The following is a 127,558-nucleotide window of genomic DNA, read 5'->3' as shown; positions in this document are numbered from 1 at the left end:
TGCAACGCACGTGCGTCGAACGAAAAAGTTCTTATTAATTCCGACTTTAGCGCATGACGGAGACGAAAATAGCGATCCATGCTGTTTTTGTTTTTTTTTGTATTATTCCAACCATTTATTTTTTCCAATCATTTATTTTCATGTGTAAATACATAACACGTGTAACACTTGCAGCTAATATATATACTTTTTTTTTTCAATTTTAATGGCGGCGGCCTATATTATATACATATATATATTATATATATCGCCACAGGAGGTCTTTCCTACCTGAGGCTACCAGACTTTTTAATTCCTCTTCCTTCAGACGAAGGAAATATTCAAATCTTTGTACTTTTTAAGACTTTAAATCACTTGATAGCCTTAACTTTGACACTTTATATTTGATTGTATTTCTTATTCTCCCTCCTTCCAACTATTATCTATTATTGTTATGTTTTGCTTGAAACTCTGGCACAACAATTTCCTTCGGGATAAATAAAGTTGTTCTTATCTTATCTTATTCAGGTGCGCGCCGTCGTCCGCTAAATGACGGCGATTTGACCGCGGCGCCGATGCGACCCGGCGTACGAGCGGGAGAGCTTCTGCGGGGGAACGAGTGTGTCTGGAGCCCCTTCGGGTGAGGATGTAGCCGCGGAGGGGGAGGTGATGTTACAAACACACTTGTCTTTGATAGCTCAGGTGGTCATCACCTGAGGGCTAACAGAGCGTTAATGGGCATTCTGAGCCGCCGACAAGCACAGACTCGCGCGCCGTCTTCGCCGGCTGCCGTAAACAGTGGGAAGTATGCATCATTAGACCGGGCCGAGGACGAAGCCTGCTTGGCGCGGGAGCTCGGCGTCCTGAGCGCGGCGGCGGCGGCGGCGGCGGGACGGGTCACCGGAGGATCCGTGGAGCCGTCACTCTGATCGGTCAATTTTTGCGGAGAGCGCAATTTGTCAAACGCCACTTAGGGTGGATTATAACGCGTCCACGTCGCCGGCGTGTTTGGTATTTCGGCGCCTTCGTCATCGTTTTCATGTGCGTTCACAATGTCAACGTGTACGGTGGAGGGATTTTAACAAGTGTGCTAAGTAGTCAGAGGCTGAGGATTTATGTGAAGGGAAATAAAGTGCTGTTTGTGAATTTTAATGAGGGATAATGAGCGTCGAGCGTTGAGGAGCTCCGCGCTCGGATTCCCACCGGAAGCCTTTCTGAGCAGAGTCTCCATGTTCTCCAGGTGTCTGCGCGGGGTTCCTCAGGGTTCTCCGGGTTCCTCCCGCGGTCCAAACACACTCAGGAGCTTCAGTGGAGACCCTGCATCGCCTGGACGTCTGCATGAGAGCGTAAACCTTTCCTTTTCTTTAAACAAATGGGCCAACAGCTGCTCGCCTCCATATGATGCAGGAACGGTTGCAGGTCTCAAAATGATATTTGAATGAGTCTCTAAATGACATGTGAATGAGCGAGTGAATGGTTGTAGATCTCTTAATGATACGTGGATGAGAGGATGAATGGTTGTTTGTATTTGTATGAGGGTGAACGGTTGCGCCTTTATGTGATTATATGAATGAGAGGCTGAATGGTTGAATGTTTCTATATCAGATGTGAATGAATGAATGAATGTCGGTATCGGTACAAGAGAGCGAATGGTTGTGTGTCACTATGGCGTGTGAATGACAGGGTGAATCATTCGTCTCGCCATGTGTGAATGAGAGGTTGAATGGTTGCAAGTCTGCAAATGAGTTGTGAATGAGTGAGGGAATGGTTGTGGGTCTCTGCAGGTCATGTGACCAAGAGAGTGGATATTTGAATGAGAGGGTGAATGCTTTTACGCCTGACGCGTGATTGGTCCGGGGTGAACTCCTCCTCGGCCAATCGCAGCTGCGACGGGCTCCGGCGCCCCAAATGAACGGATGAATAAGCGAGTGACCCGTGAGTCGGACTCTCGGCGTAGAAAAACACACCCGGGGGTGAAGGAGGCCTTCCTGAGCGTGAGGAAAACAGTGAGGGGGTGAAAAATGAACCCAGAGCGAAACAGCGAGGGGAGGAATTTGCCTGAGAGGAGAATGAAGACAGGTATGTGAGGTTGCCTGTCACTCTGAGCCGAGGCGTCATCTTCTCCCTGGGCAGCATCTCCTCACGCGCCGCGTCAAACTGTAAATAACCAGAAACCGATGTGTGACCTCCGGACGGCGAGGTCCGTCCCCGCGGGAGACGACTCCCGGGAGGGAGAATTTACCGGGGCCGAAATCGCATCGGACGCCTCGGCTTCGGGTGCCGATCGGGGGGGAAGATCGTCGGCGGCTTGTTAACCGCCGCTCCGACAGAACGCAATGCTAGAAATCCTCGGCATGCGTGACTTTTGACACCATCGCTCGGAAGCTACGACGCTACGTGTTTTCTCTACCACCGGGAGGAGCTAACCCGGTTAGCCACCGCATGCTAACAGGATTCAGCGAGAGGGCGAACGACTCGGGAACGGCGCCGCTTTCTGATGATAATAGAAATGGCGCAGAAAGGCGGCGTGCCCTCCTTTTTCCCTCAAATATATAATCACCAGAGAAATTAACAACCTCCGTTTACGGATCAAAACAACCCGAGTCTGTAATCAAGCGCCGACGGCGGCGATCCCGACACCGAGGACGGCGGATCGCCGCTAATCCGTGTCACCTCTGCTCCTTTGAGATGTGATTAGGAGGAGGGGAAAAAAAAAGAGAGGGAAAGAAAGCCTCCACATTTAAGCAGTGAAATTTCACAATATTCAACAAATGAATTTGCAAGATGGAACAGGCAGCGCAGCGCTTTCATGGCTGTCTGCATACCTGCGCGACCACAGTCTAACTATTACTCTCTTTATCTTTGCCCCCTCCGGCAGCGGGTTCGAAAACCTTGTGTACAGCAAAGGCTGCGTCTTCTTTTTCTTCTTTTTCTTTCTTTTTTTTTTTTTTTTTTTTTTTTTCTTTCAAACAGCGTGTTTGTGAATGAATCCCAGGGGGGAGATTGAAAGCGGGAGGCGTGTTCAGTATTCATTCATTCATTCATTCATTCACGCAGGTATCATCACAAATCGTCGCATTTACATCATTCGCTCGCTTTTTTTTTTTTTTTTTTTTTTAATGGGGGGCTGATTCGACGTTATTTCTGTCTAATTGTCTGACTCGTGCACGCTTATGACTCACGAGCGACACGCCCAGATAATGGCTCTCCGAGCTGCGGGAAAGTTCAGCCGACCCGTTTCCTCCCGCGAATGAGAGGGTGAATGGTTGTACGGCCCGATATGACGCGTGAAGGAAAGGGTGAACGGCTCTATATGGGGCCCTGTGATTGGTCCGGGATGCCTCTCGGCCAATGAGAGCTTGGGATGTTTTGTGCACGACAAAGGTGCTCCAAAAAGAATAGATGACTTATTGAGATTCCTCCTCAGATGCTCACCAGAGATGTTGGTGGGTGATTGGTGAGCAAAAAACGTTTCGAACTCTACTCGGTCGTCTTTTTTTGATCCAGCACCAATCTGACGTCACCTCAGTGGTCTGGATAATGAACGAATGAATGATGTAACCATTCCACCCGCCGTGTTTCCGCCTGATTTACACCATATGGCCAAAAGTATTGGCTCACCTGCCTTGACTCGCATATAAACTGAATTGACATCCCATTCCTAATGCATAGGGTTCGCTATGACGTGGCTCCACTCTTTGCAGCTTCATCTCTTCTGGGAAGGCCGTCCACAAGGTTCAGGAGTGTGTTTACGGAAATGTTACCGTTCTTCAGAAGCGCATCGGTGATGTCGCTCGAGAGGCCCGGCTCTCGGTCTCCGCTCTGATTCACCCCAAAGGTGTTGCGTGGGTTTGAGGTCAGGACTCTGTGCAGGTCAGTCAGGTTCATCCGGGTCTTTATGGACTTTGCTTTGCGCACGGGTGCACAGTCGTGCCGGAAAAGGAACGGCTCCAAAATGTTCCGGCAAAGTCGGGAGCAGGGATTGTCCAAAATGTCGCCTAGTTCCTCTCACTGGAACTAAGGGGCCGAAAACAAGCCCACGCCATGATCCCCCTCCACCGAACTTCACCCTCGGCACAACGCCGTCAGACAAGTCGCCTTCTCCTGGCGACCGCCGAACCCAGACTCGTCCATCGGATCTCCGGATGCAGAAACGCGATTGGTCACTCCAGAGAACTCGTATCCACTGGCGTCCAGTGTCAGCATGCTTTCCACCGCTACGTCCGACGCTTTGCTTTGCACTTTAGCTGCAGCTGCTCATCCATGGAAACCCATTCTACTCTTCTTCTGCTCATCTGAAGGCCACGTGAAGTTGGGAGGTCTGTAGCCATTGACTCTGCAGAGCATCGGCGACCTCTTGGCACGATGCGCCTCGAGTTTACGTGTCCTACCACTTGGTGGCTGAGTCGCTGTGGTTCTCGAACACTTCCATGTTCGGCTGACGGTTGACTGGAATATTTAGGAGCGAGGAAATTTCCCGACAGGTGGCATCTCATCACAGTTCCACGCTGGAATCCATGAGCTCCAGAGAGCGACCCCTTCTTTCACAAATGTTTGTAAAACCAGTCTGCATGCCGAGGTGCTTGGTTTTATACACCTATAGTGGTTGGAACACCTGATTCCTATTATTTGGACGGGTGAGCCAATACTTTTGGCCATAGAGCGTAACACAACTTTGAGTATCAGGAGTCAGAAACACATCACTGCATGAACAATATGCTGATTATACACAGTATAAAGTGTGTGTGTGTGTTTGTGTAGTCTCACAACGCCGTGCCCAAGCAGCTTGGAGTCGACCAACCTGCAGAACTGGTAGCGAAATCAGAGATCTGACCTTGATTCCCCTCGCTCGTGGCTTCAAACCTCGGGGTTTGCAGCCGAGGCGCCTCCTGGCGACCGGGTTGAAATACCGAATCGGTCGCCGGAGCAACCGCCCGACCCCCCCCCCCCACCCCACCCCCCGAAGACCCCGGGCCGGCGAGGACGAGAAGACAGCGGAAAGGTAAAGGTCTGGCTTTTTCAGAAAAGCTGTTGTGCTCAAATATTTACATATGATTTCAGCTCAGAAGTATCCGGTACGCTAATATTTACCCAAGGGACCCGGCCGGAGAGCAGGCCGGGCCCGCAGCCGGCCCGCATTGAACGCCGCCGTCGGAAATATCCCTCCCGCTAACACACATTAATGTTTGCTAGCTAAAAATAATGAGTGTGTGTGACGCCGCGGCCGACCCGCGCGCTAACTGCGGCGCGACCGAGATCAGGGTCAAGTTTGCAAACAGCGGAGGAAACGTAATGTCGTGCAAAAGATGGCGGCGTGGGAGGGAGGAGAGGAGAGGGGAGAGGAGGGGAGGGAAAATCAAGAAATTCTTGAGATAAAAGTTAAAGAGAATGACATCCCATGAATGTGATCATTGTTTCCTTCCCTTTGGTGTTTCACATCATAAAGCTGCCGGAATGCAGCTGCATCAGCGTTTGAGCTTTGGCTAAATCCATTCAAACTCTTTGTTGTGCAGTCATTCAGATCACACACACACACACACACACACACACACACTTGCAGAACAACACAGCTATCAGCCATCTAGCAGCCAACGCAATCTCCAGCTGCATTCACTGTCAGCGTCTGTGCTGGATTCTGGCCTCGGCTCCGGTTTCTCCATTACACCCCACCGTGCACGGGGGAGGCTATCGTCGGATATCGTCGGTTTTACCCGAAGCCGCGAACGGCGAGGTTCGTTTTCCGACGCCGGAGCGGGGCGGGCGTTGGGGGGGGAGACGGGGGAGGAGGCAGCAAAGACTCAAAGGAATTATTCAGCTGTGTTTATGGAAAGAGCCTGGAGTGCACTGGAGACGAGGTGTCTCCTTTGAATCCGACGAGGAGTTCGGATCAGACCTGCAGCTACGGCGCGCTGCTGGTTTGATCAAACAGCTGCCAATATGAAAAGGACTAGCGTATCCTCTCCGCTGCCGGGGGGGCCGAGAGACGCGAACACAGCCTCTCCGGTTTCCCTTTTCACGCACCTCTCGGCGCTGGAAACATTTTTTCATAATTGCGTTTAATTCTACGTTGGGTGTCGTCTCCCCTCCGCCCCCGCAGTGCCACTGTAAGCCCAAAAGGGATTTGCAACCCCTTTGTCGTCCCGTTTCGGGGGGCCATCCCACAAGAAAGCGGGGAAAAAAATATAAAGCGGTATCTCTGATATTGTCGGCGGCCCCGTGAAAAGCGCGAGGAGGCGGAGAACCTGACGGAGAACTCCAATTTTATGTCTTTAATAAGAGGGAATTCTCCATTTAAATGTGTTGTTTGCATGGGTGGATGAAGATATGAGTGTGTGTGCATGTGTGTGTGTGTGTGTGTGTGTGTGTGTGTGTGTGTGCGGCTCTTCAGGTTAGAGTTGAGTCCAGCAGGAGCTTCTTCTGGCCGTCCACCCGGCCAGGCGAAACCCCACAGGAGGCAAAACACGACGGAGGGCGAACATGTTGGAGGAGCTGGCGAACGGGTGCAGACGCTCATGCCTCCACTTGCATGCATATATTCCCCCCACACACACACACACACACACACACACACACACACACACACACACACACACACATTCAGTGCGAGGGGAATGACAGGATTTCTCCTCACGTTGAAATTAGGGGAAAGATTCATTATGGGATTAAAACCAAAAAATTAACTTGGTCAAAAGGGCGCCGACTCCTGTGTGATTACAGTCCAAGCGGCCGATGGCGGAGGCGGCTTCTCCACGCCGCCGCTGCGAACCAACGCAAGCGTCCCGCTTGTTCTCCTGACCTTCTCCTCCTCTTCCTCACCTGCGTGATTTTCTTTTAAATCAGGGGTGTCAATCTCATTTTCATCAACATAATGGTTGCCCTCGCAGGGCCACATGTCACTGTCATAGTATTAATGTAAGGAAATGTAATGTAACATAAATGCAAACAACCCTTCATGCTAAATAATTGTTTTTTTAACTCATTCAAATCCATCGATGTAAAAAATAAAAGATCGCCGCAGTGTTTTTGGACGCGGCATTTGTGAACACATTCTGCCGCCGTCGTACTTTCGGCTTTTACTTGTCGGACAATTTGTTGTTTTTCTGGAAGGCTAACTTTAGCATACTTAGCTCCGTGTTTGGTGTCAAAATGCCGACCTAGATTGTACTTTCTGACAATTGCAGCCGCCTCACAACACAAAAAAACACACTGCTTTTTCTCCTTGATGCACAAACATGTATCAGCCTTTCTTAAAAAGCCTTCCATCTGCATCAACTTTTCTCCCTTCCTGGACGTTTAGTGACCATTTGTATTTCTCCGTTCCAACTGACGTGGATACACTGCGATCTAGTGGCGGGATGATCGGCGGGAATCGTGGGAAATGTAGTTTAGTCTCAATGCACACGTTTTGACTTATTTATTTTAAGGCAATCAGACCTTTTAAGACGTTTTGACACATTTTAAATCATTTGCATGCATTGCAGTAAAGCCAGCATTAATACTTATGAGAGCGCTTGGAGAGGCGCCATATTGGAAGTTTACGATACACCTCCCCACCCCACCCACCCCCCCCACCCCCAGCCCCACCGCCCCGCTCCGAAAAAAAAAAAAAAAAAACATGTTTGGTGTCGGCTGAGGCCCGAAGGCGAGCTGGGGGTAAATGTGCATTCCTTTCTGCCTGATTTGAAGAGTCTAATCAAAAAGTCATCTTTTTTTTTTTTTTTTTCTGCATGCACTCAGTCGATCGAGGATGAGCAGCAGGCATTCCTCGATCGGGACGACCACTATAAAGAGAAAAAGCGGGTCACGTGACCGGGGTTGGAAATTTTACGCTCTCGGCCGTGCAAAGGTGGGGGGAACGCGCGTGATGAGAGACGGCGATGGCAGATTTCAAACGCAAAGGCCGTTATTTGAGGACGTCTGCGCCAAATGGTGTCTTTTGCACGGCGATTGATATCTATGGCGTTGTAGAAAACAACGCCTTGCACGGGCCGACTTTGTTGCACGAGCGCGGGCGTGCACGCAGAGGGCAGCCCTGAGCCCGACGGCTCCCTGGAAACCGGCAGATGAATATCTGCTCACACACCTGAAGGTGTGGAAAAAACAAAACAACACGGATCTGCAAAAGCAGAAAACTCACTGAGCCGGGCGACGAGGCGCAGGTCACACTGGGTCCGGGCAGCGATTGCACGCCGTGCTCTGATTGGCCAGCTGAAAGACGGACGCCGGCTTCCGGACCGGAGGTCAGTTTTAGCGCTGCGGCGCGTTCCGGTTGTCCGAAAGGTTGCTGGTTTGATTCCCGCTCTTGTCGTTCTGTCCGCCAAAGTGCCCAGGAGCAAGGCACCAACCCCCCCTAGTGTCCAAACAGTCGGTGTGTGTGTGTGTGTGTGTGTGTGTGTGTGTGTGTGTGTGTGTGCGGAGGTTGGCGGCTCAGTTCCCGTCCTGCCCACGTGCCGAAGTGCCCCGACACTTCTAGATTATGGCGGTCATCGAGCCGCCGCTGCTTTATCGCCGCTCGCCAGCAGGTGGCGCTGTGGCCGGCAGACGCGGCCTTTCGCCCGGAGGATCAGAACCTTCCTAAGCCGTGAAAGGGAGGATCTGAGAACGGGCTTTGTGAGCGCAGAGCGGTGACGTCACCTTATTTACTTTGGCCCGGTGCTTATCTTCCGTGACATTTGTTTGAGGAGACGTTCAGTCCTGGGTGGTCCCAGGAGGTCCCAGGAGGTCCCAGGAGGTCCCAGGAGGTCCGAGAACCAGGACGCGACCGCGGCTATCTGCGCTATTCCATCCGCCGTTCGTCTCACCGTTCGTGATGCGCCCACGGAAATATGTAACTCGCTGATTCACCGGCTTCCAGGGGAATCGGATCGCATCTCAGAGAACCCGAATCGTCCTCCAGGTGCGGTGACATTACGCATTTTCCACTTAATGACGGGGCCTTTTCCCTTTTTCTGCACGGCACGGCAGTGAAGCCTCCTCCTCCTCCTCCTCCTCCACCTCCTCCTCCTCCTCGGACGGGTATTTTTACCTGCAGGGCTGTGTTTTCTGTGTTTTTTTGTTCTAATCTGCCTCATTGACTCTAATATGGGCTTCCTGAATGGGTTATCTCCAGGCTTGTTCCCACAGGAGCCGATGACTCAAGACGACTCTGCAGATGCACGAGGAGAACGCTGGGCGTTTTGGTCCGACACGGCTGGAATCGACGCGATTAATCCCGCGGGCTAGAACCTAGCGCGGCCGCGGCGCAAAGCCGGGTACGGGGGTCGTCATCTCGTTTCCACGGCGCTAATCAGACGGCCGAGGCTGGCGGGGCCTCGTGGACGGGGTTACACGCTTATTTGGTAAATTAAACATGCGAGTTTGCAGCTAACGATAACAACGCGCAGACGTGTTGCTAATGCTACTGGTGCTACTGCTACCATGTCAACAACTACTCCTGCAATAACTACACCAATCCTGCTCGTATTATTGACACAACAACAAAATATACTATTTCTTTTCTGCAAGTACCAGTATGACAGTTATTCCTGCAGTCACGGGAGGCAGGAGAAGCCGTGCCTCACCTGTCAATCTTGGAAAGAAAAAAATGTCAAATGGTTATATTTATCAGAGATCTGCAGTAAAAAGGTAGTTTTCATTTCACTTCACCGTTTTTTTTTTTTTTTCATTGAAAATGGCCGGATTTTCACGTTTACTCTTCAGATACAGAGATGAGACTTGCGTTGATGCCGCCGACCGTCGAGCCTCAACGTATATTGTGTCATGACGGCTGACTGCTAGCAGACGTTATTGCTGTCTCACTGTATGTCGAACATATTGAACAGCCGGGGATCGAACCACCAACCACCGAGCTGCAGTGACACTCAACTTATTACCGTGTCAGACGTGGCTAACAGAGCTAAACTGCCTGTTAGCTTAGTTTGCTATGAGACGGCGAGGACGCATGTTTTTCCCCTTATTACCATATAACACGTGGCTAGCAGAACTAGCATGGCAGAGCTGTTAGCGGCGCTTGGATGAATCCGCAGTATCCGGGGTCAGACGAGCTGCAGGTGTGGCTTCATGCCTGATGTCCTCTCAGGTGCACCGATGGTGAAATTGCCCGGCGCTAACCGCCCAGCGACACAGGAAGTCGAGCTCGCACGGAGTTAACGGATTTCTGGCGTATGAGCAACCGGGGAAAGGTTGAGGCTTGCACCGGGAGGGACCGGCAACCCCCACCCCTCGAGTGGCGGGTTGTCTTTTCGGTGCGTGTTGTTGTTGTGAACCGCGCCGTGACACGCCGCGCTCAGGAGGTTACGTGGAGAGGGATTTGTTCTCAGCGTGAAGGAACAGAGGCTGAACTTGACGTCAGGTTCACGAGACCCAACTCTGCACCCTCGATTTCCTTTCCTTCTTGTATCCGGTGCTAGATTACCTCATTTTTGCGCAGGAAGCGCCACATGTGCCCGGTGAGCCCAGAGCGGCACGAGCAGCATCCTTCCTCACGCCGCCGCCGCCGCCGACTTGAGCGTTCACCCAGGTTTTCGACTCGAATAAAAAGCCGCCGATGGAGAACGCGGGCGCTTCTCGCACACGCCGACTTGCCCGAACACCCGGGGCGGTGTGAAACGCCCCGCTGCATTCAGGCATGCCTCCCAAATAATATTCCTGCTTTGATACGTGGCCGGCGTTTAATCCGACGTGTGATTCTTACCCGACGACACCTTTGTTGAGCTAAGCCGGGCGGCGCGTTTCCCTCACCTCCTCGGCCATCTGGCGTTTTTGGATGTTAAATCATTGTGTTCTTGGGTTAATGTCGGGGGGGATTAACCTGCCATCGTCATGGCAGCGCGCTCTCCTCTCCCGGCGCGAAACAAAACTTCCATGAGCAAATACAGTTATGCAGGTTGGCACAGATCTCTGGAGGAATGCGCCGCCTGTCTTTTTTTATTGAACGCATAAATTCAGGAAGTCCAAACGTCGGCCCACGGCGCTAACTACCGGGGAGAATCTGGGAAAGCTTGTTAGCGAGTGTAAATGTGCGCTCAGTCAATCCCATTCATCCACGCTGTGATGATACCTCTGTCAGTGTGGCCCTCTCAAATGGAATTACTGTCATAGCTGGCCTGATGACTCTCTTCAGGTGATAAAAGAGGTGTTGATACAGGAGCATCTGGCAGGCTTCTGGGCTCCAGACAGATTCTGCTCTCACTTGAATCTATCAAACCACAGACGCTATCTGCTCTGGGCTCCTGATTTTTTTTTTTTTTGTTGTTGTTTTTTTTGGGGAATTTCATTTGCGTTTGTCGGAGACGCCAGTCAGCCGGCGGGTGCGATGCTCACCCGTGTCCTTCCGCACAGTTTAGGGCAAAATGTAAGGAACATCATGCACAAAGCCCATAGACACCATGGGCTACAGGCGTTCAAGCAGCTCGACGCCAGATATTCCATCTTGATATATAGAAGAACTTTAATTCGTTTCCCGCTGAGGGCAATGTAAACCCAATTCATCCGTTCTCCAGCCCCCAAAACCAAACAGCACTCTTTTGAACCTTTTTATGGGTTTATTTGTTGCAAACAAAAAAAAAACATAAGGGAATTAAAGAGAACCTTCATTATTGCTTTGTTTCTGCTGTTCTCTCTCTTCTCCCCAGCACTTGCTCTCGGTGTTTCCTTCAATAAATCAGCAAAAGTAAGGCCTTCTCGCGTACGAGACCCTCGCTAACGCTAACGCTAACTCCGGCAAGCTGTCTGTCATTCATCCAAACTAACAATCCCTTTTCTTCTTCTTCTTCTTCTAAGACTTCAGACCTGTGATTTGTTGCTCCTCCAGCCACATCAGCCGTCTTCAGCCCATCTTTGTTCTTCAGGATCTTACAGGTGGTCGACTTAGCCGTGTCGTATTGCTTTGAGACATCTGGAACACAAACACCGCTCTCACGTTTAGCTGTTATTTCCTTGCGGTTCTTAACTTCTTCTTAACACCACTAGCACTCGCACTTTTGACCTTTCAGGGAGCCATAATGAGGCTAACTGACTGGAAAAAAAAAAAGCCTTCTGACTGGAGAATACAACGATGAATGATGTAAACAACACAACCAGTTGCACGCACGCCTCAAACCCGTGATTGTGTTTGTTGGTGAGTTTGTGCACGAGGCTCGTTCGTAGCTCCATTCACGATTTGATGGAAACCTCTGTTGTGATCAGGGGCGTTCGGAAGCCCAGGTCGTACTGTAATAGACACTGATAAACAGAGAGATTAGGAGATTTAACTCGTCTGTGCCGCCACACACACAAACACACACACACACACACACACACACACACACTGTCTTTCTCAGATGTGTCCAAAACCCCAGAGGGACCATAACCATTTTTCATGTAAGCGCACAAAACCTGCCTGACTGGCTCTGGGGTTGTGTGTGTATGGTGTGTGCGTGTGTGTGTGTGTGTGTGTGTGTGTGTGTGTGTGTGCGCACGCACAGCGAGGGGCCCCAGCCTTCCCCAGGCTCACTCCCAGTTCAGTATCATCCCGGTGGTTTTCGCGAATCCGCCCGCCGTTCGACCGTCCCGGTCGTTCCTCCCGTCGCCGCGGGAACCGTCCTCCAAACTCCTGCTGCAAAATGTGCAAAGACAGAAGCTTCTTATTTCCCCCCTGCTTCCAGACCGGGTTTTTTTTTTTTTTTAAATAGTAAAGCTGTTTAATTATGTGTTGACAATGGCAGATTTTTATTCTATATTTTCCATTCCAAATGTAAACAGGAGTAGCCCTGACAGCTACAGTGTGCTGCTCTGCAGAGGGACATTAGCAGGTTGGAATTTCCCCCGAAGGACAGATCAGTACAGACTTGGTGAGCCGCCGCTGTCTTTGGGGTGTTCGGGGCGTCTGCAGCTCTGAGGTAATGTTTGTCTCTTGTCTCCCTTCGAGATAAACCTGTCATTAGCGCACTGACAACACTGTCACACTACTGACGGGGTTTTTGTTGTTTTTTTTGTTTTTTTTTTCCTTTCATTTTTTTTTTTTTTTTTCTAATTTCTCAATCGGACATCCCGGGATCCCGGGTACGATACCGGCGGCCGTCTGCAGGCGGCGACGGCGGCACAGGGTTGTTTACCGTCCCGATTTCACAATTTCCCTCCGTGCCCTCCGATGACTGACGCGGAATTCATTCGATTCAGATTTTTGCATCTCCGAGCCTCGGCGTGTGTTCATTTAATCGGTGGCGTGCAGCTTGCAAGCTCAAGTCAAGTAACCCTCTCATACCTGCGTTATGTCTCATCTGTGTCTGACTGAATGATTTGACCTGCAGCAGATTTAGAAACAGCCAGAATTCATTCATCCATTATCTTCACGGGTGGAGCTTCTCCCCAGCGAGAGGCGGGTTCAGCCGCTCCACCACAGGACCACATTTGGAGATACACAGTCACACATCTGAGCAATGTAGGGTCTCCACTGAACCTCCTGCATGTGTTTGGACTGCGGGAGGAACCTGGAGAACCTTGAGGAACCCCACGCAGACACCTGGAGAACATGGAGGCTCCACACAGGAAGGCCTCCAACCAGAGACCTTCTGGCCGCCCGCAGTCAGCTTCAAAATCTGATGAAAAACTTTGACTGCGTGATTGACTGGGAGTTTTTTTGAAAATAGAGTGCAGACCTGCCTGCTGTGCATTGAGCAGTGATTTTAAGATAAGATAAGATAAGAACAACTTTATTCATCCCAAAGGAAATTGTGCCAGAGTTTCAAGCAAAACACAACAATAATAGATAATAGTAGGAAGGATAAAAATACAATACAATAAAATATAAAGTGTTTTAAGGTCTTAACAAGTACAAACAAGTACAAACAAATTTTGAATGAATGCATGAACGAATGAATGAGGCCCCAAAGCAAAAAAGGCCTCCAAAAAGTTGGCTAAATACTAAAAAAAGTCATGAGGAAATTAGCAGAATATTTTTAATGGGGAAACTTTAAACGCATCTTTCCACTCAGTTAATGTGTGTTTTTAATTCACGGGTGCAAAAATAATTGAGAGATGAGATGAGAGATGAGAACAACTTTATTGATCCCGAAGGAAATTGTTGTGCCAGACTTTCAAGCAAAAAACATAACAGTAATAGATAATAGTAGGAAGGAGTGAGAATAAGAAATACAATAAAATATAAATTGTCAAGGTTAAGGCTATCAAGTGTTTTAAGGTCCTAAGTACAAAGATTTTTCCGCCAAAGATTATCCCGCCAATGGACGCGAGGACAGTAGGAGGACACCTGCCCCGAGAGGTCAGAGGTCATCATCCATTCCGCCTATGATCCAAGACGAGGAGGGCTAAAGCTTGGAGAACATCCAGGAAAGTCTGCGTTTTCCACGTTTTATCCGGCGCCGGATAAATACCCGGTTGCATTTTTTGTTTATCTTTGCTCGACCTTTTAAAGAAAAGAGCAACCTGACCGATGGATAATGATAAATAATCATACTGTAGGCTCTCAAAGCCTCGGCGAGAGCGTCGGAAGCCAGTGAAAGTGGTCTTCTCTCCAGCCGGCTGCCCTCTTTTATCCCGTTTTCCTTTTGTCCCTATTCTTTATCTCATTACCATCACTGAGGCTGACCTTTGAGGGGGGCATCCAGCTGTGTCCCCCCGGCCCTGCGGACAAACCTTTGCCCCGCCGTTGAACTGTAAGCTCATCCACCAACTGTCACGGCCTCATCTGCAACTGTCACACGGCGACCCCCGGCGACTCGGGGGGTCACCGCCGCGCGCTACGTGCTAATCGCAGTTTCACTCGGAGGGAAAAGGGCTAAGTAGCATCCGTCGGACGTCAGCGGGCCTCTGCCGTGTTTACAGCCAACAGCGGCTCCTATTTACAGGCAGCCGCGGACGTAAAACTTCACACGAGTGGATTTCGCCGCCTGTGACGTCAGCCGCCGCCGCCGCCGCCGCAACTGACGGCTTGCAAAGGGCCGCTCTCCGACCCGCGAAAGGGCCTTAATCGTGCAGAACGCCGTCGCCCCTCCTTTCAGAGCCGCTCTCCGGGACGTGCTTTTCAATGCGGCGTCTGTCGCAAGCGAAAAACGAATTGAAAGGGTCGGCGGCGCCGACTTCAAAACAACCTTTTTCGTCACCAGCATCGCGGGATGGATATCAAAAGAAGTACTTTCAGGTATCTCTTTACCTCTTTGCGTTGAGGCTGAGGGTGTTTCCATATCTTGGCAAGGCATGAGTGGAGAGAGGCAGAAGATTAATGATATAATAGCTCTGACCACACGGTTTAGTTATTTAAACTGGCAGCATCAGCTCAAATTGTTTCATGGGTTTCTGCAATGATACATTTGGGAGCGTGCCTGGGCAGGTCGCGAGATGCTAGAGGAGAGACTTCATCTCGAGCCGCTCAGAAATGTTCAGCCGGGAGACAGAAGTTTGGAAGCTATGACGCCATCAGTTAAGTACACACAGAATGTTTACTCGACTTGTTTGCGCCGACGGAAATTAGCCCGGGATTATCGGACGGGGAGTCCGACGGAGGGAGCGTCCGCGGACCGGAGCGTGTGTCCCCCCCCCTCCCCCGCAGGGGTTGCGGCGAGTGCGCTGTTTTGATTCAAAACATCCCGTGTTCGGAACGCCCGAGACACGGCGGGATTACTGTAAGCTCGGCTCAGGTGACGTCTCCCCGGCGGGGCGGGCGGGGGATGAGGGCCCTCCATGGCCCGACGGCACCTACGAGCCGACGGTATCATGTGGGGCGAAGGTACGACTTACCTTCAAAGGCCTCCTCTCTCGGTTTCCCCGACTCGTGGGATTGTTCTACCGCGTTCCCTTAAACGGCTCCTTCCAAATCCCACCCCTCCGGTCTTTGTGAGCGCCTTAAAGCCACTGACAATACCTGGGAGCTATTTGACCGCTGTGTTTACCTGCAAAATCAGATAGACCATGGGAAGGCAGATAGAGCTTGTGAGGCCCAAACAGTTGTTGATCTCTCTTGCTGGGAGTGGATATTGTCTGCTATCTGCCGCTGCCATCGCAGAATTTCAAACACCGTGCTGTTAAGAGAGTGCATGAATGAGCTCTGCGCTCATACAGTATCTCTGGAATCACATAAAGACAACCTTGTGCTCTGCAATTTACTGTGCAGCGCTCAGGTGCTTGTGCATGTCCCAACCAGAGGAAAAACAAAAGTATGACTGACATAATCATGTGTCAGAAGATTTATGGTCAGGGAGAGGAGAGAGAAGCCGGAGAGCTCGTTTCGCCGGCTCCTCCCCTCGCCTTCGAATTATCTCCTCCGCCGCAGCCGGAGCCGGAGCCGGAGCCGGAGCCGGCCACTTGTTTTGCTGCAAAAGTCGCATCCTCGCGGTTCCGCCACGCTAACTCGTAGCCGCACGTTCTCGCGCCTCGTTTTGGGCGTTAAAAGCCGAACCGATGGTCGGGCGCTGATGTATCGGGTCAAAGGGCAACTCCGGAAGCGGCGCCGTAAGGCCTCCGGCAACGACTAGGCCGTGAATCGGCAGCTAGCTCCGCCGCAAAGCGCAGGTGTCGCGCGACTTTGTGTGTGTGTTTTTGCGGCATCGTGTGTTTTTTATAAACAAAACTCCAAAGGGCAGCGCGGCGCAAACTTCTGGATGTTACACCCCGGAGGATGTTGGCATGGGCCCGGTCCTGTTTATGGAGAAACACATCTGAGAGTATAATTAGCGTGGCGCTGATCCTGCAGCCTGTCTGATTTAGCCGCCGCTATCAAAGGCGCTGCTGTTTGGCGCTCGTGACTCAGTGGGGATGAAGTGGCTGCGGCCGTTGTGTGGTGGTGTTTTGCACCTGACGGGAAAACACGGCAGGTGGATTATGGGGAACCCTGTGTAAACCGCCGTGTTTGTTTTCCTTCTCAAATGGTATGGTGTGTGTGTGTGTGTGCACGCGTGTGTGTGTGTGTGTGTGTGTGTTTGTGTGTTATGAAAGCTTTGTCGAAATACGTGGGCAAAATGGGGAATCTGACCTCCATCAGCGGGAGGTTTGAGGTAACGTTTGGGGAATGGGATCCAAAGGGCTTCACACACTCACACACTCATACACTCATACATTCACATACTCATTAGCACACACACACACACACACACACACACACACACTCACTCACTCACTCACTCATTCACAACATGTATCCATTCACTTACTCATTCATACACTCACACATTCACACATACACTCACTCACACACTTGCACATTATTACACTCACACACACACACACACACACACACACACACACACACACACATTCATACTCACTCACTCACTCACTCACTCACTCACTCACTAATTCATACACTCACACATTCACACACATACACACTTGCACTCACACACTTGCACATTATTACACTCACACAGACACACACACACACAGACACACACACACACACACACACACATACACACACACGCATTCATACTCACTCACTCACTAATTCATACACTCACACATTCACACACATACACTCACTCACACACTTGAACATTATTACACTCACAAAGACACACACACACACACACACAGACACACACACACACACACACACACACACACACACACACACACACACTCTGATGGCCGTGAAATTGCCACGCAAGGCGCTAAACAAGACTGCTATTCCCGCGACAACCACTAGTATTACTACAACTACTACTTCTAGTACTACTGCCACTACTGTTACTATGACAACAACTACTGCAACTGCTACTACTTCTACTCTTGTTCCAACTAAAACAACTACTCTTAGAAAGAGTACTACTATGACAACTACCTCCAGTACCATCACACCAACTGCTGCTGCTGCTAGCGCTAACACTCCTACTGCTGTTACTCCTGCGACTACAACGACAACATCAACTACTTCTACTACTGTTGCCACGACTACCGAACAACTACCGTCATTTCTGGACTATAAGCCACTACTTTTTCCACACGCTTTGAACACGATGCAGCTAATTTATGGATTTTTTTTTTGTTTTGGGCTAACAAGCTTCACGCCAGAGAGGACGACTTTAACGGTTTTGATGCGCAAGAGGAAGACCAAGATAACCATCAGCTGGAGGACAAAAGATGGACGGACGGACGGATGGACTTTTCCTTGTCTTATTTGTTATTCGTCTTTTCCGGGCACTTTTTGGGAAAAAAAAGCACTTTCAGTATGTCTGTATATTTTACAAGTATGTCTCATGTTACAACGTGGACACCTGCGGCCTATATATGTACGCATACATTTATTTATTCTTAGCCGGTGCGGCTTATATTCAGGTGCGCTCAATAGTCCAGAAATGTCGGTAGAACCCCTGCTACCCCAACTACTACCATCTCCTCCACGACTGCAATACTTTTACTGCTGCTACTGCCAAATGGCTCCACTTCTGGGGCGTTCAGAGTCTTGCCCGAGAAGACGAGTAGGCGGGAATGGAACCGCCGACCTCAGGGATCGGCGGTACGCCCCTATTTTTCGTCTCCACCTGGAGAACCCGGTGGCCTCGGGGCCGGGTTCTCATCACTTTCAGACGATCCGCTGGGAATTCAACCCGGAGTCTCCCCTTTCTCTCCGTTCTTTGCACGGAGCGGAAAAAAAAAAAAAAAAAATCCCCTCGGGACCCGTCCTGGAACACAGCGCAGGTGAAACCTCCCCCCGTCCCCAGAAGGTCACCGGGAGCAGGTTCTCCGTCAGCGCCTCCCGCCCGCCCCGCTGCTCCACTTCCATGCAGATGAGACTGGAATCCGTAACGACCGCGGGCTTCGGCGTCGTTAACATTTCCCTGACACGTCGGCCGGCCTCTCTTGGAGACCGCCCCGCATTTTCTGCGCCGCGGCGGGGGTTGTTGTAGCAACTAGTGGCCCACGAGTGAATGAAGCAGATGTGCAAGTCATCTATCACCTGACAGCTCCCACTCCCCCGGCTGAGCAAGTCATCACCATGACAGCCCGGCCGGCCGGCCTCATCAATTACACCGGTACCCTGCTATTAGCGCCGCTTTCAGCCGCTCCCCGGTTTGCAGGACGGGCCCTCAATTAGGCCCGAATAACCCCCCCGCCCTCCCCGAAGAGGATACGTCTCCCGTGAAAACAGGATAATATCTGAGGATATCGTGTGCGCGAGCACGCCGGAGACGTACTTCGTTTCCCGACGGCTCATTAATCCCCCTTTAATGAGCCGTTCGTGTGATTGTGCGACGGCGGAACGTCAAAGAAGAAGAAAAAAGGCTCTCTTTATCTCCGTGTCTCTTTGTGTCTTCAACTTTTTTTTTTAATTATTCATACACACTGTGAAATCGTTGACATCTGACATGTCGTACATTTGCTCGACTCTCGTGGGCACGGGGGGGGGGGGAGAGGGGGAGTTCTTGAAATGAGATAAATTATCGTTCGATCTGCGGAAAAAGTCAAACAAATGAAACCGGTGTTAACTCTCCTCCCGTATTCCGCCGCGGGACGCAGTAAACGCACAAATCGGACACGGGAATCGACTATTACCGACAGAATACAGCAGAGGCGGCGACAGCGGAGGCGGATCGACGCGGATCGGCTTTTTCCGCGTCGACTATGCGAAAGTATATAAATAAGACATTCATATAAAAATAGGCTTTACAAAATATACTCTATGGACCGATATTTACCGAAAGTGGAAAAAAAAAAAAAAATTGCGCCGGCGTTCTTGGTCGGCGGCCGAGTCCGGGGAAGCCAGGTCAGCTTGAAAGTGAGCAATACCATTGAAGACGGTCAATCGAGCGTACAGCCCTTCTACCTCCGCGGATCTTCTAGTCTAGCAGCAAACACAAGGAAGGAACTCATGACGGGAGGGGGGTCATGGGGTCAGTGAGGGGGAGCCTTTACCCCGGGTTCAAATCCAGTGTGTTAGCAGGGTCGGCGACGGCTCCGTCAAACTACGCCCTCGCAAAAAGTGTTATTTCCCACCCGCGACGGAGAAAATCAGTAGTTTCTGTACAATAAATTAATATTAATTATTCATTCTCTAAATACAGTGTGTTAAATATCCCAAAAAAAAAAAAAAAAAAATGGCTGTCTTTTCACGTGCATGTGCGCGGCGGCGTGAGAATAATCGCGCGCGGCCCCCGTAATCCATTCGCGAAGTCGGCGAAGTCCGGTTTCCCGAAAGAATCCGTGTAGCTTAAGAGTTTTCCCGGAGGCGGATCCCACGGCGAAGCCTTTATCCCATCGCCGGCGTTCCGTCTCCACGCCGGGCGACAGGGGGGTGGGTGGGGGGGTGAGGGGGGTGGGGGGGCTTCGTGTGCAAAAAAAAAAATAAAAAAAAGAGCCTCTTCAGCTGCGCAGCTCAGGAGTAGTTCCTCGTTACCGGTGACTTAGCAGGTCCGCACTTTCCCGTGAAAACAAAACATTTGCAAACATCGCCTGGCATTCGCGCGCTCTCCGGCCAATAAATATTCTCATTTGCACGTGTACACCTCTGTCCTCTCGCTGCAGGTGTTGCACTTGACGTAGCAACACCACAGGAACTTGCAGTTGCACTGCCAGACCCGGGAGTACTGGTGTGTGTTGTATCCCCGGCCGCAGCACATCAGGTCGCAGCCGCTGATGTGCTGCATCATGGTCTTGTTACACACTCGGCCCTGCGTGCCCAAACTCCCCGTCACGGGGTCGGCCTCGCAGTAGTTGGGCGACTTGTCAATGTACACCAGGTCCGTCTCCGTGGGCTTCCGGTACGAGTAAGACTTCTTGATCCTGAGGAATTTGGGGCGCTTGTTGCGGCTGGCTTTGACCGGCTCCACGTGCACGGCGTGGGCGTACTTCTCCTTGAGAATGTAGCCCAGCTCGCGGAACTTGGGGAGCGTCGTCCAGCAGGTTTTGGTGGTGCAGGAGCCCGACACGCCGTGGCACTTGCATTCCAGCCGCATGTTCTTCTCCAAGACCTGGACGGACGGACGGAAGACGGCGGGTTAGCAAATTCACCGATCATTTCCGTTTCTTTTTTTGTTTTACCCGACATTGCCGACACACACACACACACACACACACCAAAATAATGTATCAGATTTCAGGCCCTGTGTATGTAGTCACCACACGCAGCGCGCAAAATGTCAGGAGCGAGCGTGCAAAAGCACCGGGCTTTGTTAACGTTATCGCAATTTCCCTTTTCCTCAATGGATTCCGCGACTGGCAGAAAAAAAAAAACGGCAAGTTGCGAGCGGCGGCGGCGGCGGCGGTGGTGAGGAGGCCCCTCCCCGAGAGAATCCATCAGCTGCTCTGTGACCAACACTTGTGACAGCCTTTGTCTGGACGTCTTGGACCCGGGGAGCTGTGAACGGCGCTACCGCTCAATGTCACCGCTTTTGATTAGCATAAATAAAGGAGGGGGGGGGGGCGAGGGGAGGAGGGCGATTATCAAAACAGAGAGCCCATTTATACGGGGGAAGAGGGGAAAACGCACAAAGTTGGAGCCCACAAACACGGTCCCTTTCCTGGGAGGCAATTTAGCCGTCCAGATAAGCCAATTTGAATTCATGGCCCCTAAAATGCAGAAAATGATCCGCCGAGCGCAATTGTGCGCCGGGCTTTCAGCCGGCGAGGGGACGGACGTGTCGGGTGTGCGAATCAGGCTCCGCTGGCACCGAGAGAGGGTGAGAGCATCTGGGCAAGGCTGTTTTCTTTTTTATTCTTCACCAACTCCAACCGCACTTGAGCCGCTTTGGCACATCACCCACTCAATCTTTAACCTCTAGACTCGCTGGAGTCTCTTTGCCGAGAAGCCGTTAAGCGACCGAGTAAACGCCGCATTCTTGGTCTTTGTGTCCGATCGCCTCGCCGTCGGCTCGGCCCGATTCGACGGAGCTCTGACTCGGAAAGCGTTCGTTGTTTTGAGGGGAATGAAAACCCCGAAACACAGCGGCGTCGGGGTTAATCCATGGGACAGATATATCCGTTATCCCGAGTTCCAGTAGAATGGTTTAACCCGGCGGTCCCCAAGCCTCGGGCTCAATCGGTATTGGGGCGCACGAGAAATAATCAATCTTTTCCGTTGGATTTACTATCTGAGTCTGAACAATCTTTATTTTGAAAAATCTTTTATTTTGAAAAATGACCGGAATCTCTGGGTTTACGTCCCGGCCACTTGGAGCAAAATGAGTAAAAAAACAGTCGTCGGACGGAAAGTTTCTTTTCGAAGGGGAAAAGCGGATCTACGTGTGCACGCACCCCCTGGTCGGCGGCGACAAAAAGGTTTACGGGTCTCTGAGTCGGCCCGGGTGCCGAGAGGAGCCGGACCCAAGAACTGGCCTGTTCTGGTCTTCGGCTATTGGGTCAAACAGTCCGCGCGTCGCGTTGCCGGTTTGTGATACCGTAGAAATGGCGAGCGGAGGTCCAGATCGCGGTAATCGTACCCCGAACTTGGCCGGCGGCCCTTCGGCGCGGATCCAAACCGGCCCCCCCTCCCCGGTTGTAATCCAACCGCCCCGCGGAGACGGAGCTTCGCCTAAAAGCCCCCTTTTATCCCCGCTCCGGACGTCGCCCCCGGCAACGACCGCTGGATTTGGCGCCACCTCCCGTCGGGATCACCTACCTTGCGTCCAACCTCGTTGTTGTGGAGGTTCATGAGCGCCCTGGCGTTCTCTTTGGCCTCGCGAGCGTCGATGAACACCTTGGAGAAGCCCAGGCCGTAGCTGATGTCGGCCGAGCAGCCCCCCCACTTCCAGCCCTGGTCTTTGCTGTAGAACCCCTGCTTCTTCTTGTCGCAGCTGCAGTCGCTCAGGTTTCCCTGCGTGCACGCCGCCGTGATGGCGTGGGCCACGCCGGCCGAGATGATGGCGTACGTGAAGGCGGCCTCTTTGCTGCCTGGGGAGGGAAGGAAAGGAAGGAGAGTTGACGAAAACCAAAAGGGTCGATCCCGAACGCCCGCTAGCTCCGCGGCGACGCAGCTCCCGACGCGCCAACCGGGATTTCGAGAAAGGGAACGAAGATTATCGATTAACATATTTGGAAACGCGACCCGGAAACCGTCCCGCCCCGTGGATCCAAAATGGCGGCGCTATGAATGAGGGGGTTGTCAAGAAGCCGGAGCTATTGATCCAGGCGGCATCCGCGCAAACCCGTGGCACCCGCGATCGGCGTTATCTCGGCTCCATCCCGCTGACAAATCATTTACACGCGCAGAAATATCGACGGTTAACTAAAGGTTAATCTGACCGGGCTCATAGAGCGGGCCGGGACAATTCTGAGACGGATATCGAGGACGCGGTTGGAAACTGAAACCCTGCACCCCTGCAGGCAAAGAGCACGCAGACAGGAAGCGGGAAGCGCTCGCGATCGACTACAAGCTAATCCCGCCGACCCCCTCCTTCCCCGTCCCGAGGAAAACATCTCCGTGGAAGCAGAAGCGCTCGTCTCCAGGCGTAACTTACGCGGACGTCCCGGCAGGCCGAGCGGGCTCGCGGCCAAAAAAGAAGGCGTGTCGGCGCTGACTGCGCTTGTTAATTTTTTCCCCCCTCGCGATCCTCTACGCTATTCCCGGAGAACCCGATAGAGGAGTCGCTATCTCTCACGGAATCGGGGCTCAAACATGGCCGACGCCTCGGCGACACAATGGCGACGCACCTCGCGCCGCGCTTTTTTTTTTCTTCCTTCTGGGGTAACAATCGGCGGCTCGGCGGCCCCAACAATGGCGCTCATTTACAACCGGTTGGCTTTTAACGCTAATCTGATCGGTGAGACCAATCTATTTGGCACGGCTGTCCCGCGGCCGAGACGGAAGGGGGGCGCCGAGACCCTTGATGGGCTAAAACCCGCCCGTTCATAAAAGGAACAGATTGTCAAACGCCGCTGTTCTCACTTCACCCGCATGAAGAGATTAGCTGTGCTCGCCGAACGGGCAGCTGGGCCCAACGCCGACCCAACGCCGCGGGGGGGGCGACGCTGCTCCTTCTCCCATTGGCTAACCGACGTCGCGGGCCTCGATGAAAAGCGCTAAAATAGGCCTCAAACCTCATTATTCCCTACTCGGAACGTTCCGCCTTCTCGCAGGCTCTCCCCCGCTGTAACTTATACCCGTGGTAAGATGGGCGTCCTCCCTCGCCGTGAGAGCCGCGGCACCCATCGCCAGGCGGGATAAAGGGGCCGGCGAGAATGTGTCTCGTGAGACTGAAAGGAAAGGCCGCCGCCATTCACGGGAGCTTTGTTACAACGCCGGCTCGGGGTGCCTTTTATACAAGCTCGGCGGGGCCCTTCTCAATGACAGGGACTCGAGTGTGATGTAAGCCACGGCGGCGACGGAGAAGGGAATACGCGCGGAAAATGCTGGAGGAGACTGTAGATTCGCCTTCTGAACGGACGGGGTCGTGACATTCGCTTTTTATTCACATGTGGAAACATCGTATCTGACCGTGAGAGGTGACGGACGGATGCTCGGAGGAGGAGGAGGAGGGAGGGGGGGGGGGGGCGGAAAAAGAAAGGAAAATCGGCCGGGAACAGACAGCAACATACCCACTTTCAACTCTTTTCCGAAGACGGTCCTCTCCCCCAGGGCCGAGCAGTTCCAGCGGCCGTGTTTGAACTGGAACTGGCACTCGTTGATGCCCATCTGCGCCCCCTCCCCGATGACGATGATGGCATCGGGGCGACTCTGGCAGATAATCCGCTGTCTGGGAGCCAAACCGGGGATTTTGTTACAGATTATGCTGGCACCGAGGGCCACCACCGAGGAGAAGCCACTGCAGACACAAGAAAGGGAGGGGAAGGGAGAGGACAAGACTGAGAAAACCCTTAGCCTTTCCATTTCTGAAGAGTTCTTTTAAAGCCTCCATATTTGTAGTTTTTATGCCGGTGTGAGTCCCGCCGACCTCTAGCGCTCCGCCGTTTTGTCAAGGAAGTTATTTAACGCGTTGACTTGGTCTCACTTTTACTTGTTTTTTTTCTTTCGATTTTTTTTTTTTTTTGACAAAAAAAAAAAAAAAAACAGAAGAGGCTAAAAAAAAAAACAAAAAAAAAACTCGTTTACAGAAAGCAACAACACGGGTGGGAATTAATTAAAAATAAAAAAATAAAATCAAAATAAATCCGCTCACCCAATTTTCAAATAAACAATCCCCAGACAGAGCAGAACCCGTAAGATCCAGCGGCGCGTCCTCCGACTCATCGCGGCCTCGGTTTCATGCAACGCGCTGGGGCAGAACTGGGTTCCTGGCGGTGCTGCTCCGGCCGCAGGTAACTCCAGGGGAACTCCAAGGACATACAGCGGGAACGCACGGCGGGGAGGGCTGCGGGACGAGGAAGGAGGAGGGAGTGGGGGGCGGTGGTGGTGGTGGTGGCTGCAAGCTGCCGGGCAGGGGATCACTGGAGCTCCCTCTGTGTGGGCCCCCTCTCGCCGGGCCCTCTTGTCATTGCGAGGGCGTCCCAGGGACCCTCGGGGGTGAGCAAGTGCGATGGTTTGTTTCTGCAGCCCGCAGGTCCCGGCTTTATATCTGACTCCTCCATCTGGGGCGTGTTCTCAGGAGACATTGCACAGGAGACACAGCCCCGCACTCCCTCCTCCTCCTCTTCTACCCCGGCACACCTTGACTTCCACGGCGGCGGCTGAAGTGCGTCCGGTGCTGCGCCTGGTTGTGCAAAGGTTGCCATCGCAGTGCGAGACTCATGCATTGTTTTTTTTTCCAAGTGTGCTCATCTTCCTCTTAATAACAATAAAAATGATAAAACACTCCTCTTTGTGCGTGTGTATCCGTGTGTGTGTGTGTGTGTGTGATCAAGCGGTGAGCGGGGATCTTCCTCCGGACAGGTGTTACTTTGACAACAGCGACATCTAGTGGTCACGAGTGGGAACAGCCGCGGAACGCGCAGCCGGTGAACCTTTTTGTCCCTTCTCGCTTGCCGTAGCTCGAGAGCCCACCGCCGCTCGAACCCGGAAGAGAAGAGTTCGGATTCGGATGTAAACATCAACATGGACCCTCGACCGAAACACCTGATCCGCGATTGTCTTCTCCACATCTTCTCCTTCCTGTCCGAGGAGGATCTGGGCAGGGCGGCGTGTGTGTGTCAGGTGAGGCGAGGGAAACTTGTGGAAGTGGGTTGTGCAATAATTGATTGTGGTAAATTCCAATTGTATGACTTGTTTGCAATCGTATTCTTCTAAAGGATTGGTATACAGCTGCAGAGACACCTTGGCTATGGAGGTGAGTGTTTTTCTTATATCTCTATAACGTTATTATTAACCTTGATCAGTTTTTTAGTTTGTTTTTGAAGCACTTTTGCTCCGTACACTAGCTGTGATGGCATACATGGTGCCTGACAGGCTTAAGCTGGACCTCTTTCGGTCTGAAATCCATCACCACAGTTTTTCCGGTGATACATACTAATACACGGCTTTAAATTTGGCACTTTTCTCTCTCCTTGTGTCTCTGGAGCTTTCTACCCTGGCTGGTCGAGGCTGAAGGCCGCCCACATTGTGCTGGGATCTGTCGCTAGGTGCTCGGTGCTAGCCTTGGGTTCCCCGCATTGACTTTTAAAATTTGACAGACGGGCTGAGTCACCACAAGATACGATACATATTAAAAAATTCTAAAAATCGCCTTTGTTACCAGTACATATTGGACTCAGCCGACATTTGTCTGAACATTGTCTGACATTTGCTTTGAAAATAAAAGCAGCTTGGTTTTGAAGGCTCTGTTTGCATTTCGTGAACTATTTCCCTTGTAGCCTCATGTCCAGCTCAGTCATGTGTGTCAGAAGGTCCACATTTAAGGCTAAATCACAAAGCTAATCTGTGTCTTTCATCTCAGGAAAATTCTCAAGTGTTCTCGTGTACCTCCGAAAATGAAATAATCTCCTGTCTGTGCTCCAGCGTTCATCGGTCCAATCATTCAACCATTCACTTTAAGACTTCCGTACTGGTTTTTGGCAGGCCAGATTAAAAAGAGCAACGGGCCAGATGTGGCCCGCGGGCCGTAGTTTGCCCACCCCTGCTCTAAATGATTTCAAAGCGTGCAGTTCAAACCTGCTCTGCACGGAAATAACAGACTGTCATGTCCTGGATCTGACCTTTTCATCAGACAGGCGTGTCAAACGTATGGCCCACGGGCTGGTACCATCCTGCCAGGGTGTCCAATCCAGCCCGCGGAATAAATCAACAATTTGAAAAAATACACATAAGTCATGAACAAAAAATGCAGTCCCTATATTGTTTGCTAGGGGCGCACTGTTTTAGTCAGTGCTAGCAACACGGCACAACACCATGTGACTCAAAACGTACAGCAGATGGCAGCAATTTGCTTCCAGGTCTGTAAATAGCATTTTGTCTTGTTGTTAGATATAAACCCGTTTTTCTGTTTGGACCCGACACCCTCATCAGCCGGATGCTGTTGCCAAAGAAGAAAAAAGTGGACATGGAGTGTAGGGTTTTCCAAGAAAAATGGACCACTTCTTATGTGTTGGTTGAGGTTGATAAGAAACCCGTATGCTTGGTGTGGATGCAGCAAGTCTCGGTGCCACTATGAAACTCGCCATGGTGAAAAATACAAGTAAATGCACGGAAAACTGAGAAGACAGAAGTGAGGCATAGTCTTGTTGAAATTGCACTTACTTTTTTCTATGAATCTCATGTGTTTTTACAGGAACAGTTTGCTACATTTTAAGATGTTTAGAATTTACCCGTTCTCCTTTACACTAAAACAAAGGACTTAGTGTTACTTCAAGGTAAGTACGCTATGATTATACTGGTCCGGCCCCCTCGACATCAAATAAGGTTGTATGTAGCCCACGGGTCAAAATGAGTTCAATAAGGTTTATTTTACGTCCCACTTTTGAATTGCACTGCAATATCAAGTCAGAAATGACCCTTTTTTAAAACAACCGTAGCTTTTGACTTTTTCTAACTGGACAAGAGAGACAGATTCTGTCTGGTCTGGGTTTCCTGCAGGAGGATGAGCCTGCAGCGCTGGGGCTTCTGTAATCCGGCAGTGTTGGGCAGTGAGCGTGTAAACCACTCCTGGAAACGGTACTTCCTGAGACGCAGCCATTTGGAGATGAAAATGAAGAAAGGATGCGCCGGAGGTTATACCTGCAAAAGTCTCAGGGGCCACACAGGTTCGGCGGTCGTTTCTTGTCTTTCCCTCCCCGCCCCTCTGCTCGCCTCGTTCCACCGCCTGTCATGTCATCCATCAGGCCGAGTGGTGGGGTTCGTCTACCTGCGGGCCGCTTCACCTCAGCGTCACGACCTCTGGAACACCTGCGCCACGGTCTGCAGCGCCTCGACCGACGGGACGGTCCGAGCGTGGAACGTCCACAGTGTGAGTGGACAGCTCCGGCATTTTTACCCTCCAGGAGGAAATCCATTTGTCGGTGCAAATGGGTTGTTTTTTTCTAAAACAGATCGGTCAAAAGAAGCTGACGTAAATTTCAGGTCTGTGCGGAGAAGCCGGTTCAGAGGCCGTCCGAGCTCGCATTCCTTCCCAAGACCAGCAGGAGCAAACAGGCGTGGACATAAAGAGCGTCTAATGAAACACCATGAGATGTTAGACCAGGGGTCGGCAACCTTTACTGCTCAAAGAGCCATTTGGAGCCGTTTCCCCACAGTAAAGAAAACCCCGGGAGCCACACAACCCTTTTGAAATTGAAAATGAACAAACACGTCACAAAGCGTTATATATATTTTTGGCCTTTGTGCTATTTATCCAAATGCACTGCGGACAGCAAAGTAGGAATGTCACTGTTCAGGGAAACACCTTTCTACACTGTGCATGTGACAATAAATGCTTTGAATGTAGAAGCACAATGTTTTTGCAATCAACAACTGCGGAGAAAACAAAATGACATTCCTGAATGCAACAAAAAATTTTGAATTCCAAAAAAATAGACATTTGGTTGAAGGTTACTTTTAAGCAAAACGCTCAAAAAAAAAATGCTGTCATCCCTTTACCGGTGCGTGCAGTCGTTTATTAAGAGTGACAAAAATATTTTATTTGGATGTTACAAGATCGCCTTCAAATTTAAAATGACATTTGAAAAACGAACAATTACAATAAAATTCATTTGAATTAAATACCCGTTGATTACTTCCAAAAGCCTCAGAGATCCGCAGGTTGCCGACCCGCGCCCGTGCTAGACTTTTGATTTATTAATAATTGATTCGTGTTCCGAGTCTTAGAAAACACACATGTCAAAATTTGCCAGGAAGAACATCTCTCCGCTCCCCCCGGCAGGGCGAGCTCCTGTGGTGCAGCCCCGAGCAGACGCCCCTGACGGGGATCGTATGCGACGAGGAGCGAAACGTGGTGGTCACGGCCGACTCTGCGGACACGGTGAAGACCTGGCAGGGGGAGACGGGCCGGGAACTGGCCTCCTCCTCCGTCCCGTCCAGAGCCTGCACGTTACTGCAGTACAACTACAACTCCGACTGGTTTCTGTCTGTGAGTAACCTCTGGCTGCAGGTGTGGGTTGTAAAGTACCAGAATTTGATTGATGCAAAAGAAATGGTATATTTTAGCCAAACGCGATAAAACTGCAGCTCCATTCATTTCCTTTCGTTTCATGACATCTTTTTTTTTTTTTTTTTTTTTTTGATAATTTTGAAAGATTAGTACTATAAATCTTGTTCTACTTTATCCATTTCTGTTGCACGATTGACTTCATAGATTGTGTTTGTAACAAATTAAAGCATAGATTATTTCGTTGCTCTTTCTCACGTCTTAGTGAGAGAGGATATGAAGTTAGTTGGTGTGAGAGAGGAGGATCCAGGGAACAGGGTCAGATGGAGGAGGTTGATTCGACCCCTGAAGGGAAAAGACCAAAAGGAGAAGAAGAAGACTTTTGAGATGAGATGAGAGATGAGAACAACTTTATTTATCCCGAAGGAAATTGTTGTGCCAGAGTTTCAAGTAAATACGTATCAGTAATAGATAATAGTAGAAAGGAGGAAGAATAAGAAATACAATGAAATATAAATTGTCTTAACTGTAAACTACAAAGATTTGAAGATTCCCTGCGGCTGAGGGAAGAGGAATTAAAATGTCTGACGGCTAAATGGTAGATTGCTCTACAAGCATATTTAGCATATTTAGCATATTTAGCATTATTTGTTATGATTATTGGGCGGCACAGTAGTTAGCACTTCCGCCTCACAGTATGAAGGTTCTCACAGTGGGATTCCCACAGTGGACCCTCCTGTGTGGAGTCTCCACGTCTCTCCCCGTGTCTGCGTGGGGTTCCTCAGGGTTCTCCTGGTTCCTCCCGCTGAGAAGGTGAACGGTCGGATGTCTCAAAGTTGCGCTGCCTCTGAGAGGTTCGGGAAGCCCTCGGTTCTAAAGTAGCGCTCTGGTCAACCTTCCCTCCAGGTCGGGACCCGCCAGGGGAGTGTGTGTACGCTCGCCGGCCCGGATTTGACCAAAAAGTCCAGCGTCATGGTGTGTGACGGCTTTCCGATCAACGTACTCTTAATCTCAACCAGCAAGCGATGGATCGCGGCTGGAACCAGGGACAGCGACGATTTAAGTCCAAAGGTATGACTTCATCTCGTCTGTCGTCATGGTTTCCTTTCCTACCGCAACGGGAAAACAGCCGCGTGCACGTTGCAGATTTCCACCGCTCGGATCTTTGACAGATGATCTTCACGGAGAGCCTGACCTCGCCGGCCGACGATGAAGATCCTCTGTGCCAGAGTGTGCCGGTGCGAGGGTGCCGTGCGGCGGTCTTCATCCCCACGCGGCCGTCCAGGCTGGCCGTGGTTCACTGCGAGGACGCCTCCGACCACAAAGCCCTCACCGTATTTGATGTCTGCCTCAAAAAGACCAAATACAAGTCAGATATTGAGGGTGAGCTACGACAAGTCAGCGTAAAGAAGTGCGACTGAATGCTGTGTTCGCCGCGAGGGAAGTGATCGGCTTTCTACGATCAATGGCTTATTGCGGATCGAAGATGCAGCCGCTTTTCCTCACGCAGTCTAAAAATATTTGTCCAGACGTGTGAACGGTTGGATGTGTGTGTGTGGCGCGAGTATGAGTGATTGAATGGTGCTTTGTCTATATAAACGATAATACTCTTGATCCCCATAAATTCTTTTGTCACAGCAGCGCAACAATGACAATATCAATAAATATTCAGTAAGTTAAATAAGAGAGACAATTGATATAAATGTAATAAAATAATATAAATTAATATTTATATAAATGTAAATATATATATATTCCTACCTGAGGCTATCAGACTTTTTAATTCCTCTTCCCTCAGCCGCAGGGAATCTTCAATTTTTGTAGTTACTGCTAACAGCTTAGACAATTTATATTTCATTATATTTCTTATTCTTCCTCCTTTCCACTATTATCTATTACTGTTATGTTTTTACTTGAAACTCTGGCACAACAATTTCCTTCAGGATTAATAAAGTTGTTCTCATCTCATCTCAAATATGAAAATATATATATAAATAAGAGAGACAAGATATCCACAAAAAAAATAGACAGCAGAATGAACAAGGATAAAAATAGACAACAGAATGAAAAAAAAAACACAAAATAAACAAAAATAGTTTTTAATAAGTGACGATGAGAAAAATAAACCTGATGCGAATGGAGTGACACCAGCAGCTGTCCAGACTGCTGTTATATGACATTTGAATGACTGGGTGAGTGTTTAAACTTCTATGACGTGTGAATGAGAGTGAACTGCATGTATGTCTGCATGATGTGTGAATGACAATTGTGGCACGTCTAAGCGGTGTAGATAATAAATGAATGAATCCTGCAGAGAAGCTGCGCTTTAGCGCAACGTAAGCACGCATGCATTTTCCCCACCAGTCCAGCAGGTGGAGTCCTTCCCGTTGGCCCTGAGCCGCGGCTCTTCGGACGTCCTTCTGCAGGCCAAGGACAGCAACAGCCTGGTGCTGGCGGCCGACCAGCAGCTCTGGGTGTTCTCTCTGAAAGGAGCTCTGCTGGCAAGCTTCAAGGATCACATCTTGCCCATTACCTCCATGTGCGTGGTAAGCGTGCTTCCATCCGATGTGGATTCCGGAAGAAAGAACCGCCCACTGAAAAGTCACTGCACGACGCTGGTTTTTAGTGGCTTCACAGAAAGCTGTCTGGAGCAAGTCACGCTAGACTTGTTTTGGAAATAAGATCTTGTCATCTTCACGTCGCCAGGACAGCTTCCGTGTGGTGACGGCTTCTCGAGACCTTTCCTTACGAGTCCTGACGTGGAGGAACGACGGCGACCGCGGGCTGACCCTGGAGAGCCAGTACCACTTGCTGGGCGGCTCCCACACCATGTCCAGGTGTGCTTCGGCGTCGCTCCGCCACGTGCGCTCCGCGAGCCTTCTCGCTCCGCGCCCGTTCGTTGATCTGGTCTTCTTTTGCCTCACGTCCCAGAGGTTTCGTGCACGTCTCCTGCGACTACTCCAGCATCGTGGGCTCGGTGGAAGGGAAGGACGGGAAAGACGTCCTGAAAGCGTACTCTTTCACCTCCTGAGCATCGTGAAGAAGCCAACGCACGTATTTTGCACAGCCGACAAGAGACGGGGTTTTTTTTTTATTATAAATTGTTGGTATAAGCGACACGAGGGTTACAGATACGAATACTGATGGGGAAGGCATTTATACCATGTAATACAACCTGATCCAAAGAGTTGGTACTGCCAGTAATAAGTTACTACCTATGTCGGATGCGACCAGCCTTAAGGCAAAGTATGTCATGTAAAAACGTCCGTGCGGAGTGTTCTTCCATTACGTGACAGTAAATTGTGTATATTCAGCCTATAAAAACAAATATTTCATTACATTTTCATCGTCAAGGCACAGGTTTTCTTCTCCGTACCTCCGTAAGGAGGCGGCTGGAGTGTTCACCACAGGGAGCGCTCATAGTAGCGAGAAAGGAGACGTCGGTGGCTCGTCTGCGTCGCTCATCACAGACCTCAGGTCTTCAAGAATGCACTGTAGGACTTTGGTCATGGACCGGTATACCCTGCCGCCCTCCTCTGAGTCTTCTCTCACCTGTTGGAACGAGAAGGAGATCCCACGGTTTCAAAACGGGAGCGAATCCAGAATCCGACTGAATTTGCCGATGTTCTTACCCAAGTGAAAGCCTTCGTGGCTCGACTCAGGAACGCGCGCTCGACCTCCTCCGGTATCCGCTGCATCTGGGCCATGCAGTCCACGATGCACATGACCGTCTCCTTCTGGGCCTGAGAGGACAGAGCGGCACAGCCGACGTGAGGACTCGGCGACGGCGTTCGCTCGGGATGATATTCGGGACGATCGTCTGACCCTGTCGAGCGTGCCGAGGCGTGTCGCCGCCTCGGCGTCCGCGGCCCTCAGGGCTCCGGCGTCCTCCGGGGAGATGATCGGCTCTTTCAGCTGCTCCAACCACGCCCACATCAGCCCGCTGAGGATGAAGGGGTCGCGCTCCATGCACAGTCGCTCCCATGCGCCGCCTTGGTTCAGCTCTTCCTGCGCACACAAGTGAAACGGCAACGCGTCCTGTCTCCGTTGTCAGCGGCAACCGGGCACTTCCTGCTTCTGGTGTAATGTTAGCAAGCACACCTGACAAGATGTAGATAGCGCGCTGTCCCCGAGGACATGTGCCGCTTGTACCCTAGAAGATCCAACGATCTCTAAGGCTACGCGTTAGCTTGACCGCAACGCAACCGGTCGGTTACCTTCCAAGCCCGGACTTTGCTCCGATGCTCCTGTTCCCCGTCGAGGAAGAGATCCACCGCCAGGGCTTGTGCCACCAGCAGCCTCCTGGCGTCCAAAGACAGCTCCGACTGCAGGGTGATGAACGGCACCTCGGACTTCTCCGAAAACTCCTCGGTTTTGCTCTTAGACCTCTTCCCGTTTGTGGCTAACTCTCTCTGTTCCGCCTTCAGCCGGAACAGCATGGTCCCCTTTCCGATGGCTTCGCCGGGTCCCATCGACTCGCTGCGCTGGATCGTCTTCTCCTTGATCTTCTTTATCAGGGTGGGCCCGTCCTTCTGGTTTTCATCGTTCTTGAGTTGCCACAGGGAGCCCGTCGACCCGTGAGATATGTCGGATGTGTTGCAACTCCAAGTCTTGGTCGCGGCGAGAGGCGGGGACGACGAGGCGGGGATGTCAGCGTTGCTCTTGGAGACGGGGCCCAGACGTTGGGTGAGGAGGTTGAGCTCCGAGCCGAGTCGTCTCAGGTCCGACTCGCTGTAGCTCAGACTCTTGCGATGGTAGAAGATGGGCGGCTCATCGAAATGTCTGGGTAAGGTGGGAGAGCCTGGGAGGCGGGGCTCCCTCGTGAAGAATTCCTGGCCCAGCTTTTCTATGATGTTGAGCGTCCTCTCTATGTCGTGGACATCCGGGGCCTCGAGAATGTCTTCCTCGATCACCTGCCGATTCTCCGCGATGTCCAGCAGCAGCCTGGACACCAACCGGACAATCTTGGGCAGATACCTCAGCTCTTTGCGCTCGATGCCGTGCAGCACGTGTCTCTGGCGGTTGAGGTACTGGGACAGCGTGACGGGAGCGGACAGAGGTGCGGCGCAGGAGAACACGCTCCTCAGCGGCGTCAGGAACTGGACAAACTGTCTGACGCATTGAAGCTGACCCCGTGTCTGGATGGAGCCGGGGCGTTTAGCGCGCACGTACAGGATGGCCTGGTTAGCGTTCATCCTGGTGGTGTAGGTCAAGAAGCATGCCAGCAACACACCTGAGGAGAGAAGGTGGGTGGAGAGAACACTTTCAGCGGGACTTTGAGGGACCTCCGTCTCTGCAAAGGAGACGCTTTTACATCTCAACTTTAGCAACATTTAACATAAACCGGTAATAATTAGACATCTTATTAGAATGGGATGGGCGGCTGCCATTGGCTCAGCCATCGGAGGTCAGATCCATCACCAGATGTATGAAGGTGGTATTCTCGTCGAAATCTTTTCGTCCTGGCAGATGGACCTGCATTTCTTCACTCGAAGATGTTTCTTCCGTTCTAATGACCTGTGGGGATTTTCCGAATATAACTGCCAGGTTTTTGGGCGGTTCTAGGTAATGGTAGCTTGTCGTGTGAACGGAAGAGTTGATCTGCGGGAGCTAGTTGGAAGGGAGGTTGTTATGCTAATGAACGGTTGAGGGGTGAAACATCTTCAAGTGAAGAAATTAAAGTCCGGTTGCCGGGACGAGAAGATTTCGAGAAGAATTCCCCATGACCTGGATGACTGAGAGCCTCTGATCGTAGAGACGACAGGCACATTTTCCAATGAAGGGGGGATTTGGGGTAGAGATTCCTTGGACATGTACCTGTTCTGCCAAGACCAGCGTGACAGTGCACTCCTATCTTTCCCTCCTGCAGTGCGAAAGACATGACCTTCACCATGTCCAGCAGAGTCGAGAGGTTGGCAACTCCGTAGTCGCTCCAGCCAAAGTTGTAGTAATAAACTGAAACGATACGTTGGGGGTCACGCCTGAGCGACAACGCCGACGACTCCTTCGCGCGATTGCTTACTGTTGTTTTCCATGAAGACCTCTGGACGGTACGAGAAGCCGCTCTCGGGCTCCAGAGGGTTCCCGCACCTGGCGTGTTCACCGGGTATCTGGAGGTTGATTACCGTTTTGATACCGTTTCTGCAACAGAGGCCCATAAAACAGGTGAAGAAGGCGCCGGGTGTCCGTTCTGAAGAGGAAACCGTGATGTTTACCTTCTGAATTGATCTAAAATGTTGTATTTCTCAATGATTTCCGTCGAAGGCCTGGACATGGCGAGGAGATGATCGGTAACCCTACGGCGACAGTCAAGAAATATTACTTGGATGCATAATTTTTGACAAAATGGCCATTTCCGTGGCAGCTACTGTTAACCAAACATGCGTACCATGAAGAGTAGAGGCCTTTTATAGCTTGCTGGTCGTCCCTCCAGTAACCCGGGTTGTCGTACTTGCAGCTTTGACCTCCGCACCCGATCGCACATTGCATATGCGCCGGGATGACGTACCGGATCGCTTCTCCGACGATCGTATAGTTTGCTCTCGGGGCGCTGACTGGGGTCGATGATGGGAAGAAAACCGGGGAAAGGGTCGACGAGCGGGAGCCGTTATTTTAATAACAACACCGTCAGAGGTGAGAGCTCCATCTAAGCGTTTCTCACTTACAGAAATCCATCAGAGCTCCACCTGCCGAAGTTGCACGGAGCGCCATGTGAACCGTTGCTCAGGCGGCCGTCGGCGGACATAGCAGAACCTGCGCACAGGTCAGACAAGCGTGATCCACCGTGGCAGAGTGGACGTTCTCCCGAGTCTTTAATGCAGTATTGCATAATAAGGTGAGCACTTGGACCCAAAGAGGATCTTCTGCATGTGTCTGAGTTTTGCACTTTCATCGAGAAACCCTTAGTTTTAAACAGAGGGAGCGTCCTGAAGGTGCTCCGCTTAATCCAGGATCGATATCTTAAATCCTAATTGGCAAAATGCAAAGGAGGACAACTCTCAGCTTACACTTTCCCCGCAGTTTAACCGGTGATCTTGTAGGCCGGTGTATGACATACCTAACCCTCAATCGGGGTGGACGAGTCCGGTATGTAGCAAAGAAACCGAGTCGACCCACCACGCGACGCATAAATCAGCAGAAGCAGATCTACCTGTAGGAGAGGAGTCGAGGCTCTCGTCAGAACCATCTCGCGACGCAAGGGCTCCGGAGCAGCCGAAGTATCCGACATAGACTCCGCAGGCTTGATGTGGCGCGTCCCTCTCTAGCTCCGCGGGGAGTCAATCCCGTGGCCTCGCTTGATTTGATTCGCCCCAGATTATCTCTCGGCGGCGGCGGGCGGGGCGGAGATCCACGATCATCCACGGGCTCTTAAGCTCCACTTTTTGGAAAGCAGTCAACCAGGATGACCGACTGTTTTTTTCTGTTGTTTTTACTTCATCAACCTACACAAGGTGTCGAAAAGCAGGTGATGTGCACGTAAATATCGCTCCGCAATCCCTGGTGGGACTGTAGGGCTATTTGTGACTCTGCCTGGATTAGGCTAATCTTATTATTGTACGGCTGCAAAAAGAGCACCCCCTCCTCAACAGAGAAAAAAAAAAAAACGTCTTATGCTTGGAGAAACCAAATAGATACATCAAAGATACATCCATCGACTGTTTATTGTTTTTATTCCAACAAACACCTGACTCCTCAACAAGCACCAAATGACAGACGCAGCTAGCTGCTCTGTTCGAGGAGTATATGCTGACGTGCGTATGTGCATGTCCACTGCTGTGAAAAAGAAAAATATATTTTGTGTTTCTGTCATGACCCATATTGGACGATTTCTGATATCACCTAAGCTGCTCTTTCACCGCTACAAATAGGTGGACCTCGGTGACATAGCAAGTAGATAAAATCTTATTGGCTTACCTGCTACTGTGCTAAAGCTGGCTCGGTTTAGTTTGGTCGGGATGGATCAGTTTATGATGCGCACCATTAAAGAGCCTCGGCAAACAAATGTAACGCGCCTTTCGCGGGTATACGTCCGCATCCGGCTGGTTGACAAATCAGACGGGTCGGTATTCAAGTAGAAAACTTCTGTACTTTCATTTCTCTGTGCCTGATTTTACTCCCTTGTGAAAGGAGTGGTAATGAGATTTGAACACTTATCCAGCCTTTTCCTGAAAGTCATATACTTATCAGACATATGACAGTGGTGAGCGCTTCCTCATCCCCACAGCGAGAAGGTCCCTGGTTGGATCACCACAGGAGGCCTTTCTGTGCAGAGTCGTCATGTTCTTCTGGGTTCTCCGGGTTCCTGCCGCAGCCCAAACACATGCAGGAGGGTGGAAAGACGCATCGGTATGAAAATGACAGACGCTCTTTGTCTGCTCCTTGTATGAAATCCCAAAACAGTACCTCTTTATTACCATCAGATTCCATTTAGTGTAAAACTAACATCTGTTGTTCTCACTGCAGTTCTGCAAACGGTAAACAGAAGTTAACTAGAAAGAGAACAGTAACTTTATCACACAAGCTCTTTGAAATGTCTTTAAATGAGGCCTGGGGTTTCTGTTTACAAATAGAAGGCGATGTTATTTATGACAAGTTAACTGAAACCAGATTACTACCTATCCAGGAAGCTGTTGTTCCTGGTTCCTTCTCACTTCCCACTTCCCCACAAAGACCCACCTACTATGTCTATCAAACTCTTGGTCAAAATAGTCGTAAAATTAAAGATAAGACTTCTATTGTCGTGCGCAACGGAAGTCGGTCTGATGGCATTTGGCCGTTGTAAGTTGCAAAGTACAAGTAATAAACTACAAAATATTGCATTGAATAGCATACACTAACTGCAAGCTTATTATTCGTGTTAGTGGTGGAAGTAGTTGTATTGTTGTTATGAGTTTTGATAAGTATTAGTATTAATAACAGTAGCATTACAGAGTAGTAGTACATGATATATTCACTCTCCATAAAAACCAAATAACTTTTATCTTTTTCGACTAATTGTAAACATCTTGGATTCATCGTCGGAAGACAATTTAAGAGATGTTTATTTACATTTTCCGGCAGGGGGCAGCAGCGACCCTGAGCACCGGCGGCCGAGAAGCGCAGTGAGCTTCTCTGTTGCTCAGACGACAGGACCGGCTGCGCCGCTGGTTTCCGCGATCCACATAGGCAAAACCGAAAAGCATCATGGGAAATGAGTCTTTTGTGCGGGGAGCTCAGATCCATTTCCACCTTGTTTGCCGTTTGAAAGCACTACATTTCCCACCAAGCCCCTCTGCGACTTGCGCGTGCCTCCGCCCTATTGCGCAGGCGCACTTCAATCCGGCGAGGAGGCTCGTTCAGCCGTTTCACTGGAGCCGCAGGAACGGCATGCCCATTCCGGAAGTTGATCGACTGTGCCTTCAAAATAACACACACGCTATCTAGATTTTTGTCCACCGTTTATAAATATCCGTGGAGTGCGTGTTGTTTTGTCAGCACTTTCAATGACGGGTTGGAAAGGGAAGACGCATTTGAAACCACGCAAACCGGGGCTCGCTTTTGTTAACAAATGCTTTTATTTTGAAAGACCAAACCGGAAGTCGCGTATCCTCCTCTCCCGTCTGTTGCGGCTGGTACTTCGCTCCGGCGCTGTCGCTCCGAGAAGCCGGGGGGAGAGGCGACGGGGACGCCGCACCTCAACGATGGAGCGATCTTAAAAAAAGCGAACGGCGAGACCCCCCCCCCCCCCCGCTCAGGAAACAACAAAAAAAAACGAAGACCAGCAACCGGGAAACGCGAACGTAACAATCATGCCATTTAAACACAGACGAATTTGAGCCGCCGCCGCCGCTTGTCCTTCAAGGTTACGCCGGCTGAAGACGCGCCGCCGCATCCCCGCAGACGATGTCCGTGGAGCCGCGGGGTTTCCCCGACGCGATGCTGCTCGCCGACGCCCGGCCGGAGTGGATGCGGGCCGAGATCGAGCGTCTCGGCCGAGAGCTGAGCGAGACGACCAACGAGAAGATCCAGGCGGCGGAGTACGGGCTGGCCGTGCTGGAGGAGAAGCAGCAGCTCAAGCAGCAGTACGACGACCTGGAGGTGGAGTACGAGGCCGTCCGCCAGGAGCTGGACCAGCTCAAGGAGGTGGGGAGAGCGTCCTCCGTGCAACACTAGTCTGCAGAATTAGATCTATTTCATGCTGTTTTATGGTGCATCTATCGGTGCAACATCTTGCAAGGTCAAAAGAAAGAAACGCTTCATCCTTCACCCACCCCTCCTCCTCATCCTCTCCCCCTTCCTGCATTTATTTATGCCTCCTGAGATACCTCCTGCCAGGATCTGCAGCTCGAGTGCTTGATAAGCCGATGGTCTCCCTCATTGAGGAGGACTCATTTCCCGGCAGGGAAGAAGCGTGAAAAACCAGTTAGGTCAGGAGGGGAGGGAGCAAGTTTGAATTTCAAACCTTCCCGCTCAGACGGGGGAGAGAGCGATGAGCCGGGCTTGTTGTGAACGATTAGGGAATGGAAAGAATGCCGAGAGGTCACGCCGATGCGCAGTCATATAAAGGAAGTCTGTTCCCCCCCCCCCCCCCTCCTTCCTCTCGCTGGACGGCGGCCGGACTCCCGCTCCGGGCCCGCTCCTCCCGGTGACTCAGAATGACAATTACAACGGCCTTAACCTCTAACTGCCTAACCGCCGGTCTGGCCTCGATTACGAACGAGTCCCGGCGTGACTCGGCCCTTCTGCTCACGTCCCGCTCGGACGTGTCCGGTATTCCGAGACGATCGCCGGGAAATGTGTGCCAGAAACATGCTGGTCGCTCCCTCGGGTTTTTCTTTTCTTAGCGGCGGGGGGCCGTCCCTCGGCCCTCTTCTCATGAGGTTGTTATTGCAGAAGGATTGTTTTTGGCTCAGGTCATTTCTCTGGTTAGTGGAAAAAATACAGAGCCGAGTCGAAGGAATCTTCTCCGCCACGAAACCGTTGTAAAGGGACTTTCAGATTAGATAAGACAAACTTTATTGATCCCCATTGGCGATATTCCTTTGTCACAGCAGCGTAACAGTCAAAAAATAAATATGAATATGAAAATAGAGAGACAGCAGATAACAAGACATCCACGAATAAATAGACAGCAGCAACAACAACAGCATCAGGGATAACAATGGACAACATAAAGGAACAGTGAGGGTGAAAAATACACAACCAGAACCAAACGACAATGTTAACAGAGTGGTTTAGTGAAGAATCGAGGTGGATTTCCATTTTGACTTCCATCTCGGGGTTGACCAGAGTCTCACCCAAACACCCGACGTTTCTCCAGAAACTCACAAGTTGATGCAACGGTTCTGCAGAAAGACTGACGACAGCAATGAGAAATCAGCGCAAAGGGGGAAAAGAAATCACATTGGTGATGTTGAAGCTGTTGCAAAAGTCTTACAGTATGTGTGTGTGTGTGTGTGTGTGTGTGTGTTTGTGTGTTTGTGTGTTAGAAGATCACAGTTTGAAAGCATGCTAGCTTGGATCTGTTTCTGGCTCTCTCTCTCCCATGTGTTCATTGTCCAGCTGAACGCTCCAAGCCATCTGTGGCCGCCATAAACCCCGTTGTTTGCTCTAGAGTGTTGAAAAGGTTCTTCTCCTCTGCCTGGAGGTTGGGTCATGCCGGTTGTAGATCACCGGTCAGACGGTGACCTTTGACCCCCCCCCAGCCTCCATCCCATCCTGGGTCTGTCGGGGCAGAGGTGATGGTACCACAGGAGAAACAAACACATTCCTCTCACGTCCGTGTCGACTTCCTTCTGACTGTCCGTTCCAAGTGAACCGGCAGAAGATGGGCTTCTGCCAAGGCTGAACCTTCTCCGCTCGGGTCTGAAGGCCACGTCGGCCCATGCTAATATTTGCGTCCGTGTTTGGACGTCCGCGCACCTCGCCTCGCCTCGCCGGCCGTGGGATTCACAAATACGGCGTCCGTTTGCGCTCGCAATAATTCACCCTGGACCGAAGCCCTCGGTCCGCCGTGGGAAGAGTTCAAGACCCACCGGAGCCTCGCGGACGATCCTCCTTCACGCCTCGGCGTTGCCTGGCAACAGCACGGCTCCGCGCCTCAATTTGAGCGACGCTTCCTCGCCGGATGCGTGACGGGTGACGGCGCCTCCGGCGACGACATGCCCGTCACGGTAATTGGAAGTCGTGGGCGCTTGCGGGATTACTCCCTAGCTTCTGGTGGAACCGTCGCTTTTTTTTTTTCCGTCTGCTCCGGCGCTGACATCACATCCCCCCTCGTTCACCTCGAGCCGCAAAATCAAGCGCTAGCTGTCTCTTGGACTTCGCTTTGGCGCCCCGTTTGTCCAGATGGCTCTGTTGTGAATAGCTTACACTTGAGTGTAAACACCACTGCCGTTGCTTGATCGCGTAACGTCACGTTTCTGACTATTGCATCAGGGAATAATCCCATGTGAGAAGATAGCGACGTGTTTAAGATAGCACTCACACACACACACACTGCTCAAACAGTGTTTTGGTCGAGGCTGGCGATGATGATAAACCCCAACTGCGCGGACTTTAGCCCTTTTTGTTCGGATTGCAGAATAACAGTGCCCCGAGATAAAGTGGCTAATGGCCTTATGCCAGCGCCGCGGTATCAGGGCTGGAGGTGGACTTCCCTCAGCTGTTCTTAATATTCTTATGGTAAGCCACTCACAGGAGACATCATGTGCCACACCTTCAACTGTGAATGCGGCGACTCCCTAGGCGAGGCCGCTACGTCTTTAGCTTCTCCGTTTGACCGTGTAAACCGGCATCGCGCGGGAAGCTCCTCCCCTCGTGACGCGGATCCTCGGTCGGAGGTCGGCGTCTGACGCCGCGCCGTTCCTCGCCGTAGCGTGGAATTTAACCGCACAATCGCCGGGCCTAAATGTTTTTAAGCCGGGTAAAACCTGGGCGCTGTGTGTCGGGACCGCCGGCCCTTTGTGCCTCTGAGCCCGGCGGGGTTAACAGGTCTTGGGTGTCACAGATGAGAGAGAGAGTTAAACGCCAGCAGAACCGTGTCTGACAAAGGAGGGAGCGCGAGCGGCGTCCCATTGTGTTTACATTTGAAAGGATCGCTCACTTTTGTCCCTTTTGAAACGGCTGATTACCAAAAGATACGTCCCGGTGTCCTTAAACAAAGATAGCCGTTGCGACTCCAAGGCCGCCGCGCTCTCTGTCGACGAATCGGACGCCGGCCCGGTCAGAAGCTCGCCTCCGTCCTCCGTCTCGTCGGAGACCCCCGGACGTTCGGACCAGAAACGTCTGGTCTGTTTTCGTCCAGCATTGTTCGGGGTTTTCCGATCATCCCTTTTATCCATTCTGGACCGCAAGTCTGCAGTTAAGGGGTAATCTTTTCTAAATGGCACTAAATAAAGTCCCAAATCCCCTACCCTCTGGGCCTAAGAGGATGAATCCCATCCGCTATGCGCCGGGCTTACGGAGGACTGGGAGTCTGCCAGGCCCGGCGGCGGTCGGCGGCCTCCGGTTCGGGGGCAGGTAGCGGAATTTTTCGGGGGGTAATGAGGCGCTCAGACGGACAGGTGCCGCCGGGCCAAGTCCTCCCCGCCGTGGCCTTGTGTCCTACTGCGGCGCCCGCCAAGTCCAGCAATCTGTTCCTGAGTAGCCGGCCTTCCTCGCTGCTTAGAGGAGATTTTGGAAAATACGTTTTACGCCGGCGCCGCAGTTTTGGGTCACCGCCGTGATGATTCCCCCCCCCCCCCCGCCTTATCTATTATAAATAAAACACCATCATCACGGGTTCAAGCAGGGGCCACGTTATGGGGGCAGAGGGTGTTTGTGCAGTGTGTGTTCAAATGAAAAAGCATTGTGCGTTTGTAAAGACCTACGTTTGAAGCGGACTGCGAACGCGGTGCCAGGCCCATTGTTTCATTACCTGTGATGGTGCAGTTTAGCGGTCCGTTTCTGTCATCCAGTTTGGGTCGCGGCGGGCGGGGCGGCCTCAGGAAACAACACAAACACATGAAGGCACTGCCATCCAGCCGTTTTATCAGCTGAGAGGCGACCGAATCACATGTGGCAACGATGAAATCGTTCGCGTCGCCGCGCTTGTACCCTTCTTTTTGAGCAACTATTTTCATCCTAGCTGTAACGATGTGGCAACGGTAAAATAATGAGCCGTAAAAAAGGAAGTCCACCGTGCCGCTCTTGAAGACGTGCCAATACGAGCTATCAGGGTCATTGCTCCATCGCTGTAATCCAATTACAGGGGACTAGTGACGGCTAAAAGTAGGGGATGAAGTCATCGCGGTGGCTTTTGGCCCCTGAGGAAACATCTACGTCGCACTGTGTTACAGCCACAAATCTGTTGGAAGGCCGCCGTCCCGCGTCTTTTGGAGGCCCGGCCATCGTGTCGCAGCCGACAGTGCGATTATTGTTTTTTAAATTTGATATGATCAAGATGATTCATATGAGGAGACGCGTTACGTCACTCCAAGGCCCCCACCGGGGGGCCACAGGACAACCCCGGCGTCGGTCGTTGATTTAATCTGCTCAAAAGAAGCTCCGCGCTGCCCTGAATGACTTGTTATCGTTTAATAATCGCGATGAAGCGATGGCGCTGACGTCCTGCTCACCAAATGATACACCATATACTTTTTATGAGACTACAACTCCCATTGTCACACAATGCCCTGGATAGAAAGAAGATAATCCCGCCGAACCCTTCCAGATACGTGACTCTGAACGGATGAGACGTTGCTTCAGGTCGAAACAAGCGCCTCTTTATTTGAGATAGTACAGCGGTTTCCTCTCCAAACAGATGAATCAGCCGCGGAGGCCGAGCGCAGCTCTCTGTTTACCTTCCAAACAGTCTGTGGGCTTCAACATGTCGCCCAAATACCTTTCCTACCTTCGGCAGCTCCTCGGCTCTGGATTTGGACCTGGTCTAGGACTATAACCGTACCCGCCATGTGTAAACAAAGCTCCGCTCAGACGAGCCTCCTCCTTCCTTCCATTGAAATGAAGGCAATGGTCACCTCCTCCTCCCAACCCTGCATCCTGTTGACTCGCGAGGGGAAGCATACGAGATATGGCTCCTTATCTGGCCGGATATCTTTTTGTGGATGCGAGGAAACGATCACTTGAAGTAGCCTACACTGGAGTCTGGTCCTGACGAGGAACAAGGAAGATCAGGGAGGAGGACGTCGAGGAGACGGTTAGCGGGCCGAAGGAAATGAGGAAGAATTACCAGTCTGGTGACTGAAAGCACACGGTTCCTGTCAGAAGGGATCTGAGAAATGACCGGTGGCCTCCTCGTCATCTGGGAAACCTTTTAACTTAACAAAAATAGGTTTATTTCCAGTAGCCGTCCAAGGTCAGGTGACCGGGGGCGAAGAGAAAGATGTCTATTTCTTCGGTTTTTCCTTAAAACCAATGAATTTGAGATCGGCCCGTCGAGGTACGTCTTCCTCTGAGTCTCCGAGGTGGTTCGTCCAAAACGGATCCGCCTCCCACCCGTAAACCAATAAGAAGTTTTGCCGAGCCTTCCGTGGTTTGATGAAGACAAAGATAGTCGGGAAAAACCCGTCTTTTTCAAACCCTCCCATCTCCATTATCTGGCGGCGGGCAGGAGTCCCCCTCCCCCCCCCCCCATTCTTCTCGTCTCTCTCGCTAAATGAATTGAAACCCCGGGCACGATTCTGAGAAGGAACTCCTCGTTTTAATAGGTCGTCCATTCAAACATTAGCGGAGCCATTTTGAAAAGGTTGTCCCTCTGGCCCCGGGGGTTCTTTTTAATTTCAGCTCCAGCGCAATCAGGGAACAGCGACGCGTCCACATCCTCCACACCGACCCCCCCGCTGCTCTCCCAGGCTTCTATTGTCAACAGGCTCCAGGGTCTGGATTCCCTCGGCGTCGGGTCCAGAACCCTCCCCTCGGGCGAGGTCCACCAGAAGGCACTGCCAGGGGAGCGTGACGGGGTGCGCGGCAATAACAGCTTTGGATTTTGAAGGGGGGTTTGAGGGACGAAGAAGGTTTTAACTGGAGATGTGCCAAGCTCCCAGGGGTCCTCTGGAGATGTGGATCGCAGAGCGGGGGAAGGGGGGGTTCCTGTGGGGACCAGCCCTGCCCCGAACCCCCTTCAGATATCTGCTCTATATCTGTCTCGTCGGGGAAAAGACAACGCAGCTCGGTTTATAAAATGAAAGCAGTGGTTGTAGTTTTTGAGATACGTTTGTGTCACATTCAGCTGCGTTCGTGGACATCTTTTGTTTGGTCGGGGGAAGCCGCGCACGGTGTGTTTTGGAAGGACGCAGCGCCGAGACGAGATACCGTCACGTCGTCGGCGTATTGTTTTACACGGCATTGTGCATCGGATCTTATAGAGGCAGCAAAGGAGGTGGCCGCCACATCCAGACCCACACAGGATGTAGATACCACAAAGCAGGGCGGGGAGGTCATTAGTCCCCGTCTGCCCCAGGAGCAAGGGCAGGACCTGCCCAGGAGACCCTCAGGAGATAGGAGAGGGGGCTCTGAGGGCAAGGCTCTGGCAGGACCAGCTTTCAAGTCAGAGGTGATCAATATTTGCAATCACGACAAAACTGATTGCAACTTGGGGAATAAGTCAAATCTAATTTCTTCAGTCCATCCCCCCCTTTTCTCGACAGCGCCTCTGCTTGATGGATTGAACTTCCTCCGCTGGCGTTCGGCTGCGTCGGGCCCTCGTACATCTTGAATCTTATGACTGCTGCTGATAACCAGTCATAAGGTTTGCGATAAGAAAAATCCCCACAATGCGCAAACAAATACCAAACACCCTCCCCCATCCGGGAAACCTGACCTTGGACTTTGAAGGAAAATGTAATGTGTATGTGAGTGAGTGTGTGTGTGTGTGTGTGTGTGTGTGTGTGTGTGTGTCTCAGCTGCAGCTCCAGCTGCTACCCTCCCCCGCCGTTTAAATAGCTGTTCAGCTGTGGAGGTCGCGACACGGCGCCGCTACGTCTTTTGGAAAAGACGCCTGATTCCAGGCCGGGCGCTTTTCCCCTTTTGCTAACAGGCGCCGCTACTCCAAACCAAAATTTACAGAACACACTCACACACACACACACACCGGCAGGCTCTTTGTGCAAGTAAATCTTGATTTAGAGAGGCGCGAGACAGGAAGGGGGAGGTGGCAGCCGCAGAAAAGGGGTGGAGAAGCAAGCTGTGCTATGGTGAAACCTCCATCTGTGCCCCCCGAACCCCCTCCTCGGATCCTGCGCGCCGTCCACTCGATCTGTCACTGTAATTGGCCCGGTCGCACCTCCACACACCCCTCGCCGACCTGCGAGATCTTATCCGGACGGCGACGGCGAGGCGTTAATGGCTGACGGGCGCGGATAAGGCCGTCTTTGCATAACAAATCGTGGGCGTACGGGACGCCGCCATCAGCAGATTGAGTCCGCCGTCTCCCTCGAGACGCTGAGGCTTTCCTTCCACAAGAAACACAATTATCAAACAGATGCCTCGTGGAAATGAAAAGAAGATGTAACACAAACGGAGGACGAAACGTGATGGTTATATTTCTGGCCAAACAAAAACAGTAACTCGAGTCTCGAGGCAAACTTTCCCAAGAAACACGAAGCCCCGCGCAAACGTCGCTAATGCGGCGCGAATTGTTTTTAAGATTGTATTTTCGCCCGTAAATGAGCTTATTTCAATGTTCCGCCGGCTCCGTATCACCCTGAACGTCTCCGATGGAGGCCGGATGACTGTTCGCTTCCCTCCCGGAGCTCCGGGGTTGTTTTTAACCCTCTAATGACAGAGGAGACGGTTGACGCCCCGTGGGTTCGGAGCCTCAGACGCCACGGCGACGGACGACCCGCTCGCCCCGATTCTGCAGGTTTTCCCCTCCGGATAAGGAGAGCGACGGCACCAAAGCCGCTGTCTTCTGAATATGAATCGGGTGAAGCGTTTGAAGGCTCGTTCCGGGCCGGCCGGAGACGGGCTTCACACAGAATCTTTAATGATTACCTCGGATAAATTATTAAACGCGGCTAACCCCAGGTGGACCCGATGAAAGCCCCGGACGACTGCCTACATCATTACAACGGCCAAACCAGAGATCCCGCATATCTGCGCTTCATGTGCCCAATTATCCTCTCTGAGCAGACAAGTCCATGCATGTGTGTGTGTGTGTGTGTGTGCGTGCACGGTGCCGCCCCACCCCCGGGTTGTTTCTCCTTCCCCGTCCGGCCCTTTCAGCTCTCGCACCGGCGAGTTTTTGCAAGACGCCGCGCCCGTTTGTAGCGTTAGCTTAAATTTGCAGGGAGGGAAGGGAAAAAAAAAAAAGGTAAACATGTCTGTGGGGGTTCTCAGTCATCCAGCTCATGGAGAATCCTCCTTTAAATCTTCTTGTCCCGGCACCCGGACTGACAAATGAAACGTCTTCAAGTGAAGATATTCCAGTCCGGTTGCCAAGACAACAAGATTTTTCGACAAAAAAGGTAAACACGGATCGCCATCGGCGCGCCGCTCACTTCCTGTTGATGTCGCCGACAAGATTTTACATTTAGATTCCGGATCCTGTTTGAGGCTTTAAATACATGCACACACACCCACCCACACACACACACACACACACACACACCCCTGTATCTCAGAGAGTCTGGGTACCAGCTGCCATTGTATCACCGCAGGGCGAGGAGGAGGAGTGAATAGAAGAATAGCCCAACAGTTTGGCGCTTTGCAGTAAATCAATATGGATCCCTGCCAGGAATATACCATCGCTTCCTCCCTCGTTCCCGAGTTTCTCCTCCGCTCTCCTCCTCTGCTCCGAGCTGCAGAGGCGCCGCAAAAAAAACATAAAACGCCGATTTCCACAACGGCGACGAGCTGGGGTTTAATCATAACCTCTGTGGATTTAGTTTGGCGAGGAATCTCTTTCCAAACCCAGGTTTGCAGTAATCACTGCCTCCTGTTACTCATTAGAAAGACTGTCCGGGACCTGAAATAAAGCTTCAGAAGCGCCATTTTGCCCCCCCCCTGCAGAGGACGGGTAGCTTTTCTGACCTCCGGCGTCCGGAGGTTTCCGCGCCATAGATACGACCCGCTTCTTTTCACGGTCACTGCCTGTGAACGGAGACGCCACCAAAAGAGGAAGAAAAGCGGCGCGTCTGTTTATCATCACCCGAACGCCGGCCTGCACGTGAGCTCGGATTCACGAGGCCGGAGATATTTTTTTTTTCTCTCTTTCTCGTCCCGCCTCTTTTCCTCGGCGCCGGCCGCCGGCCGCCCGGCCGAGTGGCCGAGCAGATGTTTGTCCCGGGCCTCGCCGTCATCGCTGAGGAATGTCGCCGCAGGGCCTGAAAATCTCACCATCGGCCCACTTGCCCGGGCAAGTTTCCACCAAATATGCTTTCCGATATCACGCGTCTGCATCTCAAAGGTGTGTCGTTTTGTTCCGACCTGCAGACGTGCCACGCTCTGCTATCTGGCGGCGTCCGCGCGGATTCATACCGCTAAAAAATGTTTTGGATAAGAAGCCGATCTTGCCTTCGGCTACGATTATGATGGGGTTTTTTTTCCAGGAGGATTTGTTTTCGTAGCTCCGCTACTAGCTTGACGGAAGGGGGTTTCCGTGTGGCGTCTCCGTGTTCCCCGCGTGTCTGCGTGGGGTTTCACATGCAGGAAACCCTCTTTGGAAACCCTAAGACACGGGTCGGCAACCTTTACCACTCACAGGAAAGAAAACACCGGGAGCCACACAACCCTTGTGAAATGTAAAATGCATTCACACGGTTTATATCTTTATTTTTTTTGCTCGATGCTATGAGTCCAAATGCACTGCGGACAGCAAAGTAGGAATTTTACTGCACGGTGCATGTGACAATAAACGCTTTGTAGAAACCAAATGTTGCGATGAACAACTGCAGAGAAAACTTAATGACATTTCTGCGTGCAGCAAAACATTTTGAACTCCCAAAAAAAAAAACCACTTTTGGTTGAAGGTTACTTTTAAGAGAAATATTCGATGTCTATTTGACTCCTGCTTGTATTTATGAAAAACTAACTAAAATAAAATACATTTAAATTAAATGGTCATCGATATTCTCAAAAGCCACCGGGAGACGGATTGAAAGGGCCGCGGGTCGGTGACCTCTGACCCCAGACATGTGAATGATTAAGTCGTCTCTCTGAAAAGGTGAAATCTTGCATGTTTGTAGAAAGCATGAAAGAGAGGACGGATGTTTTTTGTCTCTACGATTCCCAGAGAGAACGCCGCCTCTCCCGGCCGCCATCGACCGTATCGAAACGAATGAAGATTAGCTCTCATGTCCAAAAAAAATGTGATTTCTTTCTTTTCCTCCCCCTTCGCCGCTGCTGAACAATAACAAAACAATGCTCCGGCTTTCTGCTTTCCGTGTGCCGGAAGCTTCTGGAGCAGTGGGATTCATGGAAATTTGAGACGCGATGAGATCATGGCGGGGGGGAACCGGAGAGGACACTAAGAGTGGAATCTGGATACTTCTAATTGGGTTCTCGTTCGACGGCGAGGAACTTTCAAACGACCTTCCCCGATATCGATTCAAATTCTCCGGGCTTCATTTCAATCGCGGCCGTTGTTTTCCTCCCCGAAAGGCGTTCGGTCAGCGTATCTCCGGAGATCCCCCCCCCGCTTACTGCACAAACGCGTTTGTTTGTTTCTCTTGGCCGGCAGAAGAGACAATAGAAGGTTGGATTCAGCGGAGAAGGCCTCACGTGGCTTCAAAAAGAGGAACAACTGATTTTTCCAGGGACTCCGGGCCAAGCCCCGTCGCGCTCGGCTCTCTTAGGAACGGAAGTATCGCAGGATTCTGGGCCACAAAGCCCATTGTGTATTCTGCGCTCCATTTCCAGACTCCGTTTACCGTCTCGAGCGTCCGCCGGCTTCACCGAGCAGAACGACAAGTATTTTACTGGTGACGGCGAGCAGGATCGGACCGGCCGGCGGGCGAGCCCTGGCTTTTCTCACCGTCTAATCGGCGCTTCAGCTCCGAGGGCCCGTCCCTTCATCGGAGGATTTACGAGCACAGATGTATCATCATCTTTGTTCGTGTCGGGGCTTCGCTTCTTTTGCCGGAAGATAAACAGGCGAGGAGGTTAAAAAAAGGATAATAACCACGGTTTTACAGAAGCATACAGTAAAAATGCAGCGCCGCACTTCCTCAAATTAGCCCCCAAAAAAATCATGCAAGGGTTTTTATTTATATCTTTGGAGTTTCCCCTTCTTGCGACCGCGCCGGTCAGATCCTCGCGCCCCGAAAAATCGGGAAATTTGATTAGCTGGACGAGAGATTAATAATCCGTGCTCACATGTGCAATGCAAATTGACGGCGACATATGGCGAGCTAAAGATGAATTATAAATTGGGCAGGCAGCTCGCGGTGAGATTATAGGCTCGCTCGCGTGCGTCCCCAAGTTATCCGCCCCTAAAAAGTAGCCTAAACCCGCGCTCGGGGGCCGGGATTAAACTCCTCGGGTCAGTGGGTTTTGGCTCGGGGCCCGGCCGGTCGACGGACGGGCCCCTCGGATGGAGTTGATTGGTGTCCCGAATATAATGATGGGATTCCCCTGATTTGTGATTGGGTTAATCCTGTCTCCTGTGATGACTTTCTAATCAGATGCAATCTCCCGCTGATTGTGCGTGTATTGTTTTTTTGACGAAGGGCTGGATAAGCAAGAGCGCATTAACAGTATCGTCCAGAGGTCTCACTCTGCAAGCCAGATTATTGAGACACCTGGCAATGTTAGCGCTTTGACTTGCAATATAAAGTACTGCGCTTTGTACAAAAACAATAGTAATACATTTTATTGAAGACACCGTACTGGCAGAAACAAAATACAGATTAAAAAGAGACTAAAAGAAAGAAAATAAAAGCAATAAAAGTGTTTGAACAAAAAAATAAAAGTGACAGAGCAGTCGGCGTGAGATGGAACAGGCCGCTTTAAACAAATGTGTTTTGTATACAGTTACAGAAGGATTTCTAACGGTACGAATTCCTACTAACGGCGGACTTTTCAACCGACCGTTCTAGCAGATACTGCGTAAATCCAGAAGCAGGCGGCAACAAATGACCCGTTAAACTACTTCAGCACATCCCACAAGTAGGTCAGTCCCGCTTGATACAAATTTCCAGATTTTTTTTTTTTTTTTTTTCCACTAAAGGAATTACAGGGATTAATAGGATGCGCCGTCAAACTGAAAATCCTGCAGCGGCAGCAGCGGCGGCGGCGGCGGCCGGTCACGTGCAGATGTGAGGGGGTACTGGGTCAAAGAGAAAAGCGTACAGCTGCAAACCGCAAGGTCGGATCGAACGCCTCAGGTGACTCGGGATTACCGGACGAGTTTTCCATCCCATCGCCGGTGGCTACGGGGCTGGATGTGAAAACCGTTGTCACGAGGGTGATTATTTTGAGAGGCGAGGCAGCGGCCTAACCTAGATTCCGCGCCCGGTGAAGGCTCGCTTCTCGCTCTCGTGAGCCGTTCCGCTCACGTTTGTCTCCGCGCCGCGGGCCGTTTTCCGCGTTTCGCCATTTTCACCAGCGAGATATTGATTTGCAACTCTCACAAGTGAATAGGAAGCTTCATAGTAATATCTGCCATGTGTCTAATCTGCATAGACTTCATCCTCTCAAGGGAATCCATAAGTCTGAAATGATATCTGGTGACCTTCTCCTCCACTGCTATGATCTTCTAAGGTATTAAGAGAATTAGATCGCGGGCGTCTCGTGATCATCCAGGCGAGAGGCCCTTTGCTCTACTTTCCCCGCTCGGCTTTCCCGACAACGGAGTCACTTTGGAGGCTCCGGACGATTGTTTTTCGTGAAGTGAGAGGTGACTTCGAAACTAAAAGCCGGTTGTTTTTATTATCTTCTAACGGGAATCTCCTTCTACAGGCCTTCGGTCAAGCCTACTCCAACCAGAGGAAGGTGGCGGCGGACGGGGAGAGCCGCGAGGAATCTCTCATCCAGGAGTCGGCCTGCAAGGAGGCCTACTACGAGCAGAGGGTCCTGGAGCTGCAGACCGAGCTCCGCCAGACTCGCAACATCCTGACCAACACCCAGTCTGACAACGACCGCCTGAACACCATCTCCCAAGAGATGCGAGAGGTGAGACCAGGAAACCGCTTCCTCGCACGCCGTACGCCGGATGCCATGGAGTTCGGTCATCCGAACAAACGGTGTTTGGAAGAAGGCGGACGACGGCGATGCGCTCGCGGGTTCCTTGAGTCAACACTCCGGAAATGAGCTCTCTCTCGTGAACTGTTTGGAATCCAAACAGTTCAGAAGGCAGCTCATAATGCTCCCGACGTTCGGGGGTTACGTCAACTCCGGTTGGCCTGCGGCGCTCCGGCGTTTGTTGATTCGAGCGGCCGACGCTCTTTAGAAATTCCAAGGCCGCGGTAAACATCGGAGGTATCCGTAACCGATCCGTCCAACGGTTTGAGACGCAACGCGATGTTTGTTTTCGGGGGATTTCGAAAGGCGCCAAAGTCGTTCTGCAGGAGTAACACCTCGCCTCGGAGCTTTTTTTTAGGATCTCCGCCCTTGTTATTGTCCCAGGCGACGCACCGAGGCCACGGGAAATGTCATATTCGGCGAAACGATGGCGTGACCCTGCGTGATTAATGAATCGCGCTGTAATTTGGGCGCAGTTGCACGGCAGCATTGTTCAGACGGTAAGCCTCGCCGACACGCCTCATTACGGAAATATCATCTCCGAGAAGCTCTCCAGCCAGTGAGCTGCTCTCAAGGACGGACGAGTCTTTTACCCTCCTCTCGTCACGCCGAACTCCTTCGTATTTCCGTACCTTCGGCCTCCCCGGCGTTCAGAATGCGGATCTTTCTTCTCGGCGCCCCGCTTTAGACAATATCTGACCTTCTGGACGCTTCCACCGCCCAAACCTGCGGCTAATTGACCTCATTAGAGGAGACAAGAGAGCAGTGTGGAAGCCCAGCGTGGGCGGGTTGTGTTTGCCTGCAGTCATGTGATGCTGCGTGATGGAGCTTGTGATGTTATTGAGTTAACCGCTGAGGTTGACCGAGGGACGGCCGGCTTTCAGAGAGCCGTGGAAATAAAAGGATTAGAATTGTTGTCGAGACACAGGGAGCTTCATATTTTGAAGGGATTCTCGGAAGCAAAGGTGTCGTTATAAACAACCAAATCTTGATTGTTACTCTTTTTCTTTGATTTGGGCTTTTCCCTGCAGGGGGTCACCTCAGAAAATCCACCTTCTCCATCCAACCCTCTGGATCCTCCTCTCTCACACCAACTACCTTCATCTCCTCTCTCACAACGTCCATCCATCTTCTCTCAGGTCTTCCTCTAGACCTCCTGTTCCAGCATCCGTCCACCAATACCTTCCCTCTCCCTCCTCTGTCCATGACCCAACCATCTCTGACCTTCTCTCCAGAACATCTACCATGTGTCGCCCCTCTGATGGACTCGTTCCTGATCCTCTCCATCCTGGTCGCTCCCAAAGAGAACCTCAGCATCTTCATCTCTGCCACCTCCAGCTCTGCTTCCTGTCTTTTGGTCATTGTAGATGTTTGTAGATCATCTCACCACCGTCTCCTCCACCTTTCCTTTCCTTCTGGCTGATGTTCTTCTATCTCACTTTTCTCCACCCATTCCAACCTGCTTGAACCTGTTTCTTCACCTCTTCTCCACCCTCTCCTACGCTCTGGACTGTCAACCCTAGGCACTTGAAATCCTCCACCTTCTCGATCCTCACCGTTCCACCCGGGTTCCTCTCATTCACACACATATATTCTGTCTCGCTGCAACTAACCTTCATTCCTCTCCTTTCCAGATCATACCTCCACCTCTCTAGATGTTCCTCCACCTGTTCTCTGCTCCCTCTACAGATCCCAATGTCATCTGCAAACATAATCTTAATTATTCCCTCTCTTGCCTTATTTATTTTATTTATCTTTTTCCCGTTTCTCCTCTCACTTGATACTCCTGCCATGCGGTGCTTCCTCCACATCCCTCCCTTATTTGACGACAGCGGATTTATCTGCATATGGTGACTCGGGTCAGGTTGTTAATTCCAGTGGAAGTGGGGGGAGGAAGCGGGCGAATACAAGAGTGAATCTAAAGCAGCAGGGATCACTGCTGTTCTTTGCCTCTCACAGTTTGAGACAGATGTCGGCGGCGTTTCTTACCGAGATTAGTGAAAAATACTTCTTTTTTTTTTTAAAAAAAAAGGCATGTGCCTACAATCGACTTAAGGCCCGGAAAGCTCCCGGGTCCACAATAATTAGGTCAGCTGCTGCTCAGCGCCCTGAGCCGGTACAGGTTGGCCGTTATGACAGTGCCTTTGCCTACGATATTTTACACTCTCAGGCTCTGTTTTTTTTTTTCCGTTTTTTTTTTTTAACTTCACAAGGTTTCTTGTGTAAAACTTCCCTGCCTGCAGTTATGACTGCAAGAGGCAGGGATTTTTTACTACGGAGACATCGCGCCCATGAAATCTCCCACCTCGGGTTTACTACAAGGGCTGCCGGCGCGAGGTTTTCAGGAAAGAGCGGTTCACGGACGTAAGTGAGAAAAGGGTTGCTCGTCCGCTCGCTGCAGAGGCCGTACTCTGGTGTCTACGAGATGCCGCACGGGTACGTCTTTCAATGTCGTGATGATCTTTAAATGCACATGTGGGCGCAAACTACCCGTGTACCTTCTGTTTGCTACCAAGGAAGCCCACATGAAACGGTAACTCAATTAACCGATTAGATGTCGACCGAGTCTCGAGAGAGCGACAGGATTTTGACTTCATTAGTTTACGTTCAGGTCAGCTGAGCGCTGAACCAGAAGCTACAGTAGCTAGCTTGGTCAAGGGAAAGCACGTTTTCTTGCGGTATGAGCGTCTCTGCGTCAAGACCGAAGCCAGAAGTGAAACACCTTTGCCTGTGAGCAGCCTTGGGTCGGTTTGCTACAAGTGGATCTGGCACTTGTATACCGATCTTTATATCGTATTTTGCGGAGCATAAGGCGCACCGCATTATAAGGCGCGTGATAAAACGTTGTTTTAATGTTGTCCGATGATGCGACCCATATTCAACCAAGGGCCGAACTTAATACGACGCCCCCGAGTCGGGTGGGAACGGTCCGACAATGGAGCGCAGCGGCTTAGTCACCAACCAAAGTCGCACTAAAACATTCCGTCGGACGTTTGAGCGCAGTGTGCCGCATCAAATTGGTTGGAGGAAGAAATGGTAGATAAGGCGCGCCGGATTATAAAGCACACGGATGATGTTTGAGAGTGAGTGCGCCTTATCGTGCGAAAATACGGTATGTCATCACGAAAGAGACTCTGGAGCCAGTGTATAGTGACGGCCTTGAACTTTCCCAAAATACTCAACTCAAAGCGGTATTTTCCAACACCCACAGTCCCCGTAAAGCACAGTCACATCCCGCCGTTGACTGCGCATCTAAGCTCTAAATCTCGCCTAACATCTGCTCCACTGGTGGCCGCTCCGCAGATGCATTGTCATTGGAGAACGCATACGGCGCCAGGGGCTCCCCGCCAGCTCTAATTGGCTGGATAGAAGCGTCCGGGGGTGTAAATAGCCTCATCTATGGGAGATAATGACACTTTTTTCCAATGGTACTTGCGTGGGTTCTGCGCAGTGGCCAAATCGAGGGCGTGCGGGCGCCCGGGCTGGCATTGTGACCGAGCCGGCGAGCTGAAAGGACCCTTTGTAACCTCAGATTTGAATTAGCCTGCGGGCTCAGGCGGAGAATACTTGAGAGAATGAGAACGAGGCCTAATGAGAGTAAATTAAGCATAAATGGCGGACGACGCGTCGCTTCTTGGACGGATTCCCGGTCAAACCGGTCATGTGCCGACTGAAAGGCTCGATTTTTGTCGTGAAATAAATTCGTTCGCCTTTTTACAGCAACTTGAAGGAACATCTTCTGCACCTGTGTACTAAATGGTTCCTCTGTAAACCCATGATATATTTAGCAGAACCATCAGCGGAGCTTGAAGAGGGCCTTTGAAAAGCTCTCGCGTTTTCATTTGGCATCCAAGAAGTCGGCGGGCGATTCCAATTTCTCCGTTCCTTGACGCCGTGAAAAGACCTTTGTCTCGCCGCCTCTCAGCAATTTCATTCATCGTCATTTTGTCACAGCATTTCAGCCGGTTTCACACTTCACGTCTAATCCTCCCGGCGCCGATGAGATGCGTTTCAGTCGACGGGATTAAAAATCCCAACACAAGTCGGAAGGAGGTGCGCGCTAACAGGCGTGACTTCATTAGATCCCCGCTAACGTCTCAAGAGGAAACGGCGATTCTCCGAACAGAGATCCGCTCGTCTTTCTTACAGAACGTGGATTAAAAGCGGTATTTGAAAGGGCATCGGCGTGATAAACCCTCAGCGGCGGCTGAAACGTCTCCCCGACGGGGAGGTCGACAGGGGGAATCTGACCCATTTCAGAACGCAGGGCGGTCATTGGTGAGGAAGGCCATTCCTGCCATTCCGGCGGAGGAAATCAAAAGGAGCAGCTGCAAGCTAGCGGCGTTCAGCAGGCCGACACGCCTGCGGAATCTAACCGACGACGACAACGCGAACTCGACCTTTACGTTCAACACGTTTGACTTTGTCTCCTCTTCCTCTTCCCATGGGAACTATCCCCGCGGACGATGTCAACAATGCCACTTTTCCCACAAAATGACCATTTTGTACCATCCACACACAGGCTAGAGAGAAAATAATGGAGGTGGGATCTCCTGCGCCGCTACGTATGTTATTTATATGCTCAAATGCCCCGTATTTAGGTAAAACTCTGCCATGAAAACATACACTGCTCAAAATTATAAAGGGAACACTTAAAAAACACATCCTAGATCTAAGTGAATGAAATATTCTTATGAAATACTTTGCTCTTTACACAGTTGAATGCGCTGACAACAAAATCACACAAAAATGATCAATGGAAATCAATTGTATCAACCCATGGAGGTCTGGATTAGGAATCACACTCAAAATGAAAGTGTAAAAACAAACTCCAGGCTGATCCAACTTTGATGTAATGTCCTTAAAACAAGTCAAAATGAATCTGTGTTGCTTCCTGAGTGGACACTATGATTTCACACAAGTGGGATTGACTTGGCGTTACATTGTGTTGTTCAAATGTTCCCTTTATCTTTTTTAAGCAGTATATTTGTTCATACATTTTTCCGATAAGCATCTGAGGAAATCTAATTTTTTGCTCGAAACGTCATGCATGCGCGCATATAATACAAATGTTTTGTGTTATATGTTAAATAAATCTTTTCTTTTTGGAGCCTATTTTTAGTGTGTGTATATTTTTCCAAAAAGTCCTCTTATTATCTGTCGCCCCACGCGAGGCCGATGTAGCCGAGCTCCTCCGCGACTCCGTAATCTTTAGACCAAAAAGTAGCTTTTTGAAACGGCCCCCGGAGAGAGGCGTTCAAAAAAAAAACAAACAAACGCATATGGTGGTGCTGCTGCGCCGCGTTAGCCACAACATGGAATAAAACCTCCAGATGTTATGTGGGTTATCCGGCCACAGCCGTCCGTTAAGCCCGCCTGACACATTTATCTATTTTAGTCCCTGAAAACCGAGGCGGCGTTTTCTCCAAAGCGCGAGGACGAGAGCGTCCCTTCCGATTCGATACTCCCAGCGACAAAAGCGCTTTTTCCACGTCAAACCAATCGATAAATCCGCAGCGCCCGGACAATGGAGGCTCTTCGCGTTCGCCCGGGATAATGGACGCAAACGTGCGCTCGTTCTCGCTTTTTTTTTTCTCTCGGAAATCCCCGCGGGCATCCAGCGGTCGTACAATGGGCGGCGCCGGTTCGGAGACGTCGCTCACGTTGCTTAGATTGACCCTCCCCGACGGTCCGAGTCATATTTATCACTCCTGAAGGGACGATTGTGCAGGAAGTCGGGGAAAGACATTTTGCCGGAGAAGAACGGCGAGTTGGGCGGGGAGCGGAATGGAGGTCGGCCGAGTCCGCCTGGGCTTTTAAATCAATAATACAGTCTGGTGTCCTCTGTAAGTACCAGCGCTGCTTTCCAGGGAAAAGTGGCAAAGAGGTTATTAAATATGGATTTTCAGAGAGAGAGAGAGAGAGTGCCTTCAACACAACTCCTAATCTACGTTTGTCTTAATCCTGGAACTTACTAGGTGGTGAAGCTGCGAATGTTTCCCCACCGAAGGGGTTTTTTGCAGCGGCTCAAACGCGTTGAGAAATTACAGAGGCGCTCGGCATGGATTTAAATCGGCTCAGCATCATTACGCTGTCGAAAGCAGTTTACCGCCCGCAAAGTGAAGCTCCTGGGGGTCGAGAGCGAAGGCGCGAACGGCAACAGTCGCTCGCTTTTTGAACAGATTTGCACCGGAGTCAGTTTTTGTCACCGACACGATATCTGGCGTTCAACATGGCGGTTTACTTGCTGTTCCAGCCGGAACAAGTGTGCACCAAGGCACTGCACAATTATACGTGTGTGTGTGTGTGTGTGTGTGTGTGTGTGTGTGTGTGTGTTTAAGCAGCTGTCCAGACATCACCTACAGCGACAACAAGGACATTTGTTCTTCAAACGGCATCCTGTAGGGAGCTCTCTGTGGGTGGCTGGTCAGATGGTCTCATGAAGCACGCACACACACACACACGCACACACACACTTTGTCACGAGCGGCACCCCCGCCCCCCACCCTTGAAGCAGCTCGGGGTGAAAGGTCAACCCGCTGATTCACATCCTAATCAGAGCGGCGAGGCCGTCTAATCGGGTTCCCGCATTCATCGCCGCTAAACGCCGCCGACCCTCCAGCTGAGCGGCGTGACCTTCGCCGCCGAGGCGTGCGAGCGACCAGCTGGCGGCTGAAGGAAGAGTCCCCCGAGCGCCGCCACGATGACGGAGATCTCCGCCGTGATATTCGTGTTTTTGCTGATTAAAGTTCTTTTATTCCGCTCATTTATTTTGAGAACGCCATGCATTATTCAGCAAGGCGTCCCGTGAGCAGAGCTAACACCCACCTTCAAACCCCACATGAATATTAATACACCTTCCAACGTCGGATTAATGATTGCGCCGGGAAAAACGCGCGCTTCATCAGCCCTCATCAGTTGGAGTGGAGCGGCATTTATTTGTTCATTAGTTCCCTTTTTTGCAAGTTAATCCGCCGGGGAAAAACAAACAAATGACAAAGAGGTTTTGCCATTTTTGCACGGAAGTCTGATGAGTTGCATTATTCATTCATTCGTTCGTTCGTTCATTATCTGCGCCGCTTACCCTGAGCTCAGGCTGTGATTGGCCGAGAGGCGGTGTTCAACCTGTCAATCACAGGGACACAAATAGAAACGTGGACCTGCACATCGACATGTTTGGACAATGTAGGGTTTCCACTGGACCTCCTGCATGTGTTTGGACTGTGGGAGGAAGCAGGAGAACCCTGAGGAACCCCCGAGGAACACGGGAAGGCCCTCCTGTGGGAATCCAACCGCGGACCTTCTGGCTGTGAGGATGAACCTGTAACCTCCTCATGATGCTGCTGAAGCTGCACCTTCTCCTGCTCACCAGTGGAGAGAGAGCAGCTCACATTCCTGTATCGGCATTAAATTACACTCACCGGCCACTTTATTAGGTGCACCATGCTAGTAACGGGTTGGACCCCCATTTGCCTTCAGAACTGCCTCAATTCTTGGTGGCATAGATTCAACAAGGTGCTGGAAGCGTTCCTCAGAGAATTTTGGTCCATACTGACATGATTGCATCAAACAGTTGGCGCAGATTTGTCGGCTGCACATCCATGATGCCAATCTCCCGTTCCACCACATCCCGAAGATGCTCTATTGGATTGAGATCTGGTGACTGTGGAGGCCTTCTGAGTCCAGTGAACTCATTGTCATGTTCAAGAAACCAGTCTGAGATTATTCCAGCTTTATGACATGGCGCATTATCCTGCTGAAAGTAGCCATCAGAAGTTGGGTAAATTGTGGTCATAAAGGGATGGACGTGGTCAGCAACCATACTCAGGTAGGCTGTGGCGTCGCAACGATGCTCAGTTGGTACCAAGGGGCCCAAAGAGTGCCGAGAAAATATTCCCCACACCATTACACCACCACCGCCAGCCTGAACCGTTGATACAAGGCAGGATGGATCCATGCTTTCATGTTGTCGACGCCAAATTCTGACCCGACCGTCCGAATGTCGCAGCAGAAATCGAGACTCATCAGACCGGGCGACGTTTTTCCGATCTTCTATTGTCCAATTTCGATGAGCTCGTGCAAATTGTAGCCTCAGTTTCCTGTTCTTAGCTGACAGGAGTGGCACCCGGCGTGGTCTTCTGCCGCTGTAGCTCATCTGCCTCAAAGTTGGACGTCCTGTGCGTTCAGAGATGCTCTTCTGCCTACCTTGGTTGGAACGGGTGGTTATTTGAGTCGCCGTTGCCTTTCTATCAGCTGGAACCAGTCTGGCCGTTCTCCTCTGACCTCTGGCATCAACACGGCATTTCCGCCCACAGAACTGCCGCTCACTGGATATTTTTTCTTTTTGGGATCATTCTCTGTAAACCCTAGAGATGGTTGCGCGTGAAAATCCCAGTAGATCAGCAGTTTCTGAAATACTCAGACCAGCCCTTCTGGCACCAACAACCATGCTACGTTCAAAGTCACTCCAATCACCTTTCTTCCCCAGACTGATGCTCGCTTTGAACTGCAGGAGATCGTCTTGACCACGTCTACATGCCTAAATGCACTGAGTTGCCGCCGTGTGATTGGCTGATTAGAAATTAGGTGTTAACGAGCAGTTGGACAGGCGTACCTAATAAAGTGTCCGGTGAGCGTTGCTTGTAATTGCTGAACGTCCAGATGGTTTGTGGAGGCCTCATCCTTCTTCTCCTGTTCCTCCTACTCCACCTTGTTGTTGTCCTCCTCCATTCCCTCTTCCTCCTGTGGACAGACGTGCTCTCAGCAGGCACGTGAGGTCCCGACAGATGGACACCCCATTCTTATCGAGCAAGATTTAGACGGTTTAGAAGGACCTGACACAAAGTCCAGAAGCCGGGTTATCCAATCAGGTGTGGTCTAGCGGCGGCGGTGGTCACTGACGGCTCCCCTCCTCCACCCTCTGCTCCTCCCGTCCCCCCACAGAGCAGCCAGATGGTGGAGCTCCAGAGGAATCAGCTGAGGGACGACATCAAGGAATACAAGTTCCGGGAGGCCCGTCTGCTGCAGGACTACACCGAGCTGGAGGAGGAGAACATCTCGCTGCAGAAGCAGGTCCTCGTGCTGAAGCAGAGTCAGGTGAGCTTGAACAAAAGATGGGGAGGTGTGAAGGAAGGTAGGACGGCTTCTTCTTTTACCCCCTTTTCTCTGGATCTTCTCCATCCCTCCTCTGTCCACGTCCGAACCTTCTCAGTCCCACTTTATCTCCTGAAGGTCTAGCACGTGCCGTCTCCTCTGACCGTTCCCCGATAAACTCTGACTTCGTCCGACCAGGTGGAGTTCGAAGGGTTGAAGCACGAGATCCGCCGCCTGGAGGAGGACACGCAGTTCCTGAACAGCCAGCTGGAGGACGCCATCCGCCTGAAGGAGATCGCCGAGCGTCAGCTTGGAGAAGCTCTGGAGACCATCAAGACGGAGCGCGAGCTCAAAGCCTCCCTGAGGAAAGAGCTGTCTCACTACATGAGCATCGGGGACTCCCTCTACCACGTGTAGGAACGCCGCCACCGGGCGCATCCATCAACATCCACGGGACCGGGCGACCTTCTGAAGTTCTGCCGTTGTCCTCCATCCCCCGCAGCCCCCTCAGCTTCTCCCTGGACGGCCTGAAGTTCAGCGACGACGCCGGCGTCGAGCCCAACAACGACGACGCCCTCCACGGCTTGGAGAGCGCCTTCGCCAAGCTGCCCTGCGCCGTCGACGACAACCGCGTTTCCCCGCAGCCGCCGGCCAAGAAGGAGGACCTGTTCAACCCCGCGCCCAGCCTGGTGGACGACCTGCTCAGCGAGCTCAACATCTCCGAGATCCAGAAGCTCAAGCAGCAGCTGGTGCAGGTTGGTGTCGGAGGACCAGTAGCTCCTGGGGTATTAATGACTCACACACACACACACACACACACACACACACACACTCTGTGACGCAGCAGGCGGTGGCACCGGTAGACCTGCCATCTGCTCGATCATCCCTCCGTGTCTGATCGGTTACCATGGTTACCAGGGGGCGGGGCAGGGGTGTGAGTCAAGATTGTTTGGAGGGCGAAGGGATGAAGGTGAAGCAGGTCAGATGGTCTGCTAGAAGGTCGTCTCTGTAAAGATCCCGTCCATCACCTGCGACCTTCTCACCTTCTCTGTGGATCGGACCGGCCGCCCGCAGGCTCTTCCATCGCACTTCATTTAAATTTATTTCATCGGCCTTTTTTTATAACGTAATCACTACGTTTGAAGATAATGGTGATCGTTTAACAATAAAAAAAATTTTAAAAATCAATTAAAAATTATTTTTATGTTGCTAAAAATGTGCTTCCCACCTGCTGGTGTGTGATAAATAAACATTAAAAACACTGACCATAATTTCCGAGCGCACCTGAATATAAGCCGCACCGGCTAAAAGTAACAAAATAAATCGACGCGTATATATACAAGACGCACTCGTCGATAAGCCATAGGTAACATGAGATATTTATTTATTTATATTTTAATTAAATTCATACAGGTTAAAATCCACAAATACATGCTTTTGGTCTGAACAGTGGCCGTAACACGGTTGATGAAAAAGATGAATAATAAATAAGACAAGGGAAAGTCCATCCATCCATCCATCCATTTTCTAGCCCCGCTTCTTGGATCGCTAAAACCATTAAAATGGTCTTCTTCCGTGTCGGAATTGAACGGCCTCAGAGTTTCATCGGTCCGATGTGGCGGCGTGAAGCTCCTCAGCCCCTAAAAAATCCATAAATGAGCTGCATGGTTGTTTAAGCCATTGTTTCCCAACCTTCTTTGAGCCGCGGCACATATTTTGCATTAGAAAAATCACATGGCTCACAACCAAATAAATATGTCGAAAACATTTTTTAACGAATTAGAATGAAACCGTAGTCTTAATTTACTTAGTGTGAAATCTAATATATCTAATCATCAAGTTGCAATGCAAATTTCCCACTGATGGAACTTTTCCAGAACACTTTTTTCAATATTTGAAGACATGTCATCAATATGTCTGAAAATGGTATTATTTTAGAGAACCGTATTTCTTTATCAACGCCAGAGCCGAGCTTTTCTTCTCCAATGATCTTGCCGGCAGGTCGTATTAATGTTTTGCTGTTTGGATTTAGAGACGAGTTCAGCAACTTTTTAGCAGCTTTCACTGCTTTCTCACTCGTCTTGGTAGTTTTTAACAACGCTGCCTGTTTGTTTACGCAGATACAAGTACTTTTTATTTTAAAACTGTATCACGCAAAGCGTCACTAATCCCTCTGATACACAGACGCACAGGTTCATTCACTACCCGTCGCCATGGAATGGACACGCTGCCCACATAGACATAGGAAGACACATTATTTGCGTTGGATAAATCATTTTCGGACCGATCGGGTGAAAGTGGGCATTTTTCCACGGCGCACCTGATGATCTCTCACGGCACAGTGGTTGGGAAACACTGGTTTAAGCCACAGTTTGGGGAAAAAGTAGCGGCTTATAGTCCGGAAATGACGGTATTTGGCTATTACTGTGCGATTATATCTTCTCCAGTGTTGAGCGAAATAGGTGCTTTTTGTTTTGCTGCATTTTAAGTTTTATTTCCCAAATAAGAGGAGGACTTAAATAGACAATAAATGAATGTTAAATGCACAAATGCAACCCAGTTTGTTTTTAGACTTTGACTCACCAACCTCTGGATTGGACTTTTGGTCCCAGACCCTGGTTCCTCAAGGTTCCTCACGGTTCCTCATGGTTCCTCACAGTTCCTCATGGTTTGTCACAGTTCCTCACAGTTCCTCCCTTCTTCAGAATCTAGAACAAGTCTCTAACTTCCTGTCGTCTCTCCGTCCATCCATAAAGCTCCCCCTCTGGTCGTCCTCCAGACCTCCAGCCTCAGCGTCCTTCCTCCCAGATCTTCACCGTCCCTCCTCATTATCTGCAGAACATCTAAGCAGGCGGCGTCCCTCTGACGTGCTCCTCTCCTTTGGCCTCAGGTGGAGCGTGAGAAGGTGGGCCTGCTGTCCAACCTGCAGGACTCCCAGAAGCAGCTGGAGCAGGCCAACGGCGCCCTGTCGGAGCACCAGGAGAAGGTCAACCGCCTCACCGAGAACCTCAACGCCATGCGCAAGCTGCAGGCGAGCAAGGAGCGCCAGTCGGCCCTGGATAACGAGAAGGAGCGCGACAGCCACGAGGACGGGGACTACTACGAGGTGGACATCAACGGACCGGAGATCCTGGAGTGCAAGTACAAGGTGAAGGTTTTGGATGGTCATCAGGGTTTGAGGAGTTCTTTGCAGCTCCTAGAACTTTTCCAGGAATAAGTTGGTTTCCCTGATAGAGGGAGGAGGATCCAGAGATGGTGGACCTCAGCTCCTACTCAGTGGGAGGGTTGTAGGTGATTGGTGGAACTCATAAGTCACACCCTTTACCAGATGCTTCTTGAAGTCCAATGTTCTCGCTTCCCCAGGTGGCCGTGTCCGAGGCAGGGGAGCTCAAGGAGGAGCTGAAGACTCTGAAAACGGAGTACCAGGCCCGCCAGTCCCGCTACGAGGAGGAGCGCGTCCGTCTGGAGAGCGACGTCACCACGCTGGGAGAGAAGCTGTCGGCCCTGGAGAAGACCAGGGTGTCGGAGAAGGAGGAGAAGGCCAAGCTGGAGAAGGAGCTGCGCAAGGTGCGGTGGACGTCTCGCGCCGGAGCTTTTACATTCCATTACATTACATTTGGCAGACGCTTTTATCCAAAGCGACTTACAATAGAGGACATAAGGACTGCAAATACACTTGCAAATACAAGATGCACAGGAAAACTATACAGAACAGTAAGCTTGGGTTAGTGAGGTTTTTTTTTTTTTTTTTTTTTTTTTTGGACAAAGACATACACACACACACACTGCATAGCCTAACTTGCTGCCTAACCTGATCTGGGGCATCAGCGCAGTAAAAAGTCCTGAAAGAGGAACGTTTTTGCCTGTTTCCTGAAGGTTGAGAGAGATGATGCTAGTCTTGTTGCTTCTGGAAGTTTGTTCCACCACTGAGGTAGTAGAACTGAGAACAGTTTTGCCTGAGATCGCTTAGAGCGAGCAAAAGGTACTGCCAGTAGGTTTGTATTAGCTTCCGCTCTTTGGCGGCGTCGGTGCTTCAATCCGGTGTTTTGTCGTTCCCCAGCTGAGCGACGTCGCCGGCGAGTCCCAGGGAAGCCTGAGCGTGGCGCAGGACGAGCTGGTGACCTTCAGCGAGGAGCTGGCCACCCTCTACAACCACGTGTGCATGTGCAACAACGAGACGCCCAACCGAGTCATGTTGGACTTCTACAAGGAGGGCAAAGGCGGACGCGGCAGTCCGGAAGGCCGCGGCCGCCGCTCGCCCATCCTGCTCACCAAAGGCCTCTTCCCGGAGCCGTCCAGGGCCGAGCACGGCGACGGCGCCCCGTCTCCGGTCTCCTCCCTGCCCTCCCCCGTCTCCGACCACCGCCGCGAGCCCATGAACATCTACAACCTGGTGGCCATCATCAGGGACCAGATCAAGCACCTGCAGCTGGCGGTGGACCGCACCACCGAGCTGTCCCGGCAGAGGGTGGCCTCCCTGGAGCTGGGCGCCGTGGCCGACAAGGACAAGGAGGCCTGCATGGAGGAGATCCTGAAGCTCAAGTCGCTCCTCAGCACCAAGAGGGAGCAGATCGCGACTCTGAGGACCGTCCTCAAGGCCAACAAGCAGGTCGGTACACTCAGAAGCCGAGGTTGGGGGAATTTTTCATTTGCTTGCTCGCTGGCTACGCCGGGTGAGCCCGATGCGTCGATGGCGATCTACCGCTCGATCGCAAAGGTAGTGTGGGGAGATCGCAAGGCATGAAAAGGTAAACGCAATTTCCTTCGGGGATAAATAAAGTTGTTCTCATTCTTATTTATCCTCACGATGAAATTTGTCACATGACTGACAGTCAAATATCGGCGCGCTCCGGCATGCTAGCGAGTTAGCCTCCAACTTATGTCTTCTAAACTTATGGGAATGAAAATGAGTGGGGGAGCCGGACCAAGTAAAAAGACTAAATGGTATCAGTTCCAAACGAAATGGGAGGTGGACTTTTTTTGTTTTTTACTATGTCATTTTCAAAGTGCGTTTGCCTCTTCTGCCAGTCTGCCGTTGCTATACTGAAAAAGGGAAATATAGAGCGGCATTTTTAGACCGTTCGTAAAAAACTACGACACCGACTTCCCTCCGAAAAGTGAGTTGAGAAGGAGAAACGTGAAGGAACTAAAATCCCAACTGTCAGAACAGCAGTTATTTTTCTCACAGCTAATTTCAACGATGCTGCCGACTCCGTTCAAGTCATCCGAATAAGGTATTTACCAAAAAAGTATTGTGTTGTAGTGCGACATAGGGGTCCATACAGTCATGCAAAATCCACAAACATTTATTGTGTTAAGTTTACTCAGAAGATATATCAATAAATATATATTCAGCATTTTTAATGAATCATTTTCACACGGTCGTTTGAAAAGTAGCTCACAAGGCGAAAAAGTGTCGGCACCCCTGGGCTACGCCCTTAATGCTACAATGCTATGCTAAATGTAGCTTTGTTACACTTATGGATGGAGTTTTTGAAACCATCCCGTTGTCCCCATTTAAATGAATTGGAACGCGAGTAATCCGTCCCAGCCCAATGGTTTTGTTCAGTTTTTAAATAGGAAAAATTACAAAATAAATAACAAATAATGTATAATAAATAGAAATACATAATAGAAGAGATCATAAAGAAATAAAGTGGATTTATTTAGTGTATTTACTTTGAATGTTGGGGTAGCTTTTCATTTGGTTTTCCTTAATGCTACAATGCTATGCTAAATGTAGCGTGCACACTTGGCTCCACTTTACAGGACTGTCTCCGAAAATTAGAATATTGTGATAAAGTTCTTTATCCTCTGTAATACAATTACAAAAACAAAAATGTCATACATTCTGGATTCATTACAAATCAACTGAAATATTGCAAGCCTTTTATTATTTTAATATTGCTTATTATGGTTTACATCTTAAGAAAACTCAAAAATCCTATCTCAAAATTTTAGAGCATCATGAAAAAGTAATATTTGTTTTTTGCATTACAGAAGATAAGAATAAGAATAAGAACAACTTTATTAATCCCGAAGGAAATTTGCTGTGCCAGAGTTACAGAAAATATAACAGTAATAAATAATAAAAGAAAGGCAGAATTAGAAATAAAAATAAACTATAAAGTGTCTCAGTGAAACTATAAAGTGACTTAGTAAGCAGTGATAAAACTATAAGTGTCTTAGTAACAAACTTTTGTTTAAAGAACTTTATCAGAATATTCTAGTTTTCGGAGACAGTCCTGTATGTCTAAAGTCCATTTATGGTCGTAGTGAAGCTGCTCCTCTTTCTAAAACCATCAATCATCTTTGAGCGCCTCTTCATCCGCCTCGTCCGTCCTCGTTCCAAATCCCCGTAAACGTCTCCCGCCTCTCCTGGACGACGCTCTCGTTCACCGTCACCAAACACTCGTCCCGCTCGCCGCTAACTCGCACCTGGATTTCAATCACGAAAACAAAGCTCGGTTCTTCTCCGTAATCTGGTTTTTCTCAAATCCGGCGCAACCCTGGACGTTTGTCCTGAACGCCATCAAGGCGCAAGACGCCATGGAGGCTTCTCAGCTGTCGTAGCAAACGTGCCGCAAGAATAACAACAGCGGTCTGCTTGCAGCTGCCCCGCGACTGTGTGTGTGTGTGTGTGTGTGTGTGTTTGAAAAATGGCGTCCCCCCGCGAAGCGGCGCTCTGACCCCTGCCGCTCCCTCCCCAGACGGCCGAGGTGGCGCTGGCCAACCTGAAGAGCAAGTACGAAAACGAGAAGGCCATGGTGACGGAGACCATGATGAAGCTGCGCAACGAGCTCAAGGCCCTGAAGGAGGACGCCGCCACCTTCTCCTCCCTCCGAGCCATGTTCGCCACGCGGTAAGTCTTTCAAAATGACTTTTTCTTTTTCCCGCTCCCTCCCGCCGCCGCCGCCGCAGGACGACATCTGACATCTACCGACGTTTGTGGCACAAGATGATTTTAAATCCACGGCTCAAAGTGCCGCTTGCAAAGACCTCAGAGGAGAAGGTTGTTTGTCTGAGCAGAAGGTGGATAATCTGGGTGTCACTCAAAGATGTCATCTGTGCACTGGGCTGGACCACAGACTTATATCTATCTATTTCTGTGTTAGTGTGTGTGTGTGTGTGTGTGTGGGGGGGGGGGTTCCACACACACGCACACACACATACACATACACACAGACATACGCACACGCTAATCTTTTCTGATTCTGAAAAGAAGCCGGTCAAAGGTTCGGTGCATAATCCCACCTCAGCTCCGCCTGGATTACACACACACACACACACACACACACACTCACACACACACACACACATACACTACTTCTTTTGTTTATGAGCTCTCAGCTGTTCTGTGCCAACCTTTAGTTTTTACTGATATTCATGAAAATAATGACTCTTTTAGTCTCTTCCTGTTCACACACACACTCACACACACACACACACTATAACACACACACACACAGACAAAGCACCTCTAGCTACACGGCTGCAATGAGATGCCGAGACGATGATTCCTTCTGCTCTTCGTCCTCCCACGCAGTCGCTGCGCCGGGGCTTTGCACTCAGGGAGGAAGTGTGTGTGTGTGTGTGTGTGTGTGTGTGTGTGCGTGCAGGGAGCGGGGAATGTGTTTCCGCTCGTCATCCGCCATGAAGTTCATGTGACGTGGAGGCGGAGGGCCGTGAATGCAGGACTCGACGTCTTCAGGGTTGTTTTTTTTTTAAATTTCATCTTTCACATTTTTTTTAGCAGAACCAGATGGACGAGCACGAGTGTGTGTGTGTGTGTGTGTGTGTGCGCGTCCGCCAGCATTCCCAGTTGTTTACGGGATGTGTGTATTGGTATGCAAATCGCGTCCTGCCCGGCGTGGAGCGGGGTCGCGGGAGGGGGGACGACGACTCTCCACGCCGAGGTTTCCCACACTCCCCCCGCTTTTGTGTCCCGTCCGGCCGTCCTTCTCGCTGCCAAACGGCGGCTCCTCCGGCCGGCGGCAGAAGAAAAGGCGGAAGGGGCCCGGCTCGCCAGAGGAGGCCGACGCTTCTTTCTGTCATGCTAATCCGCCGGGGGTCCGCGAGGGGAGGGAGGGGCGGCTTCTCAGGCGTTTAAAGCCCAGATGGAAACGTGCGCAGAACAGGAGATTTCTGGGTGGGAGAGCGCGAGATGTTCCTCGTGGCAGAAGAACGGCGAGGTTCGCGTTCCTGAGACGAGGCTCATGCAAGAAAACGCTAAAATAGCCGAGCTTTTTCAACTTTTTGAGGGGTTTGCTATGTTTTTTTAGCTTAGCGTTTCCTGATTTTTTCCCCTTTCCCCTCACCTCCCGCTGCTAAAATAGACACTGCTCAAAAAAATAAAGGGAACACTAAAATAACACATCCTAGATCTGAATGAATGAATGAAATATTCTTATTAGTACTTTCTTGTTTACATAATGAATGTGCTGACGCTAAAATCACACCAAAAATATCAATGGAGATCCAATGTATGAAGCCATGGAGGTCTGGACTCCAAATGAAAGTGTAAAAAAACACTCCAGTCCGATCCAACATGGATGTCGTGTCCTTAAAACAAACCCAAATGATTTGATTTCACACAAATATGATTGACTTGGAGTTCCATTGAGTTGTTTAACTGTTCCCTTCATTTTTTTTGAGCAATATATATTATTCTCTTTTTTTTTTTTCATTTTTACCTTTTTTTTAAATTTCATTTTACTTTATTCTTTATCCCCATGTGCACCCCCCCCCCCCAATTTCCCCTCGGCGACAAATAAAGTTTTTCAACGGGGAGATCGAAGCTGCGGAAGCCCAGACGCTCGGCGAAAAATAGAAAAATAGAAAAATATGGTTGAAGGTTCAAAATGAGATGCGTGGAAGATGTTTGTGACGGCGACGACTGTTCGTCCACAAACGCCGAGCAGACGCCTCCACATTGGTCCTTCCCCCCTCGCCGGGCTGAAAAGACTCCTATTGTGCACAACCAGTCTCCAGGACAGACCCCACGGTGTTTTTTTCCCGGGAAAAACACCCCTCACACACACACACACACACACACACACACACACAGGTCATACTAGGTTTAATGAAGCAGCACTGATTCCCATTGTCGTGGTGGATGTCCCGCTGGGGAATCAAACTGCACACACACACACAGGCGGGGTGGGGTATGGTGTGTGTGTGTGTGTGTGTGTGTGTGTGTTGGGGTGGTGGTCTCCTCAAGACAGCTCCGCCTGGTGTGAGGAGACGAGCGTGCTGCCGGGGAGGCCGGCGGCGCTCCTGCTTTCCGCATAGCTGCGGCATTGGTCGCGTTGGAATGTCACGGCGATGGTTCGGGGAGCAGGAGGACGTCCGGGCGGAGGAGAAAGGAGGCCGGAGATGCAAACACACCTTTCTGATGACCTAGTTTTTTGTGTTTTTTTTCCACACACCTGTCCCGTCCGTCACGGCGGCGGCGGCGGCGGACAGGTGGGCGCGCCGCAGTGCAGCAAACACAACTCACTTTCCACCTCCACTTTGCTCCCCTCCATTACGTCAGGTGATGCCGGCAGTCATTCTTTGGCCACAGCGGCGTGGCAGCGTAGAAACGTGCAGATATTCAGAATAGAGAGAATATGCAAATAAAAACACTGCGATACATGCTCTAAAACTGAAAAAAAAAAAAAGAAAATCTCTTTAAAAAGAGATCAAATAAATGTCTTGTTCAGGGAATTGTAAGATGTAAGGAGTCCTGGAGAATCTACAAATATAATATAAATATAATCTTATGGATGAGTGGTGGTGGTGGAGAGATGGAGGTTGTGGGTTTGTGCAAAAAAAAAAAAAAAAAAGAAATTATTTTTTATATATTATTTTATCTTCATGTAACTATGAGAAGCTGAGAACTGGAAAACAGGAACTCGTAAAAACGAGATATCACCATGCACGGGTTTCATGGTGTGGAGGGCTGGTGGTTGCCATGGTTACCATGAACACACACACACACACACACACACACTTTCAACGCCTTTTTTTTTTTTCAAATAACTGAAGCCGCAGCTGTTAGCATGCACGTTCCTGAGGTTCCTCAGTGGAGGAGGACGCCCTCCTCAGCTCCTGAGGTCCTGCAAGATCCAGAGGACTCGGTCACAGTGCGCCCCCTGGTGGACACCAGCAGCACGGGTCGCTCCTACTTCTGGTTTTGATGGAGATGTTGTGGTCCTGCAGCTCTGCCGTGCTGGAATCCAGACGTTGAGAAAAGCCCTGGGGTTCCAGGCACCCCCTTTGTGGCCTTTTGCAAAAAGCCCTCTTAGTAACTTTGGCTCCTCCTCCCCCGCAGGTGCGACGAGTACGTCACCCAGCTGGAGGAGATGCAGCGGCAGCTGGCCGCGGCCGAGGACGAGAAGAAGACCCTCAACTCCCTGCTCCGCATGGCCATCCAGCAGAAGCTGGCCCTGACGCAGCGCCTGGAGGACCTGGAGTTCGACCACGAGCAGACGCGGGGCCGCGGCGGCGCCGGCGGTCGGGCCAGAGCCCGCGGCAAGACGTCCGGCGGCGCCCCTGTCGCCCCCCACGTAAGTCAGAGCCTCGGCTGCGCCGCCACCGGCCGGCCGGAGCGCAACATCGCCGCGCCCAGCGGCATCCTGGGCGGCCCGGCGGTCTTCTGCAGCGAGAAATACAAGATCTACTGCGACTGAGGAACCCGCAAGGGACCGCTGTGTACAGAGGGGACGGGGCCCGCCGGCCAAACCCGCCCCGCCGTCGTGCCGATGAGCCCCGCCGGCTCGCTTCGCTCCCCCCGGCCGGCCCTCCGGCCTCCGCTGTGTGCTCGTGTAACCGCTTAGGGAAATGCAGATGTGTGTACGGTGTGCCCTTGACCTTTGGACTGCACTGGACATGTACGGCATGTGGATTCTAGGACCCCCTCCGCCGATTTCCCCGGGGTTTTAGTGGTTATTACGGGGTGTGTGTCGTGCTGCTGTACATACGCGGGTGTATCCATAGCGACACGCCGACGGGGACTCGGAAAAAGACGATGTCGGGGGCAAAACGCGACGTCTTCTTTTGCGGCGCCGGCGCTCCTCCCTCCCTCCCTTCCTTCCGCCCGCGACGGCTCGAAAAAAAAACACGGTCACGAGAATAAAAAATATGCAAGCGCAGAAATTCGATTTGGGTCCGGAGATGTTTAGCGGCGGAGGAGGAAGAGGAGGAGCGCCGGCGACGCCCTCCGTCAGCACGCCGGCGCAGCGGAGTCCACACAAATGCATGGCTTTTGCGACTTTTTCCGCTTTTCTTCTCGCCGTCTTTCTGTTTCCGGGCCGTGCAGGACGAGCACGAACATTCGACGTGAACCGGGGGGGCGTCCGGTGCGGGCGGATCCTTTCAGAGCCATATGAAGAGGGAGAATTTGACAAATCAGTCTCAACACCCCAAATTAAGTGCACTTCCAAGACGGGTGCCTCAGGGTTCTGCTTCTGGAGGAAAGATTACTGTGAACAGAGATACACTATAGTTTTGATCAAAGAGGAGGTTTGGTTTTTTTTAAATAAAAAAAAAAAAAAATGAAAGAGCACAAACAAAAGAGGCACCCGATATAAGAAATCTCGCTTTCTCGGTTTTCTCGGCCGAAGTGCCTGGCGACGCAGACACTCGATACGTCCCTCCGTCTGGCGATGCAACGCCCCGTCCTCGTGTCTCCGCCCCGGAAATCTCCCCCTCCCGGCTTCCTTCGGCTTTTTTTCCCCTCCCCTGCGGCCGAGGGCCGCCGGCTGCAGCGACGCGCCGTTTTTCGTACTCACACGATAGCTTTAACCTCCCCTCCTCCCCCCTGCAAGCTAGCTAGCGTTAGGCACCGCGGGTTCTGCGGCTTCACGGCGCCGGAAGCACGGCTGATCACGGGAGGTCCTGCAAATGTATTCCCGCAGGACGGCGCTCGCTCCTCTGGCGCCGCTGATCAGCCCTGCTCGAGACGGCGGCCTTCGTGCACGTTAGGGGACGAAAAAAAAAACAAAACAACGGTGCACCCTTGTTGCACTGTTGTGTGTACAAGTGCGATATAATCTGTTTGTATGAGTCGGCGACGACGGAGGGAGACGAATCCCGACCCTTCCCTCCGTCGCCGAATGTTCGCCAGAGCCCGAGACGTGTTTGTGATTAGAACCCCCTCGCCAGCTTCTCCTCGAGCTCCTTCCTGGTCTCCAGCGAGGGGTCGAATCAGTGCGGCGGCTACCTCGCCTCCATCACCTCGCCGTTCATCTTCACTTCCCGTCACGCCCGCATGCCGGACGCAAACCCCCTCGCCGTTCATTAACTCGCATGGCGTGTGAGAAAACCCCGGTTCAGCTTCTTCTGGGTCGCGGCTTAGCCTCCCTCCCCCCCCCGCCGCCGCCGCCGCCGCCGAATTTTAGCGAATCCCGCCGATGCTCATGGCTTATTTTTGTTTCTTTCCTTTGTCTCCATTTTGCAGTTGTCACGCTAGCGCCGCGGGGACGAGCCTAACGACGCGAGGCCCGCCGTCGCCGCCGCTCGAGCTCCTGAAAACAAAACAAACAAACAAACAAACAAAAAAGAATTGGCGATGCTAACAAACTTAGCTCGTGTGTTTCGAAATCCGACCAATCAGAAGCCCGGGTGGCTCGTTCTAGTTGTTTGAGAGGCCGGAGGACGCCGGGGTTCTTTCTCAGACGCTCCACGCCGTTTCATCCCCTTCTTTTTTTTTTCCATTATATATTTTTATTTTTATTGTTTTTAATCTGTGCACTTTCATGATATAGGATTATAACAGAGGTATTATTAACCCGTAGTAAAGCGTGGTAGTACTATGGTTTGTGAGTATCGTACACGAGACGACAGGATCAAACGTCCTCCTGAACCCTCAAGTATTTCACTCCGGCGAAAGCTTCAAAAAACCGCGTTTTCAAACCTCGTCTTCGGGGAAAACATTTTTTTTTTTTCGCCACGTCATCACTCTCAAGCTTTGCTGTTACATCGCACGTGGTCGGGGTTTTTGTTTTTGTTATCGTTGGTTTTTTTTTTTTTCGCTTCCTGTTCATTCTGCTGCCTCCACCTCCACGTTTTTGGAGTTGCCTCCAAAAAAAAAAAAAAAACAAACAAACAAAAAAAAAAAAAAAAATCCAGGGTGATCCAATTCTGGGGTTTTTGTTGTTCTCACGTATTTATTATTCCTAGGAATAGCTCGAAATAACACGATGAAACTTGACGACGCTCCGACAGGTAAGCGTGGCCCCGGCTCCTTACCCGAGGGCGCTCCACCGCTACGGGATCGCTGCCTCTCAGAATTCTCCGCAAGCGCATCGATGAAATTCCAAATTGGAATTGTTCCGTTCTCTCTTGGTTTTAATCGTGCCGGATCTCGGCACAACCGCTTTGTGTTGGGAAAGAAGTCGAGGACGGGCGAGGGTTTGGTTCTTCTTCTTCTTCTTCTTCTTCTTCTCTTTTCTTTCTGACCAGTAGTGCCTTTCATTGTTTCAAGGGAGAATCTTAGTCCAGTATTTTTATTTTTCAATTTTTTTTTTTTTTGGTCTTTTCTAGCCGAGGATCTCAAAGTGAACTGTGAGCAGCAATAACGTGCAAAAAAAAAAAAAAAGAAAACGGATAGTTTTTTTTTTTTTTTTTTTTTTTTTTTGAGAATTAGATCAATAAATGAGGAATTGCGTTGAATTCTGCGGGTCAGCGATCCCTTCAATGAATTCAGGGGTTTTAAGAAAAGGTTGTTTTTTTCTTTTTTAAAACAAAGTCGGGGAACCCAAAGAAACCCCCCCGGACCCCCCGCCCCGCCCGCCCAGGCCTCCTGTCGTCGAACAAATCGGGAACCTCTGCGAATCTCCAGCTTTGTGCGGTGAGGGTTAACGTGATCTCGATAGTATTGTCGGGAAATGTGCAGAGGGCGCATTTCGCTTTTTTTTTTTTTTTTTTTTTTCTTTTTTCGATATTTTCGTCCCATTTATTTGTTTTGTATTTTTTATTTTTTACATTACCTTTGAGCATTACGTTTTCAGGAAACAGAAAACCCGAGTCGGCATCAACAAGCTACGAAAAAACGTCGGCTTGTCGAGGCGTTAGGAAAAAAAAAAAAAAAGTCACCAATATGGAAGCTAAAAGAAAACAAATAAAAAGGATGAGTATTACAAAAAAAAAAAAAAGTGCAATTCAGAAAGTGTTTTACATTTTTTAAAAAGAAAGGAGAGTTTTCTGTTTGCTGGAAGTGATAGCATTGTGATGATTAAAAACTAGCTGTGCAAACTTTATATTGTCATATTGTGTTTCAGTATTGATCCATAATGAGAGTTTGATATCTTTATATGAAATAACGACTTCACCTGTACGTTGGTATTTATTTGAAATTGTCATGCAGTACTGTATTCTTATCAATAATGTGCATTATGATTAGTGGCATATTGATTACGGCTAAATGTCCGATGCATGTTTTCCTCAGCCATGGGACCTTTACACAGCGTGGAAAACAAACACGCCAGCTTTTGCCAGGGGTGTTTAAAAAAAAAAAAAAAAAAGAAAAAATGAAAAGTATTCAAATTCAAATCTGATGTGTTCCTGCTGGGGGGGGGGGGAAAAAAAAAAAAAATCCCGGGAGAGTGTTTTGTTTGTTTTCCCGCGCCGATGCGAGCCGTCCTGTGTAAAGGGTAGTCATGCTGGCTAAAATCAATAAATGTGACTTCAATTACGTCGTGGCCGAGAGTGTTTTTTTTTTCCCGCGGCGTGCGAAGGGTTAACCTCGGAGAACCTCGGAGGCTCCTCCTCCCCTCGCCGCGCTGACCTCCGCTCACCTAATACTTCCTGTGCGAACCCACGCCGAAAAACGGCGGTGACGTTTCCAAGGTCGTCCCAGTGCGGTGGGAAACATCCCCGCTGAATCCGAGGTCATTTCCCTGGAGACGCTCCATTTCAGGCCGCGGAGCGTCCGACCGGCGGGTGAGCGAGTATTATTGGATGCCAGAGGGACCGACGGCATGTCGCTAACAGCGAGGTCTTTGTTGGCCTTCAGACTAATCTGAAGCTCATGGAACCAGGACCACGTGGTCGGACCTTCTGTCACTTCACGGTGCAGCGGTTTGACGTTCTGCTGCTCGGCCAGAAGGGTCGGATTCCCGCAGGAGGACTTCCTGTGTGGAGGCGACGCCGCGCTTGCGAGTCAGCGACGGTCACGTTGTTGTTTACCCTTCACAGTTTTGATCACATTCCCGCCGAGCAGGGGTCTCAGACTCGCGGCCCTCGGAACAATATTGATAATATTGAATAATATTATTATTAGTGCGGCCTGCGCGTTTTTTTTCCTGGATTTCAAAAAAAAACAGGCAAGGAAAAAATGAAAAAGTAACTTTGCAATGTATTTTTTTGTTTCAAGATTTCAAAAGAAAATGATTTTTTGATGGAAAAAAAACATCTAGCGACATTGCTAAAATGAGCTTTTCTTATTTCTTACAAAAACACAAAAACGATAGCAAAAACAACGAGCGAAATTAAAAAGATCGATTTAATAAAAAGAATAGCCACCATTAGCCCTGTAAACATGATACCTCCTCTTATACATGCTAACAATTCATTTTCTAATGAATTCTAGTGGCAAGTGACAAGATTTTCTCTTTTAATTCAACAATATTTTTAGGGTTTAATTTCATTTGAAGACATCATTCCAATGACATGACGTTCAAATGTGTCCAAGTTAGATTTCATTCACACCTCATTTTATCCTTTTTGCTGCTCGTACATTAAAGTGTGACGATGTCACGGTGTTTCCACATGGCGGCGTAGCGGCGCTCGTTGCGTTGTTTGTATCGTTCATGGTCGGGTTCTCTTGTAAAATCGCTTTTTTTAGTGCTTTTCTCACTTAGCTAGCGCTCCTAAAAGGTTAAAAGTGCGAGTGCTGCTGGTTTTAAGAAGAAGAATTTCAGAGAAGGAAATAATAGCTAAACTTGCGAGCGGTATTGGTTTTCCAGATCTTTCCAAGAGCTAAGACCTGAAGATGAGCTAAAGACAGCCGATACGGTTAAAGGGGCGACTGCGTTAGCAAAGCAAAGGTCTCAAGAGATAAAATATGATAATACTTTATTCATTTGTCACAGCAACGCAACAATAACAATAGAGATGATGAAATATAAATAGAAGACACAATTAAAAGGTCAAGGAGAATATCAAGGATAGGAACAGATAGCAGAATGACAAGAAGCATAAAAATAAACAGGATGAGAAAGGAATGACAAAAATGGGTAAATAAAATGGATAACAGAATGACAACAATGGGTAAAAAATAAAAATAGAAAACAAAAGTATCAGAAGAAGTAGAAAAGTGATTCTTCGTTTGGATGACTGACAGACAGCTAGCTGGAGTTAGCATTAGCATTAGCGTTAGCGAGGGTCCGGTATGCCAGAAAGCTATAAAAAACACAGAAACACAGCAATAATGAAAGTAAATCTTTAATTCTTTTTTTTTTTTTTTTTTGCAACAAATAAACCTATAAAAAGGTTTAAAAGAGTGTTTTTTGGGCTGGAGAACAGATCACAGATACACTGATCTCAACGTCGATGGGGTTCAACAACAGAATGGAGAAGAAGAACGAATTCAAGAACTATATATAATTCTTATTTGTTTATTTTCATTTATTTTTATTTATTTGATATGGCTGGTGAGTGAGAGGTCCGTCTGTGTCCAAGAGATCTGCTGAGATACAACCGTAAAGCTTTACGTTCATGCTCAATCATCATCAACACACTTTTAGTCAGGAACAAATTATTCCAATAATATCCAGAAAGCTGAGCCGCTTTAACCTTATTGGGTGCATTTAGACGTCCTGAAGAAACGTTTCTTCAACCAAAACAACATGGTGTGCACGGACAGCTCAGGATGGAGATCAGACCCACACCTGAATTAAATACCTATTGAAGCCTGAATCTTCTCCTGGGTTTCTCTTTCAGGGTCTCCACAGTGAATCCACCTTCTCCATCTCTCACACCAACTACCTTCATCTCCTCTCTCACCACATCCATCCATCTTCTCTTTGGTCTCCTAGACCTCCAATTCCAGCATCCGTCTACCAATATCTTCCCTCTCCCTCCTCTGTCCATGACCCAACCATCTCTGACCTTCTCTCCAGAACATCTACCATGTGTCGTCCCTCTGATGGACTCATTCCTGATCCTCTCCGTCCTGGTCGCTCCCAAAGAGAACCTCAGCATCTTCATCTCTGCCACCTCCAGCTCTGCCTCCTGTCTTTTGGTCACTGTCAGTGTTTGTAGATCATCTCACCATCGTCTCCTCCACCTTTCCTTTCCTTCTGGCTGATGTTCTTCTCTCTCTTCGTACCCCTGACACTTTTAACTAAAGCCTCACTGTCTCCTCTTGCTTCATCACCCGCAACCCTGCAACTCCAGGGCTGAAAAGCTCTTTAGATACAGAAGGAACGAACGGTCCTCCAGTCGTGAGGAGGAGGAGGAGGTTCTCCCGGCTCCTGAAGGTCCCGCCGCCGCACTACTCCGAACCGCCACCCGGTGTCCCTGTAAGACGCCGTCCACGAGCTCCCGGCTCTGGAAAACTTCAGACAAAGCCGATTCTTCACCCCCTCCTCGCTCGTCATGTGACCCGACCACGAGGAGCCCCGAGCGGCGGCGGCCTCCATCACCCGGTTCCAAGCCAGCGGAGCCGGAACACGAGTCCTCGGTGCAGCTCCGCCGGAGCGGAGAACATCCTGGTCCTGCAGGGGGGGGGGTCGGGGTTTCGGAGCGGGGCCTCCTGATTCGTGGAGACCTTCCGCTCATGGAAGATCTCCACCAAGAAACTGTGTATTCCGGCGGCGCGAGGCTGCAATTTGCACCCGGCCGTTCACACCTGAGGGGGTTCAGACGCCGACGAGGTGGCACCTCGCATGGATCTCTGATAGCTTTCACACCTCCTCGTCTTCTAAATATACATATATATCCACCATCGGGCGCTTCTTCTGCTGTCTGACTCTCCGGAAGCAGGAGCCGAGACGGCGAAGGTGAAGATCTGCCCTCAGACGCCCTCCGAGCCTGGAAATCGGCACTTCAAACCAAGTTCAGCTGTCCAGAAGATAGATTTCAGAGCCTGGTAGGAGGCAGGGGTTCTCCTCTGGAGAAACAACTATTTTGGTGCGACCGGAGCGGCGTCAGCGTCGTCTCCTGGAGGTCCCCTGCTGTCGGCGTCAGTCGGAGGAGGGGGAGAAGAAGCCTCCACAAAGGAGGGTTAATGAGGCGTAGCAGATCCGACACGTGCTCGTGCCCAACAGCTGGCTCGCGGTTAAAAATAAAGAACCCATGTTGGTCCTCGGCAGCAGATGAATCTGTCTCCTAGAACACCTGGCGCTGAGGAGAAGGTGGCACAGGTGAGGGTTTACGCCGAGCTGGAGGTCAACATGGACCTCTGAGGGGTCAGCCGAGGATCAGCTGAGGTCGTTTTTGGAACCGGAAGGTCGGTCTTTTTGTGTGGAGCCTCCATGTTCTCCACGTGGGGTTCCTCAAAGTTCTCCGGGTTCCTCGGACAGTCCACGCTTGCGTGCATGGATTAATAAATAAACGAACGAATGAACAAATCAGAAAAGTCCTCAGGAGACACTTCACCCTCTGCAGATCTTCCAGGAGAAGCTCCTTTCTTCCAGGTTTGATCACGTGACCAAAACATGGCGGACGCCAATTAAAAGTGCACGTTTCCGCCACTTGACGCGAAGGGAAGTTCATTTCCATGGAGATTAAAAAAGAAAAAAAAGAAAAAAAAAAAAAAGAAAGTGTTTTCGCAGCTGATCCTGCAGAGCGCGCTCAGTGAATGGGGGCTCGGCGTGCCCGCGCATGAAACGGGAACGCGCATTTTTCTATTTTTTTTTTTTCCCAGCGGCTCAGAGAGCAGAGCGGAGCAGAAGGGGAGGACAGAGTTCTTCTCTTTTTTTCTTCTTCTTCTTCTTCTTCTTCGTTCCTGCAGCGGGAGGAGGAGGAGGAGGAGGAGGAGGAGGAGGGAGGCTCCATGGAGGACCGCGGCGCTCCCACTCCGCGCGAAGGCACCCGGTCCCAACTCTCCGGCGCCCGCCCGGGAACCCCGGGGCGCCCGTAGTGCGTGTTTTTCCGGTGAACAGCGTGGGGAAAAGGAAGAAGAAGAAGAAGAAGAGGAAGAAGAAGAAGAAGAAGAAGAAGAAGAGGAGGAGGAGGGGGTCTGAAGTGGAGACGCTCGTCGGAGTTGCTGTTCTCCCCCCACGGAGGCTCCGCCGCGCCGGACAAAAGGACGCCTTTTACGCAGCGGGAGCGCAGGACCCGCAGGATGCAGGGGCTTTCGGCCGCCGGTGAGTTTCCCCTGCGTGGATCCGTCACGCATCCACAGCCGCCGAGCTCGGGAATCGAACCCCCCGCCTTCCCCCGCAACCCTCGCCGGCTGTCAGCGGAGCAGCTGCGGGCCGCGGCGCCGAGCCGTCGTGGGTTGGTCCGGGTTGGACCCCCGGAGGGTCTTGCGGGGGGGGGGGGGTGCGTGTGCGTGTGCGTGTGGAGGGACACACACACGCACACACGGGGTCACACTTAACTCCAATTATGATGATTAGAAATGGAATCAGTCATGCGTAACTGTAGTCTCTCTCTCTCTCTCTCTCTCTCTCTCTCTCTCTGTGTGTGTGTGTGTGTGTGTGTGTGTGTGTGTGTGTGTCTGTTCCACGCCGTGTCATGCAGAACTCATGAGATTTAGAAATGTGCTAAAAGTGAGCAGGGGAGACTCTGTGGTTTCCTCTCCAAAGGAGAAACAGTCCCACTTCAGCTCCATCACACAGATCAGGGAGTGTGTGTGTGTGTGTGTGTGTGTGTGTGTGTGTGTGTGTCCGGTGCGGAGGCGGTGTGTGAGGTCTCCCGGGGGTCAGCGGGCCCCGCCGCCAGAACTTTTAAATCTTCTACATAAAGGGGCCGCAGCCGAGGACGGTTCAGTCATATAATCAATCGGGCGATCGGTGGGTGGAATGAAAGGTGATCGCCAAATGTATTGATCACGGACGCGGACCTGAGCCGCGGAGATGGACGGCAGCCAGGAGACGTCACCGCTCCGTCTCCGCTGCCTTCACTTCCTGACTCAGGACGGAAATTCAATCATCGATAATCAATAATTGACGGGCGGTTTGATAATGGATCACCGACGGCGTCTGGATCAGGAGCTGCAGCAAAGTACTGCAAAGAATACTGCATTGGTAACATGGTACTGCATTGGTGATGTAGTACATTGTAGATGATGTAGTACTGTGTCAGTGATTTAGTACCGCATGGGGGATGTAGTACTTGTAGTACTGTAGTATATCACAGTATTGTGTTGGTCATGCAGTACTTGCAATGGTCACACACAACGCATCAGTGTTGGTGATCCAGTATGCAGTGTGTGTGTGTGTGTGTGTGTGTGTGTCTGTGTCTGTGTCTGTGTGTGTGTGTGTGTGTGAGTGGGATCCAGTACTGCGTGTGTGGGTGTGATCAGGTACCTTCCATGTGTGAGTGATCCAGTACTATGTGTGTGATCCAGTACAGTGTGTGTGTGTGTGTGTGTGTGAGAGAGGGTGAGATCCGGATCCAGCACTGTCTGTGTGTGTGATCAGGTACTGCGTGTATGATCCAGTACCGTGTGTGTGTGAGTGATCCAGTACTATGTGAATGATTCAGTACAGTGTGTGTGTGAGTGTGTGAGAGAGAGAGTGTATCACACTATGAGTGTGATACAGCACAGTGTGTGTGTGTGTGTGTGTGTGTGTGAGAGAGAGTTCCAGTACTGTGCGTTTGTGTGTGATCAGGTATTGCATGTATGATCGTGTACCATGTGTGTGTGAGATCCAGTACTATGTGTACTATACATGTGACCCAGTACAGCATGCACGTTCAGTGTGTGTGTGTGTGTGTGTGTGTGTGTGTGTGTGTGTTGTCCCTTGTCTCCCCCACCTCAGGCGGCCATTTTGGTCCTCCTAACCCGAGCGTGACCCCTCGAACCCGCAGGCCAAATGCGGAGCCCTTTCACGATGCTAGTGTATGTGTGTGTGTGTGTGTGTGTGTGTGTGTGTGATGAAGTGCTTCCGCAGAGGTGAGCGGCGCTGTGGACTCCCGAGTGTTTTCCGTGTTCCCCGTGGGAGGCGTGGATCCCACCTCCTCCCGGCTGACCGTCTTTTTCCGGCGTTTCGTGTTTCTCCCCCACACATACTTTTTCAAGGCCTTCCTCTTTTTTTTTCTTCCCCCGTTCCCTTTCCCTCTCCTCACACTGTCCCCGATCAATCTCTGCCCCTCTTCTCCCTTCCTGCCTTCCACTCCCCTTTACACACACACACACACACACACACACACACACACACACACACATGCACCGCCACCAGATGAAATATATCTTTCTTGCAATTCCCTGTGCGTTGCCTCCTCCTGCAGCGCCTTGAGGCCTGGATCGGAGTGTTTACCGTGGGAGTGTCACGAGGGCCGGAGGCGTCCCTGCGTTGGCTCAGCGGAGAGACTAAAAACACACACACACACACACACACACACACACACACGTTGTAAGAGGACGAGCTGTCTTCTCTTGTCACCTTGGTGGACTCTCCCCGATGAAGCGGTGCAGGCTCCGTGATGCCGGTGGTCGCCGGCGGCGTCCGGGACGCGGCGGCTGGACGTTTTGGATATTTTATTATTAACAAAAGCGACGCGACGGGTCGGTGTTTGACTGAGCTGTGTAAACATCCACGCTCTCTGCTGGATAAACACTGCACTCAGGAGCCGATCAGGAGAATGCCGGGAACTTCCTCTACATGGGTAACTCCCTCCCAGCTAGTGGGGCTACTGCAGTGATGTCACTGTGGGGAGGTAGTACTGTGGCGCTGATGTAGTACTGTGGGGCTGATGTAGTACTGTGACGCTGATGTAGTACTGTGGCGCTGATGTAGTACTGTGACGCTGATGTAGTACTGTGGCGCTGATGTAGTACTGTGGCGCTGATGTAGTACTGTGACGCTGATGTAGTACTGTGGCGCTGATGTAGTACTGTGGGGCTGATGTCGTACTGTGGCGCTGATATAATACTGTGCTGGTGATGTTATACTGTACTGGTGATTTAGTATTTTGTAGGTGATGCAGTACTTTGTTGGTGATGAAGTCCTGTGTTGGTGTTGTAGTACTGTGCTGGTGATGTAGTACTGCGTTGGTGATATAGTACTATGATGTAGTTCTGTGTTGGTGTTGTAGTACTGTGCTGGTGATATAGTATTTTGTTGGTGATGTAGTACTGCATTGGTGATGTAGTACAGTGGTGGTGTTTTGGTACTGCATTGGTGATGTAGTACTGCATTGGTGATGTAGTACTGTGTTGGTGTTGTAGTACTATGCTGGTTATGTAGTACTATGATGTAGTTCTGTGCTGGTGTTGTAGTACTGTGCTGGTGATTTGGTATTTTGTAGGTGATGTAGTACTTCGTTGGGGATGTACTACAGTGGTGGTGATTTGGTACTGTGTTGGTGTTGTAGTACTGTGTTGGTGTTGTAGTACTATGCTGGTGATATAGTATTGCGTTGGTGATGTAGTACTGTGTAGGTGATGTAGTACTGCGTTGGTGATGTAGTACTATGATGTAGTTCTGTGTTGGTGTTGTAGTACTGTGCTGGTGATATAGTATTTTGATGGTGATGTAGTACTGTGTTGGTGATGTTGTATTGTGTTGGTGATGTAGTACTGTGGCAATGATGTAGTAGTGTGGCGCTGATGTAGTACTGTGGCACTGATGTAGTACTGTGTTGGTGATGTAGTGCAGTGTTGGTGATGTAGTACTGTGCAGTGTTGGTGATGTAGTACTGTGCTGGTGATGTAGTACTGTGCTGGTGATATAGTATTGTGTTGGTGATGTAGTACAGTGGTGGTGATTTGGTACTGAGTTGATGATGTAGTACTATGTAGGTGATGTAGTACTGCGTTAGTGATGCAGTACTATGAAGTAGTTCTGTGTTGGTGTTGTAGCACTGTGCTGGTGATATAGTATTTTGTTGGTGATGTAGTACTGCCTTGGTTATGTAGTACTGTGGCAATGATGTAGTAGTGTTGCGTTGATGTAAAACTGTGGCGCTGATGTAATACTGTGCTGGTGATTTAGTATTTTGTAGGTGATGTAGTACTGCGTTGGTGATGTACTACAGTGGTGGTGATTTGGTACTGCCTTGGTGATGTAGTACTGCATTGATGATGTAGTACTGTGTTGGTGTTGTAGTACTGTGCTGGTGATATAGTATTGTGTTGGTGATGTAGTACTGTGGTGGTGATGTAGTAGTGTGTAGGTGATGTAGAACTGCGTTGGTGATGTAGTACTATGATGTAGTTCTGTGTTGGTGTTGTAGTACTCTGCTGGTGATGTAGTACTGCGTTGGTAATGTAGTACAGTGATGGTGTTGTAGTACTGTGATGTAGTACTGTGTTGGTGTTTTAGTATTACTTAGGTGGTGTAGTACTGTGTTGGTGGTGTAGTACTATGATCGGGATGTAGTACTGCGTAGGTGTAGTACTGTAGTACAGTGGTGGTGATTTAGTACTGCATTTGTGATGTAGTACTGTGCTGGTGGTGTAATACTGCCTTGGTGAGGTAGTACAGTGGTGGTGATGTAGTAATGTGATGTAGTCATATGTACGTGTTGTAGCACTGTGTTGGTGAAGTTGTACTGTGTTTGTGATGCAGTATTATGCAAGTTTTGTAGTACTGTGTTGGTGATGTAGTACTGTGATGTATACTGTGTTGGTGTTGTAGTACTATTTAGGTGGTGTAGTACCATGTGGTGGTTTAGTACTGTTCTCGGGATGTAGTACTGCGGTAGTGATTTAGTACTGCCTTGGTGGTTTAGTACTGCTTAGGTGATGTATCACAGTGGTGGTGATGTAGTGATGTAGTACTGTGTTGGTGATGTAGTACAGTGGTGATTTAGTACTGCGTTGGTGATGTAGTACTGTGTAGGTGATGCAGCACTGCATTGGTGATGTAGTTCTATGATGTAGTAATGTGAAGGTCTTGTAATACTGTGCTGGTGAAGTAATACTTTGATTAAGTACTGCGTTGGTGATGTGATACTATGCAGGTGTTGTAGTACTGCTTTTGAGTTGTAGTACTGCAGTGGTGATGTAGTACTGTGGTGATGATGTTTTACTGCATTTGTGGTGTAATCTTGCTTTGGACATGTAGTACTGCAGTGGTGATGTAGTACATCTTTGGTGATGAAGTGCTGTATTGTGACGTTGCACTGCATGTGTGATATAGTACTGTGTAAGTGATGTCACGCTGTGTTGACGATGTAGCACTGTGATGTAGTATTGCAATGATGATGTAGTACTGTGTAGGTGATGTAGTATTGCATTGATGACTTAGTACTGTGTTGGTGACGCAGTACTGTAATGGTGATGTAGTACTGTGTTGGTGATGCAGTACTGTAATGGTGATGCAGTACTGTGTTGGTGATGCAGTACTGTGCTGGTGATGTAGTATTGTAATGGTGATGTAGTACTGTGTTGGTGATGTAGTACTGTGCTGGTGATGTAGTATTGTGTTGGTGATGCAGTACTGTGCTGGTGATGTAGTATTGTAATGGTGATGTAGTACTGTGTTGGTGATGTAGTATTGTAATGGTGATGTAGTACTTTGTTGGTGATGTAGTATTGTGCTGGTGATGTAGTATTGTAATGGTGATGTAGTACTGTGTTGGTGATGTAGTATTGCATTGATGACTTAGTACTGTGTTGGTGACGCAGTACTGTAATGGTGATGTAGTACTGTGCTGGTGATGTAGTATTGTAATGGTGATGTAGTACTTTGTTGGTGATGTAGTACTGTATTGGTGATGCAGTACTGTGCTGGTGATGTAGTATTGTAATGGTGATGTAGTACTGTGTTGGTGATGTAGTACTGTGTTGGTGATGTAGTATTGTAATGGTGATGTAGTACTGTGTTGGTGACGCAGTACTGTAATGGTGATGTAGTACTGTGCTGGTGATGTAGTATTGTAATGGTGATGTAGTACTTTGTTGGTGATGTAGTACTGTGTTGGTGATGCAGTACTGTGCTGGTGATGTAGTATTGTAATGGTGATGTAGTACTGTGTTGGTGATGTAGTATTGTAATGGTGATGTAGTATTGTGTTGGTGATGCAGTACTGTGCTGGTGATGTAGTATTGTAATGGTGATGTAGTACTGTGTTGGTGATGCAGTACTGTGCTGGTGATGTAGTATTGTAATGGTGATGTAGTACTGTGTTGGTGATGTAGTACTGTGCTGGTGATGTAGTATTGTAATGGTGATGTAGTACTTTGTTGGTGATGTAGTACTGTGTTGGTGATGCAGTACTGTGCTGGTGATGTAGTATTGTAATGGTGATGTAGTACTGTGTTGGTGATGTAGTACTGTGTTGGTGATGTAGTATTGTAATGGTGATGTAGTACTGTGTTGGTGATGTAGTACTGTGCTTGTGATATAGTCCCACTATCCCTCCCTCCATATGAATTGTGAACAAATGTTTCTTTTTGCGAGTGAATGAGTGAACGCCGTCATTTCCGGATTATAAACTACTTTTTTCAAACTCTTTGAACGCTGCGGCTTAAACAAGGATGAGGCTCATTTATGGATATTTTGTTTTGGCTAACGAGCTTCAACCTGCCACGTCCCACCGATGCAATAAGCGTAAAATTCCCAGGCCGTTCAATCTGACACTGAAGAAGAGCGTTTTAATGGCTTTATCCATCCAAGATAGCGATCAGCCGGAGTATGACGAAGCAGGGACAGAAAATGGATGGATGGACTTTTCTGTGTTATTTATTATTATATAATAAAATTATCAATTTTTCATCAACCGTGTTACAGGAACTGTTAGGAAATAAAGCATTTCCAGTTCGTAGTTGTGGATGCTACCGGTAATTTAATTTAATTTAATAAAAAAAAAAAAAACATCTCATGTGGCAACGTGGACACCGGCGGCCTACAAATGTACACGTAGATTTATGTATTTATTTTTATTTATATTTTATCTAGATTTATTTATAGATGAGTGCAACCTTTATATATACACATATATTTATTCAGTTAATTTTATTTAGATTTAATTTAGTTTTGTTTATTTAGATTTATCTTTATTATCAGACAAGTCTATATATGGCCTATATATGTGCATATATTTATTTTTAGGTGCAGAGATTTTTTTTTATTATTGTTACAAAATCACCATAATATTCAAATTTAGTGATTACGTTAAAAAAAAGAACGAACAAAGATGGAATAGATGATTAAAAAAAATAAAAAAGGTGCGTTCATACTCCAGAATTTACGCCTTTCACCAGCTGTGACGGGCTTCGACGCCAGAGATTCCTCATGAACCAATGAATCATAGAAAACCAGCCGAGCAGGAACAGCAGTCACCTGGGTCGCCATGCCAACACACGTGTCAACATCTTAAAAGACAGTAAATTATAAAAAAAAAAAAAAAAAAAAAACAATCAGCCATAATTGATTCATTGATTCAAACCAAGCCCAGTGATGCTATTATTGTCAAATATTCCAGCGGCGTGGTGTCCTGCAGGCTCCGCCCCCTCGGAGGCCTGCGTTAGCATCGTTAATCCGCGACCGCGACTCTTTCTTGCAGCGCTTTGCTCTTTTCCGCTTCTTTCCGCTGGCTATACATTCCTTTTTATTACGGCCGGTGTCAGCGGAAGAGGGGTATTTTCGGACGGCGGGGGTTTTTCGGAGGGTCAGCCAAGGCTCTCGGCGGCGCCTCGCCGCCAAGAACGGCCATCTTTCCGCGCACGCCGCGTCAATGCCTATTCCAGTGGCTTTTTCTGCTGCGGAAGGAGCAGAAATACAAATGGAAATATAATATGTGGACGCACGTCAAGTGGAACGTGCGCTGATAGGACGGAGGTCCAGAATAAGCTGGAGGTGGTGACTGATCGGGGGAAGCGGGGAGGGATGGCGGCACATCACTTCTGATGTGATGATGTGCAGCCCGACAGAGATATTTGGTTCCTTTCTCTTATTCCATATGTAGCTCCACCATATGGAACCCGCTAGTGTTTAGATAGCAGAAATGTTGATCCGTTCTCCAGCACCAAAAACATGCCGCACTCTTTTGAACCTTTTTATGGGTTTATTTATAGCAAAAAAAAACAAAGGAATTAAAGATAATTGCTGATTATCGTTGTGTTTCTGCTGTTCTCTGTCTTCTTCTTCCCAGCACTTGTACTCTCGCTAACGCTAACGCTAATGCTATCTCCAGCTAGCCGGCAGTCATTCATCCACGCTAGCAATCACTTCTCCTTCTTCTAAGACCTGAGACCTTTGCTCCGTTAGCGTAGTCGCTCATTTAGCCACATCAGCCGGCCTTTAGCCCATCTTTGTTCTTCAGGACCGTTCAGATGGTTGCCTTCGCCGTGTCGTAGCGCTTGGAGAGATCTGGAACACTCACACCTCTCTCACGTTTAGCTATTATTTCCTTCTTCAGATCGACTGCAATTCTCCTAAACACAGCACTCGCACTTTTGAGCTTTTCAGGAGCCACGATGACGCTAGCTAACAGAAAAAAGCAAAACAAAGTGTTCTGACAGGAGATCACGATGATGAACGATGTAAACAAAGCACCGACTGTCGCTACGCTACAACGCAGAAATCCCTTGACTTTGTTTGTGTGTTCGTGCACCGAGGCTTGTTCGTAGCTCGATTCGAAATTTAGTGGTGATGAGTGAAACGTATCTCCTCCCAGAAGCGTGGTGAAGGTCCTGCTGCTCCTCATGGTGCATCTGTGAGAGGCTGAGACACAAAACACGATTTTTATTTGGCCGGTGAAGATACCTGGGTTTCTCGGAGATGCTAAAGGTATCTTACGATCAGGTTGCATGTAGCTACGCTCCGGTCGGGATCTCAGACGGGAGAAGATGATCTCCACGACCTCTGACAACCTGAGCTGACCTCTGACAACGGGAAGCGTCCAGGAGGCACAAGATGCCACCTCGTCCGGCTCCTGAAGATAGTCTTCTTGGCAGGAGAAGGTCAGATGGAGGAGAGAACAGGAAGACAGTTTGAGTCCCAATCCTGCAAATGGGGGATCTTTTTTTCCAGGTCACCCTTCTCCAGCAGGTATCCAAAGCGCCGCTCCTCCGAGGAGATCTTCACCCTGCGAGGTCTCCTCCATCTCCACGCCTCCCGATTCATGTGTTCGACAGCATGACTCAGTTCGGGGCCGGCCGGCGGCCCCGGGCTCTTCCCCGCCTGCCTGAGTGTCACATTGATTTCCCTAATGGTGGTCATGTGTGCTTCCTGCTGCTGCGTCGACATCAGCCGAGATGCCGGAGCTCGGCATGTGTGTGTGTGTGTGTGTGTGTGATCTGATTCGAGTAGAAGTGCGTGATGTGATGAACCCCTTTCCTCGCAGCCCGTTCTCAAACGTATATCGTCAGAGTTGCAAGAAGTCCAAGGGGAAGGCATTGAAGGTGTGAGGTATGAACCCAGCAGGAGGAAACATCTCTGCTCTGAGTGCTGAACTGGTTGTTCTGGATGTGGCCTCCTCCTCCCGTCCAACAGGTTTCCCACCGGCGACCGTTTCAAATGTTACTGAGGTATTACGGCGAGATGGAATGAAAGCGTGTTTTCGTTGTGACTCCACGCCCAACCGGAGAAGGTGCAGGGCCTTTCGATGCTCTTCTTGAAGCTTCGCCGGTGATAAAAACCCCCTGAAGCTCCACGTGGGTGGATATTGAATATATATATATATTTATGAACGCGCGCATTCTTCAGGGAAACAGCTGCAAAATCGATTTTAACATTAGCGAGGTTGAAATCTCAGCCGCTGAGACCTGCAGGTTGCAGGAGCAGCGATTTCTCGCTGCACCGCCTCCGGTCAGATGAGAAGGTCCGTCCGTTTGCTGTTAGCTCGGTTTGTGTGTGGCGACGTCGTTGCTAACAACTCATTTATTCCTTATTATCTCCACCGCTGGACTCGGTGTTGTGGACTGCAGTTTTCATTGGACGTGAGGCGGGTTCACCCCGGACCAATCGCAGGGCTGCATATAGAGACGTCCAAACGTTCACCCTCTCATTCACGCGTCTGAACAATTCAAGGTCTTCAATGAACCTCCTGCCTGTTTCTGGAGCAGGAGGAACCTGGAGGAACTCCATGTGGAGAACATGGAGACGCCAACCAGCGCTTTGCCGCCGTCAAACCCTCCGGGAGAATGCAAACGCGTCCACGGATGATTAGATGCTATTAGGAACGTAGCTGGTTGCCAGTCAGCCTTGAAGGAGCGTCCAAAGAGGCCACGGAGAAGAAAACTCTGACGGACACATATGGAGCAGGAGACGGGCGACAGCCGAGAGCACGCTTCCTAAAAAAAACCCATGCTATTAGGATGTTTCTGTTCGGAGCTGCAGTCCTTCCAGCACAATCTGTTTATTCTGGAGGTCTCTTGGCTTATTCTAAGGTCTAGCTGGGACACACACACACACACACACACACACACTCAGAGAGCGGAAGTGACCTAGTTTTCCTAAATGGTACCAACTGTTGAGGCCTTCTGGAGACGGACAGAGTTCCTCCGTGTCACACAATAAAGGAATGACATGGTGAAGGTCCCTCCAGACCCCCGATTAATCCGGTTCTTGGTTCGCTCCGCGTGTTAGCCAGATGCTAGCCTGGATTCCTTTTGTTTTTTTGCAACACGTAGGATTGAAACAAACAAACAAACAAATAACGGCGGGAATGAGAGAACCTGGAAGGGGGTCAGCAGCCACCTTCACGCCCTGAGAACCTCCCGGTCTGCAGGCCGGTTCTCCTGCGGCCGCCTGGATCTGGGTCTCCTCTCCAGTCTGCTGTCTGTCTGCTCGGGACCGGCCCTGATGAGGGGGATTTTCCTGGGAAAGTCATATGGAAAGAAAAGGCTTTAATAGTAAAAGCATGTTCCACTCAGTCCCTCTCCCTTCGGTGTGTGTGTGTGTGTGTGTGTGTGTGTGTGTGTGTGTGTTTTATGAGTGGAGCTCCTTCTTCGCACACTGAATGCATTGTTTTGTTTTGGGTTTTTTCTTTTTTTTTTTTTTTTTTTCCGATCTTCATCACAAGAACTGACTTCCTGGACAGTGCGGTGGGGGTGGAGGTCTCTGGAGAGGGGGATGGAAGGAAAAGAAGGAAAAGGTTGAGGTGGAGGTCACGTCTAGGCCGCGGCAGATGGTGAGCAGCAGCAGAAGAAGCGTCCCAGGAGGTGGATCTTGCAAATATGCTGTTTGGCAATCGTTTTAAGGGCAAGTCAACAAATGAAGCAGGTCCACGGATTCATTCATTCATTCATTCATTCATTTATTTATGAATTCATTCTCTATATGGCTTGTCCTGTCGGGGCGGGGGTGTTGGAGATGAGCCCAGCTGTTTTGGGGGAGGAGGACCCGTCCATCACATGAGTAAATATAGAAATGCAACTGTTCACCCTCTCATTCATGTGAGTTATAGAGACAGACACCCGTTTAATCACTTGTCTGCACAGTATATAGAGACATAAAACCATTCACCCTCTCATTCACTCATCATATACAAACATACATCCATTCACCCTTTCATTGACACAACATATAGAAACCTACATTTGTTCATCCTCTCATTCACTTTGCATTTATAGACATGTTACCGTTCATCCTCTCATTCAAATGTCACAGACTAACAGCCATTCACCCTCTCATTCACTCGTCATATCGTCCGACATCCATTCACCCTTTCATTTATGTGGCGCTAGAGACATCCATGCATTTACTCACTCGTTCACTTGTCACAGAGAGCTACGACCATTCACCCTCTCACTCATTCATCATATACAGACATGCATCCATTCATCCTGTCACCCAAACCTTGTATAGACATACAACCGTTCATACGTCACTGATCCACAACCGTTCATCCTGTCATTCACCCGTCACATAGAGAGATACAACCATTCACCCTTTCATTTACACTTCATATAGAGACCTGCATCCATTCACTCACTTATTCACATTCATCCTCTCATTCTGATGTCCTCCCTCTCATCAACATACATTCGTTGACTCACTCGTTCACACGTCACACCGAGATACGACCGTTCGCCCTTTCATTGGGATGGAACGGAGATAAACATCCATTCACCCTGTCATCGTTCCCCTTAATGAGCGAAACGCGAGGAGGTGTCCGGTCTCAAGCTCCTGGTCTGCCGAGGCCTCTGAGCTCCAGACTCCAGATCGGCTCCTCGGGTTCCAGGAAGTTCGATCTCCTCCGGACGGCCAAACGAACCCGCTAGAAAATCCATCTCTTGATCGATTTTGTGCGTCCGACTCCTCCGTCCGCCGCTCAATCACGTCCGCTCACCTTCCTTCAGGGCTCCCGGCCAATCGTTCGCCTCCGTTCACCCCGTTCCCCTCGCACTTCCTGCCCTCTCACATCCCCTCACCTGATGCGACCGTGAAACCGCGTCCTCCTCGTCTTCCTCTCCGCAAACAAAGGCCGTCCTGTGTTGGATTCTCCAGCTCTGCCCCTCTGTTGTCATGAACCATTGTCTCTCTCTTTCCTCTTCCTTCCCTTCCAGCCGGAGGAGGACCGAGGAGTTTTTCCACTTATTTCCATCTGCAGCGTTGAACGCCACCCGCAGAACGCCGTCTCCTCCAGTCTTTGGCTCACGCTTCCACCCCCTCTCCCCCCTTTGCACCCCTTCTCCCCCTTTTTCTTTCTTTTTTTTGAAACGTCATGACTGTTGGAATATTTCTCTAACATCCAACAGAGGGGATTAGGGTTGGGGGTGGGGGGGGGTGATAGTTTTGAAAGTTGCCACGTTTGCTTTGGCCGGTCTCTAATCGGCGAACCCGGCTTCATGCGAACGTTTGTGTGATTATTTATGAACGTCTCCTCCTCTGACTCAGCTCAGATGCGACCAATCAGACCGTGTCACTCCGAATCTCGGCGGTTTTTATCTTCACCACCAAAATACTGACTCATGAAATTGCAGCTTTCTTTTTTCTTTTCTTTTTTTTTTGCCAAATAAAAAAAAAAAAAAAATCCCTGCCAAAGCATGCAGCTGTCGTGCAGGATGTAGTACCACCTCCTCGCCACTAGATGGCAGTATAGGTCTATTTCTGATGGTGTTTCCCTTCACAACAAGAGAAACAACTCTAAAAATGAGTTTTTTAAATCCACAAATGACTAAAAATATCCCGAGTTGTCTCCCTTCATCCTCTCAAAGAGACTTTTCCTTTATTATCTCAGTCGTTTCGGGCTCGCGGGCTCATCTGGGCCGAGCCGCTTTCATTCCAGGTGTCAGGAGGAGGTGATTCACACCAAAGGTCACCCCGGCAACAACAGGCCGACTCACCGCCGTCTCCCCGCTCCTATTATAGTCTGCGCCGCCCCGCCGGCCATTCGTCACGCTGCTCCGCTCTGCCTCCGCAGACACACACACTTCAGTTTGGTGGCAGTCAGACCCGGACCTGCAGAGAGCGACCTTCTTTTTGTTTTGTTTATGTTTTGTTTATGTGATGTGTGAATGAGAGGGTGAATAGCCGTGTCTCTATATGACCTGTGAGTGAGACTGCATTCATCTACATGAGGTGTGTGTGAACGAGTGTTTGTTTGTACAGTGTTTGGATGAGAGGGTGAATGGCCGCCGGTTTGATACGTGAATGAACGAGCAAATAGTTGTATGTCTTTACATGACATGCAAACGTGAGGGTGAATATTTATTTGTACGGCATGTGAATGAGAGGGTGAATGTTTGCAGGTCTATTTATGATCAGAGGATGAGCGGTTGTGTCTCTTTAGGGTTTGTGAATGAGAGAATGAATATTTTTTCCTATGGTGTGTGAATGAGAGGGTGAATAGTTGTAAATCTCTTCATAACATGCAGGAGGAAGTGAATGTTTGTTTATATGACTGAATGACAGGGTGGAACGTCTTTACACAAGGTGTGAATGAGAGGGTGAATGGTTTTATCACTCTATATGACGCGTGGATGAGCGATTGAATTTTGTGACGTTTGAATGAGAGGGTGAATAGTTGTGTGATATGAGAGCCTGGATCTCCTCCGGCCCCCCGTTGCATCTGAGCGCAGGACCCGAGCATCCAGAATAAAAGCGTGCATGACGACGCTTCCCAGAGATTCTCCGTGGAGAATCCCCTCCCGTCCCTCCGCCTCAGGATCGGCGTTTTCCCGGTGGCGTTCAGCTCTCAGCACCGGACAGGCCGGACGCCCTCGGCTAACGAGGAGATGAGAGCTACATCCACACAGATGGATCCTGTTCCTCCGGCCCGCTGGAGATCAGCCTCCTCAGCTGTTTCAGGCTTGAAGCAAAATTTGACTTTTATTTTTCTCTTCCCACCAAGGCCCTAATTCACTAACAAGCACTTTGTTAGATTTACAACAATCCCGAAAGGTTAAAACGTAATAAAACTGAGAAAACTGCCGGAAGGCCGCATTACGTCGTGCGTATATGTGTGTGTGTGTGTGTGTGTGTGTGATCTTGTTGTACCCATGTCAGCAGATTCCCTGAGAAGCCTCCTGCTAATTTAAACACCCGCAGCCAAATTGTTGTTATTAATTGGCTTCCAGAACATCCTCGAAATACAAAACACGCGTTCAGCCGTTAGCTCTGCTGTCAAAACCTCACAGCGCTGAACGATGGGGGCCCTTTGCATTCACACACACACACACACACACACACACACACACTGTGACCCCGCTGCTACATGCTAGCTGCAGCTCCAAGCCGTGCTCTCCGACGTCTTGCTTCAGAAAATATGATCGGCTCGAAGCTCTCGGTTTCGCTGTTTGGGAATTCCGAGAAGACGTGTTTGGCATTCATTTGAAATGTTTCCCCGTTGTCTTTTCGGCGCCATGGCAACGGCCAGAGGTTTAATGAGAGCGGTGACTCTCCTTAGAGACGGACCAGACGGTGTTGCAGTTGCAGGGTTTGTTGCACCGGCGTGAACGTTTACAAAATATATGAGCTGCTTAACGGCGGCGCAGCGGTCAGCGCTTCCCTCCTGGCGGCCAGAAGGTGGATTCCCACAGGAGGTCCTTCTGTGTGGAGTCTCCATGTTCTCCACGTGTCTGCATGGGGTTCCTCAGGGTTCCTCCAAACACACGCAGGAGGTTCAATGGAAACCCTGAATGGTCCAGATGTGTGAATGGTTGTACGTCTCCCGGCAGCGACCCCGTCCAGGCCGAACGCCGCGGCAACTTCACGCGCAGGAAAGTGTAGATCATGAATGAATAAATGACTAATCTTCTTCTCCTTTGGACTTTTCCGTTCATGGGTCTCCACAGTGAATCCACCTTCTCCATCTAACCCTGTTCTCTGGATCCTCCTCTCTCACACCAACTAACTTCACCTCCTCTCTCACGACGTCCATAAAGCTCCAATTCCAGCATCCGTCTACCAATATCTTCCCTCTCCCTCCTCCGTCCATGACCCAACCATCTCTGACCTTCTCTCCAGAACATCTACCATGTTCCGTCCCTCTGATGGACTCATTCCTGATCCTCTCCATCCTGGTCGCTCCCAAAGAGAACCTCAACATCTTCATCTCTGCCACCTCCAGCTCTGCCTCCTGTCTTTGGGTCATTCTCAGCGTTTGTAGATCATCTCCCCACCGTCTCCTCCACCTCACCAGCTGAACGATGTGGAGAAAATCGCCCGAAATCCATCACCCGGTCTGCCGGTCCCTCCGGTAATCACACCAAGATATAAATGACGGCGGTTCTGCAACGCGTCCGCCATCTTTCACGCTGCTCTTTTGGGTGCGATCCATCATGTCACATCACGAATACCCTCGAGTGTGTAGAACACACTCACACACACACACACACACACACATCGTGACCCGCCGCCCTCCATGTTTCTCTACTTTCAGCGTTCGCCGCTGCTCGGCCGCTGCGTCCCGCCGCCCCTTTTCCTTCCTGGCGGTTTCACGTTGTTCCCGCTCTTTTTTCCTCATTTGAACTGTTTATTTTTACCCACTCCGTGTCGGTGTCCCTCTCCGCTGCACATTAATCTCTGCTGAGCCGTGCGTAATCACAGGCCATCTGGGCACCGCGGGCAGAGATGAGCCCCGCGGCTCGTCAGATGACCCGAACCGTTGTGTGTGTGTGTGTGTGTGTGTGTGAGAGGGGGCGCACACAGCTCTCAAACACACCCAATACACACCGTCACACCTTTACTGCTCGCTAACCTTCACGGTGGCGGTCGACTCTGTCGGAATCAGACCCAGAAACGCGGCGACGTCGTTCTGCGTAAATCACATCGAGTAAAAGGACGTTCCGGCGGAGACCCGGATCCGGCTCAGTAACCGGCGCTATTTTTATTTTCTGCTGCTCCTGCAACTCCTGGAGTCCTCGCTCACCTTTCCTCAGCGCAGGAAAATAAAAAAAATCACCCTCCTTAAACTCATTCATTCATCATTTGCAACACTTATCCTGCAGGAAGGGTTTGGGGGGCTGCAGCCCGACAACTAAATCACACAAAACCGATCCATGGAAATCAAATGTATGAACCCACGGAGGTGAGGACTCCAAACTGGAGTGTGTAAAAACACACTCCAGGCCGAGCCAACGTTGATGTCATGTCCTTAAAACAAGACAGACTGAATTGTTGCTTCCAATGTGGACGGTTTGATTTCACACGTGGAGTTACATTGTGTTGTTGAAGTGTTCCCTTTATTTTTTGGAGCAGTATATAAATAGAATACTATTCCCCCTCTCATGGACGGAAATATAGAAGCGAACAACCACGTCATCTAGAGACACAACTATTCACCCCCTCATTCACATGTGATAAACATTCAGTCATTAATGCTCTCGTTTACATGTAAACCAGAGACACAACTATTCATCCTCTCATTCATATCTCATATTTAGACAATCATTCACCCTCTCATCCACATGTTATCGAGAGAAATTTGCCCATTCACCCTCCCATCCACACCTTTCGGACGATGTTTGTTTGTTTGTTTTGTTTAGAACAGTGGTTCTTCACCTTGTCGGAGGTACTGAACCCCACCTGTTTTACATGCGCATTCACCGAACCCTTCTTTATTGGATGGAGGATCGTTTCGTCGATGGGTACAAAGAACAGGCAGAGTAGCCTTTTCGTGGAATCTGGCTCCCTTCACCTTGAATCCAGCAAGCGCTATGTTCTTGTAGTTCCCATCTCCATGCAGCTGAAGGAAGCCTTCCCTTAGTTTTGCCGGTGCCGGACTAGAATTGCTCATCTTGTCTTTGCAAATCATGCGGTTAGGACATCGATTCCAATCGCGTTCCGTCATACGTGTGAATCCGTATTGTACGTATTCTTCCGACCGCTTTCTTTTTTTGCCCGACATAATTAGTATGAAGGGATTAAAGTATTCAGAAAGAAATCACATGACTCACCATCACGACAGTCACAAGTTACGACAACCGAGCGCGCCGAAATCCCCGCAGCACGGATAGGCTGAGCTACGTAGCGTGATCGCCTGCGGCCAGTGATGTCATCACCAATGTGTGTCTTGACCTCCGCCGAACCCCTGAGACTGACCCGCCGAACCCCTGGGGTTCGATCGAACCCAGGTTAAGAACCACTGGTTTGGAAGTTTATCAGGACAGTGTATAAATACATTAAGCACAGAGGCAGAGATGTTTGTACCAGATTATAGCTCATAGCTAATTTCCATCTGTAGTCCTGGACAATACATGTCGGGTCTCCATGAACCTCCTGCATGTGTCTGGCCTGATGGAGGAACATGGAGGCTCCGCGCCGAGGAATCGAGACGCTGGCGGCCGCTCGCCGCCGTACGTCTTGAACGCCGCGTACCTCGGAATGGGAAACCCAGGCAGGAGGTGTAATGGAAGCGGCTTCGGTCCGCCGATAAGCCCCGGCAGGATCCAGAAGGGAGAAGAACCAAGATAAACATCTGTCATTTCGCAGGAACCTGCGAAACCCGAGCATTTTATCCATGCGATGCAAATTCAGGAGGGTTTCCAGGCGCGTTTGACCGAACCGCCGCCCCGTTCCCTTTAAAAGACGGCTTAAAAAAAAGAAAAGAAAACACAAAATCCTTCTTTGCTGTAACCTGTTTTCCTCCAAAGTGGGCCAGCCGTCTCCCCGACGCCTCGCTAACACAGATACATTGATTAGACGTCCCGGCCTCTTTGTAATTCAAATAACCTCCTTCTGTGGGCGCGGAGGTTTAAATATTAATAATGAATTAAAAGATCCTCCTCCGGGTGAAATATTAATGACTGCGCCATGAAAAGAGAAGCCTATTAGGAGAGGGCGAAGGAGGCGCTCATTAGCGCCGCTTTGATTCGGAGGAGTTGTTGCGGAGGCGGCCCTGGACTGGGAGGGAGGAGCTCCGCAGACAATCCTTCTTCAGAGATGGAGAGAAAACCTTGACCTCCGATGACGGCTTGTTTTCACCGGCGTTACAAACACCGGTAGATAAAAAATCCACAGGTTCCTCCTCCTTCTCCTGGAGGTGTCGGACGTTCACGTCAGGGACGCGTTTCCTGGTCCGATGCGGTTGGAGGTTGGATTCCCCGTTGCGGAGTCTCCTTGCTGGCGTCTGCTCGGGGTTCCCCAGGGTTCTGCGGGTTCCTCCAGACGTGTGAATGGTCGCGTGTCTTCATACGAGGCCCCTGTGATTGACAGGTCCAGGCCTCTGGAGATAGACATCACGAATAAACGAACAAATGACTTCTCGGAGCGTTGAGTGGAGACCCTACGTTCTCTGGAATGAAGGAGTGGATGGTTGCAGGTCTTTATGATGAGAGGGTGAACGTCAGTCTGCCCCTCCATGTCTTTTTCACAAGTTTAGAAATTCATGTCTGGTTTTTGACACCACAAACCCACGCAGATTACATTAAATTACATTACATTACATTACATTACATTTGGCAGACACTTTTATCCAAAGCGACTTACAATAGTGGACACAGGGACTGCAAATAACACTTGCAAATACAAGATGCAGGGGAAATGCTTCATCTAATGCTCCATCAGATGCTCCATCTAAGGCAGTGGACAATAGCAGAGATGTTTTATGATTTTTTTTTTCAATTCTGGCCACGTCATCATGACTTGTTCATGCATAGAACATAACATTTTATTCCACCTGCAGTCTGTGCCTCATCTGAAACCCCTCCCTCAAAATAGAAAATCCTGGACACACCTGCACACCTGCACTTTCAACTTGCAAAATACATATTTTATTGCCTGTTTATATATTGTTTAGTTATTTTATTGCCTATCTGTATATTTTACATATATTTTCTATTTTATACAGTTTTATATTTGTATTGTCCAGGACTACAGATGGAAATTAGCTATGAGCCATAATCTGGTACAAACATCTCTGCCTCTGTGCTTAATGTATTTGTACACTGTCCTAATAAACTTCTAAACGAACAAACAAACAAACCCCTGGCAAATAACACGGAATAATGACGAAAAGATTAGGCAAGAGAAAAATAGATTCAGAATGCAGGATATTTAACCTGGTAGGTGAATTTTACTTGGTAGATGTTGGTGTCAGATGGGTTTCATAGCCCGCTTGCTTTCTGGTTTCACAGTGAATTTGATATGAGAGCTGCAAACAGTTTATCTGTGAAAAACTTGAAAAGGGTTTTTTGGTCATTATTATTTCATAAATAGTGTAATTATTCATTTTCTGTTTTCCTGTCAAGATCCTAGAAAGGGTTCATTTTTGGTCACGTGTGTCTTTCTGGAAAGCAATAAATGTTTAGACGCTTCTGCGATCGCCACACTTTTTGTTACAAACTGGGCAGTAAGAGAAGGGAAAAGTTTGGGGACCCCCGATGTAAGGTGTGAACGAGGGGGTCTGTCTGGGCCTGGTCGGGTCGGTGGGTCCCCCCCCCCCCCCCCCCATCCACCCCCCCTCGTCCCAGTGACAGCTGGGAGGGGCCGCAGCCTGCAGGATAAACCCTATAAATAATGAATGGGGTCTAAGAATGTTTGTTATTAGCAGCTGCATCTGCCCTGATTCCCTGTGACCTCGGTCCCCGGCTGCTGGTCGTCTGGCCGCCGCATCTTCTCGACGTTAAAGACGCCCCAGACGTGCGGATGTGTTGAATACGTACCCCCTTTCCCCCCCCCACCACCACCACCGCGTGTCTCGGGGCGCGCTGAGGTAATCATACGCATCCATGGCTGTTTTGTCCGTCCCCGCCAGGGCCCTTCTGGAAAAAAAAAACAGGGTTGGGTCGGCGTGCCGTGGAATGCGACTTGTCTCCATGACGACGGCCGGCGTCCTCCTTGGTGTGTTTTGTCTGGAGGGTGCGAGCCGAGGCGCTGTTCCTCTAATTGATCCGAGCCATTAAGAGTTATTTATACATTCAGATATGTGTATCAAGTCCCCTCTGATGCTAAGTGGGCTAAGTCCTCAGTGTCCCAGCTGTTTGAAGAGTGTGTGTGTGTGTGTGTGTGTGTGTGTGTGTGTGTGTGTGTGTGTGTGTGTGTGTGTGTGTGTGTGTGTGTGTGCGCGCGATTCAAATTCAGCACAACCCTTTGAAATGAAGCCGGCTGAAGTTCTGCAGGGAATTAAAGGAGGGCTTCATCAGCGTGGCACGTCGGGGTCTGTCCTCTTGCTGATGGTCGCGGAGGTCGGAGGTCGCGGAGGAGGAAGGGCGGCGTCACGTCGTGATCCGCGCACGCACGCACGACGCGCTGCGAGAATCGACCTTTTCCTCTTATTCTGGAGCCAGCAGAGGCTCGCGGGCTCCATCAACCCGTGTTTGCGACAGATTGCCGCGCTTTCGGCGGCTCCGTGTGAACGAGTGGACGGATAATCAGGCAAAGTTGGGTCTCGGCGGACAGATGGAGGAGATCATTGTCGTGATTATCGGCAGCGGTCGGGGGTGACACCAGGGCGGCGGGCGGATGAACCGAGCCGGCGTCTCTTCATCTGCACGTTTTGCAGGCTTTTTTTTTTTTTTTTTCTTGTTTTTAGCTTCAACTGGAAAGATTGAGGGAAAGCAACCCGAGTTGGGTCGGCGCCTCGCGGGAGAAACCGGGACCATGTTTTCCCAATGAACTCTGGATTTAATTTGCATTTACCGGACTGATCAGATGTTTCTAGAGAACCTTCAGGTCAGTGTGTGTGTGTGTGTGTGTGTGTGTGTGTCTGTGAGTAAAGCAAAATTGAAAGGTATATCCCTGTCTTCTACACCCAGGAGGGTTAAAGCCACCATGGTATCATGTTAGCCATTAGCATGTAGCTGTTAGCACTAATAGGTATGTAGTACAAGATAAAATAAGATAAGATAAGATAGATTGGGGGCACAAGGGGTAGCAGCATCAAATTGTGAACATCAATAAATATGTGGGTGAATATATGTATATAATATAAGGTAAGATAAACTTTATTGATCCCCATAGGGGAATTATTTTGTCATAGCAGCGTAGCAGTTATAGGTAAGCTAACCCGAACCCTAGTCAATAAATATGAATATAAATATAAATAGAGATGGAATAAGAGAGAACAACAATAGAAACATCGAGGATAAGAACGGACAACTGAATAGAACAAAAAAAGACAGCAAGGGTGAAACTAGACAACCAAAACGACAAGAACATGGACGGGAACGTCATCCTTCCTTCTGCGTTCTGGTGGAGGCAGAAGACATCCACAAATGTCTGACGTTGTGCTTGATCCTGGAGGGAGGTTGTGTTCCTGTAGGTCATCTGAAAGAGTTTGGTCCTGACCTGCTCGTTTCTGCTTGTGACACGATAAGTGTGGAGAATCAAAAAATGCAGAAGAAGTAAGAGCTGGAGAAGAAGCAGGAGAAGAACCTCCCGTCTGCCACCTGGCTCTGTGTGGGCACTGGAGGTCGGCGTGGAGGAGAAGAAACCGTGATGCACGACGACAGCACAGACAAAGACATCACACTCTTCATGTGGTGTGTGTGTGTGTGTGTGTGTGTGTGTGTGTGTGTGTGGGGTTAGCTTGATTGCATTTAAACAACCGCTGGGCTGAAAGCTGTTTCCCATCCTCGCTGACTATCTGGCTTTTGCAGTTGTCGACCTTCATGTGTGCAAAGTGCTCACACACTGCAGTATGTCACTGCGTGTGGCATAAGTGTGTGTGTGTGTGTGTGTGTGTGTGTGTGTGTGTGGCGTCTGAACGGCGCCGCGGCCTGCAAACCGCGTCCAGTCGTCTTTTAATCCTCCCGGCTGCGATTCGCCATCTGTCCGAGCCGCGTCGGAGAAAAGTTTAGATTATTTCTGCTGATTCTGCACTTGATTACAGGGCTGATGGAGTTTTCCATAGCGGCGCTCGCTGATTGCGGCCCGATGAGGAACAGACTCGCAGCTGCTGCCGGCCGAGGCTGCGCGGAGAGAATCACCTCGCTGGCGTGCAGGTGGAAGGCCGGGTGCGTCGACTCATTCAGCGGTCGGCGAGTGAATGGAAGGATGAACCTCGGCTTACGAATCGCATTCCTTCCTCGGCTACGTCGGCCAACCCAAATGTCCGCCAACGCTTGTGCGGTAGATCAGTTGTGATGTGACCGAGGTCTTTGTTTCCTTTCTTTTATTCGACGTGTATCTCCACCATCTGGAACCCGCAGGTGTGTAGATAGAAGATAAAAATGTTAGCGAACCAATCGCTGTTTTTTTTCAATGAAAACCCCATTGATCCGTTCTCCTGCACCAAAAATGTGTTTTTTTGTGGCCAAAAAAAAAACAAGGAATGAAAGATAACCGTAATCGTTGCTGTGTTTCTGCTGTTCGTCTTCCCGGCACTTGTTCTTGCCATTTCCTTCCCTAAATCAGCAAAAGCGAAACCCTCGCTAATGCTACCGCTATCCCCAGCTAGCTGCCTGTCATTATCTCAACCAACAATCTCCTTCTTCTATGGCTTGAAACCTTTGCTTCGTCGCTCCTTGAGCCACATCTGCCGGTTTTAGCTCATCCTTGTTTTCCAGGATGGTACAGATGGTCGACTTAGCCGCGTCGTAGCATTTGGAGAGATCTGGAACACCAACACCCGCTCTTACGTTTCGCGATTATTTCCTTCTTCGGATCAACTGCGATTCTTCTTAGCGCTCTGAACTTTGACCTTTTAGGAACCTATCATAAGGAAAGCTTGTGAGTTTGTTTGTGCATCGAGGCTTGTTTACAAAATTTGATGAAAAACTCATGGTAAATCTATTTGTTCATGATAAGAGGCCTCCAGAAGGCCTCGGGTTCGACTGTAAATCTCTAAGCGACGTGAATAAGAGGGTGAACTGGTGACGAACTGGTCCCCGTTTCTCGCCCAATCGCACCTGGGAAAGGCTCCTGACTGCAGGATGAGACCATAGATGAACAAATGAATGCACGGCGCATTGAATATCCAGAAGATAAGGGCTGGTCTGGAGTTTCCGACGGTGTAAAATCTGCAAAGAGAAAAGGTTCTGCGGCACCGCTTTTTGGTAACTTATTGTTAAACTGGCCGCGTTATCGGATGTAACAGCGCAGCGAATCCTTTCTGAGGACGGGCGGGAATCTGAGCGGGCGAGGAGTCGGAAATCTCCCGACTTCCCGGCCTTTGCTAAGGAGGTTATCGGTGAGGGAATGCCCTCTAATGCCCTCTAATGCCCTCGCCACACACACACACACACACGGGGTCGCGAGACGGTGAGAGGGTTCGGCATTCCCGCTTCACCCACAGCTCACATTCCTCTCCTCGGTGCAAAGAGCGGCACGAGCGCAACGCCTCGTCAGATAACCCGCATCGCCCTCCTTCAAACCGCTTTTATCGGGGTCACCTGTTCCACCTCTGGTGAGGATCCTCTTCTTCAGAGGAAATGTAGAATAAGGACCCCCCATCATCACCCCTCCCGCCCTTAAGTTTTTAAAAATCCCTCGCCCCCAAGATCTGAAATCCGACGCCCACCCCCATCCTTTACAAATCTCCCACTATCATTTTTTCAGGAGGGTTGTGAGGTGTGTGTGTGTGTGTGTGTGGGGGGGGGGGGGGTTATTACCCGCCGGCGTTTCCATGGTTATCGGCGGCATCCGTCTGCAGGGTTCAGAGTCGGTTTTCAGGCTGACGTCACCCCGGCTATTGAGCTGGGGGGGGCGTGGGGTTGTGGTAATGGTATGTGCATATGAAGAGGGCGGCTTTTGTGATGCTCGTGTCACGGCGGCGACGCCGGGACCAACCGGCTCGCTGAAATACAACCTCAGTTTAAAAAAAAAAGCAGAGATTCGCGGACGAGCTTCTGCCGTTCCGGTTGGCGTTGACTTTCCCAAAGCTTCTTGCACCGCATCTAAGAGTATCATCTGTGTATCGGCTTATTTGTGTTTATTTCTTTTATTTTGTCATTGCTATTGTCCAATTCCGGTCGGCTATTTTTCACCTTTACTCTTCCGTTCTGTCGTCTATTTATTGGCGGATGTTTTTGCTATTTTCCGCCTCTCTATTCATATTTATTTTTGACACCGCGCCTTAGTTTCAACGGGGATCAGTAAAGTTTATCTCATCTTATCGCTGTGTTAATAACGAGTACCTGATGAATTTCCCCCTCCCTGCCGGCCACTTCCCTCATATCCTCACACACTCATGCAACAACTGTGCAGACACACCCACTTGTACTAACACACACTTCCCCCATCTCTCACTCCAGCCACTTATTTTCCCTCCTCCACTCTTCTCTCACTTAACTCTTCCCTCCCTTTCCTCCCGCCTCCGTCCTCCTGCCGGTCGGCCCGTCATTAGTTTCCATGGTGACAGTTGGGAGGCATTATTGCCGGTTGAGAACGGCTCCCGGGCTCCTTTCAGAGCGCCGGCGGCGGCGGCATTGTTCGGCCCCCGCCGCTCTGAATGGTACGAGGGGCGGGTGAAGGGGAGATCAGGAAGGGGTGAGTGGAGGACAGGAGTTTTTCAGGGGGCCGTGCACGTTCGGGGTTGGAAAGGAGGAGGAGAAAGAGGAGGAGGAAGAGACAGGAAGCGGGGCGGTCGGAGAGAGTCAATGAGGGAACGGGGAGAAGGAGCGCTAGCAGACTCACGCCGTCTCCCGGAGAGCATCCAGCCTCCGACCACGGGGATCTGCGGATCGTAGCGGCGAGCGGCGGGAAGCGTCGAGGGCAGATGGCTCCGAGTTAAGCCGGTGAGTCGCTAATGGAGGTTGGAACCGCCGTGTCTGTGTGTGTGTGTGTGTGTGTGAGGGTGTGTGTGTGTCCGCTGAGGTGGCAGGTACTCCACAGCTCCGTCTGCGTTGTGTCTCCGGATGAATTCCCGCCGCCGCCTCCTGCAATATACATGCCCGTCTGCATGTTTTATTAACGTCGGGGGCGAATTTTCTGCTGCCTTGATTCTTCCCGGTGGTGTTTTTTTTTTTTTTTTTTCTGAGCGGGACAACGTGCTCGGGCTCCGGTTTGTTTGCCTTTCCCTCGGCGCTGCACTGCAGAGGGTAATTAAGAGTGAGAGCCGTGCCCTCGGGCTCCTCCGCCGACCGCCGTGTGTCGAGCGAGGCGGTTTATTTTCCGCTTTTTTTTTTTTTTTCTCTCCCTCTCGGGTCGCTGCCCCTCCGGTGGAGCGGCGCTCCGCCGGGATGTCGGAGAAAGTGCTGACTGGGAGTCGTGAAAGTCACGTGACGCGGTGAATCTCCACGACGGACGGCGTTTGCACCGGCGGCACAGGGAGGTGGCGTTCGCCAGCACGCTATAATTTAGCTGACTGGGGGGTGGGGGGCGGGGAGTCTGAGTGTTTCCATGACGACCGGCGGAGCGCGCGGCAGACAGTCTGATCGGCGACCTTTTGACCCGGATCGATGGGCGCCGGCGTTTCCCGGGGTTCCTCCGCCGCTGATCCTCTTAGCGTCGGCGGCGATATTAGAGAAAGCGCTATCGACGTAAACGCGGCCGTCAGAAGTGATTTAAAGCGCGACCGTCCGGATGCTAAGCTATCCAGCGTTTTCTTGAAGTGGCGTCCTTTTACGGTGAACGGACGCAATCAGGAAGCGCCACATGAAAGCGAGCGCTGACATCACGAAACCACGGGAAAAGAGGCGCCGTGCTATTTTCGGGTACGCATCTGCTACCGGGATGGGTTAGCTTTAGCAATTAGCCTGGACCGTACGCTACGGTTTGGATGTCGCGCGCAGGGCTGAGTCAGCGCCGCCGTGCACCGACTCCAACAAAAGCGCCAGTTCATCGTGGGCTGTCGGCCGCCGCCGTATAAACACCATAATCTGGTATTTATGGCGAGGTTGCCATGTTGAGACTACTCGTCGTCAAGGCGACGCACAAAGGCTCGCTCAGTAACCTCGTGTGAAAAGGCAAAATCCCGAGAACCCCCGGGCGGTGGAAAAAGTCGTGAGTCATGTTTTAGCCTCTTTTTTTTTTTTTTTTTCCTCTACTGTTCTGTTTTCCTCCCTCAGCCCGGTCAGGTCCGCCGTCGGGTCTCTTTGCCGTAAAACATCTCGCGTGGAGATGTTTTTATGATTATTCTGACCAGTTGAAGCAGTGCTTGCAGCAGTTTTCCTCCACGCTGCAGATCCTGTGCCTCACGTTCTCCACCACCCTGGTAATTATACCCAGACCTTCCTCTTCACACGGGACATCTGGGGTCTCCTGCCAGTAATGGCAATTCCTGCGCTCTTTTCTCTTCTTCTTCTTCTTCTTCGTTGTTGGGCCGCTCCCTTCGGGAGCCAATCATCTGCCTCCATCCGACCCTCTGCATCTTCTTCTAGTTGTCCTCTAGGAAGGAGGTCTTCCTCTTCCTCTGAGGAGTTAAACAGGGCCGCTCCCATAGAGGATCTCCACCTCCAATCATCTGCCTCCATCTAAGCCTCTCCATCCACAAACCTTTCTGATCTTCCTCTAGACCAGTGTTTCCCAACCACTGTGCCGTGAGAGATCATCAGGTGCGCCGTGGAAAAATGCCCACTTTCACCCGATTGGTCCGAAAATCATTTATCCAACGTAAATAATGTCCTCTTCCTATGTCTATGTGGGCAGCGTGTCCATTCCATGGCAACGGGATGTGAATGAACCTGTGCGTCTGTGTATCAGAGGGATTAGTGACGCTTTGCGTGATATATTTTTAGAATAAAAAGTACTTGTATCTGCGTAAACAGACAGGCAGCGTTGTTGAAAGCTACCAAGACGAGTGAGAAAGCGGTGAAAGCTGCTAGAAAGTTGCTGAACTCGTCTCTAAATCCAAACAGCAAAACATTAATACTACCTGTAGTGGCTAAAGTTCCTTCTAAGTATTTGCCAAAGTATTCACTCATTTAACCGCTTTAAGACGGAAAGAACGAGTCTCTACGCGTGTTTACTGTTGACGACGGTAGAAAACAGTGTGTTCGCTCCGTCCTTTACTGAATCACACGCTATCCAACAGTTTTACCTTTTTACACATTTGAACTGATCACATCATAGCTCAGCGCCCGCTCCGAACCTTATTTGGTTAACATAAACTTAAATACATATGCCATGAATAAGCATGTGCTCAACAAAAAAAGCAAAATTAAATACAATAAAGTAATTATAAATAATGATGCTATAATCAACAATCACCAAAATATAATACAAAAATATTATATTCAAATCTGAGCTTAAATTACAAAAAATGGAAAATGGCACTAACACTACCTGCCGGCAAAATCATTGTAGAAGAAATGCTCGGCTCTGGCGTTGATAAAGAAATAGAGTTCTCTCAAATAATACCATTTCCAGACAAATTGATGACATGTCTTCAGAAATTGCAAAAAAGTGTTCTGGAAAAGTTGCACATCAGTGGCAAATTTGCAAATCTACAGATATTAGTAAATCGAGACTATGGTTTCATTCTAATTCGTTAAAAAATCTCTTTGACGTATTTATTTGGTGGTGTGCCGTGTGATTTTTCTAATGTAAAAATATGTGCCGTGGCTTAAAAAAAGGTTGGGAAACACTGATCTGGACCTCCTGGCCGAAAGCTGCGACCTCAGCATCCCTCCTCAGTGTGACTCCATCTCCAGAACATCTAACGTGTGCCGTCCGTCTCCTTCCCCCACATCTTCTCCCGACCAGACGTCACGGCTGCTCCTCCACCTCTGCGCTCCACTCTTCCTGGACCTTCTGCTTCCGTTCTCCCAGGTTGCGAGAAGACACAAGTTCTGCGCGTCCTCCCCCCCCCCCCCCTCGGCCGCAGGCGAGCAGCCAGTCGGAAAGTGTTAGGAGCTCTCTTGTCTCCACCGAAGCATGTGTGTTGTCTTTGTGTGAGACTCTGGCATCGGACGGGAGAGGAGGGGAAAAAAAAAATAGAATTCACACGCAAATATACGTCCGAAAACACAACTAATCTCCTGTCAGATTCAATCAGGGCTGATATTTAACGCCCCTCTCCCGCCTCCCGGCCCGTTTGCCTCTAATTGTCTCCTATTTTAAAAAAAAAAACGGCGCGCACTTCAAAAGCACCGGGGTTCTCTTTGTAGTCGTGTCCCGGCGCCTTCCAGGGGCCGGTAACAAGATATTTAATGAATTGCTGCTGCGGGGGCTCGGAGGTAACGTGCGTGCACGGCGCGTGCATCCCGTGCATCCCGGAAGATTTGTTTTTTTTTTCGTCGCCGTGTTCCCTCCGGAGGTGAACTCTTATGTGTCCTCGTAAAAAAGTGGGGGATCCCACTGCACGCGCACGGAGACGCTCTTTGGGGGGATCGGAGGACGACCATAAATGGTAAAAGCCTCGGGACGGCGAGATCCCTCCTCGCTTTTTTTGCACTTTGCAGAAAGAATGTGCAAAACGTGTAAACGTCCAGAGGACGGAGAATAAAAATCTCGTGTGGCGCGTTTTGTTTTTTTTTTTTCTTCCTCTCCGTGGACGTCCTAAGCCCTTGCGGACGTCACGCCGCGCTCTAGAAAATGTTTAAATTGGGTTTCCAAAGTATGCGGCGGCTCTTCCTGCCGCCTCCTTTCACCCCCCCACCTCCCCTGAGATTCCACGACTTTGACCAATGGTCACAATTCAGCGGAGGCCCCCCGTTCTCCTGGATGTCTCTTTGTCCCTCGGCCAGCGGCGGCCGCTTGCGTAACCCAGGTGATAGATGGCCTCACCTTCTTCTGCAGAACCTCCACCGGGGCCGGCTAGTGGTCGTGAACTGCAGTAAAAGGAAATAACTTCCGGTGCCACCTGATCCGGAGCTGTTTTTAACTAGAGCGAAACCTCGCTACTTCGTCCTTTTAGCGTTCGGTTTTATCGTTCTTTAGCGCTCTGAACGTTTTTTTTCTTGATGAAATAGATGTTTTCTTCCTTGTGGAGGTACTGAACCCGCCGGTTTCAGGTACGCCTTAGCCCAACCCTTCTTTATCGGACAAATAAAATATGTATATATATTTTTTCAAATTAAAGACTTGGCTATATGTTTTACTGGTGCACAAAAAGAGCCGTGCATCAACGACCAACAGCAAAACATGAGTTTGAATGAGCGGTGTGCGGTTTGCCCTGCTTTGCGATCAGGTGAGCAACTTCCGACAGTTTGTTGACGGGTACAAATCCGGCAGAGTCGAGCCTTTCCATCGAATCCGGCTCTCTTCGCCTTGAATCCAGCAAGCGTTGTGTTCTTGTGTTTCTCATCTCCAGGCAGATTAAGGAAGTTCCCTTAGTTTTGCCGGTGTCAGACTAGAATCGCTCAACTTGGCTCGCAAATCACGCGGTCGGGACGCCGACTCCCATCACGTTCCGTCATGCGTGTCAATCCGTATTGTAAATATTCGACATGTTAAACTTCTCGACATGTTAAAGGAAGGCAGGAGTTTTGCTGGATTCTACAGTTGGTTAAACGATGACGAAGCTAACACTAGCACGACGGCTTCCGTAAAATGGCTAAACGGGTGACGACGAGACACAATAAATTATAAAAATGGAAAATGCTAACAGTTAGCGGGAGGGCGGTAAAGGGTTGACTGAGGTTTGTTGAGGGTTGATATATCTGTAAATAGCGGAAATTGACTTTTCGAAGGGGTCTTGGAACGTAACTCCCGCAAAAAGTGAGGTTACACTGTATTCTCAACCCGCATCTCCACATTTATTTTGTTTTTTATCCTCTTTTAAATCAGCTAATGCCTCCGCAGCCAATCAATTCCCGCCAGGAAGTGGTGATCTATATTATGTATATTTTTTTTCTAGATGTTTTTACATCCCTTTAACTTTATTTTTATTTATTTTCTTCCGATCTTGACTTTTTATTTTATTTTTATTTTTATTATTCACTATTCTATCCTTTATTTTTGTCATTTTTTTTTCATTTATTTATTTTTATTTGGATTCTTCCCCACTTGACTCTTTTGCAGGAGGTGCTTTCAACAAAAAGCAATATCCCCCCCGGGGGATCAATAAAGAATTCTGATTCTGCATGAAGGAGGAACTTGCTTTGGTTCTGTGTGCTTCAGGTGGCTTTTAGAAGAACTTGAGCTCCGGAGTAGAAAGATATAAAAACGACGCCGCCGAGGTCGCAGTGGGTCATCATAGATGGCGGACTCCAGAGCGACGCTCCAGAGAGCAGGAACGGCGGCAGATTTCATTCGGAGATCCGCTGTCGTGCCACCTCCTGACATTTTGCCGATTCGTGCAAGAAAAGAAAAATAAATAAATTGAACACGTGGTCTTGTGATGGAGCTCCAGACCCCCCAGGGTCACTGCAGGGTCACTCTAGATAACGGGTGAATCTCAAACCAACGGTGGGAAAATGGCGATGAAGGACGGCTAGGAGTTGGTTGTTTTTTGTTTTCTTCTTCTTTAAATCAAGTCCAGACCTGTAACAATGGTGACCACAGAAGAAGTGGTGGTGGTCTGAACGCCTCCCGGCCCCTCCTGGCCGCCCGGCTGACGACACCAATATGGCTCAGAGCGTGGCGGCGGCGGCGGCGGCGGCGGCGTGCTGGTGCTGCTGTAAACGGAAATACTGGAGCCATTAGAGGGGAAACTGGATCCTTTATTAGTCTGTCTAGTATACACCTGGCTTCCATAACCGTCGTCTCCTCGTGCATGTGTGCGTGCACGCCTGCTGGCTCATAATCACGTCTTGACATCTTCCTATCATCCGGCTTTTGCCACATCCACCCCTCACCTCGCGGGTTCTGGCTCATTGGACTCGTCAGAAAAAGGTTTTCAAAACACGGAAGAAGCTCCGCCGGCGTCAGGGCGCGAAGCCACCTTTTTGGCGGGGTTTTGTTTTCCCGCGAGCGAGAATCCACAGCGACGCACTTTTTTTGAATCGCGACCAGCGAAGGGACGGACGGCCCTTTGACCCGTTCGCTCCGGCTGTCAGCGACCCGACGGACACTCCCCTCCGCATCCACGCATGGAAACAGATGCAGGGCGGCGCGGCGGGTGCCTCCGCCCCAGGAAAGGATTAAAATGTTAGCGTTACGTGCGGTTTAAAGAAAGGTCAGGGACCCGAGGTGATTAATTGACTGTCGCTCATCGGGCGACGCCGTGCCAAAGTGCTGTTGTCGGAGAACGCGGTGAGGAAAAGGCGGATTCCGCGGCTGAGGAGCGTCACGGGACGGGTGGTTAAGGTACGAGCTGCAAACTTTGACGCCGTCGAAGCCTTTTTGTTCCCGAGGCCACGGGTGTCCAACTCATTTTGGTTTGGAGGCGTAACTACCTAGAAGTAACTCTAAGTCCAAACAGATAAATTATAAACATCTTTACATGGAATGAACTGTAAAAATACATGAAGAACAAACTGAGATTCATGAAGTAAGTACAACTTCAACAACACCATGCTTCAGCTCTGTCCTCTCAGTTCTCCCTGCATTTTGTTTTGTTTTTTGAGTTTCGTAGCGACGCCGAAACTTGCTGCATCCACAGCGAGCATACAGGTTTCTTATGAACCCCAACAAACAAATGAGAAGTCCATTTTTCTTGGAAAACCCTGCACTCCACATCCACTTTTCTCTGTTTTTACAACGACATCTTGCTGATGAGGGTGTCGGGTTCAAACGGAAAAGCGGGTAAATTTCTAAATAAGATAAAATGCTATTTACAAACCCGGAAGCCGCGTCGCCGCCATCTGCTGCAAGCTGTGCGTCACGTCGTGTTGTGCCGTGTTGCAGACACCGACTAAAACAGTGCACCCAGGAACTGCATTTATATCAAAAAAAAAAAGTAGAACATGATTTTTGAGTTTTTCAAATTGTAGATTTATTGCACGGGCCGGATTTGACCACCCGACGGGCCAGTATCGGCCCGCGGGCCGTAGGTTTGACACCCGGTGCACGTGATCCAAGGCCCTGGATCACGGATCCCCAGCATGATCGATGGCTTCACACCCCGGAGGTCCATCCGTCAGCGGCGGGGGTGATCAGGCCTCAATCCAGGAGATTAAATGTCATAATCCTCATTAGAATATGGCCTACTTTGGACCGGGGGAATGATCGAAATCTGTTTTGAAATTGCTATTTCAGGCTTCTCATGACTCATGGAGGAGCCCCACGTAGGCTTGGACCTCCCCCACCCCCGATGGGGATGGAAAGACCTGGATTTTTTTTTTTTTTTTTTTTGCTTTTCTTCCCCCGGCACCGGCGGTTCGACATTTGCGGAAGGTGTGTCGGCGCGTAGTAGTAGACGGGGCTGAGAGGACGAGGCGGGCTCTCCTGCGTGCGGCGGCGCTGGCCTGGATTTTGGGGGCGAAAAGGCCAACCGAGCTTTAAATTGCACAGTGAAAGCCACCATTGACAGCGGCTACAGTAGGCTTCAGTAGTTTCTGGGACAGTTGTCCAGTCATCTCCACAGGCAGGTTTGTAAACCCCCTTGTTCTCGCATGTGTGTGTGTGTGTGTGTGTGTGTGTGTGTTGCCCTAATTGCCAATCTGCGGCTGCTTCCTTTACAGTAGCGCTTTGGGCAAATGTGCTGCGCCGCATCCAGACAAACAGGGGCTCGCTTCTCTGCGCCGCGCCTCATAAAAGCTTCTTGTAGGCGGCACGCTGGTGGGAAAGGGCTTCGGAACGGGAGCTGGTCCGGGCGCCGCGATGACCGCGGGATGAGTTGTCATCGGGCGATCCGGCCGCCGACCGTAAACTCTGAGTAAATCTCGTGATTCTGCGGGTCACCTCGAGTCACGCCGATTAAAAAAAAGATCTCAGGTCCGCGTCATCCTCCTTCGCTTCTTCTCTTCTGCTCGCTGGCGTCCGCTAAACCAGGACCGCCGGAGCGATTCGCCATCCATTTACAGTGGCGGGCGTGAAATGTGAATATGCATCGGACGTGACCTACCTTCTATGTAAGCAATATATAGAGCACACACGTTGCCATGGTTATAGCCGCCCCTGCTATTTCCTCCACCTCCTCCTCTCGCGTCCCAGTTCACAGGCCGCATCCTTCAAAGTCTGCCTTTTAAAGGTCGAGCGCGGCGCCGCCGCTTTCCAAAGACACCAGCAGAAAGAAAGCGTCCGTCCTCGCTCCGCGTTTATCCGCCGGCGCGTCGTCGCAAAGGTTAATTGCGAGTCAGCGATACTGGGGAGGGGATTTGTGGACGAGCGGTCGCTCGGGAGGATTCTTGTTCTCGGGTGGGAGATAAAGAACGGGCGATCAATCAAACTGGCTGTGGATTTGATGGAGCCGGTTCATCAAACACGGTGTTTTTAAAGAGCGGCGGTGGCGAGGGACTCTAATTCAAGGTTCTTTAGATGATTAGGACGCAAACAGGAAGTCATTTGTAATTGAGATGGCCCCCTCGTGACACAACGCAGTCTGTTTTTGGAAATCGAATATTCTGCTACGAGTCAGTTTCCTGTTTGCCGTAGTTTTCTCACTACGAGGCGCTTGAAACCCTTACATTTTCTCAAAAATCATCCGTGCGCCTTATAATCAGGTGCGCCTTATGTATGAATTCTTGTGCTTCCTGACCTCCGACCAAGTTGATGTGGCGCACCGCGCTCAAACATCCGTCAAAATGTCTTAGTAAGCGACCGATTATGATTATCGCAGCGTTCCCACCCGACACGGGGACGTCGTGTTAAAGTGTGACCTTGGTTGAATATGGCTCAGACAATTCGATGACTAGTTATGCAGCGCTGGAATACAACGTTGTTCCGACCTCACAGTAACTTTAGGTGTCCACTATCGCTGTTAACCATGAACCAATCAGAGAACGGTACGCTGACCTCTGGTACGTACCGTGCTTCAACTTAATATTAGTGTACATTTGTGTGGGTGAGGAACCCCAAAAATGGCACCTGTTAGGAGACATGCTTGGGAAGCAGAATTCAAACTCAAGGCTACCAGTCACGCGGTAGATGATGGGAATAGAACAGCGAATAAAGGTCAAAAATGACCCAAAAGACAGTCTTTGTACCCTAGTGGTGTACAGCCCACATGGAAACATGAACAAAAAATCACTTTTTCTAATTATGGGGTCTCTTTAGGAAAAGTCATAAAATTTCAAGTTGGAAAAAAATAGGTTAAGGTGTTTTTGCTACAGCTAAACATGTTAGTGGGTCACTTTTGACCCGCAAGACAACACAAGGGTTAAATACCGTATGTTTTATCACGTGCTTTATAATGCGGTTTGCCTGATGGATGAAAATAGACCCGTATATTGATATTGCACATTATGGTCTGCACAATACGATAGCTTTTTTTTTTTTTTTTTTTTTCTCTCACCGGGAAAGTCAAAGTCAAAATAGGAAGCCGGCTAATTTCACTTTCCTCTCGCTCGGCCGTGTTTTCACACCGACGCCTGCCTTCCGGGTAACATGGGTCTTTACCGTAAAGCCGAGCGCCGCGGACGCCCTCCATCGCGGCTCGGCCATCTGGCGCCTCCTCGTCCTCCTCCGCAGCCTCTCCCCGCTTTATCCTCATGGAATTGCACGACACTAATCTGTGGGAGCTCCTGAAATCCCCCCACTTACTGCGGGGCGAGGGGGGTTGGAGCGATAGGGTGCCTGCTGTGCCCACTGGCCTGATTTCGGGGGAGGTGAAAGGACTAACGAGATCCCCTGCCCTGCCCCCGCCTCCAAACACCCACCAGAGCAGCTGAGGCAAATATTAAATACGCCACGGATTGACGTCCCTCCTTTTAATTTCAGTGGATGAGAAACTGATGCGAGGATCCGCGCTGATTGCTGTTGATCCTCCTGTCGTGTGTGTGTGTGTGTGTGTGTGTGTGTGTGTGTTTAGAGTGAAACCTGCTGCAGACGACATGGAGGATGTAATAGCAGATCCTGCAGCCGTCTCACTCACACACCGCGATTTCCTCCCTCGGGTGTGTTTCCTTTCGCCGTCTCTGTGTTTTGAACACCTTCTCTTTGCTTGAATTTTTTTTTTTTTTAGCGCACAAAGCGCTCGTGCGCACGGCCTCCTGGGCGGACGCCGCTCGTGGCCGGCCGTGGAGGTAGCGCCGACGTTGTGATAGTAACGTGGAAACAAACGCGGTCGTCTTTGGACTCTGCAAAACGCGTGGATGTTGTGCGCCGACACACACACACACACACACACACACACACTGTCAGAACCACCTCTGCTCTTTACCATCCAAAAACACGTGTGTGTGTGTGTTTTGTCTTTAAGAGTGTCCAAAGAGGCATGAAATGAGAGACTGCCTGTGTCGGAGCGTGACAGGCTTGAGAAGCCAGATCGATATTGTTGGAAGCGGAGGGAGATAACAAGACACACACACACACACACACACACACACACACACACACACAGGGAGGGGGTGTGACAGATCTGCCAGACAGTGACTGGAATAATAAGGTGTCACACAGTGGAGTTTGGGGGGGATCGGGCCGTATGGCGGCGGAATAAGGCAGCAGTTGAAGTGACGGCGGCGCCGGTTGTCAGCCGGGCTCGGCGGGGGGGCTCGGGTTCGCTCGGGTTCGCTCGGGTTCGCTCGGGTTCGCTCGGGTTCGCTCGCCCGACGTGCACCGGTGGATCCGCGGGGGGGAAATTTGTGCGAAGGGTTTCTCGGGGAAAGCGGAAAGGAAAACCTTCGGATAAAAGGGAGCGGAGCGAGCTGAGATTCGGAAAATGGCGTTTTCGGTCGGAAAGTCCCGGAAAGTCCTGCTGGACTTCGGTTCCCGGACGCAGCCTCATCCGCTGGACCTTTTAGCTTTGCATTCTGGACTGACACGAGGATCTGCTACGTGCACCTTCAGCAAGAAGAAGAAGATGGACCACATGGCGTTGACGGAATAATAACCGCGGACTCTCAGATGGTTGTGCGGATCTTCTCCTCGGGAACCCCGTTAGCCTTTAGCTAGCTTATTCTGGTCCGAAATGTAGGTGCCCTCCGAGGCGCAGCGGGACAGGAGAGGTCGGACCTCCTCGCCGCTCGTCTCTTGCCGCTTCTATCCATTTTCTCCCAAGAAAACAGGTTAGCTTTTAAAAAAGGCAGGAAGTATCTGGTTTAGCTCCACTACGCCAATCGGCAAGCGGCGATGAGTTCCTGCAGAATTGGAAAAAAAATCCTGCTTCGGAGACGGAGCTGAGATGGTTCTAGGAACTGAGGTTCTAGTTCCTGGTTCCTCCTCTGTCTGAATGCGCTTAGAAATGGAGCAGCTCATGTTTAAGTTCCTGCAGAAGGCCGGGGAAGGATATTTCTGAAATGAAGAACAAGACAGGAGCATGGAAAGGTATTTGTGGAGCCAGATCTGCAGACTCTGCGCCGACAGCCCTGGAGGCTGAAGGTCCAGCGCTCCGTCAGCGGTTTTATCCCAGATACATCCGTGTCACGCGGCGCTCCTTAACGGGTGACCGGCCCAATAAACCTTTTTTTTTTTTTTTTATTTTCACGGGTTCAAATCCGGCCTCAGATCTTTTATCGGCGGCCGCTGGAATGAATCAGCGACGCGGGGAGCGGCAGATCATTAATTATTAAGACCCGGTGGCGTCTGATTCACCGTCCAGCTCGCCATCCAGATTGCTTCCTCGCCACATTGAGCTTTAAAACCTCTCAAACTCAATAACGCCACCATCTAATAGTACTCCTACATACCTCAGTTGTTCATATTTTCAAAGCATTTCCTGACCCAAACATTGGCTCGTTGCTCGGAGGGAGTGCGGTGACATAACAGAGACATTCCACGGAGTTTTCTCCCCTGAACGCATCGCCAGAGTTTGGCAGCGCCGCCGGCTCTTCGCCCTGACGGGCTGGAGGGAAGGGGTGCGGGTTTCTCCGTCCTCGTCGAATTCTTTGCTGAATATTCCAGACAAATGTCTCTATAGGTGTCAAACTCAAGGCCCGCGGGCCAAATGTGGCCCGCCGCCTGGTTTTCTGGGGCCCGCCGTAACGTCTTAAAAGGTCCGATGGTCTTAAAATAAAGACGTCAAACCATAAACTTCATTTACCCGCCCAGATCCATGTGGAACTGAGAATTACAAATGATTCCAAAATGTCCAAACACGGAGCTAAGTGTGCTAAAGTTAGCCTTCCAGAAAAACAACAAATTGATATTGATATCAAATGATATTTTTCTTTATTCACTTGGATAGTTTGGACTGATGTTGTAACAGCAACCAGTAAACATGATTTTTTTCTACATCTATTCAAATGTAAATGTCACATTTTGGATTTGAGTGAGTCATAAACTCAGTTATTTAATATTAAGGAGTAGTTAGATTTATTTTACATTACATATGATGTGTGAATGAGAGGGTTAATTACATATGATAAGATAAACTTTATTCATCCCCATCGGGGAAATTCCTTTGTCACAGCAGCGTAACAGTTACACTGTCAAAAAATAAAAAAGTGAAATAATAAATTTAAATATAAATAGAGGGACAGAAGATAGCAAGACATCCACAGCAGCAACAACAACAACATCAGGGGTAATAATGAACGCACAATAAAAAATACACAACCAGAGCTAAACACCACTATAAATAGAGCAACAAATAAAATCAAATAAATCAAATAAGTCAACAATAAAAGGCAGGATGCCTGCAGGCTGGGACCAACCAGGATAAGAATGGCTTATAAACCAAAAATATCCGTCGGACAAAAAAGGTTTTTCCTAAAACATATCTTTCATTTGAATGAAAATAGGACAGAGGATGTTTTAACTTATTTCATCAGCGCAAAAAGCAACCACGCAAAGGCCTCAGTGCATTCTGCACCGTCACCCACTCACAATATTTTGGAGAGGGAACGTCGCCATGGTGACGCACAGCCTCCATGGGCAGCATGCGTGCCAGTGTGTGTGTGTGTGTGTGTGTGAGGGAAGGTGGGACGTTTTTTCTCGTGAGAATTAAAAGTCAGACAAACAAAGCGGCGAGTTTGTATGTTTGAGTTTTCCCGTCTCCCTCGGAGTTCCGGCTGTATTTTCCGGCGTGTTCTGACACTGAAATAACGCCGGTTTACTTTCCCGGCCTTCTGTCTCGGAGCCGGCGTGGAGCGCCAATTTGTTTTTGAGGATGCAGCTCGCCGCCGCCGCCGCCGCCGCTGTGAGAGTTTCCCTTCTTGAGAAGAAGAAGAAGACGCTGGATCAGGTTTGGCAGGTGAACAGACGGCTGCAGCTCCTCACACACTCACACACACTGGCAAAGAACAGATGAAGGTGTGTTTGTTTGGGTGTAATTCATGACTGAACTTTCAATGACTGTTTAGTGTGTGTGTGTGTGTGTGTGTGTGTGTCATGCCATTTGGTTTCTAGGCCAGTTTCAATTGCACACGCGGACTTTGACAGGCTGGGAGGGCGTGTTTGGTTTAGCTGTTGACTGAGCTGTTTGGACGGTTTCTCCATTCTTGTTCTTTGGACGGAGACGGCGTGAAAAGGCATGTTTGGAAACCGGGTAATGTTTTTATCTTCCATTTCAAATCTTTAGTATCTTAATCTTCAGATTATGGTTTCAAACCGTGTGTTTAGTGTTCCCTCGGATAGTTTACGGGCGTTTGTTCGTAGTGTTTTGTAATCGGTTTCCGTTCGTAGCTCTTCCTCCTCCCAACCAGAAGGTCTCCATGTTCTCCCCGGGTCTGCGTGGGGTTCCTCTGGGTTCTCCGGGTTCTTCTTGCAGTCCAAACACATTGAGAAAGTTCTCCTGAGACCCTGCGTTGTCCAGACGTCTGGATGAGAGGGTGAACTGTTGTCTGTGTCCATATCGGAATGAGAATTGCTTTATTTGCCATGTAATTTTGCAACCAGAAGGAATTTTAATCAATCAATTTGTAAAATGAGATCAGGGCGACTGTGGTTGGTGGAGCAAAGTCGTGTCACTGGAGGTCCGAGGTGAAGAAACCGTTTTTGCGGCGGGTAGTTTCGGTCCTGATGGACCGCGGCCTCCTGCCAGAGGGGAGTGTGTCGAAAGGTCTATGTCCTGGAGGTCCTGGCCTGCAGGTCCTGTAGAGAAGGTCCTGTAGAGAGGGTAGAGAAGGTGAGGGTGGAGGTGTTGAAGTGCACCTTCATCATATTTGGCAAGTTAAACTTCTTAAACTGCCTCAGGAAGAAGATCCTCTGCTGCGCTTTGTTTGTGAGGTCCTCACTTAAGGTCCCGGGAGATGATTGTTCCCAGGAAGCGGCAGGACGCCGGGGAGGCTCTCAGGATGATGTAGGAGATGATGTAGGAGATTAGGTGGTTAGTGTCCCACCCGTAGGCGACTCGTCCCCACCGGAGGGCCGATCGGAGCCCCCCGACCCCGAGCGCAGGATAAACAATTTGGAAAATGAATTTTTTTTATGCTGTGGAACAATATTATTTGTGTGAGCGCCTTGATCTCCCGTCGCCGTGGCGCTGCCTCGCGTCTCCGTGGCGTCGGTCAGTTTAATATGAGGGCCATTCTTCTTCTTGGTAACCATGGCGACACTGAGCGTCCACCAGCATCACCCCCTCCCCCCCCCCCCGGTGTCCCCGTCCTCCGGGGCTGTTTGTTTTTCCCAGGGGTGACCCCGCCTCGCAGAGTTCACCACCAGGATCGAGCCGGGAACGTCTCTCTGATTCGAACTTCCCCGAGGTTTATGATCCAGGTGGAGAATTTGCGGTTTCTTCTGCATGAATACAAGCTCCTGACAGTCATACAGCTAAGACCGTTCTGGAGCGAAGGTCTGGATCCAACCTGAGGGTCCGGCTGAAGGCTCTGCAATCGATCTTCTAGGTGAACGTCCTGACGGCGGAACTCTCCCTCCGTTTGTCGGTGCATCCGGGGGAGGGTTCGGGTAGCGCCGATATGAAACACGACTCTGCGCCGGGATCGATGCGGCCGCTCCAAAAATACGAGCCGAGCCCGAGGTCGCCGCGGATCTCCGCGTCCCGATCGATATCTCATGTTCCCTCTCCGCTCCGCAGATCTCCCTGCCGCCCCTCTGCAGTACCAGTGCGGGTCGGTGGACTACCTGTGTTCTCCCGTGCAGCCGGTGAAGAAAGGTCCCACCCCGAGACCATGTCACGACAAGCCCACCCTCAAGCCCCGGCCACAGCCTTCCACGTCGCCCAGGCCGCCAGCGGCGCAGAAACCTCAAGGTAAATTTGGTGATTTGAGACTTTTGACGTGAGGCAGCTCCTATCGAAGAACTGGGAGGTGAATTTAGATGTTATTAAAAGGGCTAAAAAAGGGAGAAAACCTGGGGACGTCGTCGTTTTGGGCCGAGTGAAGGATTTGGGCCGCGATGCTTCCCGTTTGCGTCAAACATCACCTCGTGTCGGCCCGCAGGGACGGATTGACAAACTCCTGCATGTACGAATGCAGCGATAGGATCATTTGTATGACATCTGTCGTGTCATCTGATTGGTTGGTCACACACACACACACACACACACACACACACACACGCGCGCGCGCACACAGGAAGTATCAATCACATTGCCGAATATTCCAAACTAACACTGTGTGGGTTTTAAAAAAAAATCTGGGATAGAGGAGGCGTGTTGTGTTTGTAACACGCATGTCTGTGCTCTCTCTCTTCGCTGATATGTTTAGCCGAGGTGGCTGTAGTACACACACACACACACACACACACACACACACACACACACACACACACACTCATCTCAGCATCCTGTTCTGAAATGAGGAAGTTGGCCAACAGCTTCGCTTCAGAGTTTGTCTGAGTGTCGCCGCCGTTGTCAGCTTCTAATCTGGGGTCGCTCTCTGGGCTGTTTTGGGGTGTTTTTGGAGCAAACAAACGTTGCCATGGCGATGAAGGTTTCCTCGCCGGGATTCCTCCGTGTTACCTGACTGCCGAGATGAGATCGTCCGCGACTTGACCCCCCCGCTGTGCCTCTCTCTCCTTGCTCGGACCCCCTCCCCGTTGCGCCCGCAGTGCCCCCTAAACCCGCGCACCTGCTCGCCCTCGGGCAAGACAAGAAACCGAAGAGGATCCCGCCGGCGCCCTCCAGGCCCCTTCCTGCGCCGCCGCCTCCGCCCAAACCCAAGCCCATCCTCGCAGCGCCGCCACAGACGCAGAGGGAAGCCCAGAAGGTCGGGCAGCTCATCGAGAGATTTGAGAATTCAAGGTAAAAATGTTTACCTGGGGATGCGCCCATGCTAACTTATTAGCAACATGTGTTTGTTGTTGTTGTTGTTGTTGTTGTTGTTGTTGTTGTTGTTGTTGTTGTTGTTGTTTCACCGAATCTGAAACTCGTGTTGGACCACAATGCCAAAACCGTGCAGGAGACGTGAGGATAAGAGGGTGAATGGTCTCTGAAAGCGGGATTGACGGGCGACCGGTACGAACCGGGATGAACCCGCCTCTTGGCCAATGACGGCCGGGATAGGCTCCGCCCCCTCGTGACCTTGAGCGCAGGATTAGCGGTTTTGAATTCACGAACAATGTGGCGCATCTCCGATCTGACCTCCGAACAACGTTCTGCGACGAGCGCTTTTCCAAGCTAAGGTTCGCTCATACCCACCAGCAGATGTAATAATAATAAATTATAGTTTATTATTCCCTGGTGGGGAAATTAGCTTTCTGCACGGAACCCTTCACGGACGAACCGCACCCCTGGCGCTGATGGACGCCAGTTAGGGGTTCGGTGTCTCGCTCGCCAACACGGAACCGAACCAGGAACGCTCGGTTCCAAAGATATCTCCAAAGCGATATCGCGATCCGTCTGTGGTGGAGAGTCTCCTCCTTCCCGTGTGAAGAACATCACGTTTCCTGCTCAAGTGCCTTCAGCTGACAGTTTATTTGCGTTTTCTCCTCCCAGAGTTCCCATCCTGGGGGTGCTGCCGCGATCCCAGCTGCAGCTGCTTCTGAGAATGGACCCGGCGTCGGACGCGGCCTCCCCCTCCCCCGCGCTCGGCTCCTACGAGAGGGCCGACGACGAGTCGGAGCTCTCCCGGCTGGCGTCGGTGCACATCGAGGACGCGCCGTCGGACGACTGCGCCGAGGTGGACATCGCGAGCGGCGTGGGTTGCCTGGACGACGCGGAGAGGGAGGAAGGCTCCTCGCGCCTGCTCATGGACAATCCGGACTCCTCGGAGCAGATGAAGATCCCCAACCGGGACAGCGGCATCGACAGCCCGTCGTGCAACGCGGACGGCGAGGCGTTCCCCAACGAGGACGCCATCGACGAGGAGGACCGCTACGACAGCGTGACGGAGACGGAGAGCGTGTCCTGCTGCGCCGGCAACAAGCGGGACTCCACGCAGGACGAGGACAGCGACTTGGACGAGGGCAGCGGCGGGGAGATCCACTCCCTGACCGACGCGCAGACGGGGTATCTGACGGACGCGCATCCCGAGGTGCAGAAAGTGAGTTTCTCAAGACGCGACTTAACCTCCTCCAGGCTTTGTCGCGACTTTAATTTTCCGTGTTGCGTTATAATTTTTCAGGAATTTTCACGCTCCATGTAGCGACGGGGGGGGAGATTGCGCCGCTCAGGCGTGACGCCGTCTTTCAAGTGTGCGGAAGAAGCGTCCGGCCTCTGTTATTATCTCAGCCCGGATGAGCGCGTTCAAAGGAGACGGCGGCACGAAACCTTATCTGCCGCGCCTCGGCGGTCATAAGTGGCTGACTTTTATCTGAAAAGCGGCTCTTCCGTTACATTTAAAGACGAATACCTGCTCACGCGCCGTAACGGGAGCCGATCTAAAAAGGCTCCCGCAGCCGGACCCGCAGGCTCCTTTTACCACGTATCGATTCTTGAGATTACGCGCTAAAGAATGGCGAGAGAGCGTTGGAAGGTCGACGCGAGCAGCTACAAGACAGCGCTTCCATGTTTGTCAGCAGGCGTGGACTCTCCACTTCCACTGTCTTTGCAGGAGGGGTGTATCTCAGCTCTCCAGGGCTTCCTGAGCCTGGCAATGCTGACAGGAAGGGTGTTTTGTAGGTGTGTGTGCATGTCTGAGTATGTGTGTGTGTGTGTGTGTGCCAAAGGTGACATATTGATGACAACCCTGTCAAGACAGGATGTGGGTTTTTTACCAGTGGAAAATCATTTCTTGTTTCTTCTGTCATGCACATTGCAGTTGTTGTTTTTTTTTTCATTTATCGCTGTATTTATATCTTATAAATGTTAGCGCAGCAGCCGTAGCCGGCGCTAATGTCTCGCAGCAAGAAGGTCCCTGGTTGGACGTCAACAGGGGGATTTTCTGTGTGAAATTTCCATGTTAGAGAAGATAAGATAAACTTCATCGATCGCCATCGAGGAAATTCTTTTGTCTCAGCAGCTTAATAGTCAATAAATATGAATAGAAATATAAATAAGAGAGACAATTAGAAGATAGCAAAAAGACATCCACAAATAAATCGACGACAGAGGGAACAACAACAACATCAAGGATAAGAATGGACAAAAAAATATTAAAAAAAAAAAGATAGTAAGGGTGAAAATAGACAACTAACAGGACAACAACAAGGACAGGAGCAATGACAAAAATAAACAAAAATAAACAAAAATGAGCAGGATGCGAATGGGCCGAGACAAACGAAGATAAAAGTGGTCAACGGAGTCGGAGCATGAGGAGTGAGGTCGCAGATGTTGTGTGCCGTCCGGATTCACAGATTCTCCCCGTCTTTCCATCTCCGGTTTCCTCCAACATAAAGTCCAAAAACAAGGAGGAGCTTCTTAGGAGTCACCTCATGGTCATGGTCTTCATGGACTTCATGGAAAGAAGTCACCACCAACACCGTATTTTTTTGCTGCGAAGGCGGCGTTCGTCCTCTGTCTGACCGGTTGTGTTGTTTGCGTGTCCCTCAGTGCTCGGAGACGCAGAAGCTCCTGAACATTGCCAAAGAACTTCTCCAAACGGAAGAAGCCTACGTGAAAAGGCTCCATCTTCTCGACCAGGTAAGACCCTCTCGTCCGAATTTCCCGCTCCGACCTGAGCGCTAACGGGGCCACCGCGAACCAGGGCCGTGGAGACGAGGGCGTCCATACGTGGTCCTGTGGTGGACCTCCTCCCTCCCAGAGGGATTAAGGATAAGCGGCATAAATAACGGCTGAATGAGTTGTTTGTTTTTCCAGCCATAGCTGCACGTTATTAGCGCCGCCTCTCGACCGTTAGCCTCCCTGCTACCGGACTCCGTTTCATGAACGCGGATAAAAACGAACCTGAACTAGCCTCAATGCTCCCATCCGGTTCTAGTGGGTTTCCATGCCAACCTTTGCTAATTAGCATTAAAAAAAAGAATAGCCGAGGCTTATGGGACGTCTTTGTTTGTGCAGGTATTAGGTCATTCGGTGCCGTTAGACAAGGGGTCACAATGTTCGTCCTCCGGAGGCGGGGGCAGGATTATTTGTCCTTCATTTTGTGCTAATCCATCCTTTTGTTGGGAAGCGTCTCCGTGGTGCTGCAGGGAAAGTCAGCGGATTACCAAAGACAGTGAGACTCATCCCCCCCCCCGGGGCCGGATAATGGTTTTAGAGACGCCGTCTTGTGTCGGTTTCAACAAGAACGTCCCTCGTTGGCCTCTTAAATCTGGAACCGCCGGCTCTCGAACGTTGGATTTAGCGGTTAGCGCTTCCGGCTCACAGCCAGAAGGTCGCCGGTTCAATTCTGCTTTTCTTCGCGGAGTCAGCGTGTGGTTCCTCCCACCGTTGAAGAACCCGCTGGAGCTTCGGTGGAGACCCTCAACTACCCACACGTGTGAATGAGAGGGAGTTTGAACTTCAGATGGATGCTCTGAAGGTCCCTCTCACCTCCATCTTGGCCCAGAAGCTTCCGTTCAGAGGCCTTGCTCTCATGTGACTGCGCGACCCGTCGCGGTTTTCACCAGAAGCCCTGGAACTCTCACCGTGAACTTCCTGTTGTTGTTGCAGTCATCGTGCAACGCGTTCACCGTGGTTTCCATGGCGACAGGCACGCCCAGACATTGTTTTGACAGCGAAAAGTGACTGCAAGTAAACGTTAGAATCAGTTTCGTAAATGTTTGGGGGACGTTTGGGGTCGTCGTAATCGAAGCGCCTCGGAGAAAACCCCCTTCTGTATCCAGGTCCTTCGCAGAAGTCAGACTTCGTGTTCTCCGAGTGGGTTTTTTTGACCGGCTGTCCGACCGCATCTCCTCCGCAGGTATTTTGCACTAAGCTCACAGAGGCTGGAATCCCCCAGGATGTCATCACGGGCATCTTCTCCAACATCTCCTCCATCTACTGCTTCCATGACAAGTTCCTCCTCCCTGAGCTGAAGACACGCATCACGGGAGAATGGTGAGGAGGAATCCACCTCGACCTCCGCTGGCTTTCTTCTAGCGTCGTATTTTTCACACTATAATGCGCACTTACGTTTTCTCAAAAATACCTGCGCCTTATAATCAGGTGCGCCTTATGTGTGAATTCTTGTTGCGCCGACTGACCCCCAATTTGATGTGGCACCCTGCGCTCAAACATCTGTCAAAATCTTTTAGTGCAACTCAATACTGTGCTCAAAATTAATATTACTGTATATTTGTGTGGATGAACACCCCCCAAAATGGCACCTGCTAAGAGACATACTTAGGAAGCGGAATTCAGGCAGTCGATGAAGGGAACCAGAATTTAGAATTGCTTTATTCGCACAAGTCATTTTGCAACTACAAGGAATATGCTTTGGTTGACGGCGCTAAAGAGACGACATGTAACAGGCGTTAAATAAGTGAAAAATAAAAGTGAGAATAGAGCAGCTGTGAAAGAATTCAACGTGAGCGAATTAATGGTACGGAAGTAGGTGAGTAAAGAAGAGCAGACAGAGTTTCTGAAGGAACAAAGAGAGAAGAATGAGATGAATCAAGTTGGACTAAACTGACTGTTTGTTTGGCTTTATATACCGTGCAGGACTGTCTCAGGAAATTAGAATATTGTGATAAAGTTCTTTATCCTCTGTAATGCAATTACAAAAACAAAAATGTCATACATTCTGGATCCATTACAAATCAACTGAAATATTGCAAGCCTTTTATTACTTTAATATTGCTGATTATGGCTTACATCTTAAAAAAATGCAAAAATCCTATCTCAAAATATTAGAATATTTTAATATTAGAAAATTATTTTTTGTTTTTTTAATTGCATTACAGGAGATAAAGGAACTTTATCACAATCTTCAAATTTTCTGAGACAGTCCTGTATGTTTGATCACACGCCTTATAATGCGGTTTTCCTTATCTATGAAAATAAATCCGTTCATTAATATCACGCCTTATAACGTGGTGCGGCTTATGCTCAGCAAAATGCACTAGTATTTTATATTTAGATTATTTCTTGGAGAACATTCCTGGAAGGTCTCACAGGCCGCAGACCTTTAGCCTCCTTTCACTGACTTCAGCGGCTCACGCGAGCTAACGACGCCTCAGGAGACATTCTGCACGCACATCATCGCCATTTCATTAAAATATCAACCAGAACAACACGCAGAAACCCGTGTTGTTGAAGAACACGTGAAGGTTGCCGGTTCCATTCCCGACTGGCGACCCGGAGCGAACCGCTGACCTCCGCCGTCGGTGCATTTACACACATTGGAGTGTTGGCACGAACAGCCCAGAACTTCTCCTTTCAAATGTGTTCATTTTGGTTTTCCCTTCCTGAAAAGACGATATGACACACGTCAACCCCGCACGCCCAGTTGTGACACTTCTCTGCTCTGAAAA

General features: G+C 50.1%; 5 protein-coding genes and 1 long non-coding RNA gene across 10 annotated transcripts in view; 3 read left to right on the top strand and 3 right to left on the bottom strand.

Moving 5' to 3' along the window:
* Positions 1-20,249: 20,249 nt before the first annotated feature.
* wnt7ab (wingless-type MMTV integration site family, member 7Ab) lies at positions 20,250-25,359 on the bottom strand. The gene is made up of 4 exons (XM_086141489.1): positions 25,023-25,359; positions 24,442-24,668; positions 22,526-22,797; positions 20,250-20,879 (listed from the first exon to the last, which is right to left on the bottom strand). Exons 1-4 carry the CDS (start codon positions 25,091-25,093, stop codon positions 20,397-20,399), a joined length of 1,053 nt encoding a protein of 350 aa, XP_085997615.1. The 5' UTR covers positions 25,094-25,359; the 3' UTR covers positions 20,250-20,396.
* A 477-nt stretch (positions 25,360-25,836) lies between these two features.
* fbxw12 (F-box and WD repeat domain containing 12) lies at positions 25,837-32,714 on the top strand. 2 transcript variants are annotated; one of them, XR_015104360.1, is made up of 10 exons: positions 25,837-25,993; positions 26,089-26,126; positions 27,869-28,035; positions 28,114-28,238; positions 29,151-29,357; positions 30,282-30,446; positions 30,548-30,758; positions 31,740-31,914; positions 32,082-32,212; positions 32,307-32,714. XR_015104360.1 is itself a non-coding variant. In XM_086141488.1 (10 exons), the coding sequence occupies exons 1-10, from the start codon at positions 25,895-25,897 to the stop codon at positions 32,404-32,406; spliced, it is 1,425 nt and encodes a 474-aa protein (XP_085997614.1). In that variant the 5' UTR covers positions 25,838-25,894; the 3' UTR covers positions 32,407-32,714. The 2 variants fall into 2 exon arrangements, 1 of the variants encoding a protein (XP_085997614.1); XM_086141488.1 differs by having other exon boundaries at positions 25,838-25,993; positions 31,740-31,921.
* A 67-nt stretch (positions 32,715-32,781) lies between these two features.
* On the bottom strand, positions 32,782-38,465 carry ptpdc1b (protein tyrosine phosphatase domain containing 1b). Its single transcript, XM_086141487.1, has 12 exons — positions 38,424-38,465; positions 37,790-37,840; positions 37,565-37,677; positions 36,041-36,817; positions 35,764-35,929; positions 35,591-35,671; positions 35,398-35,516; positions 35,193-35,330; positions 33,593-34,608; positions 33,201-33,383; positions 33,008-33,118; positions 32,782-32,927 (listed from the first exon to the last, which is right to left on the bottom strand). Exons 4-12 carry the CDS (start codon positions 36,084-36,086, stop codon positions 32,793-32,795), a joined length of 1,995 nt encoding a protein of 664 aa, XP_085997613.1. The 5' UTR covers positions 36,087-36,817; positions 37,565-37,677; positions 37,790-37,840; positions 38,424-38,465; the 3' UTR covers positions 32,782-32,792.
* A 512-nt stretch (positions 38,466-38,977) lies between these two features.
* On the top strand, positions 38,978-76,298 carry LOC147214550 (protein bicaudal D homolog 2-like). The gene is made up of 10 exons (XM_086141660.1): positions 38,978-39,497; positions 52,254-52,466; positions 61,479-61,631; positions 61,827-62,041; positions 62,131-62,383; positions 64,519-64,776; positions 64,992-65,195; positions 65,689-66,237; positions 68,339-68,490; positions 71,944-76,298. Exons 1-10 carry the CDS (start codon positions 39,258-39,260, stop codon positions 72,299-72,301), a joined length of 2,595 nt encoding a protein of 864 aa, XP_085997786.1. The 5' UTR covers positions 38,978-39,257; the 3' UTR covers positions 72,302-76,298.
* Positions 76,299-80,454: 4,156 nt separating this feature from the next.
* The window catches only part of fgd (faciogenital dysplasia), a 59,689-nt gene continuing 12,585 nt past the window's right edge, over positions 80,455-127,558 (top strand). Inside the window, exons 1-6 of one of the 4 annotated variants that reach the window (XM_086141656.1) lie at positions 80,455-80,923; positions 120,840-121,013; positions 121,814-122,006; positions 122,700-123,246; positions 124,695-124,784; positions 126,007-126,143. In XM_086141656.1, coding sequence (XP_085997782.1) covers positions 80,902-80,923; positions 120,840-121,013; positions 121,814-122,006; positions 122,700-123,246; positions 124,695-124,784; positions 126,007-126,143 — 1,163 coding nt within the window. In that variant the 5' untranslated portion in view covers positions 80,455-80,901. Of the gene's footprint in view, positions 80,924-101,412; positions 101,735-105,454; positions 105,739-119,258; positions 119,352-120,839; positions 121,014-121,813; positions 122,007-122,699; positions 123,247-124,694; positions 124,785-126,006; positions 126,144-127,558 lie in introns of those variants that run through there. The other 3 variants (XM_086141657.1, XM_086141658.1, XM_086141659.1) reach the window with 3 other exon arrangements.
* LOC147214549 (uncharacterized) lies at positions 88,915-91,499 on the bottom strand. The gene is made up of 3 exons (XR_015104370.1): positions 91,354-91,499; positions 89,474-89,620; positions 88,915-89,398 (listed from the first exon to the last, which is right to left on the bottom strand). It is a non-coding gene; the product is annotated as an uncharacterized LOC147214549 (long non-coding RNA).

The sequence above is a fragment of the Fistularia commersonii genome, chromosome 34 (assembly GCF_037954325.1).
Source record: "Fistularia commersonii isolate RoL2024-O1a breed Wild chromosome 34, RoL_Fcom_v1.0, whole genome shotgun sequence".
Lineage (NCBI taxonomy): Eukaryota > Metazoa > Chordata > Actinopteri > Syngnathiformes > Fistulariidae > Fistularia > Fistularia commersonii.
The sequence above is the reverse complement of the archived record's forward strand: the minus strand, read 5'-3'. Positions and strand labels throughout refer to the sequence as shown.

Coding starts and splice junctions, on each gene's coding strand:
- ptpdc1b (XM_086141487.1), bottom strand. CDS start 36,086: ATGGCGCTCCGTGCAACTTCGGCAGGTGGAGCTCTGATGGATTTCT. Junction 35,672..35,763: donor AAAGGCCTCTACTCTTCATG/GTACGCATGTTT, acceptor CTGTCGCCGTAG/GGTTACCGATCATCTCCTCG. Junction 35,331..35,397: donor GGTCTTCATGGAAAACAACA/GTAAGCAATCGC, acceptor GTATCGTTTCAG/TTTATTACTACAACTTTGGC.
- wnt7ab (XM_086141489.1), bottom strand. CDS start 25,093: ATGAGTCGGAGGACGCGCCGCTGGATCTTACGGGTTCTGCTCTGTCTG. Junction 22,798..24,441: donor CGGAAAAGAGTTGAAAGTGG/GTATGTTGCTGT, acceptor TTCCCTCCCCAG/GCAGCAAAGAGGCCGCCTTC. Junction 20,880..22,525: donor ACAACGAGGTTGGACGCAAG/GTAGGTGATCCC, acceptor CCGTCCGTCCAG/GTCTTGGAGAAGAACATGCG.
- LOC147214550 (XM_086141660.1), top strand. CDS start 39,258: ATGTCCGTGGAGCCGCGGGGTTTCCCCGACGCGATGCTGCTCGCCGAC. Junction 39,498..52,253: donor AGCTGGACCAGCTCAAGGAG/GTGGGGAGAGCG, acceptor CTCCTTCTACAG/GCCTTCGGTCAAGCCTACTC. Junction 62,042..62,130: donor GGGGACTCCCTCTACCACGT/GTAGGAACGCCG, acceptor CATCCCCCGCAG/CCCCCTCAGCTTCTCCCTGG.
- fbxw12 (XM_086141488.1), top strand. CDS start 25,895: ATGGACCCTCGACCGAAACACCTGATCCGCGATTGTCTTCTCCACATC. Junction 28,036..28,113: donor AAGTCTCAGGGGCCACACAG/GTTCGGCGGTCG, acceptor GTCATCCATCAG/GCCGAGTGGTGGGGTTCGTC. Junction 28,239..29,150: donor GAGCGTGGAACGTCCACAGT/GTGAGTGGACAG, acceptor TCCCCCCGGCAG/GGCGAGCTCCTGTGGTGCAG.